The following is a 111,639-nucleotide window of genomic DNA, read 5'->3' on the forward strand; positions in this document are numbered from 1 at the left end:
TACTCAATATTTTAATAGAGGACAGGAAGTGGAAATAAAATAGAAGGGGCACTGGAGAAGTAATTTTGACTACTTATATCACCAACCCCACAATCATCCCCTTTACTGCCACAATACTATTTAATTTTTGGAGAAGGTATGTAGGCACTCTGGATCTCTTTTCTTTTTTGTAAATTAGAAAGCTATTCGAAGGTAGGAGACCATTTCTTACCCACCCCGGACCTAGTAGTAACTGGCTACAAGTTATATTTAGAAAATGTTTACTGACAGAAGGGGTAGACCTGAGTCTGTAGTTCTCATCCTGTTATTGAAATGGGACCTTGGTCAAATAGGCAGGTAGCTGTACAGTAGACACCAAAATTTGCTTTGGAGTTTAAAGGTTTGCCCAATGCTCCAGGTTTAACCTGTATTTTGAGAGGGTTGGTCCTGATGAAGTGGGCGTTGTTTATCTGGACCTGTGATTGATGTTTGTATGCAGGCCTCTTTTTATTTTCTGGAGATGCGATGCTACTGTTGCATAACAAACAGCACGGATAAACTGTAGTAATCGTCACAAGGATGGCCTGGGACCAAAGATTTACCGCAGCGTCCCTTTGGGAAAGTGGCTCTCCAAAGGAGGGGCAGACCGGTGGCTGGAACTGCTGGTTCCTGCGTGCACTTTGCGACTTGACCTTGCCACAGTCTCTGTCCTAGTCTGGCCTTCAGTTACCTCACCTGTAAAATGGTGGGGTTGTCACAGCCGAAGATCCTGGAGCTTCCCGCCAACCCCAGGCTTTTACTCCTCCCCTGGAAGGTGGGGGCGGGACGGGGTAGCAGGAGAAGCTCTAGCCAAAGGGCCACCCCCCGCCACCGCCAGCTCTTTCCTCCTTTCCACTTCCAGCCCGCTTGCTCCACCTCGATGAGGTCACGCGGGAGACGTCACGGGTTTGTGTCGTCACAGGAGGACGGCCGTCGAGAGAGGAAGGGGCGGGGCCTACAGGGCGGCGCGTGCGCAGTGGGCGCGGCGCGGGAGGAGGTTGGAGGCGGCGGAGAAGCGAGAGGCGGCGGCGGAGGCGGTGGCGCTGGGGGGGGTGGGAGGGGGGGGAGCGCGAGAGTGAGTGAGTGGCTGAGTGAGTTTACCCCTATGAGGCGGTGAGAGGCCCGGGGCCTACCTCGAGGAGCGGGGTCGCGGCGCCGGCTAGCAGCGGGGCCCCTCCCGGGCCCGGCGGCGCGGCGGCGGCTCGGTTGTGAGGAGGCGGGGAAGCGGGTGTCCGGTCCCGCCATGGAGGGCATGGACGTGGACCTAGACCCGGAGCTGATGCAGAAGTTCAGCTGTCTGGGCACCACCGACAAGGACGTGCTCATCTCCGAGTTCCAGCGGCTGCTCGGCTTCCAGCTCAACCCGGCCGGCTGCGCCTTCTTCCTGGACATGACCAACTGGTGAGCCTGTCCCGCCGCGCCAGCGCTGGCAGCGGCCTTCGGGCCCCGAGGGAAGGGAAGGGACATCCGAGCCCCGCGGCGGGGCGGGCTGGGGGGGCAGTGAGGTGACCCTCCTTCCCGGCACGGGGAGGACGAGCAAGGGAGCTCCAGGGGTGAGGGGTGAAATTTGGGGGCTGAGCGGGGCTGGAGGAGAGTTAAGAGGTTGGAGGGGAGGAAGGGAGACTGGGCGGCGGGGAGTTCGCGAGGTCCTGCAGAGAATTATAGGGCCCGAGGAGCGTGGGAAGTGGGGAGAAGACTTGGGATCGAGGCATAGTGGGTAGACTGGGAGGAAAAGCATATGGTGTTAACTGAGTAAAAAGCACAGGAAATTTGGGAGTGGGAAAAAGGTGGGGTTTGGAGTCGGGCTGAGGATGACGGGATTGGAGGTAAACTCTGGGGAAGATTGTTAGGTGCTGTGAACAAACGCGGGGCAGGGGAGAGACTTGGGAGTTAGGAGCTGAAAAGAACAGATAAATTGTGTGTGTGTCTGTTTCTATCCAAGGAGAGATAAGGAAAAAGGAGTATTTGGGGGAAGACAAATGATAATTATGGTGAGAAAGATGACCTTTTTTCCCTCTTTTTTAAACCATATTCCTTATATATATCAAAAGTCAATGAGATTTGGGTTGCAAAAGAGGATTTATTTTTTGCACCTGTCTGTCTTTGTCCACAAGTGAGAAAGATGGCTTATTTGAAGAATTGTGTCAGGGATAAGTGGTATCTGCTAATGGAGGACCGGGAGTTTAAACTGGGAACAGGGACTGGGAAAAACCTTAGGAAAAGTGGGGGAAAGTAGATAATCTTGGGGAGGGAACTTTTTGAAGGGACAGAGAACTTGGAGAAAGGCCTCTAGAATATGGGGAATGTAGAGAGGGGCTTATTTGAAAGAAAATGGAGTTGTTAGACCTTTGGGAAACTAGACAACTTAAGCTGGGAACCAAGAATTTTTGGCTTTCAGATAGGTTGTAGAAGACTGAATTGGGGCAGACTATCACACGTAAAGGAGTGTTTCTTGGCTTTGGAAGCAGCACTTGGTATTTTTGATAAGCAAGACTTCCCTCTGTTCTCCGAGTAGGGGTTGTCGAGTTCACTCAGGGTGAGGGAGGGAATGGAGAAATGTTTTCAGGTGAAGCAGCTGATCTTTCTTTGGGTGAAAAGCAATGGGGTGAATGCCCTTTGCTCTGTGTTGGGCCTTCAGTCCCCTGACATGTGGAATCTTGTTTGTCTGGGCATCCCTTGCACAGTTAAACTCCCCTTTATTTCCACATTCAGTAAATGTCTCAAGCAAAGCCAGAAAAGAAACTACAGGCCTAGTTTTTATTCCATTTCTCACCTAGTCCTATCCAGGATGATGCTCATGGGTTAATGGGAGCCTTGTAGCTGTCGTGAACCAAAGGTGGTATGTGAATTTTTTTTTTTCTGTGCAGCATCTATGACAGGTCCTATTTTATTTTTAAAGCCAATCTTTATAGCAAGAGTGAGACTGAATTTTTAGGTGTTGTGCTGTTGAATGAAGAATATCTTTTTTGGGGGAGTTTGAACTCAGGGCTTCATGTTTGACAGGCAGCATGAGTGCCAGGAGAGCCACTCCACAGCCCTCATCTGTGAGCTCTGCTTGTATCTTTTTTTTTTTTTTTTTTTTTGCAGTGCTGGGGTTGGAAACCCAGGGCTTCCGGCATGCTAGGCAAACACTCTACTGCTGAACTGTACCTCCAGCCCTTTGTTTGTACCTTTCTTGTACCTTTCATGTTGTGATGATCTAAGACAAGACAGCTTACTATAGTTTTCTTACCACCAACCTGTAGTGGTTAAACAGAGAGCGACAGGGGTTATTGAGTACACTGAGAACAGTTACTACTCTGGTGTAATTTAGAAGTAGTCATATATTGAGGTGAGTTGATCTTTTGCCTGTCTACTTCCCACCCTCAGCTCTTTTTCCCCTTTATACTAGTTCAGCATAGGAAGGTTAGGTGTTGTAAAAAGTAAGGAATAGGGCTGAAGGTGTAGCTCAAGTGATTGTCTGCCTAGCAAGTACAAAGTCCTGAGTTCAAACTCCAGTACCACACACACAAAAAAAATAATAATAAAAAAATTAGGAACTGTGGATAAGAAAAAATAACTTAAAAATACTTTTTTTTTTTTGGCAGTATTGGGATTTAAACTCAGGGCTTTATGCTTGCTAGGCCAGCGCTCCCTTGAGCCACTCCACAAGCTCTGTTTGCCCAGGGCTGGCCTTGAACCTCAATTCTCATGACCTCTGCCTCCCAAGTAGCTAGCATTATAGGCATTAGCCACCAGCGCCCGGCTTAACTTAAAAATACAGGTAGGTTCTAAAAATTCTATTTTCGTTTTTAAATAAAATGCTATTAAGTTCAAAGACAAGGAGTAACATGTATAATGATCTCATGTTACCTTAATCTAAAACAAGATACTTTTCTCAGCAAAGGAGTGAGCCATTTAAAAATTCCACGCCCCCCAACCAGGTGTTGGGGAGCAAATTCAGGACCTGTAGCATGGTAATAAACTGAAAAACCTCCAAGCTCCTGTTTTTTTTTTTCCTGTGCTGATGATCCAATCCATGGCTGTGCACATGCTAGGCAAGCACTTGTGATCTGGTTTAAAGCAGTAGGAAGTCAGTATACTTTTAGGATGTAGGCATGAAAGCTAGTTAGCTCCAATTCTGTACTTTCATTCCTATGTTGACTTGTCTAAATTCATCTTGACATTTTTTTAAAACATGCCAATCATAATTAATGACATCTAATTAAATTTATACAGATAGGCATATATACATACTTGATCAAAGTATGTGTGTGTTGTTAAATTTGTCATTTAATGTCTAACTTTGGCAACTGTTGAGATAGTGCTAATACGAATTTCCGAACTTGCTGTGGTTGTTAACCTTTTGAATTGAAGATGATTAACTTTACTGTGACTTCATAAATGTCTGCTCTGAGTTATAATAACCACCATTCAGCTGTCTAATGACTTAAAAATAATGTGTTAAGTTAAAAATAATTATTTTAAAATGAAGATCCAGTCTTCTAAAATGAAACATGAGTTGGAAAGATTGTGCCTTTGTTTAAAAAAAGAGTAAAGATTTGTTTTTTTGTTGTCATTATTGAAAAACTGACTAAATTGAATGTTTTGTCCTATTAATTATTTATCCTTTTATAAGGATATACTTTTGTTTATTTACTTATTTTGAGATAGGATCTCACTATCTCCCTGTGTAGCCCAGGCATATCCTCCTTATTCAACTGTCCAAGTGATGGGATTACAGCCTTGTACTAACCACTGAGTGTGTCCAAAAATTTATTTTTGACTAAGATAGACAAAATTATGTAGATATTTCTATTTACTTAATTTACAGCCAACTTTTTTTTTTCATTTGAATAATTTTGTAGTGCTTATATCTGAGCTGCCAGCCATGGTGCTGGAGATGGATGGAATTGCATTTTAACAAAGATAGTAAGTTTTCAGTTCTTAAGTGAGTAAATGGCATGATACAAAGGAGTGAGAAAAGCCAAACTGAGGGCTGGGGATGTAGCTCAGTGATTAGAACACTTGCATAACAAGCACAAGTTCCAGGGTTCAATCCCTAGCGTGGCAAAAGCCTAACTGAAATGATTTGTAGATTAGTATAATTTCCTATGGGTGAAATGCCTTGCAGAGGCACTGTTAGGCTGGGAATAAAGAATTTGTAATTCTAGCCAGGCATGGTGCATATCTGTAATCCAGCTACTGGGGAGGCTGAGGCAGGAGGACCTGAATGTGGAACTCTGAAATTAAAATTGGCTTTCAAACTGGCTTTGAAGATTCTTGCAGTTTCATCTGACCCTTCCAAAATAGATGTGTCTTAACTCTTTTTATCCTTAAGGGCATAGATTGGAGTTGTACCTTATTGTAGTGTTTACTTTTCTAGTTAGAATTATGTCAAAACTAAATCTCCCTTGCTGCAATTTAAAAGCTTTTTTTCATTTCCTCATATCCTCCTTGGGGATGGAGAGCATCTAATAAACACTTTCCTTAAGAGATCAGAAAGCATCTATTAATTCAAATTAGTAAAAGGTTTTCAATGACTGAGAAACTAAACATGTTCAATTTAATGAGTTCACGTCTTTTAACGTAATCTCATATATATATAGATATATATCTATATATATATATCTACATACCTATATATAGATACAGAGATATCTATGTATATATTTCCAGTGGAAACCAGGATTCGGAGTAGAGTTTATATATGATTTTTTTTTTTTTTTTTTTGTGGTATTGAGGTTTGGATTTAGGGCCTATACCTTGAGCCATTCCACCAGCCCTTTTTTGTGATGGGTTTTTTTCCAGATAGGATCTCATGAACTTTTTTCCCAGGCTGGCTAACCTTGATCCCCCTGATCTCTGCCTCCTGAGTAGCTAGGATTATGGGAGTGAGCAATCATCACTGGGCTTACATGATTCTTTTTTAAAAAATTGTGGTAAATTATCTATAACATAAAATTTACCATTTTAGCCAATTTTAAGTATATAGTTACATAAGATTTTAAGCTTACTTCTGGTCTTCAAAGGTGTTTCCTCTTGTTTGTGTGTTCAAATTAAGTTCTTTAGCGTTTGTAATAAGGCAAATGACACTTCTAGATTTTTAAGAGGACATTAATTTAGGAGTTAGTATTGGACCTATTTCTCAATATAGCTGTAGATAAAACATCCTTTACTAACATACACACAACATTGACTATTGTTTTTGTTAGACTAGAGTTGTGCAACCTCCAGGTATCTTCAGAGTGCAGTGTGTATGTTTTGTGTGTTCCCCACCCCCACCCCCGGTGGTACTGGGATTTGAAAGCACTTGGTAGGCAAGCTAACGCTACCATTTGAGCAATGCCTCCAGCATGCTCCATTGCATTTTTTTTTTCCAGTACTGGTACTTGAACTCAGGGCCTAATCCACCAGCCCTTTTTTGTGATGAGATGTTTTGAGATAGGGTGTCATCTATTTGCCTGGGTTGACTTTGAACCGTGATCCTCCTGATCTCTGCCTCCTGAGTAGCTAGGATTACACACTTGAGCCACCCAGCACCTGGCTCTGTTGCTTTTTTAAGGGGATTGGGAGTTCTTGCCTTGACTCTTCTTCTCCCCTCCTCCCACACTCCCCTTCCCCGCCCCATGTTATTTATTTTTTTTTGAGACAGTCTCCATATATAGCCCAGGGTGGCCTTGAACTCTTGATTCTCCTGTTTCTGCTTTCCTGCTGGGATTACAAGCCTGTATCATAGTGCCTGGCTTCTTTTCTGCTACTCTTGGTTTTTTAAGTGGCACCTACAGTTTGGGATTCTTGGTATAATATGAAATAACCAGAGTAGCCAAATTCATTTTAGCTTTTTGTTCTTTTTTTGAGACAGTCTTACTGTGTAGTCCAGACTGACTTTAAATTCACAATTTTTCTTTCTTGGCCTCCTGTGTCATTTTAATTTTGAAGAAACACAGTAAAAAGTATATTGTTGTCCTGCAGAAAGTGTTTTTATTGTGCCGTTGCTGAAGGACTTTAATTTCCAATCATAGATCAAGTCAGAACTGATCACTATTACAGACAAGGGCAGACAGAGGTGGTTTCTTTACCATCTTCCATCTACCCTCACATAAAATTTATCTAGCACATAACAGCAGAAACTAACAACTAGGCACCATTTAAACAAAAATATTTTTGGTAGATCCTTAGCAGATAGTGTAAAATAAAACTTGAGGGCAGCTACTATCATTATTTGCTGTCTAACAGGAAATTCACTTGTGTGAAACAATCAAAAAAGTTGTGGGATAATGTGGAAATATTTGTATGTTGATTCTGAATTAACTGAATAAAATGTCAGAACAGATAGAAATGAACTGAATCAAATAGAACCCGGGATTCACAAAGATTATGTGCCTCCTGTGAACAGGTTGCTTTTTTAAATTTAAGTTTGAAAATGCTTTGGAGATTAGAGCTGGTGGAAAAACACCATATTGTTGTGAGAAGGTGTTTTCTTCTTTTGGCGGTGGTGGTGGGGGGGCTGTACTGGGTTTTGAAATACTGCTTGTTAGGGAGGAGCTCTACCATTTGAGCCACTCCACCAGCCCTAAAAGGATTTTCTGAGTGAAGCCAGGAAGGAGCAAGATGATCAGGTACCATTTAGAAGGTTGCCTTGGCTAGGATGTGAATAATGAAATCAGGAGTTTATTTTTATTTTTGGTTTGTTTGGAATATTACTGAGATTTTTTTGGGCAGTGAGATGAAATTGATATCCCATAAAATTAACTGCTTTAAAGTTAACAGTTCCATGGCATTTAGTGTATTCACAATGTTATGCAACCATTACCCATTTAAGCAGTTGTTCCCATTTCCTTCTGTTCCTGAGTCACTGGCAACCAGCAGTCTTGAGTTCTGTCACTATGGATGTACCTATTCTGGCTATTTCTTACAAATAGAATCGTGTAGTGTTTACTTTTTTTTTTTTTTAAACTCAGGGTTTCCTGCTCAAAAAAACAGGAGTTGTATCACTTGAGCCACACTTGCAATACTCTGGTTATTTTGGAGATGGGAACGTGTGTACTATTTAACAGGCTTACCTCGAACAGTTATTCTCCTGATCTTAGCATCCCAAGTAGCTAGGATTACAGGCGTGAGCCACTGGTGCCCGGTGTATTTTACCTTTTGTATCTGACTTCTTTTCATTTAGCATACTCTTTGTATGTGTGTTGTATGTATCAGCCATATTGTATGTATTAGCACTTCATTTCTTTTTATTGCTGAGTAACATTGCATTTTATGTACATATCACAATTTGTCTATTTGCACATTTTGGGTGTTTCTGTATTCTTGGACATGTGGATAGTGTTGTTTTGTTTTTTGAGGTACTGTGTTTGAACTCAGTACCTCAAGCTTGCTAGGCAGATGCTCTGCTACTTGAGCCACTCCGCCAGTCCTGTAGTGCTGCTGGAGTGTGTTTATACATGTATACGTTTATACATGTATATGTTTAAGTACTTGTTTTCAGTTCTTTGAGTATATAACTTGGAGTAGAATTGCTGGGTCATAACAGTTATTCTGTATTGGACTTACCAAACTGTTTTTCACAGTGGCTAAATGATTTTATATTCCTACCTGCCATGTATGAGAGTCTGTCCCATTTGTTCACATTTTTACAAACACTTAACCTTTTTTGTTTTTGTGGTACTGGAGATTGAACCCAGGGCTTCATGCATGCTAGATAAGCACTCTACCACTGGAGCCATGCCTGCAGCCCATCCATAGTGATGGCAAGGAAGAGCCAGTAGATTCACAGCCAAGCCTAGGCTACATAGGAAAATAAAACTCATGTCAGACTGAGGCAGAGGGAGGGGCACCTGTAGATGAGTGTTTTTAAGTCCTGGGTAGGGAGCTTAGCAGTCAGGAATACTGGCTTTGCAGATAATCCCTCCCACCACCTTCTGTTTTGCAATTATAGTCATGTTAGAGAACATGAAGTGATGCCTCATTATGATTTTGATTCTCATTTCCATAATTAGTAACGATGCTGAAAAACCACATCTTTTTATTTTTATTATGTTGGCAGTATTAGGGTTTTGAATTCAGGGCCTCACACTTGCTAAGCAAGTGCTTGAGCCACTCTGCCAGCCCTTTTTTGGTGAAGTATTTTTCGAGATAGGGTCTTTCAAACTTCCCCAGGCTGGCTTCAAACCATAATCCTCCTGATCTCTGCCTCCTGAGTAGCTAGGATTACAGGCATGAGCCACCAGCACCCAACTGAAAAACACTTATGTGTTGGCCATTTGTATGTATTTTTTGTGGACATATCTGTTCAAATCCTTTCCCCATTTTTAATATTGGGTTGTTTATCTTTTTGTTCAGTTGTAAGAGTTTTTTTTTTTTTCCCCCTACTTTTTGATGTGATGGGGTTTGAACTCAGTTTCATATTTACAAAGTAGGTGCTCTATTGCTTGAGCCACGCCTTCAGTCTATTTTGCTCTGGTTACTTTGGAAGGCATCTTTGCTTACTACTAAGCCACCACCAATCTCCCCCCCCACCTCCGTTACTTTGGAGGTGGGGTCTTGCAAACTATTTTCCTGACCTGGTCTTGAACCATGATCCTCCTCCTGATCTCAACCTGTCAAGAAGCTAGGATTAACAAACTTGAGCCATGGGTGCCTGGTTCTATAAGAATCTTTATATATTCTGGATAGTAGACTCTTACCAGATACATGATTTTCAATGTTTTTTTCCCATTCTCTGCATTGTGTTTTCACTTGCTTGATAATGTCATTTTTTTGAGGGGGGTGCAGTTTGGTGTTTGAATTCAGGGCCTTGCAGTTTGCAGTTGCTAGGTGGGTGCTCTATCAGTTGAACCATACCTAGCCCCCTACTCCTTTTTTTTTTTTTTGCTTTAGTTTAGTTTTTAGATAGGGTCTTGCTCTGGACCTGCCTCAGACAGCCATCCTGTGTAGCTAGGATAACAGGCATGCAACATCGTATCCAGGTTATTAATTGAAATGGAGTATCAGTAATTTCATAACTTTTTGCCCAGGCTGTTCTCTAACTGAGTTAGAGAGGTAGAGTTGAGATCTCTACCTCTTCTAGTAGCTGGGATTATAGCCATGGGCCACCTCCCTGGAGATAATGATCTTTTATATGCAAATGTCTTTAATGTTGAGAGGTCAGTATCAGTTTTTTCATAGCTGGTGTTTTTGATGTCATATCTAAGAATTTATTACTAAATCCAAGATAATGAAGGTTTACCTTTATGTTTTCTTTTAAGTTGTATGTTTTTAGTTTTTAGGTATTTTTTTCCATTTGGAGTTTTATTTTTTTTCAGTATTGGGGTTTGAGCTCAGGACCTTCATCTTGAACCTTTTGTGATGTTTTTTTCCGAGGTAGGGCCTCCTGAACTATTTGCCTGGGGTGGCTTGGAACTACTCCTTCTGATCTCTGCCTCCTGAGTAGCTAGGATTACAGGTGTGAGCCAGCAGTGCCTGGCTTGGAGTTAATTTTTTTTTTTTTTTAAATATGGAACACTTCATGAATTTGCATGTCATCCTTGTGTAGGGGCCATGCTAATTTTCTCTGTATCGTTCCAGTATGTGTGCTGCCCAAGTGAGCACTAGAGTTAATTTTTGTGTGTGGTGTGAGGTGAGCACTAACTTCATTCTGTAGAGCTTAATTTTCATCATGTTTTATGCTCTGGAACTAGCTTTTCACTGACTCTGCATTAAGCATATCCTTACTTGTATACTCTGTTGTCTCTGATCACTAAAAGTTAGGCTAGGTAAGTGTTGCAGGGTTTTCTAGTGGGGGAAAATCTTAGGGATGTTCTGTTGGTACCCAAAAGTAGGTGTGTCTAAAAACCTGCCTTATTCCTTTACCCAAGCCAGCTTTTCTTTCTGAATTTCCCTCTTCTGTTAATAGCTTCACTGTTCTCCTAGAAATTAGTCTTGTAATGAGTTATCACCAAGGCTGTCCCTTTCCTTGGTACTGGTGCTGGTGCAGTCTGTGATCAGAAGATCCTCATTTTTGTGCTTCAAATGGAAAAAATCCAAGCAGAACACATGGATGGGGTGAGGTAGGATAGCTTTATTGAGAGAAGGGGAGTCATCCGTTCTGCCAGGTGAGGAAAGGGAAGAAGAAGAAGAAGGGGACATGGTGGGCACAGGTGGAGTCCACTGGCAGAGAGAGAATGCTTTTCTTTTTCAGGTGGCTTTAAGACCTATACTACCCCATGGGAGGGCTGGCCCACGAAGTTCCCACCCAATAATGAACGAGTGGGGAGGGACATGGCAGTTCCCAGCCACAAACCTACATGAGCCCCAAACTTTTTCTACTTTTAGCCTGCCTCAAACTTCCCCTGAGAGAAAGTATTCCAAAAATTTCTTTTTTGGGGGGGTTGCTGAAGGGTGATGATCCATCTTCAGTATCTGCTTCAAGCTGACAAGGGGCAGCAGATTCTACCTATAAAGGGAAATTGTGTCTCCTATTTCTTTCTCTTGGGGCTCATTTGGACACAAGGTGTCTGAATTACTGCCCAGCATAGTTAAGGTTTCTCATGGAGATCTGGGTTGCTCATGGAGATCTCATTTGTTTGTAGAACTTTGTTTGATAGCCTTGTTGCCTCATGGTTTGGGTCCCTAAAGGCTTTCATTTTGAAAGAGATAAATCTCATTTAGAAGGCATGACCTGAACATTTAACACTGATAGGAGCATCAGAAGGGGCCCTGCCAGGTGTGGCAGGAAGGACAAAGTAGTTTTGAAAAGCGACAGTCTTACGGTTACTTTACCTATAGGTAAATACCTGTAGCTATTTTTAACTCTTAGCCGGCCCTGTTTTTTGGACTGTAGTTAAAGGCTGAGTACATTAGGGGCAAGGTGTACCAGGGACCAGGTGTTAGTTCAATTAGTGAGTAAACATCAATGAGTCAGTTCTGTACAGAAAGAAGGCTCACAGCATTCCTAAGCAGAAGTTAGATACCATTGAAAGTTGTATTGGCTTTGTTTAAATAGAAGGCCTTGGCCAAAGACATGAGTTTGCTTTTTGCCAAAAGCCTAGAAGGCTTAAATATTAAAGCATATGCATAAGAGTACCCTTTTAAAAAATCACTCACCTTTGGTTACTTTTAGAGGTCTGGCACAATTCACTCCATCTGGATCTGGAGAATTCCCCTCATTTGTGCAGTCCTTTTGAACTGTCTTAGGTGGCTGAACACCACTTGTTCCTCTGAGAATTTGGGGGACACTGACCACTCGGGGGTCACATCCTCTTAAACTGTTTCTCTGAATATTTTGCCAGTTGGGCAGTTCTGTCCCTTGGTGCAGCAGGAGTGCTCCCCTGGAAAGTCTAGAAAGTCAGATTCTGTCCCAAGAAGGAGGGAGACTCAAAACAGATCAGAAGTCAGTGCTAATGTGACCTTTTTGGCCAAATTAAGCAACAAAGTGATTTATAAAAAATATGGTTCTTAGCCTGGGCTTAATCTTACTGCTTGTCCCATAGGAGATGTACTGATACTTTTATATTGCTGTAAAGTGTTAGCAGTAACAGTTACAGTATTTTTATAAGAAGAATACAAAATGACCCTAACACTTAAAGTTTGTCCTGAGTGATAGATAAGCACTTGTCTGTGAATTTTCTTGAAGTTCAGGACTGTAATGACAAAACTCAAAGTAACCATGGTTAATTACAATTTAAACCTTGAATTTTGGTTAGTAAAGTAACAAGTACTGACAGCTAAAAACCCTAAATTTTTCAATGGTTAAGGGAAGGCAGTGTTAGTAATTTAAAATAGCCCCTATTCTGATGTTCAATTATATGTATATTATATATATAAAATGATGTTTATCTAGTGAATGTCAGATAAACCAATGTTTACCTGACACATGTCAGGCCTAAATGATAGAACTTTTAGCATTTGTCATAAAGAGTAGAAATAAATGTCAAAGATCTTATTAGAAGGTATCTTAGATAAAAGAACTATAGCTGCTTACATGTGTATACTTTTAACTCTGTAAGTGATTTTATACTATTTAGATACACGTATAAGGCACTAGGAGAACTAATTAAGGAATTTTTACTTAGTTTAAACTTAGTTCCTTTAATGTTATTGGAAAAATACCTTAGGTTTTTGTGTCTGGCATGAGACTAATTTAAGCAGGTTGTAAAGAATAGGAAATGATCTTAAATGGGTTATGAAGAGAACTTGTCATCTTATTTTGGTTAGTAGGATCAAAGCATCTTCAATACTTAAGGATACAGCCAAATGAATATGTTGGCTTTCTTTATGCTGGTTGGTGGAAAGAGGGAGAGAGAAAGGGGAGGGGGAGAATCCATTCATCCCTCCACCCCTGCACGAGGGCTCCTGAATGGAATTCCCTATGCTGGTTGGTGGACAGTGAGAGAAAAGGAGAGGTGGATAGTTGCCCTTTTGGAGAGAGAAAAATGAGAACTTTCTAGATTCTCAAAGCATCCCTCTTGAACCTTCTGAAAGCCTCAACACAGGTACTTTTGACCTGTTTCCCTGACACATCTGTGGAGCAAGCGAGTGGCAGGGTACCCTGGCTTCGGAGTTGGCCATTCCCCCAAGGGCCAGCCTCATCCACTCCAGCACAGGGGTTGTTTGATGGGATGTTGATTCTGAATGTTGACTCAACTATTAAGACATCAGTGCTATTAGGATCAGTACAGAATCCAAGTTCTGTACTAACCTATCACTTGTGTTAGTTTTTATATCAGGCCATGGGGTTGTAGTCAGCTTGTAAACTGAGAAAATGGGAGAACATGTATAATTTTTAATAATAAACCAATTAAGAATAATGTCTCAAATAATTAGATATGGAAACAGAGATAAGGGGTTAAGTATATTGCTACATCTGGAGGGATAAGCTTCTGTTTGGTTTTGGTAAAATTTTATATTAGCCTACAGTACCAAAAGATCTTAATAGTTATTTTGATAAAACAGAAACCCATTTTTAAATACATATTAACCTTAGAAAACTTGTAGGCAGATTTTAAATTATAAACCTACAAGTTTTAAGACCTTAATTTGTATATTGAAATAACCTTTGTAAAAACCCAAATTTAAAAAAAGGTTTTAAATAAAGCTCTTAGTTAAAAAAGACATGGGAAGGAAATTAAATTAAACCACCTTTTAATAATAGCATTCTATGAGAATGCATAGGTCAATAAACAATTATAAGAGTTAAATGTAAATTATACTCATGGTAGAATAAAACAGATTGAGATTATTGTTAATAAAATTTTCTGTAGTCCTAAGGCTGAGAATAACTAGGCCTGAGAGATTATTGTTAATAAAATTTTCTGTAGTCCTAAGGCAGAGAATAACTAGGCCTGATTGGGGTTAGAACTTTAGATAACCTTTGAGATATTTGTGCACGTTAACTTTATAAAAGTAGCTTAAGAACCATCCTAAAGACATCTAAACACATACACAGACACGTAGATGTTATGACCTAGGCATGCCAATGAATATAAGCATGTATAAGGAGCTCGAAAAGTAAAAATTAAGTGGCCACAATTGGTAGGAGATAAAGACATAGAGAAAACACGCACAGTGACACAGAATACATTAATTCAGTGTACTCTTAAATCATTTCTTTGTCATTATTTTTAGAACATTAGTCAGCTAGATTCCTAAGTAATTTATAATAGATTTTTAATATAAATACACTTTTTTGGGCCAATCCTTAACAGATTAATGTAGTAAAAATAACATGTATAGAAATTATATTAATCTAGAGAATTTTAATCACAAGTTATAGTTTTCCTAGAGTAAGGCAAAATGGTGCTCGACACATGGTGGCATTTCCTGTGACCACATGGACTCTCCAAAGCGTCTCTCAGTTGGACACAAAGACATTTCATGAAACATACAGGCTCAAAATAGCAGTCTGTTATAGGGATAAAAGACATCTCCCCCTGAGAGACAGATGTTCATGAGTTAGGCATGCTAATGAAAGACCAGATAAATTAAAGCAAGCCAAGGTGGGATTTAAAAGGTTTTGTTAGTGTCCAGTTTACACCAGGTGTTTATAATTAGATCTTGGATTTTTCTTATAAATGGGCTTTGTTATCACCTACAAAGCCAAGAATCTAAACCCTATGGAACCCAGCCATTTACAGATCTACAGTTTGGAAAGGAACTTAAATTTAGAATTTGACATACTACTTTGAGCTATGGAGAACAAAATTTTATTAATTTTAAAACAAAAATAATTACTTTTTAGGAATAAAACCTCTAATTAAATTGCCTGTTTAAAATGGTTGCATATAAGAACCCATTTTCTTTAACCTCTTGGGTATAAGCCTAATTTTTTCAGCAGAGAACAGTTAAAGTTAGAATGTTTTTAAAGGTTTATTGCATTTTAGAATAGTAATTATGATGGACAGCATTAATTAGCACTATATTTTGGTGTAAAAAGATGACATTGTATTAATTTTTTCTTTTAATTTTGCTTTTAGAATAACTGAATTTTAAATAGGTTACAGTGCTTTTTTATTATAGATATAGTTTATGGGTGACCAATGTTAAATCATGCTTTAGAGAATTTAAATGTATTTAACATTTAAGGACAGTAACAAGTAATGCCACAGCTATACAGATGTGACCTATATGTTAATTTAGATTTTACCTTTGGAATTTAGAATCTTTGGCTAAGATAGGCAGGTAGGTGGGTAAGAGAGTGGGTCAGAGAAAGAAGACAGAGAAGGGTGTGCAGATAGGAGGAAGGTGGTTTGGTTAGGCATGGGACTTTGGTCACCAGAAGTGGTGCCTCATCTGCCTTGTACCAGGTGCCCCAAGCTCCCCTGGTTTCCCCACTGGTGGTGGAGCTGTCCTGCCTTTGCATTCCCCATCTCAGCTCCCTGGAAGCCTTATAGCTGGAGGCTGTTGAACAGAGTCTTTTGGCCGGTGCAGTGCCCGAGCATGCACAAGGCGGTATCTATTGCAGCACATACGCTGCTGCCGCTGTTGCCCCCAAGGTCATGGTCACTGTGCTTTGCCCCTGTGCTCTGTGGTTTGCTAGGCGGGGCTTCCAGCCAATGCTGAGAAGCAGCAGGGTGGGGCCTGTGCTACTGTAGACCTGAGGGGAGGGATTGTAGGATCGCACCCTATGGCCACGGGCCTGGAGGCTCTGCTGAATGGTGCTTAGACGTCCAGGAGGGGTGGGTTCTGTGCCAGTGGTGGTAGGTGTATTGGGGGTTCTGAGGGGCCTACTCCAGCCCTCTGGAGGTGGGACTTCTGGATCTCCAGAGGCATGGCTTCCAGGGACGGATAGAGAAAAATGTGTGCATAGCTATCTGGGAAATTGTGCACAGATGTCGTGAACCGCAGGTGTGGTTACCTTGAGTTGCCAACTGAGTAACCTTGCGTGGGCATTGTAGTGAACCATGGACATGGTTTCCTTGAGTGGCCAGCTGGGAATCCACATGGCCTGTGCCATGCTGCTACTTGCCCCAAGGGGTGTCCCAGGAAGCCGTGTGTGCACTCCTGTCCCCAGACACCAGGGGTGGCTGGGATGCTGCACTCAGGATGGGGCACAAGGCTCCATTCCCTTTACCGCTATTGTGCCCTGACAGGTGTAAAACCTGTAGTTTTATGTCCCTTCCCCAACGGGGGATGGGGCGGGCATCTGCAAGGGGCATGCAAGCCTCCCACCCCACAGGTATTAGTTTATGTGCTCCCTGTCCGTGTGGCTCCCTCCCCCATTTTTTGAGCAACTGTGCTTTCCCAGGGCAGGCCTTGGAGTAGGGTCTTCCAAAGTACAGGGAAGGAAAGGATGGGGGAGGGGAGTTTAAGGGTTAGGGAAGGTAGGGTTGGAGAAAGGGCAGCTAACTTTTAATGTGGTCCACTCCCTGGGGCAGGATCAGGGAACTTGGACATGAACCCTGTGTCTTGGGATGCTTGTGTGGGCTTGTGAGTCCTGCCAGCAAATGGCGTCCTACCATTCAGGGTGCTCCAAACCAGTCCCAAGGATCAGGTGAATGCCCCAGCGTGAGGGTCCTCTACCACCCAAGCCATAAGTGGTGTTTGGTTCTGAAGCATCAGGTTGTGAGGCATAGTACCAGAGGCAGAGAAATATGAATTAAAATAAAGATTAGCAGAGATAGCATATTGGGATCTCACTGGTCAGTTTCTCCAGGCTGGCTTCCCACAAATGTTGAAGGAACACAACACAGGGTGCTGGTGCAGTCTGTGATCATAAGATCCTGGATTTTGTGCTTCAAATGGAAAAATCCAAGCAGAGCACGTGGATGGGGTGAGGTAGGATAGGAAAGGGGATTCACCTGTTTTGCCAGGTGAGGAAAGGGAAGAAGAAGAATGGGGCATGGTGGGCATAGGTGGAGTCCACTGGTAGAGAGAGAGAGTGCTTTTCTTTTTCAGGTGGCTTTAAAACCTACACTACCCCATAGGAAGGCTGGCCCAGGAGGTTCCCACCCAATAATGAACAAGTGGGGAGGGGCATAGAAAACCAGCCAGGCAACCTACATGAGCCCCAGACTTTTCCTACTTCCAGCCTGCCTCAGTTCCTTTCTACTTGGATTTGGCTGTCTCTTTTCTATGTTCCCTGGCACCACCTTAGTTTGCTAGGGCCAAGTTTAACAAGGTAAGACAGGCATAGTCTCCAAATTAGTTTTCTACACCTGGTCTTCTCTTCCTTCCCATCCATTTTGTGGACATAACCACCACCAACTCAATCTTTCTAAATCATAGCTGTTTTAGGCCATTCTTAGAAACCTTTACCAGTGCCTTATTGATTACCAGATAAACAGCTTTATTTATTTATTTAGGCAGTACTGGAGGTTGAACTCAGTATGTACAGCTTTAGCTTGACAATCAGTCAATACCCTGCAAAAATTATCTCCCCCCATTGCTGGGAATTGAACCCAGGCCCTGAATATGCAGGGCAAGCACTCAAGTGCTCTACCCTAAGCTATATACCTTCAGCCCAATTGTTCCCAATTTATTTATACTTATTAGAAGTACAGGCTTTTCTGGCATATCCTTTTTATTGGATATCCTACTTCTACCACCCCCTTCAAACTAGACTACTGCTTGTTTGCCACTCATACCTTCATTTTCCCAATATTGAACATTTTCTTCTATATAGAATGTTCTTTCCTTTTTCCTTGGTTTATGAATCCCTATTGTTTTTCTGGAATTTGCATATTAATCACTGTTCTTAGTACTCTGTTCTCTGAACTCTACTCTTGCCTGTTTGTAACACTTGTCATGTCTGCAAGCACACACTTCAGAGGAAAATGCCCCCAACAGCTTTTGTTTGTTTCTAAGCATCTTATTCGATGATTTATACTTAGAGGGGTGTTCAGTAAACATTTGTTGAAATAGTGTATGAAGGTAGGTGGGAGTTAGTTTATTTGTTCATTTATCCATCCATCCATCCAATCATTCGTCTCTCCATCCATTCATTTAAGGTCTTGGTATAGCCCAGGCTGGCCTTGAACTTACATTCTTCTGTCTCAGCCGCCCAAGTGCTGGGATTATAGGTGTGTGCTGTATGCCACCGCACCCTGGTGAAAAAAGACCTTTTTTTTTTTTGAACTCTTGAAGTCTATTGCTTTTAAAAGAAACAAGTCCTATAAAACTAAACTACTTTTTCTGGCTGTTTATAGATTTAAATTTATTAACAGCTGCATTCATGACTTGTAAATTTAAAATTTAGGTAACTCAAAGAATATTGATTCTGGAAGTAATTTGGAATCTGTTAAGATTGGCCCCACTTTATCTATCTACTTTTCTAGGAAATACTTTTCTATTTCCTTGTACTGAATTATCTTTTTATCTTTGATGGTACTGGGGTTTGAACTCTGAGCCTTGCACTTGCTGGGCAGGTGTTTTGTCACTTAAACCATGCCCCCAGCCCTTTGAATATCTTCTGTGATTCAGTTTATGAGGGAATTTCTACTTTAGAAAAAGTATCAGTTATTGAGATGTGAATGGGCAAAAAGTAATCTTTGTAAGCTCTCTAAAGTTTTCTTGGGTCTTTGTCAGTGAATTTTAATTGAGGAAAAATGTTTCAAAAGTAAGTTCAAGTAGTTTGGAAAAGTCTAAACAAGGGTTGCAAATGAAAATAGCTATAGCTATCAGATGGTTAACAATTGAATTGTGTGTTAAGCTAGAAAGTACTTGCCTTTTATATGGAGGGTATCTGATACTTTAAGTCAAATGTTGCCCTGCTGGGCTAGGGGTCATGTTAAATGATTTCTCTCTCTTTTTCCAATAGAAGTCAGAAATACTGATTTTTATGAGAAATGTCCTGGGTTTTTGTTTTGTTTTGTTTTGTTTTTGGTGGTGGTGGTCTTGGGGTTTGAACTCAACACCTTATACTTGGTAAGCAGGTGTTCTATCACTTGAGCCATGTCTCCTGTCCTGATTTTTAATGTTAGCAACTAATTCATATATATATATATATATATATATATATATACACATATATATACATACATATATATATGTATATATGTATATATATATACGTATATATATGTATATACATATATGTATTCGTGTATATATATATATACACACACATGCATGTATATGTATGAATACATAATTGCACACACATATATGAATATTTATGTATATATTATTTGATAGTATTGGGGTGTAAACTCAAGGCCTCACATTTGCTAGGTGGGTGCTTTATCACTTTAGTCACACCCCCAGACCTGTTTTGCCTTATTTTTCAGGTAGTGGTTCAGCTAACTCAAATATTTTAAAAACACTATGAGCAGTACATTATATGTGTGTATGGAAATACCGCAATGAAATCCCTTTGTATAATTAATATATGCTAATAAAAATGTTCTAAAAAGTCAGGCACCCTTGGCTCATACCTGTAATCCTAGCTACTCAGGAGGCAGAGATCAGAAGGATTGTGGTTTGAAGCCAGCCTGGGCAAATAGTTCTTGACACCCTATCTCGAAAAGGGCTGGTGGAGTTGCTCAAGTAGTAAGAGCACCTGCCTAGTAAGCCCTGAGTTCAAACACCAGTGACACACACACACAGACACACACACACACACACACAATTCTGAAAAACTAAAACACACTATGGGCCAAAGAAAGCACGTCTGTGGACAGGATGGAGTCCTTGAGCTACTTACTTGTAACCTGTACACTAAAGGTGAAAAACAAATATCCCCTGCCTTTTCCAGGTAAAAGCTACAATAATGATTTCCTCTTTACCTTTCAGAAAATGTTTATGTGCACATGTATACACAGACTTTTCTATGCTTGTGTGTATGTAAGCAAAATTTTGAACTTTTTTTTGCAGTACTGGGGTTTAAATTCAGGGCCTACTCCTTGAGCCACTCCACCAGTCTTTTTTTTTTTGGTGCATGTATGATGGGTGTTTTTGAGATAGGGTCTCACACACTATTTGCCTGGGCTGGCTTTGAACTGTGATCCTCCTAATCTCTGCCTCCTGAATAGCTAGGATTACAGGCATGAGACACCAGCACCTGAGGTACTGAGGCCTTTATACATCCGTTGCTTTAGCAGAAACTGAATTTAGTTGTCAAGGTACTTGATACACCTGCAGTTCCTGGAGCTAGGCATAGTGGCATGTGTCTGTCCCCCCCAGCTGTGCAGGAAGCATAAGTAGGTGAGTTGAGGTTCAGGCCCACCTGGGCAAAAACTGGAGACCCTATGTAACTAAAGCAAAGAGGGCTGTGAGTGTGAGGCAGAGAGCTTGCCTAGCAAACATGAGGCCCTGAGTTCAATCCCCCCAGTATCACCAAAAATCAATAACAGTGTAATGATGGACTTAGGTCATTTGAGAGCTTGTTCGGAGCGCAGCTACTCGTATACCCTTGACCGAAGAAAGGTCCTCCTCTATCGGGGATGGTCATTGCACATGGAGCGGTGGGGGAGGAAGGGGACACCCGCCTAGCCAGCCAGATCAACTGAATCAACCCTGGCAATCAATGGGGGTGACAGATGTCGCAGCCAGATCGCCCTCACATCCTACTTAGGTCATTTGAAACAGTAAAATTCCTTCTCTGTATTAAGCAACAGACTCATCTAATAATTATAATTTTATTAAAACTTGATTTTGCTGTGTTAAGAGGTAAAGTAGTAGTGAGCTCATCTAAATTTGTTTACATGGTTTTGTCAGAGAATTCAATTTGTAAGTTGAATTTTTTAGGGACTCAGAACTCAATAGGATTAAAACTCACTGAAGAAGTTTATTAAATCATCTTGTGCAAATGAAACATTTCAAGAGTAATTGATTTAGTAAATGATATCCTAATGATTTCCCAAAGTTAATGTATGTCTTGGGAGGGGGAACAACTTATTCCTAGATATGGAGACTTAATCTCACTGTACACTTTTTTGGTTTTGTTTCACGTTTTTGTTTTTTGCGGGGCAATACTGGGATTTGAACTCCAGGCTCATGCATGCTATGCAGTAATTCTATGACTTGAGTCATTCCACCAGCCCTGCGTACTGGGTTTTAAGACTCACTTTTTAGGTCAGATGTGGTCATGTGTGTAATCCTAGCTACTTGGGTGGCAGGGTTTGGGAGGTTCTCAGTTCAAGGCCACCCTGGGCGAAAGTGAGACCTCATCTCAACCAGTTAAGTTGGGTATGGTGGTGCGCACATAGCTGATATGACAGACTTGCCACCACACCCAACTTTCTTGCTTTCTTCTTCTTTTCCTTTTTCTTTCTTGAACTCAAGGACTTGTGTATACTACCTCCCAAGCCCTTGGTTTTTTGAGACAGTGTCTTGCTATGTAGCTCAGGCTTTGAACTTTCTATCCTCCTGCTTATGCTTCTCCCATCCAAATACTAACCAGGCCCGACCCTGCTTAGGTTCCGAGATGGGGTGTGTTCAGGGTGTTAACAGCTATAGACCTGCCTATGCTTTCTGAGTATTGGTATTACAAATGTGTGCCACAATGCCTGGCTTGCTACAGTGTTTTAGGCCTTGGGTCTGTAAGGTGTTTCTGAGGGTTCACACTTGAATTACTGTGCTTGAGGTTAGTGATTCATAGCCTGTTCCACCTCCTAATGATTGCTTGAATAATATAGAATGTGTTCTGAAGTGCTTTCTCGTCAGCATTTTTTGTGTGTGGGGCGGGGTGGGGGAGGGGGTCGGGGGAAGGCTGAACTGCTGTTTGAACTCAGGGGCTTGCACTTTCCGGGCAGACATTCTACCATTTGAACCACACCTCCACCCCTTTATGCTTTAACTGTTTGTTTGTTTGTTTTTGCATAAGGTGTCATGTTTATGCCTGGGTTGGCCTGGACCTGTATATTCCTCTTTACATTTCTCCATGTAGCTGGAGTGACAGACTCTTGCCACCATGTCCACCTTTTATTGGTTGAGATGGGGTCTTCTTGTAGACTTTTTCCCAGGATTGGCCTTGAACTTCTATCATCCTGATCACTGCATCCTGAGTAGCTAGGATTACAAATAAAAGCCACTTTCATCAGTCTCTCATCTTCCTTATAAGGACACTAGTCATTTGGATTTGGAGGCCACCCTAGTCTACAATGACCTCATCTTAATAATTACATCTGCAAAGACACAGGGTTCAGGGTGAACATGAATTTTGAGGGCAGGGCACACTGTTCAATCCAGTACATTCTTCTTTTCTTTTTATAAAATATAATTACTTTTTATTTATTTATTTTTTTGCCCATATGGTATTTGCACTCAGGCTCACATTTGCTAGGCAGGCACTCTACCATTTGAGCCACCCTGCAAGCCTTGTTTTGTGTTGTGTTTTTGGAATGGGGTTTCACAAACTTTTATATGCCTAGGCTGACTTTGAACTATGATCCTACTGATCATAACTCCCAAGTAGCTAGGATTGTAGGCATGAACCACTAGTGCCTGGCTTTTTATATTTTTAAAAATTACTTAATTTTTGAATAACCATGCATTAATAAATAATATGAAGGGATTTGATTGTGATAGTTACATACATGTATACAATGTACTTTGAACAATTTCACTCCCTCCATTATAGTTCCATTCTCCCCTATCTTCCCTTTTTCTTCCAGCAGTGTTTGGTGGCTTTCATTATGTTACCTTCATATATGTATGTACATGTATATATAGCCTACTTAGATCTCTTTCACCCCTCAGTTTTCTCTCCTTTCCTCCTCCTTCCTCCCACTGTTCCCCAGAAAGTCTCCCCTATACATTCATGTCCTGTTATTACCACAATCATAATTATTTTAGGTCTTGGTTCCACAAGTGAATAAGAACATGGGATATTTGGCCTTTTGAGCTTGGCTTATCTCACTTAGCGCGGTGGTCTCCAGTTCCCTCTATTTTCCTGCAAATGATGTAATTTTTCTTTATGGCCGAGTAGTATTCCATGCCATTCCTTTCTTAAACAAGGTTCTACACTTTTACCTTTAAAAGCTTCACAGTATTCCGTTATATGGACCTAGAATCATTTAATTTTCTTTTTGAGGAGGGGAGACACAACTGGGGTTTGAACTGAGGGCTTCATGCTTGCAAAGCAGGTGCTCTACCACTTGAGGCACACCTCCAGTCTATTTTGCTCTGGTCATTTGTAAGTGGAATCTTGTGAACTATTTGTCTGGGCTAACCTCAAACTGCTGTCTTCCTCTTTATGTTTCCTATGTACCTGGGATGACAAGTGCACACCACCACATCTAGTTATTGGTTGAACCAGGGTTTCACTAACTTTTTGCCTGGGTTGGCCTGCAACTAAGATCCTACCGATTTCTGCCTCCCAAGTAACGAGGCTTACAGGCATTTGCCACCACTACCTTGGTTTACATAGAGGTCTCATCCTATCTCCTATACTTAAAGAAAACTATTTTGAACTATATGAACAGGGTCATACTATATACACTGTTCTCAGCTTGCTTTTTTGGACTTCACAGTGCGCTATGGACAGCATCGGTGTGTGTTTGTTTATGTTTGATGGATGCATAGTATTCCATTGGGGCTGACCTTGTTGATGGACAGTTTATCCTACTCTTAGTCAGCTAAAGAATTATCTCTGTCTTTGTGCTTAAAAATATATTAATTTTAATTTGTTTTGCTTTAATTATGAATGAAGTTGTCTGTTTTCTGTGTCTTTCTTGGCCATTTGTATATTTCTGGGACTTGTGTGGTTTTTTTACCCTACTCTGTTGGATAGTTATTCTTTTCTTCATTAATTTGTATGATCATTTGTATGATCTTTTTTTTTTCTTGGTAACACTAGGATTTGAACTCAGGACCTCATACTTGCCAGGCATGTGCTTTACCATTTGAGCCACTCCACCCGCCCAGGCTGTTTGCATGTTAAGGAAAATAACTTTTTAAATTAAATGCTTGCCTTTCCTTCAGGTTGTCCTCTTTTCCTCCTTTTTAAAAAATACTGGGACTGGAGGTGTTGCTCAGTGGGTAGAACGTGTACTTAGCATGTGTAAGTCAAACCCCAGCACCCCCTCTCCCCCCAAGAAAAATAAAAAGAAATGATTTATTTTTGGTGTTGGGAATCTAACCCAGGGTCTCACTTATGCTAGGCAAAACTGTTAGTTCCAGTGAGCTATATCCCCAGCCCTTATTTATCTATTTTAATGGATATATTAATAATTGTATATACTTAAAGGGTATAGTGAGATATTTTAACACATATACAATGTGTAATGATCAGGTTGGCATATCTGTTACCTCAGGGGTTTATCATTTCTTTGCATTGGAACATTCCAGATCCTACACTAGATATTTTGAAATACTCTGTTGGAAACTGAGGTGTAGCTTAATGGTAGTGTGTTTACCATGTACGAAGCCCAGGGTTTGATTCTGAGTACCTCACAAAATAATTATTGTCACCTGAGCACCAGTGGCTCATGCCTGTAATCCTACCTACTCAGGAGGTAGAGATCAGGAAGATCAAGGTTCGAAGCCAGCCCTGGGCAAATAGTTCGAGAGACCTTATCTTGAAAAAAAAACCCAGTACAAAAAAAAGAGCCGATGGAGTGGCTCAAGGTGTAGGCCCGAGTTCAAACCCTAGAACCACACACAAAAAAGAAAATAGTTGTCAACATTAGAAGTTATTCTTCTTATCCAACTCTAGTTTGTCTTTTTTACTTGGTTTGCCATGTTTTTGCTTATAACTATCTGGCCCTTTTATGTATGAATTTTTATGATGTTGAACCCAGCCCTCTGTGTGTATATGAGAGAGAGAGAGAGAGAGAGAGAGAGAGAGAGAGAGAGAGAGATGCTAGGGCATCAATTCAATGTTTCCTTTTGATTTCTGCTTTTGGTTTCATGCTTAGAAATCCTTACCCCCACCTAATTGGTATATAAATACTCAGCTGTTTTCTTTATGAATGCAAAATTTGCATGTAAGTCTTTTTGCAATAGCCCACATTTATTTGGAAATGTGGAAGGTCAGTGTATATAATATGCTTTCTAGATAATTAGTCAGTTTTCTCATTTACTGAAAACTTTTCATTTTCTCCAGTGATTTGAAATCTGTTTTTATTATATGTTAAATGCTTATATATACGTTTGGGCTTGTTTTTACACTTTTTCTTCTGTGCCTTGGTGTATATGTCTGGCTTTTCAGGGCCAAAGTCAGAGTTCTAATGTTAAGAGGTTTTTTGTTTGTTTTCCTTTTGCAGTGCTAGGTATAGAACTCAGGGTCTCACACATGCTATGCTAGGCAAGCACTCTATCACTGTGCTACATCCCCAGCACTAACGCTCATTTAAAAGTTGTGGTAGGTGGGGTGCCAGTGGCTCACAACTGTAATTCTAGCTACTCAGGAGGCAGAGATCAGGAGGATCATGGTTCTAAGCCAGTTCTGGGCAAATAGTTTGAGAGACCCTATTTCAAAAAAAGACATCACGAAAAAAAACCAAATAAAACAAAAAAAAAAAAACCCAAAAAAAGATATCATGAAAAAGGGCTGGTAAAGTGGCTGAAGGTATAGACCCTGAGTTCAAACTTCAGTACTGAGAAAAAAAAAAAAAGTTGTGGTAGTGGAGTTTGAACTCAAGTCCTGGGACTTTCTAGACTGGTGGTCTATCACTGAATTTTTTTTTTTTTTCTTCAGTATTGGTGATTGAACTCAGGGCCTCAAGCTTGCTAGGCAGGTGTTCTACACTGATCCATTCCGCCAGTGCTTACCTATAGTCTCATCTACTTTGAGGCTGAGGTCAGAGGATCACTTTAGCCCAGGAGTTCAGTACTATCCTGAACAACATAGCAAGACCCTGTATAATTTAAAAAAAAACAACAAAAAAACAAAAAACTTTTTTTATCTGAGGATTGAATGAATATGTGTAAAGATTTGAAAGTGCCTAACACATAGAAATTAATAGTTTTACTCTCCATCTCCAGTTCTCCCAGTTTATTTATTTGATTAAGTCCGTTTTCAGTACTTGTTATCTTACTGTTTAAATGCTTATTAACATTTGAGCCGTTAGTGATTTGGATTACTTTTCCTTTCCTGCACAATTTGGGTTTTGGTTTATGCACTTGCTGAGATTTTTTTTACTGTTATTCTCAAACCCCTTCCAGCATGAAATTTCTTCTTAGTACTTTTTTTTTTCTTCTTTTTAAGTCTTTTAGAGTGTTTGACCTAATCTGATCTGTACTGGCTGAGCTCTAGATCTATTGCACAGCTTTCACCCTGGGGATTTTCTTCAACTCACCCTCTCTTAGTTTGAGCTGGTTTCTAGACCTCTATTAAAAAAAAACCCATAATTCCTAAAAGTGCAGGGGAGATGAAATGTGAAAATTTTGCATTTGAATTTATCTTTATCATACTGTGATACTTAGTTGACGTCATAAGTTTGGGGAGGTGTCATTTATAAGCTTGAAAATGCTTTTCTCAGAATTTTGAAGGCACTGGTCCTTTGTCATTTGTTTTTCAGTAGTATTGTTGAAATATGATAAGTGCTCTGATTCTTTATTCTTTGAATGACTCCTGTTTTTTTTCCCTCTCTGGAAGCTTTTGGTAAGTTTGCTGTGTTTCCAGCAAAGAAATTTGACCACAGTGCATCTCAGCATGTACTTTCACATATGCTCAATGTTGGTGAGCCCCTCCAATATTGAAGCTCTCCTTTTGGTCTTGGAAATTTCTTCAGTTAATTCTTTTGATTTCCTCTCTTTCATTTTCGCTGTTCCCTTGGAGCTCCTGTTTTTCAGACATTGGGCCTTCTGACCCATTCTCTTAATTTTCCTTTCTTTTTTTTTTTTTTTTTGCAATACTGGGGCTTGAACTCAGGGCCTTCACTTTGAGCCACTCCACCAGCCCTATTTTTGTGAAGGGTTTGAACTGCGATCCTCCAGATCTCTGCCTCCTGAGTAGCTAGGATGACAGGCTCTTTTCCCTCCCTTCTCCTCTTGTTTTCTGGGAGATTTTGGTATTTTCTTCATGTAGGTTTTTTCTGTTTGTTTCCTTTAGTTTTTTTCTTTTAGGTACTTGACTTCAAATATATATGATGGTTCTTTACATATTCCTAGAGTAGGACACAAAAAGGATTGGAAGCTATGGCATGACTATGACTGTGAAGTTTGTTAACTGTGGACCCATTTCCTTCAGGGTGGGATAGTCACCATGTTATATAGTCTTAAGACTATATTAGGGGATCCCAGGCCTATTGTAAACAAATGTGTAGCCTGTGCTGTTTTGGTTCGTTTCTTCACCTTCACTTGCAGGACACCTGGTGCTATTAATATCTGGGCTTTGTAGCAGACCCTCATTATAAATTGGGTTGCTGAGGATTCAGATTTCTCAGGGCAGCTCAAGTCTGTCGTTACCCACCTTTTCCCGTTTTTCTTTTTTCTATGGTCTCAGCTACCTAGCCCAGGCTGGCCTTGAATTCACAGTGATACTTCTGTCTCAGTCTCCTGAGTACTTGAATTAACAGGTATGCTTCTCCTTGCCTGGCCCAAATTGATTTGAAGGATAAAGTAGATATTATAAATACTTATCTCTAGTGATGGGATTATAGTTGATTTTTAAATTTTTCTTAATGCTTTCACTTTCTTAAATTTTCTTTTTTATTAGAGATGTTAATTATACAAAGGTGTTTTATTATGATATTTACAACATGCATATAATGTACTTTGATCAAATTCACCCCATTTATATTACTGTTTCTTAACCCCCTTCCCTTCTCCCCCTTTTTAACAGTTTTTGTGGGTTTCATGTTATTTTCATACATACATAATTTAAAAATTTTTAACAATGAATATGTATTACTTGTGTATTTAGGAAAAAATAGTATCTAAGTAAAGAAAAAATTGCTGGTTTATTAAATTCTTGGATAAAATTTGGCCCTGAAGATGGTGTTTCTCTGTTATGCAGTTCTAAATCGGTCAGAGTTGTACTTTGTCCTTTTGCTCCTTTTAGATATTCTGCAAATAGCAGCACTAATTTTGGGGTATGTGTGCTGCCCTCCAAAGTTCATTCTGATTTATTCCCCAGTTTTTTATTTTGAATATTTTCAGACCAATAGCAAAGATGAAAGATTAGCACAGCAAAGACTTTTGTGCAGTCTTCACATAAATTCATCAGTTATCACCATTTTTCTAACATTTTGTTTTAAGTGTCTTTATTGAAGTATACTTTACATACCATAAATTAACTGCAGATTACCCTTTTTTTCATAACTTTGTTTTTTTTGTTGGGACTGTTGTTTGAACGCAGGACATCACACACTTGCTAGGCAGGTGCAGGTGCTTACCACATACCTTTTTTTTTAAGCCTGAGATCTTCTCCAAGGAACCCATGTTGTATTTGGCTGTCATGTCTTTCTTAATCTTGGACAGTTACCTCATTTTTTTTTTTTTTTTCACTTCTGTGTTTACAAAGCTGCCTTTTCTTTTTCTTTCGGCAGTATTGGGGTTTGAACTCAGGGCTTCACACTTTCTAGGCAGGCACTCTACCAATTGATTGTTTTTTTTTTTTTTTTTTTTTTTTTAAGGACTCCAAGCCTGTCGTCTTCTAGAGTGTCTGATATGTTGATTGGTCAGATTGTTTCCTCATAATTAGATTCAGGTTATACATTTTTTATTAGAAATAATATGTAGGTAATGTTGTGTCTGTCATTGCATCACATGAGGAGACATATTGTCTGTGTTAAAGTTGACTGTCTGGTTAAAATAGTGTTCATCTGTTTTTCTCCTTTTTTTTTTTTTTTGTGGCACTGGGATTTTAACTCAGTGTCTAATGCTTGCCAGGCAGGAACTCTTAGCACTTGAGCCACACTCCACCAGCCCTTTTATTGTGATGGATTTTTTTTTTATCAAGATAGGGTCTTGGGAACTGTTTGCCAGGGCTAGCTTCAAACTGGTATTCTCCTGATCTCTGCCTCCTGAGTAGCTAGGATTACAGGTGTGAGCACCAGTACCTGACTGTTTTTCTCCTTTGTAATTAATAAGTAATTTGTGAGGATGACACTCTGATAGTGTGGAAGTATTCTATTTCACAACAATCGTCCTTCCAACTGTTTTTACCATCCACTGATGGTCCTTATCCAAATTCATTATTCCATAGGTGGTTGCAAAAAGGTTATTTTCTAATTGTGTTGTTCCTTTTTCATTTAATAGTCAATATTTTCTATAAAGATACTGTTAGTTTTAGCTGATGGAGTGGCTCAAGTGGTAGAGCACCTATCTAGCAAGTGGGAAGCCCTCAGTTCAAACCCTAGTACCACCAAAAAAAAAAAAAAAAAGCAACAAAAAAATTTTAAAAAGATTTTAAGTGGAACTTATTCAAGTGAGAATCACAAAAGAACTTCAGGCTGAATAAGCAAAATGTTGGTTTTGTTTTTGTGCAGATAGAGTATCCTTAATCTAAAAATCTGAAATCCGAAATGCTCCAAAATGTGAAATTTAAAACTTAGAGTAATTTGGATTTCAGATTTTTGGATTATAATACTTAACCAGTAAAGCCTGAGTAGCTATGTCAAGATCTGAAGTCTGAAACACTTATGACGCAAGGATTATGGATAAGGGATACCTATCTGTGTATCTTAGCAGTGTGAACCTGAGTATTTGCCTTACAGAGGATGATCCAGGAAAAGGGTCCTGAACAGAGAGATCTTTTGACCTTTGTGAACCTAGAAACGTGTAAACTCCTTCACTTTTTCAATATTATTTGGGGATGTGTGCTGCTTTTTCTTTGAGGTCAGTCTTTTTTAGGGAGAATAAGAAAACTACAGAAAAATTATTTTCCCCTGAGTTTTTTTTTTTTTAATTTTAAATTGCCTTTCATTCGAGTGATCTTACGTAACAAATCAGTAATTTAGAAGCTCTAAGTCTCCAAAGATGTTTGACTGTATATATATAAATGGCTACAGACTGTGAGATTTTTAGGAAATAGCCTCCATGTCCACATCCTGTTGTAACTGCTATACCAGTTTTTCTTCCAGCTGCTTTCCTTTGCCTGCAAGAGGGGCCTGGATAAGATGTTTTGCTTGACTTTAATGTCCTAGACTTTCTATACTATTTATTTTTCTTTAATCTGTTCATCATAAATTTAGCTTGATGTTTTTGTTTGATCTCTTCATTGAATCAATAGTTTTATTACATAGTTCTCACTGGTGTTTGGCAGGTTCATTTTTACATTTTCATATTCAAATGAATTGTCTACTGTCAGCTGTTTATCAGCTGTCTGCCGGTCCACCAGACCTTCCGAGGGTTGTGCTTCTTTTCAAAGTTTTTCTGACACTTGGATTTACAGAATCTGAACACCTTGTAATCATTGTGGATGAACATCATGCCATGGTCGGGGTAGATGGGCCCTGAACAGAAATAACACTTCTTGATTTGGATGTTGAACCTGAGCGGGACCCCTGGGACTCCCACTACAAAACATACAGCTTGAGAGATCCCTTCAGTTTTTAATATTATTTTTTAGTAAACCAAGTTGGACAGTTTTCTTCATGTTATTTTGGATGATTTTGTGATTTTTTTTTTTTGTAGTAATTCTGGGTGTTATGTAAAGTAGCTATTTTTAAAAGTCCTTTAGCTGGAGTGATAGCTCAAGTAGCTCTGGGTTTAATCCCTGTTACCACATAAAACAAAAATGCAAAGCAAACAAAAAACTGTTCCTTTAGCTAGTAGCCAGGCAGGGAGGGACATGCCTGTAATCCCTGCAGTGGGGAAGTGGAGGCAGGAGGAATGTATGAGGCCAGTCTAGGTAAAAAGGTAGTATGATCATGTCTCAAAAACAAGAGGCTAGTGGCATCGCCCAAGTGGTAGAGTGTTTGCCTACCATGCATGAGGCCCTGGGTTCAATCTCCAGTACCAACAAAAAAACACAAATTCTTTTATTTTGTAACACATAAGAAATGCGAGTTGGATGAGATGTTTACAACCTTGACTGCTTGTTGGTTGTCAAGGACATGAAAACATAATTGTTTGCAAGGATAACAGATTTATTCCAAGAAATATTATTTAAATGCTGTATTCCTTGTTTGCACTCAGAGATTAGTTCATTTAAAAAGGTAGCAGATTTACTATTAAAAAGATACTAGCACTGCCATTTCAATAGTTTGTAAAAGAAGAAAAGGCCTGTTTCACTAAAATTTGTGAGTTATATCAAGTCTGTCTTTATTACATTCTTTTTTCAAGTTCCATTTAATTAATTACCTACCTCTAAATATGAAGCTTTCTGTGGTTAGTTCTCTCTCTCTCTCTCTCTCTCCCTCCCTTCCCCCCTCCCCCTCTTTCCCCCTCCCCTTTTCCTTATTTGAGCCACTGGCCAGCTCTTTTTTTTTTGTGATTCATTTTTTAGAGATTGGGTCTCCTGAACTATTCTCCCAGGGCTAGCTTCGAACCAGGATCCTCTTCATTGCTGCCTCCCTAGAAGCTAGGATAACAGACTGGAGCCACCAGCACCTGGCTATTTATTTTTTTAATTTTATTTTTAGTATGAAACTTTTTAAAGGTACCGATCTCACTTATACCAAGGAGCAGCCAAATAAATACTCGGAGTACTTAGAGTTGGATTTACTGCAGAATGAGAAAAGTTGTAGGTCAGAGTTTAAATGCCATGTGTCATTATTTGTTGGTGTTGGTAACATTGCATTGGTTTTGTTCATTATATTACATAGAATTTGGTAAGCTTTACTTTTTGTTCTTAGAGGAGAGAATAAGATTGATAAGCTGGGCTATAGATTTTCTCTTAGCTGTGTACACTAGTATACGCTTTTGGAGGTGAATTATGTGTAGGCTTACAGGAGATGAAACTGAAGAGACTTTGAAGCTGGTGTCTGTACCCTTCTGTTAGGAAGTCTCAAAAGCAAGAAATACTAGACAGGTGTGAGACATTTAAATCCAAATTATGTGTAAAAGGTGCACGGTATTTCTTATGAAAGCCCATAAAACTTATCTTTATTATATTCTTTTTCAGAAAAAAAGAGCTAGATGGGAGGATGGAATATTGGTTCACAATTTTGAGGGCTTTTTGGCACCTTTTTTTCCCTTTTTTAAAATTTAAAAATAAAAGTTCTTTGTATTTTTTGAGAAAATTGTTCTTTGACCAGGCTGTTGGAGAATATAAATTTGATCTGTGCTGGCTTTTTATAAGGTCCTTGTTAGGTAAACAGACTTCTGAAAATCATGCTTAATTACACATTTACCTGATCATTTTGGAACTGCTATTTTAAACCATGTCCAAAAGAAAGTGTTTTGAATAACAATAAACCACAAATGTTTTGTTTATAAAGATACAGTTTTGCCTGAATTACTTTTCTGTTTGTCATCCTAGGACATTTTGGTTATCATACATTTTCATGTCTTCTCTGGGTCAGCATTCTAACATTTTCAAAAATTTTATTGATCACAAAGCATGGTGATTGTTTATCATCTCAGGAAATATCTATGATAGTTAAATTTAGGGGCAAACATAAAAAGGAGTTATTTCTAAATATTCATCTTTGTTTGAAAATTTGAGTTCTTTGGAGCAGAAATATGACGAAGGAAATGACTCAGCATAAAACAGAACCATGTAATTATAATCTTTAGTCTGCCTTCATAGTTTTTTCTTTGTAAAAGATGAATGTTTTCAAACATACACTAAAGTACAAAGAAGAATATACTTTATAGTTACTGTATTTTTTTTTTGCACTATGATAAATTACCACAGACTATGTGGCTTAAAAATGCACAAATTCATTATGTTAACAGTTCTAAGTCAGAAGTGTGAAATGGGTTTTACCAAACTAGAATGGAGGTGTCCCCAAGTGTCTGTTCCTTCTGGAGAATCCTGCTTCCAGGGGCCACACACATTCCTTGGCTCCTGGCCCTATTCTCTTCCTTAGAAATTGAATCCTGATACCACCAATGGTCTGATTCGCTCTTCAAATTCTGTCTTCTACTGTTAAGGAAGTCACAGTGTTCATACTGATAATCCAGGATAATGTCTCTATTTTAAGGTCAACTGATTAACAACCTTAACTCCCCTTTGCTATGTAATTTGTCATTTCTGAGGATGAATACATTAGTAGGATGATAAAAGTGTTCAGCGTGGTGATGGTTCTACAATTCTGTAACTGAACTAAAGTCTTTGAATTATATATACACTTGAAATGGGTGATTTTATGTGGTGTTGAGGATTGAATCCAGGACTCATGCATACTTAGCACACATTGTACCACTGAGATACACCTCAGCCTGGATAAAATTGTTTTGAAAAAGATTCTTTAGAAGTTTTCTTTTGCTTTTAGGTGCAAATTTCTTAAGGAAGCATAGAAGTCCTGTCTGAGGGTTTTCGTTTTTTTGTTTAAATAATAATGTGAACACATATAACATTTCCCATATTTTTTTTTCCATCTTTTGACTCTTTGGATAATGTATGAACATGAGTGTTCTCTTTTAGAACTGCTTTCAGTTCTTTTAGATACATCCAAAAGTGGAATTGCTGAATCTGAGTTTCTTTTTTGTGGCATAGTGTTTATTTTTTACTTTCAACTTGGCAAAAGGTATAGCTGCTGGTAGTTACAAGGACTAGTTCTAAAAAGTAAGAAAATTAATGGATCAATAAGTAGCCAGGAAAAGTAGAGAGAAGAAACAGTTTTGGGCTTGCTAGGGCTCTAAGAAGTAGATAAATGTTGGTCTGAACTTTATCTCTCTTCTAAGAGAAATCTTGTTTTTTTTTTCCCTTCCTTGCTGTTTTCACTTATTTAATAGTATCCATGAATTAAGTTTTAGAATTAAAAACATTGACAGTAGTCATTAGAAAGCTCCCATTTCCTACCTGCAGTCACCTTTCTCTTTTAATGAAATTCTCAGTTTCTTCCCAGGCCATAAAATTCATGGTATTATAAGCATGTTTTGTTTGACACTTCCCTTTTTTGGTCTTCTTTGTTAGCTTCCTATCTAGCTGGTGTTGGGAATTCCGTACAGTTTGCTGAGTCATTTTCCAGTCAGATTACCTTTTTGGTCATTCAGAGATGGAAAGGCCTTCCTGATTCCTGATGGGCTTTGACACTCCATAAGCGAGAAAGATGTGACTCATGTAACTATGGCTTGACCCCTAAGATGATGTTGTGCAGACTTGAATGGCTCTATCCATTGTCCTGATTTCCCATTTTAATTTGTGTTCAAATAAGGGTTCTTTTTTTTTTTCTTGTATAGCTTGAGTTATATTCAGGAATTCAGTTTAACTAGTTTACTTCCATGTAGTTCATTTATAGAATTGACGATAGCTAATATATTCTTAAAATCAAATGTTCACATTGTTAGAACAGAGAATTATGGGCAAGTCAAAAGTCTGGAATATATGTGGTTGTAAATTCTAATAATTGCCTAGCCTAGGGCAAGTTATTTTATCCATTAGTGCCTCAGTGGCCCATCTATATAATGAAGGCTGAACAAAAGTGTGTTATTATTTATTTATTTGGTGACACTGGGGTTTGAACTCAGGGCCTCATGTTTGCTGGGTATGTGCACTACCACTTGAGCCACTCAGCCAGCTCTCAAAAGTGTATTTTAGCTAGGCACCGATGGCTCATGTAATCCTAGCTACTCAGGAGGCAGAGATCAGGAGGATCACTGTTTGAAGCCAGCCTGGGCAAATAGTTTGTGAGACCCTATCTCGTAAAAAACCCTTCACCAAAAAGAGGTGGTGGAGTGGCTTGAGGTATAGGCCCTGAGTTCAAGCGTCTTTTGCCTTCCCCCTCCCCAAAAAAAAAAAGCGTATTTTATCAGAGGACACATGTCATGTGTCACCAGTTCTTCTGCAAGTAAGGTTAACTTGATTAGTGCAGTTGAAACTGTTCTACACCAAGCCCATTTCTCACCTAAAGAGGAAAAGCTGCTTTGCTGATAGTTCATGTGAGAGGTAGTAGGAGTTAATCTTTGTAAAGGCAGGAGTCATGCCTGTTTTCTATCTTAGCTTCAGACCAAGTGTCTAACATGTGGGTAAGTGCTCATTCATTAAAATTTGTTGAATGAACAGTTTATGAACAAGAACATTGTCACACATTGCCTCAGCAATCTTCACAGCTAACCTTAGGATGGAATGATTGTATTCACTCAGTTTTGCAGATAAGTAACAACATTCACAGACTTAGCCCCCTGCTGAAAGCCACATACCAAGGGCAGGAGCTGACTCTAAATACTCTTTTTTTTTTTTCTTTTTGGTGGGACTGGGGTTTGAACTCAGGGCTTCGCACTTGCAAGAGAGGTGCTCTACCATTTGAGCCACACTTTCAGTCCATTTTGCTCTGGTTATTTTGGAAATGGGGTCTTTTGAACTATTTGCCCAGACTTGCTTGTAACCACAATCCTCACTTGTCTCAGCCTCCCAAGTAGCTAGGATTACAGGCCTAAGCCGCAAGTGCCGGACTCCAAAGACTGATACTCTTAAAACATTTTTTATTGTGGTTATATCTACATGATATAACATTTATTGCTTTAACCATTCAAGTATACAGTTTCCAAGTATTAAAGATTTCACAGTGGCTGAGTGCTGGTGGTTCATACCTGTAATCCTAGCTACTCGGGAGGCAGAGATCAGGAGGATCACGATTGGAAACCTTCCTGGGGCAAATAGCCTAGGGCAAATAGTTAGGGAGACCCTGTCTCAAAAAAAAAAAAAAAATCACAGAAAAGGACTGATGGAGTGGCTCAAGATGTAGGCCCTGTGCAAAACCCAGTACTGCAAAAAAATAAATAAAAATTAAAATTAAAAAATTTACAGTGTTGCAACTATCAGGACAATCTTTCTTAGCCTGTGCTGTTTTACACTGTTAGGTTGCCTCTCTTTTAACTGCTTGGAATTGGATTAAAAACTTCTTGAGCAAAAGTACTGAAGGAACCTAGGTGTTTAAACTCTTGCCCTGGGGCTGGTGGAGTGGCTGAAGTGGTAAGAGCACCTGCCTGTCAAGTGTGAGGCCCTGAGCTCAAAAGCCCAGTGCCACCAAACAAACAAACAAACAAACAAACCTCTTCGGCCTGAACTAATTACAGGGTCAGTGTTTTCCCCTTTCCATGTCCTCAGCCAGCTCTATTTTACATAGAATTTCTTGTTGGCTGATAATAACTCTGTTGTTTTGAGTTGGAGTACATGTTATAGCTACTTTTCTGGCAGTCTGTTCCTGAACAGTCCAGTGGGGCAGGAATCTAAATGATTCCAACTCTGAGTAGCTGGTACCTGCCTGATGGCAGAAGTCTGCTTTCTGCCTTGTACTTGGGAAGTGAATTTGCTTTGTCATCCTCCACTGCAGCTTCCTGCCAGGTTTCTAGTTCACTACTTTCAGTTTCAGTTTGGGCTTTAAAAATGTTTCTTAATCTTTTTCTGGCTGAATTTTCTGTATAATATAGGTACAAATAAGCAGTTTTGTATGCTTTGGTTTTGGAATGAGTTGGTATGTGTAAAAGGAGAAAAGAGGAGGGGAATGAATCTGCTTCAGTTTAGGGTAGCTTGACTTTTCTACTTCGTGTTCCTACTGTAGTGGTTTCAGAGTCCTGTCCTGATGGTAGAGCCAAAGGGTGAAATATGACACAGGCTGGGGATGAGAATTGACAATTGTCCTGAATGCACAAATGGTTTCTTCCCTCCCAAGCATATTTTACAGCTAAGTGAACAGAAAACAATTTAGCAAGCTACTTGCTGGAGACCTGAGGCAGAATAATTATTTTTACAAAAAAAAGGTGGACACAGCTATTACAAAATATTTCAAAAAGATCAAATTGTAAGCTAGTTTTATTTTTCTCTCATTTTTATTTTTCTCTCATTTTATCATTGGTCCTTAAGGGTAAGACTGATTCCATATGTACTTCTGAGTCCCTTTGAGGGTAATAAAGACGAGACTTCCTCAAGTTTGATCAGTCACATATCCTTGGCTTTGGATCACCATAAACTGGATAGGAACCTGCTGGGAAGACCGAAATCTAAGCCTTAGTATTGAACAGTAAGCAAACAGGTGTGGTTTGCCCTGGCTCAGCTCTGCTCCATGTAAACTTTATCAAGCACATAATCAGTGTTGTTGGTAGTGTAATTCCAATCCTTACTGACTAAATACGACAGGTCACCGTTGCATGAGGCTTGACCTGAGGTAGCTTCTCTAAATATAACCTGCTTTTTTTGGCAGCTGCAAACACCTGGAGGAGCAGGCAGGCCCCCTGCAGAAAATTATTTGCTGTTAATAGCATGTCTGTTGAACAGCTGTGTACTGTCATAGCTTGTTTCTCACCATGTTTGTGCATAATTAAAAACAGCTCACTGAGTCCATTGACTTCTGTTTAGAAACATACAGTTTGGGTTGTTGTCTGTTCTGGGAACTGTGGGTATGAGGTCACTGATTGGAGTAAGACCAGAAGAAAAGCAGTTAATGTAATTACCAAACATTTCTTTGATCTCTGTAATGAACATAGCTTAGTAAAGCAGTTGTTGTGGCTTTTGGATCCTGGCACTGATGAACCGGGGAGTTGTCAGTTATGTGATTCTGCTCATTTGGGTAGGACTCTGGTTTATGTGCTTGATAGTTTCTTCTGACAAAAGGGGATTTGTGAGCAATTAAAAAGAACACCAAAAAGCCGGGCGCCGGTGGCTCATACCTGTAATCCTAGCTACTCAGGAGGCAGCGATCAGGAGGATCGCAGTTTGAAGCCAGCCCAGGCAAATAGTTCGCAAGACCCTATCTCAGAAAACCCTATCACAAAAAAATTGGACTGGTGGAGTGGCTCAAGGTGAAGGCCCTGAGTTCAAGCCCTAGTACTGCAAAGAAAAAGAATATCAACATTTACAAAATAGCTTTTCCAAAAAAGAAATTACAAATAAATAGCTCTTAAACATATACAAAGAGGCCAGGTACAGTAACTCATGCCTGTACCTGGTGATTGGGACGATTGAGGTCCAAGATCCAAGGCCAGCTTTGGCAAAAAGCTAGCAAGACCTTTTCTCAACGAACAAGTCGGGTATATTGGTATACTTCTGTAATACCATAGGTAGTAAGATTGTGGTCCCATGCTGGTCCAAAAGTTTTCTCAGTGGAAAAAAGCTGGGTGTGGTGGTGCTCACCAGTCATCCTAGCTATGGCAGGAAGCTTAAAATAGGAGGATTGTGGTCCAGGCTGACCTGGGCAAAAAGCAAAACCCTATGTCCAAACTAACCAGAGCAAAAAAGGGCCAGAGGTATGGCTCAAGTGACAAGTACTTACTAGGCAAGCACAGGCCTTGAGTACAAACCCAAGTACTGAGGATTGAAGAGGAAAAAAAAAAAAGAAGTTAAAAGATATTCAACCTCTCTTATGATAGAAGTCTTTCTTTTTTTTTTTTCTTTGTTTTGGTTCTAGGGATTGAACCTAGAGCTTTATGCATGCTAAGCATGTGCCCTATTATTGAGTTATACCCCCAACCCTAAGAAAAGAATTTTAAGGTTTTACTGAGATAATGTATTTTATCTATCGGACTGACAGAAATCCAGAATGCTGAGGAAACACTTATGGATGAGCATATGGGGGAACGGGCACTGTCATACATTCCTGGTGGCAACTTTTTATGAAGGGAACTTTGAATGTATCTATGGAAATCACAAATCTATGCCCTTTGATTAAGCAATATCACTTGTAGGAATTTATCCCACAGATACGTGTGCATGCATACAAAATGACATGCTTAAAAGTTACTTATTGAAGTCAAAATTAGAAACACACAAGTTGGCTGGTTAAATAAATAGTGATATAGCTATATAGCTGTACAAAAACAATGAGAATTCTCACATATTGACATAGAAATATCTTCAAGACCTAATGTTAAGGGACTAAAGCCAAGGTCAATGTATAATATGGCGTCAGTTGTGTAAATGGAAAAATATATATTGTATTTGCTCTTATAAAGAAGTTCTAGAAGAATATTTAAGAATGTGTATGTATTGCAGGAAAAAGAGATAAGATTTTTTTTTTAAAAAATGATGTTCTGTGATGGTTATTCTTCTGTATGAAACTTTTTGAATCATGTATATGTGACTTTTTCAAAAAATTAAATAATTAGAATATCTTAAAAAATGGAACAACTTTGAATTCCATAGTCATGTTTATGAAGTTCTCTTGATTGACTTCCTTACCTTTTTTTCTTTTCCTTTTTCTTTCTTTTTTGTTTTATTTTTAAATGAGGCAGGGTTTTAAAGTTTTAAGAGTTCAGGCTGGCCTTGAACTCTTGATCCTCATGCCTGAGCCTCCTGAGTACTGGGATTATAGATGGGAGCCACCACTCCTGATTCCCATTCTTGCTGTTCTTGTGTTGCTTATGACAGTTTCTTACTTCCTAAGTGGGTACCTTCGGAAGGAAGTGATTCATAAGTTTTTTGGTCTTGGTGTTTTTCCATCTGTTACTTAGCCCGAATCAATGGCTTTAAAGACTTGTATGGTAGCAGCATCGGGTTTAGTGACAAACACTGTGAAACATGCTTTTTCTTTGGTTTGACAATTAGGATAATATTGTTTAGACAGGACTACAGTCTTTTGCCTTTTCTCTCTATTCATAGGAATTTGCAAGCTGCAATTGGCGCTTATTATGACTTTGAGAGCCCAAACATCAGTGTACCCTCTATGTCTTTTGTTGAAGATGTCACCATAGGAGAAGGGGAGTCAATACCCCCTGATACTCAGTTTATAAAAACATGGCGGATCCAGAATTCTGGTAAGTATATAATGGGCATATCTTCCTTGCCTAGAGGGTTTTTTTTTCCTCCCAGTTGATTAACATGAGATGTTTGTTTTCTTAATAGTTAAATAAGCAGGAAATGTTTTAACTTATGAATGTGACTGTGTAACTCTGAGATTTTCTTTTTTCTTATACATCATAATATGTAGCATTTTCTTATACTGGCCTGATGACTGAACATCAGTGAAATACCCTGCTTTAGAAGAGGAAGAATTTGGGTCTCATACTTCCAAGCCACTTAAGTTATGATGGCCTCTCCACACAATCCAGTATTCGTTTGGTACTAGGAACTAGGTTTGTTATGGGGTTGGAGTATTGCTTCCACCTGTACAGTTCTACTACATCATTTTATTTCTGCTCTAATTAATCTTCCAGTCATTTCCAGCAGTCTAGAGGAGGTAGATCCTTGAATAGAACAAAGTAGTTGGAAAGAGCTGTGAGCATCTGCTCTTTTGAAAACTTGTTTCTTTATAACCAACAGGATCATTCTCTCTGGAATTTCATTAGAATATCTATCTGAAACATTAGTACTGCTTTGGAAATTGGATAAGATGTGTGCGAATTGTCTCAGAAGGAAAAAGAGTGAAATTGTTAATTTTTTAAAAGAAGCATGTTGTTTTGGTGTGCTGCTTCCTCTTTTACGACAGATTGGAAATGAGTTAATCATAGTTCTTTGAAATGTCTGAGTGTGTGTTTGGTAACCTGTTAATTATTACTTGTTAAAGTCATTATTTACCTGAGTTTAGTATCTCTTGTTCCATCTAATGACAAGTTATGCTACCTGGTTGAAGGTACTTTAACTTCCTTATTTTTTATTTTTATTTTTATTTTTCATTAATTTTTTACACTTTATTTAGGATATTTTGTCACTTATTAGAGGGAACACCATGCAAGGTGTATTTTTGTTGCTGTTATTCATTTATTCACATGTACATACATTGTTTGGGTCATTTCTCCACCCTGTCCCTTCCACCACTTAATTCCTTATTAATGAGGCTTTCAGAGAAATTCTGAGTTGAAAAACTAGGCAAAAAGTAGTAGTTAGCTAGGAATGTGTAGGTGTGAGATAACCTATCTAGAAGGTAATTTGATAATATAAAATGCTGGGAACTGAACAAACCTATAAAAATGACTTTGAACCCAGGGTACAACTATAATAATGCTAATAAATAAAAAAAGGAAAAAAAATGACTGAGAGTGCCTGCTTAGAAAGTTCAAGGCTTTGAGTTCAAAACTTAGTTACCACCCCCCCCCCCCGCCATAAAAAAACAAAACAAAACAAAACTGATTAACTCAGTTTTCAGTTGTTTGTAATTCAGTTCTGTGATGGGGAAAGACTGGCTAAACTAGCCTTTTATATAAGAATTTAAATTTTTTTAAACAGTATTGGGATTTGAATTCAGGTCTCACACTTGCTAGACAGGCACTCTACCACTTGGGCCAAGCCAGTCCTTTTTGAGATAGGAAGCCACTGGCACTCTGCCTAGTTTTTTTTTTTTTTTGGCATAATTAGAAGTAAGTCTGACTAGGAGAAAAGTTCAGTGTGTCACTGATCAAGCATACATAATCTGGACGACTGGAACCAGTGTTGTAGATGGCTCAGGACACCTGTGGTTTTGTAAAAGTTTTATTAACTCCTTTCCCTTTTGGTTATGACAGTGGTGCACTGTTATTTTGGGAGGGACATGGTAACAGAAAAATAGCCACATTTTCTATTTTTTTTTTTTAAATTCTTGATTTTCTTTTGTTAAAATCTTTTCATACCTTTCTTAATTTTGTCTGTTTTTAAAAATATCAAATCTCTTCAGTTTATTTTCATGTTTCTTCTCAGAATTATAAAAACCTGCTGTCACTAAAAATGCTTTTGAAACACACATGCAAAATTATTTTATGAGTGAAATTTCCAAAGTATGATTTATTAAAAAGTTATTTAAAGTTAAACCAGTCTTGTTTACTTATAGTGAAACACTAAAAATGGTTTGGCTGTCTGAGTTCTTTATTGTTCTTTTGAAAGAGGCTCACTGTATAACCCAGGCTGGCCTCAAACTCTGGATCCTCCTGCCTCAGCCTCTGAGTGCTGGGATTATAGGCATTTATTACTACTTCCAGCTCTTCTTAGTGCTTTTAAATACTGAAAATTTTAAGAGTGCTGTTGAAATATTTTAAATACTATCTTGTTACAGAATAACCATTTTAATTTCAAAAAGCCTCTTGCTATATCACTTACTCACTAAATTGTTCCTTGGATTGATGGGAGGGGTTATAAACAATGGCTAGAATGTCAAATCAAAACCCCAGAGAGCCTGCCTTTCACCTTGACTTAGGAAAAGCTCTGTTGGTGTGTTTGACTGCTTTTTTTCTTCTGCTTTTGCCTAATAACTTCAGATTAAAACAACCTCCAAGTTTGCAGCCTGTTTCCTGGTGTGTGTGAAAGGGTGTTTTTGTGCCTTGAATTCCTTTTGAAAAGTTGGGAGCAGTGGCTAGAGATTTTCTCTTTCAAGGCATTTGCAGACATAAGTTTTTAAAATTTTTTTTTGGAAATTGCTCATGCAGTTGTACAGTAGTTTTGTATCTGTAAACTCAGTGTTTTCCTTTTGGTTAATTTGGTTAAATTGGCTTCCTATGATTCCCAAGTAGCAGGTGTATTATTAGAGGGAGGAGAGAGAGAACAGGCATGTGTGCTAGTTCTTCAACATCCTAATTTGGCTACGTCCTTCCCGAAAATAGAGTAGGAACACAGACATAGGACAGGCCTCAGTTATTTCTCCTCACTATCTTATTGGCATTCATAACCCGCTTTAAGAGACAGTTGCTCACTGACAAGAGTTACACAGATAATAATTTTCATGGCAGTTTTCTGCTACAAAGCTTTAGGTGTGCCAGGCATTCACATACACAGCAGTTCCAACAACTTCCCCAAAGAACATAACTGTAATACACTTTAATTTTTTTTTTTCTTCCAGTACTGGGGCTTGAACTCAGGGCCTTATGCTTGCTAGGCAGGCACTCTACCACTTTAAACTTTTAACATTTACTAACATAGATGCTTAATTCCAGGATCTAAACTTTTGTTACTATAGAAGTTTTGGAGGCTGGGGAGCCCTGAGCAAGAAACCTTATAGTTAGAGATTAATGTTAAATTTTGAAACTGTCCTTCTAAAGATGTAAGTAGACAGAATTCTCTTTATCACCACTTATAACTTCTTAGTTATTACAACACTATGCCTTGTTGTCCAACTGTACCAAATGTTAAGGCTCATGTTATGTAAACCCTAATATTTGTCTTATTTTGGCAAAATAGTTGTGATTGTCCTATGAGAGAATAGGTTCGGAGTATTGATCCAGAGTCTGGAGCTACATAGAAGTGAATATAAAGCAAAATTTTGGAAAAGAACTTGAAAAAGTTTTCTTTTAGCTCATTCAAATAGTTAATGAATATAGAGAAGATACTTTTGCACTCATTCAGCCTATGTAGTATGTTCCAGTTATTAAGTATAGGAGAGAACTGGTGACAAGATTCATAAAAGTCTCTTATTTTCATGGAGCTTAATTTGAAATGCAGTCTCCACACTTACAGGGGTTAACAAGGAGGTCTTTATTGAGAATTATGTTCTGCATTGCTATTTGGATGTTCCTTACTATTTCCAAAACTTTTCTGTAATCACTGGTATTTAGTAATTTCCAGGCTTTCTGGAACTATTGAGTGACTTTTTTTTTTTTTTTTTTGATACTTTATATCATCTTGAAGTTGCATATGACAGGTGTGTGTGGGGGGGTACTGGGGATTGAATTTAGGTTCTGCTGCTTGCTAAGCATGCACTCCATCACTTGAGTATTTTTACTCTTTTTTCTTTAAATAAAGTGATACTCAATGATAGCAAGAGCATCACAGCCTTAATCATATATTTGATTGTGAGACTTAACTTGGAAAGTCATAAAATATAGACATAGTCTTCTAAGTAACATAGTCCCATTAAAGTAGTTTGTAATGGAGACTAATTTCAAGTCCTTTTTTATTGTACTTCTCAAATCTAGATTTCATGCTTGCTTAGCCAGGTGGTCCAAACAACTCACCAGTATTTCCCTGGTCAACATACAGCAATCTGCTCCCCCCCCACCCCTCGCCAAATGCTCTCCAAGTACTGCATTGAGCAGTCACAGTTATCTGGAGAGCTGGGTGTTAGCCATATCATTGAATGTTACTCATTTGATGCTTTACCAAGTAATGTTTCCCTAGAACATAGCAGTTTCCCTTCTTGTACATGGCTCAATGTCTCAGCTGCTTATGGTTGTCTGCTTAGGACAGCTGAGTCTGACTCACACTTAGTCTTATTTTACCTGGGTTTTTACATAAACAAAATACGAAAATAAAATTGTCTTGTTACTCTATGTGTATGTGTGTGTGTGTGTGTGTGTGTGTGTGTGTGTGAGAGTTCAGCCTCATTCATTTAGTAATTTTTTCCCTTCAATCTTGGTCTTTAAAGAGAGTGGACATTTTCTAAGGTGCTTCATGAGAGCCACAGTTTTTCTTGACCTAAGACAAATAACCAGCCAGGCCAGGCACTAGAAATGAAACAAAGAATTTATATGTATTCAGTATATCATCTACAACTTCAGCTAGCATTGATTGCCCTTTATAGTGTTAACTTAAGGTTGCCCTTTGCTGGCAGGTTTTTTTTCTTTTGTCTTTGTGTGTGTGTGGAACTGGGGTTTGAACTAAGGTTTCTTGCTTGCAAAGCAGGCACTCTACTGCTTGCAAAGCAGCCACTCTGCCAGCCCTGTTTTTTGTTTTGAGTTAGGGTCTCTCTCTCTCTCTTTTTTTTTTTTTTGGCCTTACTGGCCTTGAACCAAGATCCTCCTGAGTAGCTAGGATTACAGGTGTGAGGCACCAGTACCCAGCAGCTGGCAGGTTTTTAAAAAGAAGGTATATCAAAGCATAATAGCCACTGCTTCATATGTTACCCCTTAAAACCCAAGTGCTAAAAGGGCACTATTTATAATGGAACTAAGATCTTAGCAATAGAGAGCTATGATGGCTTTTCCCTGTCTGGTTCCTTTCTAATAGTGAGCTATCAGGTGTGGTCAAGCCAGCCTGTCACTTTTTGAGCAAGGAATCAAGGCATCCTGGAGTACTGGTGAGAGATAAATTACAGTACCTTCTGTCCTAGAGTCCTAACCATGTAGCCATGTACCTATGTCCACCTTTTCATGGTTTTTTTTTTTTTTTGTAATGAATGTGTAAATTCCCCCTTAAAAGGCTATATAGACACTTCTGTCTATATATAAAAAGGAGTATATCACTCATGGCATATTAGAGATTTCATAGGAAAGATCACATCCCACCATAGCTAGTTCTCTGCACTATCACTCCCATCTTTCCCATAAGCACCTCTGACTGGTGCCATTGTGTCTAGGACTGCAGTTCCTTGCTGTTTTCACAGGGAGATCACCCCATTGTTAGGATTTTCCCTTCCATTGTTTGAACCTAAGATCTAAACTTCAGTTTCTTGAGTCTGGGTATTTTATATTTAAGGACCCCAGAAGAAAAGTCTTATGTCAGGCAAAAAGCATTTTTAAGATTATTTTGGTTTTGGCAGTGCTGGGAATTGAAACTCAAGAGTTTTGTGCCAAGATGGGGTCTAGGCAAGTACTGTACCACTGCATTTCACCCCCCAGTCCCACCCACACCAAAATCTTTTTAAATGAGATAATAGTTTTCACATTACTTCTTAGGTGTTTTGTCATCTTGCCTGTATATTTACTCTTTTTGTTTGTTTGTTTTTGAGATAGGGTCTTGCTATATAGCTCAGGTTGACCTAGAACTTGTCATGTAGCCAGGCTGGCCTTGAACTCATGATCCTCCTTTATCAACTTCTGAGATTTATTTATTTGTTTATTTTTGGTGGTACTGGGGTTTGAACTCAGGGTCTCACGCTTGCTAGATAGGTGCTGTACCACTTGAACCACTCCGCCAGCCCTCTATCAACTTCTGAATTGCTGGGATTACAGGTGTATGCTACCAGGCCTGGCTATATTTTTACTTTGAATGTCAGTTTATAATGTTCAAGTAAAAGTGGAATGAGGTATCTTTAGTAGAGAAAGCACTTTCCCAAGGTGAGGAGGGTCTCTGCTCACAATCTCCATGGTTCTTCCTGGACATTATTCTTAGGTTCTGTATATCCAGTGTGATGTGTGTCCTTCTCTGAGGTCATCTGAAAGTGCATCTTTTTGAAGAACTGCTTTGCCTTTGCCATATGCACGATCAGAAGCTCTTTATTCTGATAACTCCTTCTGTTCGGTTGCATGAAACATGATGTAGCTTGGCAAAATGTGGGTAGATTTCTATATGGATGTGAGGCTAAGAGGCCTCTTCTGCAGTTTCATAAAAAACACTCCACCAGTGTAGGAACACTGATTGCCTAACAGTTTTTTCTGTTGATTGAACTCAGGTGCAGAGGCCTGGCCTCCAGGGGTTTGTCTTAAATATGTCGGGGGAGACCAGTTTGGACATGTGAACATGGTGATGGTGAGATCTCTAGAGCCTCAAGAGATTGCAGATGTCAGCGTCCAGATGTGCAGCCCCAGCAGAGCAGGAATGTATCAAGGACAGTGGCGGATGTGCACTGCTACAGGACTCTACTATGGAGGTGAGTGTATCCTTTTGTGGCCTACAGCACAGGAATTAAGGCAACATCTTAAAACATCCCATGTTGCTCACATTATGCTGGATTGCATAATGAAGTGTGGCCTATTTTACACATGCAGGTAAATGACTTGAATTTAATGATCAGTTGGTTCAGTCTAGTGCTCCCTCTTTTATCCTAGAAATTTAGTTAAAATTCAGTAAAGTGTATGAGATGTTGTACTTTATATTATATTAAGCAACAATTTAGTGTTGTTGCTAATTTTATAATTTGGGTAGCTGCTATAAGAATACCAAAGATCTTGTGAAAGTCTCTAGAAATAAGTCATAAAACAGATAATGTACGAAATGTGTTTATTTCTTACTTGTAAAACTACTAACACCTCTTAGTCCTCCTATCTATCTAAATAAATCAATCATCAGGGTTTTTTGAGACAGGGTGTCATTGCACAGTCCAGGCTCACCTCAAATATGTAGTCTTCCTGCCTCAGCCTGCTGTGTGCTAGGATTATAGGAATTTGTCACCATACCTGGCACCAACTGTTTTTCTGGTTTTTTTTTTTTTTTTTTTTTTAGGTAGTACAGGGTTAGAACTGAGGACTTTTATCCTTGTGAGGCAGGCACTTTACTGCTTGAGCCACGCCTCTAGCCCTTTTTACTCTGCCTATTTTAAAGATAGAGTCTTGCTTTTTTTTGCCCAGGCCTGCTGGACCATATTCCTCCTATTTTATGCTTTTTGCTATAGCTGGAATGAAAGGCGTGCACCACCATGCCCAGCTTTTTTCTGTTGAGATGGGGTCTTGCAAACTCTTGTCCTCCATAGTCCTCCTGATCTTAGCCTCCCAAGTAACTAGGAGCCACTGGCACCTGTTTATTACCAAACTAAGTGAACAGTGATCTATATGGTTCCTTCCACATTTCACTGTTTAATGTCTTCCCTCCTTTACCCACTTCCCACTCCATTGAATGATTTTTAGTGACTGCCCTTGTCATATTCAGTGGCCTCTTTTCAGTTCATACTAACTTATCATTTGGTACTAAACTATACCTATCCTGTTTTTCTTTCTCCTCTCTGAGTGTTCTTTGTCTCATCTCATCTTTACCCTGGGATTACTACATTCACTGACCTCATCTACCCATGTGGCTTTAGCTGTCACCACTACACATATCGTATCTATGGCTGTGCCTCATTTTAGAATTTCAAACCTGTGTTTTAAGTGATTATTGGCAGAACACCTGGATATTATGTAGACTTCAGAATTTTGACATCTCCCAGACAAAACTTTTACATTCTTGTCATCAATAACCTACTGAGATAGGCCAAAAACATTGGATCCATCATTTATCCTCTTCAACTTCCTTAATCACAAATCAATTCCTGTTGGTTCTACTGTATTCCATTCCCTGGAGATCCAAAGAGAAATACATAATAAATACTTCTTGGCCTCAAGGAACTGACATTTAACTGGACTCATAGCTAGTATCTTCATTTTAGCCTAGGTACCAACAGTAACATGCTTTCCCTTCTAGCAGAGTGTCCTCTTCCAAAATTCTACAAGAGGGATTTATCCCTGCACCATAATGACTTTTCTAAATCAAGCTAAGGTTAAGTGATACTCTTGTGTTTATGGGGATTCCCTCCTTGAGATAGTTAAATACTGTACATAGGTCATTTCATATGTAGATTATTTATTTAATTTCTCAGAGGTTAAAAGTGAACCTTTTCTTTCTAACCTGCCAAGTCACAACGCATCACCCATGTTAGGAAACTTAACTGGGTGCTTTGGGTAAGCCATGGATTGTTTATTTCCTGAAACCTTTGTAAGTTTTAGTTTCTCCCATTTTAAAGCATGTCTTCCCTAGCCATGTCTTTGTTCTGAAATGTTTTATTCTAAGGATTCTGAATTTAAGAGTGATAGTTCTTTTAGAATGTTTTTAACTTAGTATACTTCTTTATTAAAATGTTACTAACTGCTAAAATGAAAATAAGTAATTCTAACACTATTGACTGTTTTAAGATTAAATGCTTAGGCATAATTTTTCTTTTAAAAATATAGTTCATAACTTGTGTGTGTGCATTTTTGGTAAGAACTATAGATTAAACTGGATTAGTTAAATATATCCCTGTCATAGTAAAACATAAGTCGAACTTAATGCGCTTTCTTGATTCTTATGACATTATTTTAATTTGCATCATTGGTTTGATGAATGCGTTTCTTATAGAGGCTGAGGGTAGAGCCACTACCATGTTAAATGATCACATCGATTATATAGTGCATCTTTACTTCAGAAATTCTTAAAACAAGGGGGAAAATTAAAATGTAAAATTGAAATAAATACGTGTATTTCTTTTGCTTTCTTTTTTTCTCTCGATACTAGGGATCAAACCTAGGAACTTGTGCATGCTAGGCAGGCATTCTACCACTGAGCTACATGTGTACTCCAGTCCTGTGTATTTCTTCTTTATAAAAAATGTTCAATATATGTCAAAACTGTCTTAGATGAGAATTTTTATTTATTTATTTTTTTGCGGTTCTTAGGCTTGATCTCGGGACCTACACCTTGAGCCACTCCATCAGCCCTTTCTGTGGAGGTTTTTTTTGAGATAGGGTCTCGTGGAACTATTTGTCCAGGATGGCTTCGAACCACGACCCTCCTGATCTCTGCCTACTGAGTAGCTAGTGTTAGTGGTGTGAGCCATGGGCATCTGACATTAGATGAGAAATTTTAAAGAAAGTTTTGAATTACTTTGTGATGGCAGTTTTTAGTAAATGCCCTTGTGTATTCTTGCCCCTAGATCAGACTAGGACATACCTCTTATAAACAAGGATGCAAGCATAATTACCCCTCATTCAAATAATCAGTATGTGCTACTACAAAAGTAACTTGTGGTTATTTTTTATCATAATGATGAGTGGTATGTGCAACAGTGCATGGGGCTTTTAAGATTTATCTAGCATCTTATTCTTTGATTCAATTTATTTTCCTTAATTACTGCTCAGAAGGTGACCATAACCTTATTTTTAGATACCTTCCATTAGCCTTGTAGTTAAAGGTGGAAATCTTTGAAGAGAATAATGTCTCACGGAAAAGCAAATTGCATTCTTTTCTTGTAATAATGGTTTGACACTAGCCACATAACGCTCTAATGGGTTTCTCTTGGATTTACAAAGATACTTTTCAGTTGGCAATTAGTTCATTTTGTAATCTCTATCTTGGGGAAAATAATACCTTTTCTCCTTTTATCTTTTAAGAGCTTATGCTTTCATTTCTTTAAAAAGGCAGTGTCAATATTGGACATTAGTTCCAGGAGGGAATGCTATGAGCTTGCTACTGCTTGCCTCAGTGACCTTCCAGTTTCCTCTTAGGATTGTTCTTAAGAATTTTGCTTGTATTCTGTTTTAATATGGCCTTGAGAGCAACTGAATTTTAGAGTGGATCCGGCTTGGCTCAATAGCTGCTTCAAAGTCAATTTTTCTTTTGATTTTTATAGTTTCTCTTTTATATTTGAAAGAAATGATTAAGAAAGTAGATCCCACTTCTGACCTAAGACTTAACTTGAGGAGCTTAAAAATATTTAATATTTAATATTTTAATATAGCCAACATATTATCATTTCAGCATGTGGCTAATGGCCTGCTTTATTTGACAGTGCAGCTCCTAACATGTTATACCAGGTTTTTTTGTTAGAAATTTTATAGAACTCCTGATAGTTAGTGAAACCACCTGCCCTGTAAGTTTTTAGGTTTTCAGTTACTAATTCAATTTATTTTTCATAACTAGACCTGTTCAGATAATCTGTTTCATCTTGGATGACTTTAGGAAATTTCAAGGAATTTGTCCTTTTCATTTAAGTCGTTGAATTTATGTGCATAGAACTGATTATAGTATACCCTTACCCTTTCACCATCTTTGGCGAGAATCCTCTCGTACATTTTAAATATTTTATGTCTCTTTTTTTTTTCTTTCTCTTGATACGTTTCTCAAATTTACTGGTATTTTCAAAGAACCAGCTGTTGATTTTTTTTTTCTATTCTATTTTCAGCTTTTTTGATTTCTGCTCTTAATCTTCAACATTTCCTTCTTTCTTGATTTGTAGTCGTTTTGTTCATTTTCTAGTTTCTGGAAGCCTAAGGTCATTGATAAAATTAAGCCTTTCTCCTTTTATAGTATAGATGTTTAGTACTATCAGTTTTCCTCTAAGAATTGCTTTTAGCTGCATCTGACAACTTTTGAAATAGTGTTTTTTCATTTTCATTCAGCTCAAAATTATTTTCTTATTTTCCTAGAGACTTTGTATTTGATTCATGGATTATATAAAAATGTGTTGCGTAATTTCCTAATGTTAGGAAATTTTCTGTTCTCTTGTTTAGTGGTTTCTACTTTAATTCCATACTTTGTAAATTTGAATTCTTTTAAATTTGCTGAGGCTTTCATAACCTTAGGGGATATTTCATGACTAATGTGGGGGGTGTATTTATAGATACTGGTGAATATTCCACATGCACTTCAAAACCATGTATATTTTGCTATTATTGGGTGGAGTATTCTGAAATACCAGTTAGATTCAGTTGGTTGATGCTGTTGTTCAGCTCTTTATGTCCATATTGATTTTTTCTATACTGGGTCTAACCATACCTGAGAAAGGAGTGCTGCAGTGTCCAACTGCAGCTGTGGATTTATCCTCTCCTCCCTTCAGTTGCCAGTTTGCTGTTCATGCATTTTTTTTGTGGTATATTGTTCTTTATTAGTTTTCTAATATACATTCTCTCTCCTTTTCTTATTGTTTTGCTGGGTGGAGGTACATTGTGACACGTACAGAAGTTCTTACAATAGATCAAATATATCATATTTGAATTCACCCCTCTGATCATGTATTATAAAGCTCACATATATTTAGCATTATTTTGTCTTTTAGGTAAATGACCTGTTTTCTTTGCTCTGAAGTCTGCTTTGTTTGATTCTAATTTCTAGCTCTTTTTTTTTTTTTTTGAGATAGACTCTTATGTATATGTAGTTCAGAGTGGCCTTGAACTCAGGATCTTTCTCCCTCAGTCTCTTGCTTAGCAGATACTCTACCACTTGAGCCACTCCCCAAGCCCCCTCAGTCTCTTAATTGTTGGGATTACAGGCTTGTACCACGCCTGGCGAATCTAGCTTTCTTTTTTTCATTTTTTGTGGTACTGGGGTTTGAATTTCGTCTCATACTTGCTAAGCAGGCACTGTACCACTGGAGCCACTCCCGTAGACCCTCTAGCTTTCTTTTGTTTAGATCACTTATTCTGATAATAAAAGAAATAAGTGTTACTATAGAAAGTATACACACAATGTGTATGTTTCCACACAAAATCTTCTTTCCTCCCTCCCTCCCACTCAAGGCCTTGAACTTGCTCTGCCACCTGAGCTACATCCCCAGCCCACCTATAATTTTTATGTTTTTATATTTAAAAACAAAAAACCTTTTTGTATCTCAAATTTGCTGTTGTGCTATGTGTAACTATGTAAACTACTCCCCCTCCTCCCAATATTTTAGAACCCTTCTTCCTTGTTATTAAATACTTTCAAAGATAGTTTGTAGGCTGGGAGTCTGACTCTAGGGTAGAGTGCTTGCCTAGCACTTGCAAGGCCCCAGATTTAATCTCCAGCACTGTAAAACAAAACACAATTTTTAGTAGTTGTATGGTAGATCTTTGGTAGCCAGAGTGTATGGTTCCAAGGAAACCATGCTAAGGAATAACCTCGAATGCCTAGAGTTCAGTGCTGTACTGCAGGTGCTTGATTCATTTTTCTTACAGTGTGTCCAACTTCTGCTAAAGACATGTGCTTTTTCAAGAACTCTAAAATGTTCACTTTGTCACTTAAATTCAGCACATTAACTTTTATCTTGCAAACACATTTGGTGATTATGGGGAACTGACTTGAGAGCTTCACTTGAATTGCTCTGTGTGTGTGTGTGTGTGTGTGTGTGTGTGTGTGAGAGAGAGAGAGAGAGAGATAGTGTGAATTGAAAATTTTTGGTTTTGAAATTTATTTTTATTTAAAAAATTTTTGACTCTGCTTGGTCAAAACTGCATGTAATAAGTCTGTGAATAAGGCAGACTTAATTGTATACTATTCCACTGGATTAGTATTAACCAAACTATTGTGATAATTCTTTTTTTTAATTGAAGTGAAATTCATGTAATAAACCATTTTTTAAAGCATACTGTTTAGTGCATTTAGTACATCACAATGTTGTGCAACCATCATCTCTGTTTGCTTCCAGTGTATTCTTACCACCCAGAAGAAGCCTCCACCTGTTAAGTAGTCACTCCTTCCTACTTTCCTGCAGCCCCTGCAATCACTAATGTGCTTTCTGTCTCTATGGGTGGATACTTCTTTTTGTTGGGGTGGGGCAGGGTATATAAACAGTGTGCAAGTAATAAAATGTACTAAACAGTCATCTCTGAAACAGAATCTGGGCTGCTGGCTAACCAGAATGTAACTCACTTGGTTCACTTAAATTCTTAGACATTTTTTATTAAGAAGCATACTAGAGAAACAGCATGAGCTCTGAAGTCACACCGTTTGGATTTGCCTTCTAGTTCAGCACTGTAATATTTGAGTGAGCCTTAATAAATTATGTTACATTCCAGTGACTCACTTTCTTCATCTATAGAGTAAGGAAAATAGTACCTCAGTATTTTGAGTGAATTAGAGATGTTGATGTATATAAAGCTTTAGCACTGAATAAAGGCAATGAATAAAAGTGTTAGGCCTATTATTTTTAAAAGATCTGGCTATATCATGTCACTTTGTGCAGAAATCTCTCCTCAGCTGTTAACTTGTCTTATATGGACCTTAAGTCTTCTTTAAGGTTTTTCAGTTATCCCAATAATGTATGTTTTTGGAGTCATGGTGAGATCTTGAGAGGGGAATCAAAGATTCCAGTCATAAGTTTGAATGCAGCTTCATAAGGAAGTGTTAGCGTCTCATTGTAAATAATAGGAGATGGAAAGGGTCTGAGTCCTGGAAACTACTTTTTCCCAGCTACATTTGTTTGAATTTCTGATCAGTCTGTAAAAAAATAAATAGCAGTTATATTCTCATGCTCACAGATAATAGCCTTTTAAAGGTCCAGGGAGGTGGTTGGTTTTGGAGTTACTCTTAGGCATTTGGATGGTGATAAAGTGCTTTCCAACCCTTTGAATATATTATGTCCCATATAATAGACAGGATGTCAGTATGTCCTGGAAGGAAGGGAGGTTGGGATTGCACAGTTAGGGTGGACCTGTAAAGAATGTGTGCTAGATTATCAGGCAGCAATAGATGATAATGCCTTTGCTTAAAAATGCTTCTCAACTGCTAGTTTCTTGTTCATCATGTAAGGTGGTTGGAAGCTGCCACTATCCTAACAAGTACAAAGCTAAAAAAAAAAAAAAAACCCATGAAAATCAACAACTCGTAGTTCAATCAGAGAAGTGAGGTCACAGGGCAGACTATAGCACCATAAATTGAACAGACATGTGGATACAGAGAATCACAACTTGAAGATGCCCACAAGCAGAAACCTCCATAGGAAACAGGACAAGGTAGAAGAATGTGAACTGAAATTGACAAATTGCTACAGACTCCATGGGCGAAGCCAAGGGGTGTAAAAACTCCACGATGACTTTAGTCACCAAGGCTACCACACTTTTATGAGTTTTGCCTCCAGGATCCCTTCCAGGTTTTCACAGTGAATATTGGAGAAAAATCTCCTAATGCTTCTGGCAAGGGGAAAGGAAAAGTAATGCTTTTCTTAATAAGGGCTGTTCTGAGGAAAAATTATTTTTCCAGAGCCTTACCTGTTGGGGTTTTAACTGAACCTTGCTGAAACCTGGGGAAGGGAAATACTCAGTTCCGATATGCTCTAGCCTTCTGCTTATGATAAGGGAAACACACAGCTATGAGGGAAAAATTGATATGCACTGGTGAAGTTCGCAGTCCAGATGTGAAACCTCACCAAATGACTATAGGATTATAAAATGCTTCTCTACCCATACCACTCTCGTTACTAAAGACTTCTTTACTGTAGTTCCATTTACCTGGTACGTCATTTTCAGCAAGATATACAAAAAGGCAAAAAGCACAATTTGAAGAGACTGAATATCATCAGAACCAGAGTCATTTTTGGCAGAAATGTTGAAGTTATCAGACCAGGAATTTTTTAAAACTCTGAATACTATGCTCAGGGCTTCAATAGAAAAAGGAGACAACATGGAAAAGGATATGTGGATAATATAAGCAGAGAGATGGAAATCCTAAGAATGAACCAAAAAGAAATGCTAGCATTTAAAATAAAAAATGAGTAACGAATAATGCCTTTGATGGACTCATTAGTAGACTGGACATAGCTGAGGAAAGAATCTCTGAGCATGAGGATATGTTAATTGAAATTCCAAAACTGATAGAGAAAAAGATTGGATAAAAATTGAACAGAGTTTCCAAGAACTGCAAAAGATATACATATATGCTTAATGGGACTATCAAAGGAGAATAGAGAAAGGACTAAAAGCAAACTTTGAAACAATAATGAATGAGACTTTCCCCAAGTTAATGCCAGGTATCAAACCAAAGATCCAGAAAGCGCAGAAAACACCAGACAGGATAAAGCCCCAAAAAGAAGAAGAGGAAAAATGTCATAGGTCTAGCACTCCCAACTAAAAGATGACTTTTAAGCTGGAGTTACTATGACAGTGTAGTACTGGCAAAAGAAATAGACATATATATCAGCAGAATAGGATAGAGAGCTTGGCAGTAGACCTGAAGAAATACAGGCTCAAAGGAAATACATTGGAGAAAATGTGTTTTCAGTAGGTGGTGCTGGAACAACTGGGCAGCTACATTCAAATAAGTGAATGTGGATATAGACCTTACATCCTTCATAAAAATTTTTGTTCTGTGAAAGACGCTTAAAAGAATGAGACGACCAATAATAGATGGGGAGGAAAAAATTTGCAAAGGACACATTTGATACAATATTGTTATCCAGAATTAAAACCTCTTGGCCAAGCACAGTGGGGAATGTCTGTAATCCCAGCTACTCCAGAGGGGGAGACAGGAGGATCATGATGTCGAGGCCACTTCAACCAATAAAAACTGGATGTGGTGGCTCCTCTGTCAGCTATATGGGAGGTATAAATAGGAGACTCTCCATCCAGGCTGGCCTGGGCATAAAGAACAAGACCCTAGCTCCAAAATAACCAAGCAGAAAGGGCTACTGGAAATATGGCTTATGTGGTAGGATGTGTAGAAAGCCTGAGTTCAAAACCCAATACTGCCAAAAAAGGAAAGCAGCCAGACATGGTGGTAGTTGTCTGTAACCCCAGTACTTGGGAGGCTGAGGCAGGAGGATTATGAGTTCAAGGCCAGCGTGGGATACATAGAAAGCTCAAGGCCAATCTGATCTATATCTCAAGATCCAGTCAAAAAAGGAAAGAAAAAAAAAAAAAACAACTTAGTTTAAAAGTGGGCCTAATATCTGAACAGACATTTCACAAGAAATGAACCAATTAAGTTATAAAGAGACATGGAAGAACCTTAAATGTATTTTTGCTAAATAAAAAGTCTGTGAAAAATGATACCAGTTGTATGACATTCTGGAAAAGACAAAACTGGAAACAGTAGAAAGCTGAGTAGTTGCTGGGGTTGGGAACAGGGAGGGATGAATAGTTCAGTACAGATTTTTGGAGCAGTTGAAAGTACTCTGGGCATAGCTCAAGTAGTAGAGTGCTTGCTTAGGAAGCCTGAAGCCCTGAGTTCAAGTCCCATCCCCCAGTACCACCACCACCAAAAAAAAAAAAAAAAAGGTTATTCTGAATGATACTACATGGTGAATGCATGCTGTTTCACATTTGTCAAAACCCATAGAATGTGCAACACCAACCTCAAGAACGAACCCTAATTAAACTATGGACTTTGGGTGATGATGTGGCAGTGATGCTTCATAAGATTTAACAAATGTACCACTGGTGTAATATGTAATAGTGGGGGAAGTTGTATGTATGTGAAGGTAACAGATGGGAAATCTCTGTACTTTTCTCTTTATTTTACTATGAATCTAAAACTGTCCCCCTCCCCCCTGGGGTAATTGTACTTAAAAATGCTTGTCTATAAGGAAAATAATGGTTGGGTGCAATGGCATGTGCCTGTAATTCTAGCTACTTGGGAGGCATAGATAGGGGAGGATTGTGATTAGAGGCCAGCCTGGGCAAAAAGTCTTAAGACATCATCTCAAGCAATAAAAAGCATGGTGTGATGGTGTGCTTCTGTCATCCCAACTACTCAGGAGAATAAGTAAATTAGAGGATATTGGTCCAGACTGGCCCGGGCATAAAATTAATACTCTGAAAAATAACTAAAGCAAAAAGGACTGGAGGCTGTACTCAAGTGGTAGAGCACCTGCCTATCAAGCGGAGAGCCCTAAGTTCAAGCCCCAGTACTGCCAGAAAAAAATAAAAATGATGAATATTAAAAAATAATAATAACCTTCTAGGTAGAATGGGCAGGAAGAGCTTACCCAGGCATACAGTATTAACAAAGTAGGTTCATGATATTGATAGGAAGAAGGCACTTCATTTTTAGTCTGAAATAGGGGAGTAAAAAGCATAACTGTTTGTTGAGGGTGACCAGTGCAGTTTGCTATGAACGGGTTTCAGTGTGGGAAGAATAGGAGCCAAATGAAGGCCATGCTCTTGAGGAACATTTGTGCCCGCTGGTCAGCTGGAGGTGAATAGATTAACTGACATCCCAGCTCAAGGTGTACAATGTCAGTGTGTCGGACCAAGGGAGCACCTGCTTGCTGTACTCAGATGTGAGTGGGCAGTGAAGTTAAGTGCCTTTTATAGAACTGAGACATCCAGGTGGCCATAAGGGAGGCCTAAGCACCACCATATGGGATGCTGCTGGACCTGTGTCATTCGAGTGCTGAATTAGGTCCTCCAATCTCTATACTTGCATTTGAACCAAGAACATATTTTGACTCAAGGGCCTATGGTGAAAATGAGAAGGTAGAGTTGCTTGACAAAATTGGATAAGACCAAATAAAGATAGTGAAGGAAAAAGAAGGAACATTTAGGAAGTTCTGCTGTATTGTTTTCTTCCACTCTGACTTTTGTCAATGAATTTGTTGCCTGAGGAGAGAATGTAGTTCTCTTTGAAGAGACTGTTGAGGGTTGGGGCAGGGTTACTATTTTATTTATTCTGCTAACATTCTGTATTCTCTGAGATCACTGGGAAACAAAACCTTTCACCATGGATAATTCATTACCATCAGCAATGCTGCTTTACACTTTTTTGTCAATAATTATATCTATGATAGGGTTTGAGTTTTTTGGGTTTTTTTTTTTTAAACAACCAAATGGGACTTGTCTTATTGTTTTGCTTTTAAGTATTTAAAGCACATACTTGGCACCATAGAAGTTAAACCTCACATTCTAAAGACATACCAGAGCCAGGCATTGGTGGCTCACTCTTGTAATCCTAGCTGCTCAGGAGGCAGAGATCAGGAGGATTGTGGTTCAAAGTCAGCTCACAGATTATTAGTCTGTGAGACCATATCTCAAAAAAGCCCATCACAAAAAAGGGTGGTGGAGTGGCTAAAGGTGTAGGCCCTGAGGTCTATCCCCAGTACCGCAAAAAAGTAAATAAAGACGTACAAGAGAAATGGTTTTGGTATTTTTTTAAACAAAGAATTAGATAAACTAGTTGGTAGTCCAGTATTTGACTTTCTGATTGAATTAAATATCTATTTGGATGTTCTTCTGTCCAAGATACACCACACGTGTCCCGATTCTGTGGTTGAGAAATTCAGAAGTGTGACAGAGTAAGGATAACATTTTTCTTCTATTTGCATATAAAATGAATGATAAATAAATGTTTTTTATAGTAAAAGTAATAGTTTATTAGGAAAGAAATTTAATAAAACAATAAAAGTAGGGAGAATGGGAAAAAAGAGAGAAACATTTCCTGCTCCCATTCAGGAAATAGGAGTAGAGAGACTCAAAATGGTGGCCCCCATCTCTTAGTCTTATACTGGAAAGCTGGGGAATACAAGTGGTCAAAGATACCTGGGTGGTTGAAATGGCTGCTAAAACAGGAGAGGCTTAGCCTACTCAAAACAGAGGGACAATAGGTATACTTTAGAACTTCCCTTTTGCTAGACATGATATTTTCCACTCATCTAAAGAGTCTTAGATGCTCTGAGGAGCTTGTTACCATCTCAGAAAGAGAAAGACAGGTACCCTAGAATGTAGATAGCCCTGCTTTTGTAATTGAATGTTGAAAAAGAGATGGGAGAGAGTGACCAGACCAGCAATTCTGACTTTTGGGTTTATTTAGTTTCTGTGTCTGAGTCTGACCCTTTTAATATTTATTAAAATAATACAAACTCCCTGTCTCCTTATTTATCCTGCCTCATCCATCCCTCATGGCTAATTGCTATCAAACATTTCCCCACTCAAGGACTAGAGACCCTAAAATCTTTTAGGAAATAGGAAGTTGTAGTCATTAGATACTTCCTGCTGGTTTGGGGTGTAGACCTAGGTCAGGAGTCTGCTGTCCTTGTTCCTTGTAAATAGAGACAGCTGGAATCCCAGGTTATGAATGATACAGGGGAATCCTATAGAAGGTAGTATGTCCTTTGGAGGTCGTAGCCAGTAGTAGTTGTGTTTGAGGAGGAGGGGTCATGTTCAGAATTTATTGGAGTTAACCCTCGAGTTGTATCATTTTTAGTTTTATAGTCTGGAGACAAGAAGAAACAAACCTGGTTAAAACATTAATATAAGGTTTAATAAGGAGCACCTGAGCTGGGTGCTGGTAGCTCATGCCTGTAATCCTAGCTACTTAGGAGGCAGCAGAGATCAGGAGGATCATGGTTTGAGGCCAACTAAGTCAAATAGTTCGAGAGACCCTGTCTCAAAAAAACCCGTCATAAGAAATGGCTGGTGAAGTGGCTCAAGGTGTGGGCCCTGAATTTAAACCTCAGTACTGGAAAAAAAAAAAATCTGGATTTCTTTTGAAACTATAGAAATAGTGGGTGATAGAAAGGCAAAGGGAGTTTTTGTCCAGTTGGAAGGTAGACAGACATGGGCATCAGATAATCAAGCCTGTGAATCATTCCTTATCAACCTCTCGTCTTTAATTGCTTTTGGGTGTGCAGGACACACAAGTGACTCCATTTGGAACTTGGCAGTTTTCATTTTCCCTCATCTGAATTGTTTAGTCTTTTTAAAACTGTTTTTGAAAGGTCCCTTATCACTGGAAAACTTTGTCCCAGTAAGTTTTTCCTTGTTGCCAGGATAAGCTGTCCCTATTGGTCTGATTTAGTCCCATGTTGGAGGGGAGTGACAGGCAGGTCATGTGGGAGTTAGTGCCCTTAATACCCTTTTTGGCCACATTTAAGCAACAAAGACATTTAGAAGTAGTGACCCCTAGGCTGGACTTACCTGAAGTCCATTAAGTTTAATTTTGTCTTCTTTGTAGGTTATATCCTGCCATCTTATAAAGTGCTCTTTAGTTTAGTTTGTTGGATAGAAGTTGTACTTCTGTAGAATGTCAATACGCAAAAGTTAGTTTTACAAGGAGAATATAAAACAAAATAATTACAGCAAATATTTAAATTTAGAACTGTCATTTTTAGAATTTTTAAATCTTCGGTAATTGGCAGTAGTTGTTTTCATTGTATATAGCATTTTAGGATAATGATTATAATTGACAGCATTACATCAGTACCATTAAGCTTTCCTCATTACAACTGAGAACATCTGTTCACAAACCTGTACATGTCTACCTTCATTAGCAGTTTTAATTTGGAGGACATCAGTGTGGTACAGCATTTTTTTTTTTTTAGAAGGTTTACTTGAACAGCACACAAACGCATTTAACATGTAAAGAAATGTGTAACAGTTAACATAGTTTTATACATACACATATATTGACTTAGTTGTTACCCTTGGAGTAAAGCATTGAATCTTTTGATAAGTAAGATACCAGTTGTACAGCACTAGTAAAACTAAAACCCCAGAGATTTACTACCAGTTAGGGGGAGCAGTGTTGGTGACCCAAGATAACTCCCAGTTTTTTTTTTTTTTTAAAGCAGGGTGTTAATGTGTTTAAGTCACTGAAAAGACAGATACTTAAATGAACTGATTTAGTTAGAACTTAGTTTCCTAAATCATCAAAAACCCAATAAAGTTAGCAGAACACAAGTAATTACTTGTCTCGAAAAAAACAAAGCCTTTCCTATAAGCCAGATTTTAGTAATTACTAAGTGCAGAATTTTTTTAAGATATAGAATTAGGTGGTTAGCTTCATAACAACTTACTATATTTTGACTTTAAAAAAAATTTTAGCTAACTCTTTGATAAAATTGTTTTTCCTAATAAAATACTCTTACTAGTCTTATATTTTCATGAAAAAAACCCTGAAAAATTGCTGTAGTAATTAGTTTTCTGTAATTCCAGAGTCAAAATAAATTTTTGCCCAATGCTTGATAATGTGCCCATCTATACAATTATATTAATTTTTAGAGTACTCTTAGACCATTTAGCTATAGATAACAGTCCTCCCTAGAGGGTAACAAGATGGCACAGGCCATGTGTCTGCTATCCCAGCATCATAGCAAAGATGACTCCTGTGGAGGTGGGCCACTGGAGAACACGTGGTGGCCCTATCATGGCAGCAGCATTTTCCATGATCACATGGGTTTTTTTTTCCCCAGAGGGCATTTAGATGGAATTTACAGCCATGGTACATACAACATGCACTTAGGAAACAAACATCAAATATAGAACAAACAAATGGGCACAAAAAAGGAAACAAATGTCTAAAGAGGGTGAAAGACTTTCTTCAGAATGCAAAGTCTGGAAGACAAGGAGAGAGATTTAATTCCTCAGAGTCAGGAGAAGAGCCATTAGACCTTTGTGGACTTTTAAACCTGAAGATTTCCATAGAAAAAGATCATGAGCCACTTTCTGACTAGTAACAGTCTAGGTAGTCCTATATGATGGATAGGAGAAACTACATCACATGGACAGTGCTAGAAGAAGAGGGGAGAAAGACCAAGGAATTAACTATATAGGCAGTAGAGTGGACCAGAAAAGCTCTAGGGATCATCTAGAATGTCTTGGAGAGGGCAGATAAAACCAGCCTCCTTTCTACAGGTCCCTGTGCTGCAGTATGGACCTGAAGGTCTAGATGGACATAGGGAACCTTAAACCATTTAGAGTAATTACAGCAGAAAAGACCTAGTAAGAGTGCTGTCTTGAGGCCAGACTTCTTGATCTGGCAGTCTGTATGTCGGCTATGCCACATTACAAAGAATGCAACCTAGGAGTGATCCTGGTGAGTGTGTGGCCACTTTGCACCCAATGCCTCAGAAAGCCAGGTCTGCAGGAATATTCACACTAACCTGAGCTTGGCACATACTGCCCTAGTCCCTATCTGGAAGAAAGGAAGAGACCCAGTTGTCATCATCCAGGCAGGGTGTCCTTTCCCGGAGAGACAGCCTTATGCATAGGTTGAAGCCTTGAGTCTAGGTCATGGGAGGAATGTCCTCCTAGCCCATGAACTAGGTGAACCTGTGTGGTCATTTTTGAAGCATCCTTCTAGTGACCAGGACATTAGCATAGCATGATGTTCTAATTTCCTCCCATTGGTATCTCTTTTCCTTGCAGTGTTTGCATTTCTTAATAAGGGTGGAAGTTCATACTTGAAATAAGCTTTTTTCTGAGGCATCTAGTCCATTCAAAAAATTGGAACAATATGGGCATTGAGAGGATGGGGTCCATAATAGGAAAATAAAGCCTAAAGGCCAGAAAAGGTAGGCTAGAGATCTGAGTGAACACCCAGTACAAAAAGAAGGCAGCTGATATTTAGTAACCTGGTAGGTACCCTACGCTGCCAGAAGGTAAGGACGAGAAAGCACTCAAAATCCAAATAGAAAAGTGAATGTCCTCAACTGGAGAGAGAAGCAGGGAGGATGGTCTTACCTCTCACAGAAACAGACAATGGTCTTACCTCTCACAGAAACAGACATACTGAATACAGGTCAAGAAGTGGTACATTGTAAGTTAGCTAAATACTAAATTACACATAGACCAGGGACAGAAACAGTACCAAGTGGAATGATGGGAAGACGAAAAAGGGATGGAAACAATTCTTCCCCCCAAAATAAATTAGTACAGGATTCAGAGGTGGATACTCAGATCCAGACTCCAATAAAACAAAGATAAACTATACCATGGAACTCAACGAAGCCCACAAGAACACCCTGAAAGAAGAAATTCTACAAGTATTCAATGAGAATTTCATAGAGATGTTGCTAGACATGGTCAACCAAAAGGTACAGGAGGCACTCAAGAAATTCTAAGACAACAAAAATAAAGAATATGAGAAAACACAAATAAATTAAATCATAGGAGCCCTAAATAATCACCAAAGTGAATTGGAAAACACCATAAATAGGTAAATGAATTAAGGACGAAAATTGACAATATTAAAGAGGAAGTGACCCATGATATGGAAAACCTCAGAAAAAAGAATGAAACAGAAATACAAAACACAATGGACTCCAGCAGACTAGAACAAGCAGAGGACAGAATCTCAGAACTTGAAGATGAAATGGCAATTAAAGGAAAAACTGAAGAACTATTAGTCAGACAACTCAAGTCTTGTGAAAGGAATATGCAGTGGACTCCAGCAGACTAGAACAAGCAGAAGACAGAATCTCAGAACTTGAAGATGAAATGGCAGTTAAAGGAAAAACTGAAGAACTATTAGTCAGACAACTCAAGTCTTGTGAAAGGAATATGCAAGAACTCACCGACTCCATTAAAAGACCAAACCTGAGAATCATGGGCATGGAAGAAGGAGAAGAGGTGCAAGCAAAAGGGATTCGTAATATATTCAACAAAATAATAACAGAAAATTTCCCAAATCTAGAGAAAAGTGTACCCATTCAGGTACAGGAACCCTCCAGGTCATCAAACGGACTTGACTAAAATAGAACTATCCCATGACATGTTATCATTAAAACAAGAAGCACAGAGAGTAGAGAAAGAATATTGAAAGCTGTAAGAGATTAAAAAAAACAACATACAAAGGCAAACGCATCAAAATCACAGCAAAACTATCATTCAAAATAGATGGAGCAATAAAAGTCTTCCATGATAAGCAGAAACTAAAACAATATATGATCACAAAGCCACCACTACAAAAGATTCTTCAAGGAATTCTGCACACAGAAAGTGAAAGCAAACAAAACCATGAAAGGGTAGGCGGTACCAAACCACAGGAGAAGAAAAGGCAAGGAAGTAGAGAGTAACACTGATTCAGCTGCACACAATCAAACCCTTAAACAACAAAGACAACTAAATGACAGGAATCACCACATACCAATCAATACTGAACCTGAATATTAACGGATTTAACCCTCCCATCAAAAGACACCGTTTGGCAAACTGGATTAAAAAGGAATATTCAGCAATCTGTTGTACAGCGCAAAAAAAAAAAAAAGTTGTAGCTGGGCACTGGTGGTTCACACCTATAATCCTAGCTACTTAGGAGACAGAGATCAGGAGGATCACAGTTCAAAGCCAGCTTGAGGCAAATGGCTTGTGAGACCTTATCTTGAGAAAATCTAATACAAAAAAAACAAGGCTGGCAGAGTGGGTCAGCTGGTAGAGCACCTGCCTAGCAATCATGAAGCCCTGAGTTCAAACCCCAGTATTGCCAAAAAAAGATATGTTAGAACTGGTATCCGAGCAACATCAAATATGTTACCAGAAAAATAGCACTGATAAATATCTCAGTTCTTGGATCTGGCAAGAGATAAATTCAGGCAAGACCCAAATACATAGTAAAAGTTAATAGTGAAGTTTATTAGGAAAGAAATTTAGTATAACAGAAATAACAGGATAAAAATGGGGGGGGACATGAGAAGAAAAGAGAAAAACATTTCCTGTCCTCCCCACCCCCATGCAGGAAATGGGAGTAGAGAGACTCCACAATATAATGTTAAGTGTTAACATCTATACAGTGTTACATTTAAGTGCTTGTCAACATTAATGCCAGTGATTATTAGGAGGCCAGTTTCAATCTGGTTATTTTATGCCAGTTGCATACATTTGGCTCTTAATATACCATAAGCATGGTTTTGATTTCTTGAATTATCCTCAAACGTAATTTTACTTTGGAGTTTAAATTCTTAAGTGAAGATTCATGCTATTGTACTTTTCTGGAATTGTGTTGTCACCCACTCAGATTATGCTTTATTATTAAACAATATAATTTATTAGGCTGCAGAAGTTTTAATTATTCAAATTTACATATTTTCTGCCAGGAAATGTTGTGTCTGTAATTATGACTGTTTTCCTGATTGCTGAAACACTTGATACTGAACAGTGTCTGGGTGGGAGTGCTGGAGGTTATCAAAGGCAACATTAAACCAGGATTAAAAAGACATGATTTATCATTCTAATTGTTACATAGAAAATTCCTGATTAGCCTTTAGCAAGTAACAAAATCACTGGAACACAGGTGTTTTTGTTTTGATCGTGGTGAAACACACAACAGTTATCTTAATATTTAGTTCAGTGGTGTTAAGTACATTCACATTGTCATGCAACTATCACCATCAACCTCCAGAACTCTTTGATCTTCCTGAACTGAAACTCTGCGTCCATTAATAATTCATTTCCATTCCCCTTCCCCCATCTCTAAAAACTACCATTCTGCTTTCTCTTATTTTGACTACTCTATGTACCTCATGTACATGGAATCATACAGTATTTGTCTTTTTGTGACTGGCTTATTTCATTGAACATGATCATGGAATCATCAACATTTATTCTTGTAGCATGTATCAGAATTTCCTTTTTAAAGCTGAGTAGTTTTCTATTACATGCAAATACTACATTTTGTTTATTTGTTCATCCTTCAGTGGGCAGTTGGGTTGCTTCTATGTTGTGGTCATTGTGAGAATGCTGCTATGAACATGGGTGTACAAATACTTCTTTGAGACCCTGCTTTCATCTGAAGTAGAATTGCTGGATCATGTGTCAATTCTGTCTTTAATTTTTTGAAGAATCATACTGTTTTCCATAGCAGCTGTATCATTTCCCATTCCCCCAAAAATGCGTAATGGTTTCAGTTTTTCCACATCCCCTTCAACATTTGGTATTTTCTGGTTTTTGATAGTAGCCATCCCGATGGGTCAGAGGTGGTGTCTCATTATGGTTTTGATTTGTATTTCTCTAATGACTAAAGATGTTGAGTATCTTATTCATGTACTTATTACCCATTTGTGTGTCTTTATAGAAATGTCTGTTCAAGTCCTTTGATCATTTTTCTCTTTTTTTGCGGTACAGGGGTTTGAACTCAGAGCATTCACCTTAAGCCATTTCACCACCCCTTTTTTATGATAGGATTTTTTGAGATGGGGTCTCATGAACTGTTTGCCCAGGCTGGCTTTGATCCTCCTGCTCTCTGCCTCCCGATTACAGGATTACAGGCGTGAGCCACCAGCACCTGGCTGCCCATTTTTTAATCAGGTATTTTTTGGTAGAGTTGTAGAGGTTCCTTTTATACTTTGGATATTAATCCTATCAGATGATTTGCCATTGTTTTTCATTTTGCTTTGTTGATTGTGTCACTTCATGCACAGTTTTTAATTTTGACACTTGATTTATTTTTAAACTTTATTTCTTTCGGGTGTCCTCCAAAAAAGTCATTGGCAAATCCATTTTATAAAGCCTGTCCACATCTACATGTTTGTTTGATGGTTTTTTAGCTTTTATATTTAGGTCTTTGATCCATTTTGAGGGTCTTTTTGTTTGGTTTAATTTTGGTTTTGGTTTTTGAGACAGGGTCTCACTATGTAGCCTAGGCTGACCCTCAACTTGTGATCCTTTCACCTGTACTGGGATACTGGGATTAGAGATGTACACCATCATGGCTGGCTTGAGTTGACTTTTGTAAACAGTGTGACTTAAGGGTTTAACTTCATTATTTTGTGTATGGATATCTAGTTTTCCCAGCACCATTTTTTTAAATTTCTTTTATTCATATGTGCATACAATGTTTGGGTCATTTCTCTCCCTTTCCCCTCCCACCTCTCCCTTCTCCCCCCCCCACCCCCCACCCCAGTGCTTCCAGGCAGAAACTGTTTTGCCCTTATCTCTAATTTTGTTGAAGAGAGTATAAACATTAATAAGGAGGACCAAGGGTTTTTGGTAGTTGAGTTAAGGATAGCTATACAGGAAGATTCCTCACATTGCTTTCCTGTACGTATGTGTTACATTCTAACTTGATTCTTCTTGAACTAAACTTTTCTCTAGTTCCTGGTCCCCTTCTCCTATTGGCATCTGTCGCTTTCAAGTTTTTGCATTAGTTCCTTTGCATTGAGGACATCAAATGCTATCTTGTTTTTTTGGTTTTCTTACCTATCCTCATACCTCCCTTGTGTACTCTCGCCTTATCATGTGACCAAAGACCAATCGCCTTGCTGTGTTTGCCCTTGATCTAAAGTCCGCATAGGAGGGAGAACATATGATTTTTGGTCTTCTGAGCCTGGCTAAACTCGCTCAGGATGATGTTCTCCAGTTCCATCCATTTACTTGTGAATGATAAGATTTCATTCTTCTTCATGGCTGAGTAGAATTTCATTGCCCAGCACCATTTTTTAAAAAAGACTGTTCTTTGACCATTGAATGGTCTTGGTAGTGTTATCAGAATCATTTGACCATATACATAAGAAAGAGTTTGTTTTTATACTCTCTATTGTGTTCCATTGGTCTTTGTGTCTGTTTTTCTGCCAGTAGGACCCTGCTTTGATTATTTTAGCTTTGCAGTAAGTTTTTTTTTCTTGTCTTCATTTGTAATAAGTTTTGATATCAGGAATGGCTTTATCTTTTTCAGAATTATTTCAGCTATTACAAATTATTTAGCTCTTACTAATGATTAATAGTAAGATCAAAGAAAGATCATTGTTCAGGTAGAGATGGCCTCCCTGTTAACCAGCCTCTTTGCCTAATAGTTTCATCCATTTGATGAAGTTGCCAGACCTTTCATTAGCGGTTACAAAGTGGTGGTATGAGGGGGATTTTTTTTTCTCCTTTTTTTTTTTTTTATTATTGTGCTGGGGTACATTGTGACATTTAAAAAGTTCTTACAGTATATCAAACATATACTTGAATTCATCCCCTTCACCATTCTCCTTTATCACCCCTCCCCCCATTCTTGGACTAGTTTCAGTAGATACTGCTTCTCCATTTACATACATGTACCGAGTCTTACACAGTATTTGCATCATATTCAGCCTCCTTCACTCTTTCCCCACCTCCTCCCCCCTCTCACTGGTACCAGCCCCAACCCCGCCCCTCACCCCCCACAGGACTTGTTCCACTGTCCTGTTCTCTGATTTTGTATAAGGAAAATAAAATGACATTTGCTTGTTTGAGATAGCTACACAGGAAGTTTCCTTGTGGAAGAATTCTTAATCAGTGATAACTTATCTTGAATTTCAGTTTCTACCCCCCAAAAAAGCTGCCTAAATACTTAATATTCACTTTTAATTTTCAAATTTTACAATAAGGAGTTAGTGCTCAGGTTGCTTTCAGTGAAGCTAATGAATGACAGAGAAGTTGAAGATTTATTTGCTTTGTTTCCTTCCTTTTTATAGGTTTTATTATATAAACTTAGATTTGATATGTGAAGCTTGTTTTAGTTCTTTGCATATAGAGGGCAAAGAAGCTGTCTTTTTAAGCATACAACTTACATGATCTTGATTCAATGGTCCATCTGTAGATCAGGCTGCTCTAAAGTAATTTTATTGATTTAAAGCTAGTAGCTATTTTGTTGTGTTTTATCTTCCATACCAAATGTGTTTTCAGTAAAAATAAATAAATAAATAAATAACAGCATTAATCAAATGCTAAAGTTTTTATCATTCTAACTTATTTTCAAAATAGCAGCATTAACTGTTAACATACCTTAGTATGAGGTCTTCTGTGCCTTCAATTAACTGTTATTGTTATTGTCCTTCAGCTAAACTTAGACGAACCTGATGATTAGATATCATCTTGAACACTGACTCTTCACTTCCAATACAGCAACACAATAAGAAATTTTTTGTGCTCTTCATGGTACTAAATACTTTTGCATTAATAATTTGCTATTTATTGAGCACTTACCCTATGCCAATCATTATCCTAGGAAATTTACTGCCTATCTCTAGTCTTTACACTATCCCTCATTGATCTTTTTGAGTATTTAAAACATTATATTCCTAAGTTAAAACTTTTATACATGGTATATTTAGAGAAGTCTCCCTTCCATCCTTGCCTTTATATTATAGCTACTTATTTTTATTCATTTGTTTATGATTTTATCTATTCAGTATTTTAGGGGTTTTTTTGTTTTGCAGAATACTAGCAAGTATGTTTCTGGTTTTGGATTTTTCTTTAATATTAGCATATGTATTTAAATTTTCCCCTTATACAAAAGTGACATAATTGCAGATTTTGATCTTCTTTTCATTTAATAATTATAATGGTTAATCTTTTTGTTGTTTTGGTGGTACTAGAGTTTGAACTAAGGGCTTTCTGCTTATTACTAGGCAGGCTACTCTACCCCTTAGCCACACCTCCACCCCTCCCCCTCTCCCCCTTTTTTGAATGGTACTGGGATTTGAACCTGGGGCTTTGCCTTGCTAAGCTCCACCACTCCAGCCATGTCCCTAGCCCTTGTGATGGTTAATCTTGATTGCTGACTTAATTGGATTGAGGGAGATTAGTCAAACACAGCTCCAGGTATGTTTCCAGAGCAGATTACTAAGGGGCAAAGACCCACCCGGAATGTGGGCAGTACCATCCAATAGGCTGGGAGCCTAGGTGGAATAAAAGAGGAAAAAAGAGGAAACCTACTAGTGCAGACATTTCTTTCTGTGTGTTTGTGTCAGCCTCTCTCTCTCTCTCCCCTCCTCTGCCCCCTCCCTCCCTCATGGCTACTATGATGTGAACTACACTGTTCCACCATGCCCTCCCCACCTCTAATACTATGAGCCTAAATCCTGCTTTCCATGTTTATATCAGGTATTTTGTCATAGCAATGAAAAGTGACTAACACAGTAATACACCCTAGAGATCACTATTTAAGGTTAATCACTCTTTATTACTTACTGAGGAGTGTTTCCTCAGGTAAATATGTCATTGGTTTTCTAGCCAGTTGCTCTTGATGGAAGTTGAGTTGCTTAAAATTCCTTGCCTTTACAAATAATGTAATGTTAATTTTCTTCCAGCTTCTTTCTCCTTTCTCTGTCCTTCTTCATGGCAAAACGCCTTAGAAAATTTTCTAGCTCTACCTCCTGATCTCCTATCCTTACAAATTATTTCTATTCAGACTTCTGTCCCTATACTCCACTGAAACTGCTCATTTCAAGATCTCCCGTTGGTCTGCCGTTGACTTACTAGCAGCTTGAACCAATTTGACAATACTGTACTTCTTGAAACACTGTCAGCTAGGCTTCTGGAACACTGTACACTCCTGGTTTTTCTTGTTTGTTGGACTGCTCCTTTGCTCTTCTGATATACTTATATTGAGTGTGTGCATCCTCATCTTCCTTTATGGTATCAGTTGATGTTGTAGAAGAGGAGAAAGCTGGTAGGAAGGAGTGCAATCTCTGTTCCAGGAAGAGAAGGCATCTAGACCACCAGGAACAAGCCTGTAGTTGGGCAAAAACAGATTTATTCTTGACTGGACAAAACTAGATTTATTGATGAGATGCAGTGAGGGCAGGCCCTTCAGGGAACTGTGGAATGCCCTGGATCAGGAAGGAAAAGGGAAACTTCTGTTATAAAGCTTTAGTTCTGGGTGAGGCCCTAGGGAAGCGGGGGTCAGTTCTGAATTGGCTGCTGTTTCTGGGCAGATTTAGGAGATGGTGGAAGTTAGGGTTTGGTTGCTGTCATGAGGCAAGGGCAGTTTAGCAGTCAGTTATCTGCAGTAGTAATAGATGGCTAAAGCAAATTGGGTTTGGGTCATTATTTCTATGAAAGCAATAGCACACACAAAGAGAGGGTTGTTAGAGTATTGTACCATTGCTGCATGATCTTGGAAGAAATGGTGCTGGTTATTGACTTTGTGCTTTTCTTTATCTGTATCTGTATCTGCCCAATTAATGGGAGGTTTGCTTTTTTTCTTTTTGATTCTGAGCTGATTTGCATCTTTCAGTGTTAGAAAGGTTTTTTTTTACTCTTTCAATTTCATGTCTCTGATGTACTGTATTTGGAAAGAAGGAGTCCTTGTTTACTAAAACTTGAAGCAGATTTTTAAATAAGTGATTAAATGATTCCACTTTAAGGAAAAAGCTCCTATCTGTAGATACAGTAGGAAAAACCAACTCAAACTCCATGTCTCCTATCTTATGCTCACAACAGAGGTACTTCCCTTCCTTTCTTTCTCCTTCCCTCCCTCCCTCCTTCCTCCCTCCCCCCTCCTTCCTCCCTCCCCCTTCCCTCTCTCTCCCTTTCTCTCTCCTTTTTTCTTTATACCTCTCTCTCCTTTACTTCCCTCCCTCCTCCTTTTTTATCTTTTTTCTTTTCTTTTTTTTGCCATCCTAGGGATTGAACCTAGGCCCTTGACATAGATTATTTCTAATATCAGATGTGTGTGTGTGTGTGTGTGTGTTTTCACCACACACCAGCAAGTAAGCAATCAGGTTTGCAGTGGACTCCACCTGGAATCCTCTTAATTCAGTTCCATTCTGACAGTCCTGTTACTCTACTTCAGATGCCAGTCACAAGCAAGTTGTTTCACTGTGCTTCTGGTCAATGACTATAAATTGGGGTTTCCAAGACCCCCTCCTTGGATTTGATTAATTTTCTTGAGCAGCTCACAGAACTTAGGGAAACACATTCACAGATTTATTACAAAGGATTCATATAAGTTGCATAGAGTGAGGTATGGGGGAGGAAGTACAGCGCTTCCTCTCCAGGAACCTCCATGTGTTCAGCTATCTGGATCTCTAAACCGTGTCCTTTTGGGTTTTTATGGAGACTTCATTACATAGGCATGATTGAAGCATGGGCAACCATGTCAAAATGTCTGTTTATCTCTCCAGACCTCTGTTGTTTCTTAGTCCATGGGAAATAAGAAGTTCCTGTTCTGCTTTGAAGATGGGCTGAGCATCAGAAAGGATTTAAAACCCAAATCTCCAGATCTGCAGATGGCTCCCACAGGAAGTCCTCCATGTGCATGCTTACTGAAGGAGGCTTGGGCCTCCTGGAGCTGTGGTGTCTCACAGCTCCCAGGGATAAGGAATAGAAGTTGCTGTAAAGATCAGAAGCCTACAAGATTTCATTTGTAGCCACACTTTGAACTACTGTGAAGTGTCTGTGTAAACTAGATTTTTTATAAAGTAGTGCTTTCCCAAGTCCCCTGACCTTTCTCTTTGAAACTCAGAACTAAGTGAGACCTGTTGATACAGCAGTTTATTATTTGATTTAAGTGGCTCTGTTTGCATCTTGTGCTCCCCAGAGACAGACACTGAGCTTAGGCCAGGTAGCCTCCACCCAACATCCACATCAAGATGATGGTCCATTTGCTCCTCCCAGGTTGATGATTGTTAACTGGCCCTTCCTTCTGTCTTAGAAAAGAGAGAGAGTCCCCTGCAGATAGGACTTGCACATATGTCCAGTTGATAAAGTGGTCTTTTTGAAGCCTGTAAAGGACTTGAGCACACTCCTACCACCTTGTTCTGTCTCTTACTAGTTCAAAATACTTCTTTGCTAGTTGGTTTACTTCATAGTTTCTCTGTCTCAGTTTCTCTTCATAGTTTTTCTAATAATATTAGAAAAATATTATTTTCTAATACTGTACTAACTTCTTTTAGTAGACTTTATATTTTGGAATAATTTTCATTATAGAAAAGTTGCAAAGGTAATACATAGTTCTCATATACATGGTATCTCCCATTGTTAGTATCTTTCCATGGTACATTGACTCAAGACATTTGATACTGGTTTATAACTACTAACTGAACTCCAGACTTTTTTTTGGATTTTCCAGCTTTTCTTCTAATGACCTCTTTTATTCCAGAATCCAATCTAGGCTACTACATTGCAGTTACTGTCATTTTTTCTAGTCTCCTCTGGTCAGTGACACTTTCTCAGTCTTATTTTTCATGACCCTAGAGGGGTCATGAATACTGGAGAATATCCTACAATGTATCCCCTCCTCTCAGTTTGTCTGATGTTTTCCTCATGTTATGTTTCAGGAAGAATACCACAGAGATTACCTCATGTTCACCTAACATCACTGGCGATGTTAACCCTCATCACTTGGTTAAGTAGTGTGTTTCACCAGGTTTTTCTGCTGTAAAGTTAGTCTTTTTCCTTTCCCTGTTCAACTCTCGAAACATGTTGCTAAGCCTAATCCACCCTCAAGAAGGGTGATGGGAGATTTACAGAATTAAACTCTATCTCCTGGAAGGGGAAGTATCTACATATATTACTTGGAATTCTCTTCTTCCCCTTTTATGTATATCACAATGGACTTATGTATATTGATTTTACGTTTTGGGCTGTCTAATACTATGATATTTATTTATTGTTCATACTATTTCAGTTTTAGCTATAGGGATCTCTTTCAGGTTGACTTCTATGTCCCTGTGACACACCCTTATCTTTTTGTTCTTTGACTTCTTCCTTTTTTGTGATACAAGATGCTCAACATGCTCCAGATTCATCTTGTATTTTCCATGTCCTAGCCCTAGATCCAGCCATTTCTTTTAGAAGCCAATATCTGGCACTGGGTATGTTTATTATGTACTGGGGTGTCAGTGCTTATAGGTCCTCTCAGCAAACAGAGCTAGGTAAGAGTGAATATGGTAGAAATACTTTCCATACATATATGAAAATAGAATATAATGAAACCCTTTAAAAATTATTCTCAGAGGGGGAATAAGAAAGTAATAGAGGGGGTGAATTTGATCAAAACATATTACATGCATGTATGGAAATGCCACAATGAAATCCCTTTGCACAATTAATACATACTAATTAAAAAATGAGCCAAACAGCAAAAGAACAAATAATTTACTTAATAAGTGGGCAGGTATTCTCAGAAGAAGGAAATACAAATGGCTAGTAAATGTATGAAATGTTTGACCTCCTTAGTCATAAAGGAAATACAAATTAAAAAAAAGTATACAAAGATTCCCTCTCATACCAGTCAGATTGGCAGTCATCAAGAAAGCAACAAATGCTGGTGAGGATGCAGGGGAGAAAAGGAACCTTTAATTACTACTGGTGGGAATGTAAACTAGTGCAACCACTAGTAAATCAGTAAGAACTTTCCTCAAAAACTAAAAATAGACCTACCTTATGACCCTGCCATACCACTCTGGGGCATGTATTTACAGAAGTGTAAATCAATATAGAAGAGAGATACTTGGGCTGGAGGCATGGCTCAAGTAATACAGTGCTTGGCTAGAAAGCACTGAGTTCAAGCCCCAGTACCACAAAAAATAAAAAGAACAAAAGAAAAATAAGAGAGATACCTGCATACCTATGTTTATTGCAGTGTTTTTCTCAATAGTCAAACTGGGAACAGCCTAGGTGCCCAACAACTGATGAATGGATAGAGAAATTATGGGGTGTGTGTGTGTGTGTGTGTGTGTGTGTGTGTGTATGTATGTGTATACACCATGGAATACTACTCAGCCATAAGGAAAGATGAAATTATGTCATTTACAGGAAAATAGGTGGAACTGGAGATCATCATCATGCTGAGTGAGATAAGCCAAGCTCACATGTCCTTGCTCATTTGTGGAAGCTACACCTAAAATGATGATGATGGTGATGACAATAGTATATAAATATATATGGCAGACTTCGCAGGGGAGGCAGGTCATCAGCAGGAGAAGGAAGGGGGAAAAGAAAGGATTCTGAAGGGTTAAGAGGATCAAAGTGTGCTACATACATACATGTGAAGACGTCATAATGGAATCCACCAAAAACTGTTTGTAAAGTGGGGGAGGAAATGGAAATACAATAGAGGGGATGAACTTATTGGTACACTGTATGCATGTGTGGAATTATCACAGTGAAATCCCTTTGTATAAAAAAATACGTTAGGTAACATATACGTGCTAATCTTTGTATATGGACATATTTATAATTGTTTCTGTATTTCTTTGTTTGTACATATGTTAAGCTAACCTTGATTTCACATTGCTGTCTCTGATTTTAATGCAGTAGTATCCCAGGGTTCGTTTTAGAAAGCCTTCCTTTCTTGCTTATCTGCAATGTCCTTCAACAATGACCTTGCATACACCATCTACAACCCATGTACTTTTTTTGTTCAATCCTAGTGTACTTGTACAGCAGTTTGCAGGATTGTGTTTACCCACAGCTTCATGAGAAATTTACAGTTGGGAATATTGTACTAATTTTTTTTCTTGTGGTAGTGGGGGTTGACCCCAAGGCATCACACATGCTAGACAAGCATTCTACCTATTGAGCCATGCCCCACCCCTGTGCTGATTTTTAACAGTTCTATTTTACTGGACAAATTGTACATGCTTATTTAAATATTCTTACCATAATCTGAGGTATCTTTGTATGTCGGTGTGATTTATTAATATTCTAGACATGGGCTGCAAATAAGATATTTTCCTTTATACGTCTGATAGTCTAAGCTTAAGAAATAAAAAGGTCATGCTTTTTTTTTCTTTTTTTTTATTGTTTTACTATTCATATGTGCATACAAGGCTTGGGTCATTTCTTCCCCCTGCCCCCACCCCTCCCTTACCCCCAATTCTGCCCCCTCCCTCTACCCCCCACCCCCTCAATACCCAGCAGAAACTATTTTGCCCTTATTTCTAATTTTGTTGTGGAGAGAGTATAAGCAATAATAGGAAGGAACAAGGGTTTTTGCTGGTTGAGATAAGGATAGCTATACAGGGAGTTGACTCACATTAATTTCCTATGCGTGTGTGTTACCTTCTAGGTTAATTCTTTTTGATCTAACCTTTTCTCTAGTTCCTGGTCCCCTTTTCCTGTTGGCCTCAGTTGCTTTTAAGGTATCTGCTTTAGCTTCTCTGCGTTAATGGCAACAAATGCTAGCTAGTTTTTTAGGCGTCTTACCTATCCTCACCCCTCCCTTGTGTGCTTTCGCTTTTATCATGTGCTCAGAGTCCAATCCCTTTGTTGTGTTTGCCCATGATCTAATGTCCACATATGAGGGAGAACATACGGTTTTTGGTCTTTTGGGCCAGGCTAACCTCACTCAGAATGATGTTCTCCAGTTCCATCCATTTACCAGCAAATGATAACATTTCGTTCTTCTTCATGGCTGCATAAAATTCCATTGTGTGTAGATACCACATTTTCTTAATCCATTCGTCAGTAGTGGGGCATCTTGGCTGTTTCCATAACTTGGCTACTGTGAATAGTGCCGCAATAAACATGGGTGTGCAGGTACCTCTGGAGTAACCTGTGTAACAGTCTTTTGGGTATATCCCCAAGAGTGGTATTGCTGGATCAAATGGTAGATCAATGTTTAGCTTTTTAAGTAGCCTCCAAATTTTTTTCCAGAATGGTTGTACTAGTTTACATTCCCACCAACAGTGTAAGAGGGTTCCAAAAAGGTCATATTTTATCTTTACTAATTTATCTATTTCTACAAAAGAAGTTTATACTTTATTTTTGTTGTTTTTTGGCAGTATTGAGTTTGAACTCAGAGCCTCACGCTTGCTAGGCAGGTGCCCTACCACTTGAGCCACTCTACCAGTCCAGGAAGTTTATATTTTACTTTAATAAGAAGATTTTTATCATTTGTAAAAGAGATGGATTGAATGAGCCACAGAAAGAGTTGAATATCCACAGAACCTTCTAGCTCCAAAGTTCTGGCTCAAGTGCTTATAAGAAAATCACCTTAGAGGGGGTGGGGGCAGGGGGGAGAAATAAACCAAGCCTTGTATGCACATATGAATAATAAAAGAAAAATGAAAAAAAAAAAAAAAGAATGACATCCTCAAAAAAAGAAAAAAAAAAAAAGAAAATCACCTTAAAGGCCAGACATTTTAAAAGTAAGTTTTTCCATTGGCATACTAATTCCTGAATGGGTTGCTTGGCACTTGATTCTACCTTCTTGGCCAGTTTTCTAGGACATCTTGTTAGTTTATTCTTGTTACTGGTGCCAAGGTCATATGTCAGTTGGTGAAGATAAGCAGTCCTATGAAATAGGGACTGATTTAACCATAGCTTTAGTTCCCTTAATACTTGGGTTCCAAATTCCTGTTGGGGACAAACAGGTATGACTTCAAAGAGCTATGCTAAGACTATAGTCTGCTTCTAGTTTGGATCTGACCTTGAGCCATCATTTTTACCTCTAGAGCTCAGACTGTTTTTTAAGAAAGTGAAGTAGTTTTGTTGGGTGTTTCCTTTCAACTGTGGTTTGATAAAATATTTGGCTAGCAGCTCTTTATCTCAGTGATCAAGGAGTCAGGCAAAGACTGGGGATAGTCAGCTTCTGTGAAACATGTTTATTGAGCTGTCTTTACCTTTTCATTTGTTTGATTAAAAAGAATTCACATATGCAATATGTGAACTCATTCTGGCATGTGAGGCCCAGAAGTGATATTATGCTGTTTGTGACAATCCATCGGGATGATAACTTTGGAGGACCAGAACTAGCACTTATAAATCAGTGGCCTGTCTAGAATCAGAGCAATAGCTAGGGCAGAGAGGTAGCTCAGGTAATAAGACTCAGTGAGTTATATTAAAGAAGCTTTAGGTCTCAAAGCCAAGGGAAGGAATGTCATTAGTTTAATTTACTGATAATGGCTTTCAGAAACTATTCTCACAAGCATTAGTTTGCTGGACTGCAAGAATAAAGCATATGACCTGTAGCTGAGTATGTTGAGCTTGTCATGTACTTAGAAAAGGATTTGTTTTAAAACAGTTGGGTAGATGACAAAAAGTAGGATTACATACACTACAAGATGGGACATATTCATTTAGGAAAAATAGAGTGATGGAATGCTACCTTTGGCTAGAAAGCTAGCATAGGAGATAGGGAATGACTCTCATGCCTGTTCTTTAAGGCCCATGTTACACTGGTTTATAAGATTAACTCTGACTCTGAAACTCAAGTACTTTGACCTGTTCCACATTTCGAAGTAAAGTGGCATGCGGCGTGTATAGTGTTAAATCTAGAAGTTTAACCTTTATGGTACTAGTTTGCACAGGAATTTACTGTTTCTTTAAAAATAAGTGTTTCTACAATGGTTACCCCTTGCTGTGAGTCAAGCTAGTGCCAATTCCAGAAGTGAACAGCAGATGTCACTACATCTCCACTTACTAGGCTCTGGCCCTGAGCTGATGGGATACAATCAGTTCTCAAATAAAGCTCCCAAACCACTATTAAGTATTTATGGCTATATGATGTTCTAAGATCTCCCTTTTCTCATATAAACCCCAATTAAAATTTGAATATAAACATAGCCTAAGAGGGTATTCCTCCATTTCCTTCATTGTCCTATACTTACATATTACTGTTCTGCTTCTAGGTAGCTAACTGGTGAAATGTATTTGCCTTTTCCTATCAACTTTTCAACAGCTATTTAGGAGGCTATATAGGTTTTCATATTTGTTTTCAGCAGGGTTACTCACTTAAAATCATCTTTGCTTTTCTGTAGCTTCCTTTTTGAAAAACATCCAGCAGGAATGTAGATGCCAGTGTCCTCTAAAATAAGGTGCTGAATATCAAAAGAAACTGCTTATATTCTATTTGAACCCTTAGCTTTAATTTGGCAGTAAAGGAAATTGAGAACTAAGTTATGTGACCAGATGTCCTATGGCACCTTTTTTTTTCTTTTTTTTTTTTTTGGTGGTGGTGGTGGTGGTACTGAGGTCTGAACTCAGGGCCTCACACTTGCTAGGCAGGCACTTTTCCAGCCCAGTTCTTATAATTCATAATCTCTTATGGTTTCAGCATAGACAGGTAGTAGGGTTTCTCTATATTACAGAAAAGTAAAGTTGGTGATGAATTGGGTTACTTTAGAAAGTCTGAGGCATACTGAATTTTCAGTGTATTTTGATCACATAGATTGAGAAAATAGGGTGATGTGTCCCAGTTTGTCTAAGTTAATGCTAGTGTGATTTTTTTTTCTAAGACTTGAACTCAGGATCTCACATTTGCTAGGCAGGATCTCTACCACTTGAGCTGTACCCCCTAGCCCTTTTTGCTTTACTTATTTTTCTGGTAGAGTCTCATGTTTTTGCCTGATTTTGTTTTGACCATAATCCTCCTATTTATGCCCACCAAGTAGTTCAAATTATAGTTTGGTGTGATTATTAATATGCATCAAAGAGTTTCCTCTTTTACTCTCACTTGTTCCAGTTTGGACAATAAGCCCCAAAAGGGGGGAGATTTTGATTTTAGTCATAATAAACATTTGACATTCTAAATAATAAATATAACATAATAAACATATGACATTCTAGTCATAATAAGCATTTTTTACTTAAGAATTATGCCTTCTCTGAATTTTATAAGTTAAACACACGCAAAATAGAACAAAAATCGCAAAGAGCTGTTGATTCTGGAGATGATAGCTTTTATATTTCTATCAATCATTGTTTTCAAGAGTAATATTTCCAAATGGGGCTGTGTATCAGAAGCAACTGGTAAAACCTTTTACAAATAGTTTCTGGATGTCTGTACCAGATCTGTGCCAGAGTTTGTACTTGATATTACCAAAAATGTAGAAATGCATATGATCTAGGCAACCTTGTCAACAAGCTTTTAAAAACTACCATATGGAAGATGATTTCTTTTTATAGTTTGGATGATGTTTGAGGTTTTGGGGCCTGGCATTGATATGACTTGCCTTTTTGTTTCAGATGTCATCTGGGTGATTCTCAGTGTGGAGGTGGGTGGACTTTTAGGAGTAACACAGCAGCTGTCATCTTTTGAAACCGAGTTCAACACACAGCCACATCGCAAGGTAGAAGGAAACTTCAACCCGTTTGCCTCTCCCCAAAAGAACCGACAATCAGATGAAAACAACCTTAAAGACCCTGGGGGTTCCGGGTTCGACTCGATCAGCAAAAACACATGGGCTCCTGTTCCTGACCAAACCGAGCAAGATCAGAATAGACTTTCACAGAACTCTGTAAATCTGTCCCCCAGCAGTCACGCAAACAACTTATCAGTAGTGACTTACAGTAAGGTAGGTGCCCTTGGAGAAGAGGAGAAGGGGCAGGTGGTGGGCCTTGGGATTTGTGATACCCCTTCATGGCAAACCTAGAATCCTAGACTGCCACTCCCCAGAGGCTGTTCTTTAAGACTTAGCTCTTCTGCTAACAGCAGTGACACAGAAGCCTACCCCTTCTCCCTTCCCCACTACATGTCCTATGGATACTGCTTTATCCACACTTATAATTTACTCCTGTCTCTCTGCTTTGGTTGGGTGCAAAAAGACCAAAGTTCTTTGTAAAAAAAAAAAAAATGTTAAAAGTATTACCAGCCATGCTTTCAGTGTACATGTATACTGAAACACACAACAACACACATTTGGAGTGTGTTCCTATTTTGTTTTTGTTTGTTTGTTTGATTTGGGGTGGCTCCCCCCATCCCCCTAAGTAAAAAGACAAACTCAATTATGTTATCCTAAGTATTATTGTTGGGCTCTTGCTTTATTTACCCTATTTGCAAATCTTAACCATTGATGCCTTTTTAGTCTGTAATTGACTGTAATTGACTCCTTCCTTCCCCTATAATCCAGAGTGGCTCAAGTGATAGTTTGACTTTTCAAATATGGGGAATAAGTTAGAGAATTATTTATTGAGTTAACTGTGATTTTTAAATATTCTGATTGTTGCAGACACTTTTCTAGGTGTTTCGAGTTCTTGATCTGTGTCTCTCTGTGCTAGCTGACTAAATGCATCTCCCACACACTGCCAAGGTGAATGATGGTTCCTGGTTGCTGGTTTTGGATGCTGAGAGGTTTTGGCTATAGGTGGTTGATGTGGCTGAGTCCTTTGAGCATACCTGAGCATTCTCCCCTGATGAATGATGTTCATCTAAGCCTGGCACCCCACCTGTTAACCTCATCAGCTGTTAAGTCTGTTTGCTTCATGCTGGCATTCACCCTCAATTTTTTTTTTAATCATTTTTTGTTTGTTTATTTTGGTAAAACTGAGGTTTAAACTCAGGGCCTCACACTTGTTGGCAGGCAGTTCACCAGAACTCTTTCCCAGTTTTTAAAATAAAGTTGTTTATTTGAGGGGTAAGTTGTTTTTATAAGGATGGTATTTTTCTAACCGGTAGTTTATAGATATGGTATAGGTCAAGAGGCAACTTACGAAAAGAAACCTGGTGGTAATAAGAATTTTTCTCCATATGGTCTAATAGGAGGAACTTAGGATCTTTATTTGTTGGTTGATGGTCATCATAGAGCATTCTTTGTAGTCACATTGGTTGTATAGGATATAAAAGAAGTAAACTGACTTCACATCTTACTACTCTAGTAAATTGTTTTCTGACCTCTTATTTTTTATTTTATTTTGTCTTATTTTTTATTTATTTTATTTTATTTTTTTGATTGAGGAGTAGGATTTGACACAGGGTCTCGGTATGTAGGCCAGGCTAGCCTCAAACTTGCAGTCCTCCTGCCTCAGTCTCTCTGAGTACTATGATTATGGGTGTGTACTGCCACACCAGTTTTAAGTTCCTATTTTTTTCCCTCTTCTTCCTCCCCCCTCCCTTTTTTTTTTTTTTTTCCTTAAACTTACCTTATAGCTCTTAGAATGCTATAAGTGGGCCTTATTAGTGGGCCTTGTTAGAACAAAAACTTGAGGCAGCTGAGGGAAGACGAAAGTTGACAGAGACAAAATCAGGCACTCCACTGCTTTCTGGATTGGGGAAGCTGCTTCACCCAACTGAGGCATCTGGCTGAGCTATGATTGTAGTCTTAGGAAAAGCTAGTGTTCCTGGCCAGGGAACTGTACTTCCTGGTAGCTGTCCTCTCATTTAGGGATTGATGCTTTTTAACCAGCTCTGTGATGGTCATCCATAGGGCTGGTGATGTGGCTTATTTCCTGCCAGCCTTAATTAAGGACCTGCCAATTGCTGCTTTTTGAAGGGCTTAGACTATGGTGAGGCCTTTCAGGTATTTCTTGAAGTTGATGGACTTAGGGTATGTTGCTGAATTTTTTTTTTTCCATGGACTCTGGGATCATTTAGAAGTAGCTTACTATTAAAAGATCATGTCCAGGAAAACTACTGACTTAGAATGCATTGAAAATGGGAAACTCAGATTCCAAAGAAAAATTGGTGGGGGGGGGTCCTCCTTTTTTTCTCAGTCAAAACAGGGTCTTACTCAGAAAGCATTTGTATGAAGTATCCAGTGAAGTTCTCTGAAAATATTTCTGGCTAAAGTTGTCAGCTCCACCTGCTGGAGCTCCTTAGGAGAAAAATGGGAGTGAGTGGGCAGTCATCAATAAGTATTAACACATCTGTGCACTGCAGTACACATTGTGCAGTAGGAGACACAAGAAGAATAAAATATGAGCTTCCTCTTCACAAGGAGCTTTACAGTACAAGGAGTACAGTAGTGGAGATGAACCTTGACAAAGCAATTTGAGAGCAATTCAGTCAGGGTGAGGTATGAATTTGGTCAAAGAGAACAACACAGTCATATAATTTGTAATGGTGGCAAAGGGGGTGTGTTAGGTAAGAGAAACAAAAATGACATGGAGATGGAGTTGAAGGAAAGGGCTTTTCAGAGGCTAGATGTGATTTAGAAAAATGGACAGACAACAAGGACAGTGGTATAGAGAACATTTTAAATGCAGAGAGTAGAATGAGTAAGGTGTGGTTAAGAGGTGTGAGTGAGGGACAGTGGGAGATAGGTTCAGTTGGTTGCAAGTGTGTCCCTTTGAAGAATAGTAGGTGAAATAATTACAAATGACTTTGAAGAAAATTGGTACTATACCTAAATGGATACAAGCAGATATCTATCATGAATCTTTGCTAAAGGTGAAACTTAAAAGCAGAGAGAATCCTAAATATTTATATTTGGCTTGAGAGTATATGATTTCATTTATTAATTTATTGTGGTACTGGGGTTTGAACTCAGGGCCTACACCTTGAGCCTTCAGCCACTCCTCCAGCTCTTTTTTGTGATGGGATTTTTCAAGATAGGGTCTCAAAAGCTATTTGCATGGGCTGGCTTTGAACCGTGATCCTCCTGATCTCTGCCTCCTAAGTAGCTAGGATTACAGGCGTGAGCCACTAATGCCCAGCTTGAGTTACTTAGTTTTGAAGGCAGGCATGCTTGGGGTTCTGAAGTGTGCATATTTGACAGTGATGAGATCAGGAATATACCAGAGTTATTTTTTAACTGTTCTTAAGTGCTGAGCTCTCACCTTATTTTTAGATAAGGAAACAAAAGCTCAGAGGGGCTAAGTAACTTCCCAGTATCTCACAGCCAGCCAGAGGCAGAGCTGAATTCTAATGTAGGTGTCATATTGCTGAAAGGTGTATCCTGGTTGGTGTACTTGGCTTCCCCTAGGTCCTCCTGGGTCTTCTTGTTGGGTGGCTGTGTTGAGAGCCACCATGAACTGAATTGACCAGTTCCATCAAGGGAAGAAAGTGGCAGAGTCAAAAGAGATAAACAGCTCTAATGTAAACTGAGTTGCCTGTGGCATCTTGATTTCATAGTGCTCCCGTTTGCTGGATTTTTAAAATAGTGACTTATTTTCCTGATTGATTGAAATAAAGCTTTTTTATTTTATTTATTTATTTTTTCGGTGCTGGGGTTTGAACTTTAGGCCTATACCTTGAGCCACTCCACCAGTCATTTTTTGTGATGAGCTTTTTTGATGTAGGGTCTTGCAAACTGCCCAGGCTGGCTTTGAACTGTTATTCTCCTGGTCTCTGCCTCCAGAGTAGCTAGGATTACACGTGCGAGCGCCCAGCCAAAACAAAGCTATTTTTAACTCTCAGGGTATGCAAACTTTGTGGTGTTTATAATAAATAAATAACAACTTTATATTTGTAAATGAGTAGAAATAAGAGAGAGACCTGGGGCTCTAGACTTGGGGTGTTTTCAGTTCACCCCCAGAGCATCTTTACTGGATGGATAGAGCAGAGGAGGAGTACCTGATGCACTGGTGTCAGGGATCACTGAGTTGATAATAGATATAATTTACTCTAAAGAAATTCCCTATCTGCAGTCAAGGCTGGGAGAGAACATACTGCTCTGTCCACAGCTTCCTGCTGCCTCCATAGTTACAGTTCAGTGTGCTAAGGTTGGTAGGATGAAATCAAAAGATTGCTTGAGGTGCTTTCTCCATGAGGACTGAGGGTGGATATGTCAACAGAATGACACCTGTTAGTATCAGGAATTGGGCACCCTGGAGCACTTCCTTAGCTGCTTTTGAATGATTGTAAGCTCTGAGTACTCAGTGCTTTAACCCTCAGGGGAAGCGCTGGGTGGGAATTCCTGCCCCAGCTGCATCCTACAACCGAGAGGGTTTGGCCCCTCCCTGTGAGAGCTGGCAGAGGGAGTCAGCAAAGTATATGCTGACCTGCTCCAAAGACTCCTAAATCTGACTTCCTGCTTTTATTAGAAATTGACTAGCTCCATTGTCAGTTGAGGCCAACTTGTCCCAGGTGAACAGTAAGATCAGCTCTGGTGAAGTGTTGTTTATTTAACCCTTTTACTGTGGTAGCTTCAGCACCTCTGATAAAAGCAGACACAGCAGGATAGGGGTGCATTCTGTTGACTCAAGGCTCATTTACAATGAATCCTAGCACTCTGACTCACCTCTGGGGGCTGGGTAGCTTCTGTTTGGACAGTGTGACAGTAATGTAAAACAATTTATAGAGGTGTTTGTTGGGGAATCCTATTAAAATTAACTATGTCTTTTTTCTTATAAAAATACTTAATCTCTTTAGTATTTTCTAAAGAAGGCCTTCCAGAGCAGTAAGACACCAAATGGTCTGAATCAGTACATCTGGGATAAAGGCGTGGCTGGCAAAAAAAAAAAAAAAAAAATCGAGGGCTGTTCTTCACACAGATTCTTTGCTTCCATTTTAAATGAGTAAGATTTTTATATTAGGGGAGCTGAAAAAGATACTAAATTCACTTATTTTTTTACTTGGACTATGGCTGTTATTTTGTGTTGGTTCTTTTAAAAAAATGTTTGGGGCTGGTGTTTGTCATATTCTTCTACTTTAAACTGGATTACAGTCTGAGCCACTGTTATTACTTCCGCCAATCTGCTGGTTCAGAAGAAGAAACATGTTATTATCTTTGTGGGAAGTTCAGCCCGCCAGCTCCTAGCAGCGTCAGCTACTGCCGAGTGCCATCTGCCCTGCCTGCCCACATTTCCCCCCACCCACCCCCGGGCTGAAGTAGGAGTCAGTCTGCTTTTATCACATAAGAAATCAACTCTGTCTAACCTGTGGCTGTCTTATAGATAGCTTAGAGGAGTTCTTTCCTGTCCGTCCAGATGGGACTTGACAAATAGTACTGGGTGGGGGGTACTGCAGAAGATTTGGAAAGAGCAGATCTTTGTAGTTTTTGTTTTTTTCAGAACTAGGGATTGAACTCAGGGCCTTGTTCTTGCTGGGCAGGTGCTCTATTGCTTGAGCCACTCCACCAGCCCAAATCTTTGTTTTTTGAGGTAGAGTCTCAGAATGTAGCCCAGGGTAGTCTTGAATTCATGATCCTCCTGCCTTAGACTCCTGAGTGCTGAGATTACAAGCATGAACCACCATACCTAGCTTTCTTTCTTTTTATTTTATTTTTTTCAATACTGGGAATTGAATCCAGAGCTTCATGCATGCTGGGCAAGTGTTCTACCACTGAGCTACTACTATATCCACGACCCTGGAAAGGAAAATCTGTTACTGTATGGGCCTGAGACGTAATGACTTGTGGATCTTACGATCTACTTTGAAGTGGCCAATAAATATAACAATAAGGCTTGGGTGTAACTTGGTTAAGTTAGGTCTAACATTCAGTTCTCATGGCACTGAGTTTGATCAGAAGGCAGGTGGTTGATGTCCTTAGCTGTACTGCTGGTTATGTGAGATGTGAGAGGGTACCACTATAACCTTTTACTGCCATGGACTTCAGTCTTCATTCTCACATGCAGATCACCCTTTCCATGAAATGCCTAAAGATCTGCCAGAGAGAAGCTGGAAGGAAAATTGTGTCATTTGCTGTTTTAGCCAGCAAATGACCTCCCACGCAGGTCAGTGTAGTATACAGAGCTGTAAAACTGCCATTTATTAAGCACACACTATGTGCCAGGCACTCTGATGTGGACTTTTAAATTTTAATTAGTAAAATTATCAATGTACTGAGTTTTAGGTACCCCAAGAACTCTTTACAAAACTTATGGCAAAAAGTGCCACTTGCCACCCTGCTTCCCATCCACCAGTTTTTATTCTCTAGAGGCAGCAGGCTTGTCCTTGATATGCATTACTTCCTTTTGTCCACATAGCACAACAGTACAGTGATCTAGGTACTGTTACTTCTTCTTTACATTACTGAGCCTTGAGGCATGCAGGTTCAGTGACTTGCTCATAGTCATGCAGCTAGAAATTGTAAGACCAGGATGTGAGCAGAGCAGTTGTTTTTGAGTCTGAGCTTGCTGTGCTCTCTTAATATTGTGGTATGTTGCTTCTAGATTCCAGTGCTCAAGTACACATTTTATTTAGCTGAACTAACAGCATGAGCTTTCGGTAGTGTGTGGCTATATTTCAAATGAGGATCCACATAGTTATTAACTAAATGTATGTGACTTCTCCACTTCTAAATTCCTTCTCCCCATAAGCTATTCCTTTCTATTCTCTGGAAAGAGAAAGGACTCCCTAGCTACCTCCAAAGTCACTTGAGTTTAGATTGTGTTGGCATTGAAATTTTCCTTAACTTGCTCTTGTATCAGCAAGTGTGTCTATAGTTTTTTGTTTGTTTGTTTTTCTTTGTGGTACTTGGATTTAAACTCAGGGCTTTGTACTTGCAAAGCAGGCGCTGTACTGCTTGAGCCACAAATCCAGTCCATTTTGCTCTGGTTATTTTTGGAGATGGGTTCTTGTGGGCTATTTGCCCAGGCTGGCTTTGAACCACGATCCTCATAAGCCACTTGATGCCTGGCAGCTATAGCTCTTGAAGTCGCAAAAACCTGTATTCCTTGACTATGGCCAAAAGATATAGTCTCTGTGGATTTATTTTTCTGTAATTAATTTTAAAGTCTTTCCTTTGGGTACTCAGTATTTCAGAGTTATAGCATACTTAGAGGCTGACCTACTGTTCCTTTCATGTCAGATTCTGTTTCTGCAGAGACGGTCTAAAGAAAGAATATTTAGGCAGAAGGACAGCCAGTATAAGCCCCAAGGGTAGAAGTTTGCCTGGTAGGTTCAAAGAATAGCATGGTGGCTTGTACCTCTGGAAGAGTAAAGACAGAGAAGTTGAAGACAAGTCAAAGGACAGAAACCAGATCACACTGGGTTTGTGGACCTTTGTAAAGCTTTGGCCTTTTGTTTTGAGGGAAAAAGGGAACCATTAAAGGGCTTTGAGCAGAGGGGTAATGTGGTCTATTTATGCTGCAAAAGGATCACTCTGGCTCCTGTTTGGCCAATACAGTGCAAGAGTAGCATCAGGGGACCCTGTGAATGATTTAGGCCAAGATGGTAGCAGCAGGTGCATGTTTGGATCTATTTTGCTAGTAGAACCAGGAAGATTTACTAATAGATTGGTAGGCATGTAAGAGGGAGTAAAGGATGATGAGGGGTTTGGGAATGTTGGAGATTTCTGTAAATATCCAGATGGAGGTATTGAGTGAGCTGTTGCATATCCAAATTGGATGTAGAGTTTAGGAGAGAAGTGTAGATAGAGGGTAAGATATGAATCTGGTGTTGTACCACATGGATTATGTCTACTGCTGTGAGACTACTTGCAATCTCCTAAATGAGAAGTGTAAATGAGGATTTCTCAGCTGACTACTGACATTCTGAGCCAGGTATATATTGGGGAGGGAGGGTGTATAAGCATCTTATGTATTGTATGAGGCTAAAAAGCATTTCTGGTCTTTACCCACTAGATGCCAGTAGTACTACTCCCTCTGTTCCCAAAACAACCCAGAATGTCTTCAGGTATCTCCAGGGGAGGAAAATCCCCCTAGTAGTATAGAGAAAAGGTCCAGCAACTAAGCTTAATACTGTCTGACATGTAAACTACTTCATACAATCCACAGCATTCTTACTGCATTTCTTTTTCTTCTTAATGGGGCTGGATATTAAATCCAGGGTCTTGTGTGTGCTAAGCACACATTCTACTTCTGAACTACACCTAGCCTGATGAATTCATTCTTTTTGTTTGTTTCTGAGACCAGATCTTGCTATGTTGCCCATGCTGACCCCTGAACTCTTGGGCTCAAGCAATCCTCCTAAGTAACTGAGACTCCAGGTGTGTTCCACCACACCTGACTATATTATTAATTCATAACACTTGTGACTTTTGTAGCTATTCAACATAATAGGGATGTTATAAATGACTGCTCATCTTCCCACAGCAAATTGTGGGTAGGCCATGAGCTGGAACCCAATTTAAGTCAAATGTTCTAGATCACACTGTGATAAAGTTTGCTGGCAAGCAAAGTTGGTTGGCTGTTCTCTGCTGTTAGTTGATACACTTGTGTCAGGTTTTAGAGACATCCTTGTTCATCTGCAGGAGCTGCAGAAGAATTTGTAGCCAAGGAGGAAGCAACACAGAGCAAACAAGGGACCTGCCTCAGTGCTCTGGCAGTTCAGCACATTCTGTACTGAAGGGGCTCACCAGGACGCTCAGGGTTTGATGATACTATGGTGGCTCTATCTTTTGAAAACCCAGAAGAGCCAGTAAAGCTCTTCCAGCTTTGCTGCTGTTTGCATTGGCATGGGTCATGTGTGCATTTTAAAAGTAAATTAAGCAAACACTGTGGGCCTTAGAAAATGCCTTTTGTTGTTTGAAGCATTGCTATCTGAATGAGAGTAAAAAGTATGTCCAGGAACTGTCCTTTTTGTACCTCAACAGCTTCAAAGCTGTCCAGCTCCATTTTATTTGCTTTGGGGCTCTGAGCATTGTTTTAGACTGTTCTGATGCTGGGCAGTCTTATAGCAGAAACAAGAGCTAGTATTCCCAGGATTGCTGGTACATTTTCTTTTGGTTATAAGAATTCACTCTCCTGTACTCTGAATTTAGCATTTTCATTTCTGATGAAAGTTGTCAGAGTAGTAGTAAAATTATGGGTTCAAGCAGAAAAGTTTAACTCAAAAGTGAGAATTTGTCTTTGGGTATAGATGTTCAAGTTTCAAATTACTTGTTTTTATACTGGGTGTGGTGATATACATCTATAATCCCAGCATTGGGAAGGCTGAGGCAAAAAGATTGAGAGTTCAAAGCCACCTGAGCTTTTAGAGGCTCTGTCTCAAAAAAACAAAACCAAAAAAACGGTATCAAATTACTTGGTCTTAGCTAAGTCTGGTACAAAATGTGAGAAAGATCTGTTGTATTTCAGGGAAAAGATGTGGGCTTCCTTAGAGTTGTTAAGGTGGAACCCTTTCTAGAATTGTGGACATTGCCTACAAAGGCTTGAGGGTTTGGGGTTTTTGCTCTGGTACCCTTGCCTAAGGGCCAGTTAAAACTGACTGCCTTACACAGAGTTAGCATTGATATTATTCAGCCAACAAGTAAAGCCTCCTGTGTGCTCAGCCTGTGCTGATCCCTGTCTCCAAAGAATTTGACTAATTTATATAGATGTGAGTAGATCCTTGGAGGGAAGGAGAACCAGTAACAAGTATTTTGAGCTCCAGTAGACTCATTAGTGCTCATAGATGTTTGGAGGAAGGAGAAAAAGGAAGGTTTGGAGTAGTAGGAAGGTGCTATCTTGATGGGTGATACAGGAAGGCCCAGAGACAACCACACAGGGTGTGTTTATTGGACACTGGCCAGACCAACTTGGCTCTTCTGAGTGAGGTATACTTAAAACAGGTGGAACCAATTTCCGAGGAAGACCTTTGAGAGCCAAACAAAGGAGGGTTCCTGTTTAATGTGAAAGGAAACAGTGCCAACAATGCTTTTGTGCAAGATGAGGCCAAATATGAATGACTGGGATCATATGGAAGAGAAACAACTTACTCTCTTTCCTCAGTCATCCAACCATTATGGGAGTGTGGGGTTGGGTGGGTGGATAAAGGATGGCTTACAGAAGGTTGTAGGAACTGTAATGAAAATTCTGAGAGGAAGTAGGACCATCATCCTCACTGGTGGTGTCTTAACAGAACTCATAGTCCAGCACCAGTGTCTGCATGGCTACGAACTTAATAAGCTTCTCTCCTTTGGGTGTCATTCCCCCCAACCTCCGCAGGAACTCTCAGGTCTTCACTGAAAGGGAGGATCCTTCATCTTGTAAAACTTTAAAGTTTTAGTTCACAGTTATGTTTGAGTTTGATCTTAATTTAATTCTTGATTGGAACAGGGGTAGGTGAGTGCTGTGGAAGTTGCCTTTGGCTATGGGGAGCTTGGAGGCGAGGAGAAGGGAGGATGGAAGATGCACGGAGGGAGGGAGGGTAGGTAGGTAGAAGTGTGTGAATGAAAGGGAGAGGAAAGATGAAGGAGGTAGGGTGATGAAGGGTTGGAGGGGTAGGTAGAGGAGAGGATGATTGGATAGGATAGAATTCCCCAGCAGAACCTATAGAAGTTAGCAACAGAAAAACTATTATTGAGTAAATATAAAAAATGGGCTTACAGGGCTTTTTTAAAGATACTCAGTATACTTATAACTGAGTTGAGCTGCCCAGTGATCAGTGCTCATGCCTAAAAAGAGGTTTTATTCTGTACTTTGACTGGTTCTCATACTCATCCTCAGCCAGTACATCAAATACATCTTTGGATTTTGGGAGACTTTTACATGAAAGTGCCCTGAACAGTAGTGTTACATCATCTGTATAAGTCCCCTTCTGCAGAAACCACCCTGCTGTACTACCAGCAAACCTCTGACTGAGCAAGCAGCAGTCATCGGGAGGGCCCTAGTTGAGTATCCTGAGAATGCTTGTCATCATGCCCATTACTCCACTAGTCTTAATTTCGGTTTTAGTTAAGAGACAGACTAACGGGTTCCATCAGGGCCTAGTCATTTTTTGACCCTTGCCAGTCAGGGCAGGCCTGTCAGCAGGGCCTCACCACACCATGTTTGCAGTCCAGGATCGAGACAGAACTTAGTACTAAACCCTGTATTCTTCTGTGTTTGCATTCAGTGTACATAAGTGATACAAAAGGAGCACTAGGCGGGTGAAGCACCGACCAGGACGGGCCCAGGAAATGAGAAGGAGGAGGGCCTCATAGTGTTATCTGATGCTGCCATCAGTGTACACCGGGCGAGCATCTTATTTCGCAGCCATGCAGCAAACGCTCCTGTCTGTTTATTAACCTGTGAACCTTTTTATTTATTTAAATGAAATCACAAAAGCAAAATAAAGACAGGTATGTGAAAGTTTCTGTGTTATGGTAGTTTATCTAAACAAGTTTTCATATAAGAAAGAATAAGCCTAAAATCTGTCATTGATAAATCTTTTTATTCAAGGAATTTTGGCCTTCTTCTCCCCTCCCCCACCACTTTCTCCCAGGTTAAAAAACAGAGTTGGCTCATCAGTGCAGTGTATTTCATAATTCATTCATTTTATGGTTTTCAGTCCACTGTGTGTGCAAGGCACAAATAATTGGCAGGAAGCAGGTTCTACCCTCACACAGGGGCAGCCTGCTTTCTTGATAGCACTGTTCTGTCTCCTGTGAAGATTGGTGAGTAAATTGAAAAAAAAAAATCTAGCTAAAACAAAACCGGTTTGTGTTTTTGTTTTTTTTCACTATGTTGGCATACACTGAATGTTTTCTGTCAGTGACAGCTTTTAAATACAGATTCAAGCATCCCTAATCAAGAAATCCAAAATGTTCCAAAATCTGAAACTTTCTGAACAGCAGTGTGATGTCACAAGTAGAAAATTCCTGGACTGGAGGTATGGCTCAAATGGTAGAGTGCCTCCCCAGCAAACTTGAGGTCCTGAGCTTACAATCCAGTACTGCTCAAACAAATAAATAAGTTAAATAAATAAGCAAATAATTTTCCACACCATGAAACTTTGTTTTACATACAAAATTGTTAAAATATAATAGAATAAATTTGATCGAACTACCTTATATGCTTGTATGGAAATATCACAATGAAACCTCTTTGTACAGTTAATATTGCTATAAAAAAGAGAAGAATGTTAAAATATTGTACAATATACCTTCATGCTCTGTGTATAAGGAATATATGGAACATAAGTGAATTTCATGTTTAGACCTTGGTCCCATCCTCAAGACAGCTCATTATGTATACGCAAGTGTTCCCAAATCAGAAAAATTTCAAAACACCTCTGGTCCCAAGCTTTTCACATAAGGGACACTCAATGTGTGCTCCTTTTTGGAAAGGTTATTTTGACTTCTGTATATTTTAGGAAGAACTCTCAGTATTGCAGGTGACCCTCACATAAAGTCAGCAATAATCAAATCATCGACTAGAGTAACTTTTCTCTTCCACAGAGACATCTATAAACTGTTATGAATAACAAGTCAGAAGATGGGTGCTAGTTGCTCACACTTGTAATCCTAGCTACTTGGGGAGGCTGAGATTGGGAGGATCATGGTTCAAGGCCAACCTGGGCAAAAAGTGAGATCCCCATCTCAACCAACAGCTGAGTGTGGTGGTGTGCACTTGTCATCCCATGCTACACAGGAGACAGATCAGGAAGAACCAGGACAGTCCAGGCCAAAAAAAAAAAAGTTCATGAGACCCCCATCTCAACAGGGAAAAGTTGGGTGTGGTAGCATGCATCTGTCATTCCAGCTACTGTGGGTATCATAAATAGGAGGATCATGGTCCAGGTCAACCTGAGCAAAAAGCTAGATGCTATCTCCAAAATACCCAGAGCAAAAAGGGCTAGAGTGTGACTCAAGTAATAGAGCACCTGTCTAGCAAGCAGGAGGAATCCTTGAGTTCAGACCCCAGTACCATGGGGCAGGGGGGCACGTGGGGTGTGTGTGTGTGTGTGTGTGTGTATGTGTGTGGGTATGTGTGTGTGTGTGTGTGTTTAGGTTTGCTTTAAGGACAAGATCACAAGTACTAGATCTTAAATTATTCTTTCAGAAGATTGTGATGGGTGGGTCTGAGTTTATGTCTATAGATGTTCTCTTGTATAATTGTATTGCATTGTGAAAATGCAGTTGAGGACCTGATGCAACTGTTGTAATCATTCAACTGGCTTGAGGCACACTGGTGAGTGGGGAGGCATTTTTGGTCTTGGCTGGCAAGTACAGGGACTTCCGGGCTTAGGGTTGCTGTCTAGTCAATCTGAACGTAGACTCCAGTGCTCACAGTTAAGATAGATGTTCATTGCAAAGCTTAGGGAAGGCTGAGGCAAAGGAGGCAACACCTGCTTTGGACCTAAATAGTTTCTCATGTCCTAGCAGATGTGAGGCTGCCCAAGCAGTGTGGCCTTTGAAAACTTTATTTTTGTGTAGGTTTAGTAGGCCATGAGATTAGCTATTAGACCTAGAGTCAGATAAGAAAGTCCTTTTCTGGATTCAAGTATTCATACCCTCTGTTAGCATGGATAACTAGGTCTTAGTGAAGATCTCTATGTGTTGAGACATGATTCCTCATAGAGGAGAGTGGCCTTCAGCATCACACAATGGTTTTGTAATCAGGCTAATGACCCTAATTTTTGCTTTGATCAAAGTTGAATTCAGTGCTCTCTGATACCATCTGATGATGCATATCTATGCCTTGATCTGTTTTCTTTATTAGTAGCAGCACAGTTGTTACACAAGATGAGTCATTGATGCCAGGTTAGTTAATATTTGGCATCTGCTTTTCCCAACAATAAAAGTGGAGTTGCTAGGCCCCAGGAGAGAGTGAATGAATCTGTATTGCTAAACCCTACTTTTAGGCTGGAGATTGCTGCCAGAACCTGGTATAGCAGGTCTTAGAACTCCAGCAGAATCTGAAATGTGGATGGGCTTTCCATTTTGAATGTACTTCGCATTCCACTGTTAAGAAACATACTTTCACTGGGCCTTCTGCCATGGGAGGCCCTGGACAAGCTATTTTAGAATCTTATCCAATCTTTTCCCTATAACTGGTATTGTATTGCATGTTTTCTGTGGTCTACTTGGGACATCACAATCCTGCTTGCAGGCAGTCTAGATCATAAAGTGGTTTTGAAGTAGAATCTGCTCCCTCTCCTTTTCTTAAAGTGATGGTAGTAAATTTGGGGAAAGAAAAATAGATCTTGTTCTTCAAGCCACCATTCTTCACCGATTAAACATCAACCACTCCAGTAGGCCATTCTTTGGGTAAAAGGCAATCCAGCAGCATTTTTCTTCCCAGAAATCACAGAACCTCAGTCACTAACAGAGTCAACAATAACCTCAACCTAAGGTAGTTCAATACCCCACAGAATGATCTTAAGGTCCACTCAAATAGAAATCTGAAAATGTACATGTCTATTATATTTCTCTACCTGCCAGTTGCATAGAACCCATTTCATTTATCTGTGAAATGGAAGGCACAACAGCACTTTGGCAAAATCATGTACTCCCTTCTGCAAGTATTCCCGGACTTTTTACAGGCTGACCGTGCCTTATGAGGCCCGTGGGAAATGTGGTGCTTTAGACTGGAAGGAGTTACATTTAGAGTGGAAGGGGAAGTGTTTCTAGAAAACAGATGTTTGCTTTTTGAGTTTTCCTTGTGCATTTTTTCCTACCTAGAGACCCTTCAGCATTGTATTGGTTCTAAATCTTTAGGGAACCTAATCTTCTGGTCTTCCCCTGGCCATTCTGAATGAGCATATGTTGGCAAGTGCAGCTTGCTTTAAGCTGCTTTAGTTCCTACTTCTGGGGTATAGAACCCTCCCACTAAGCCCTGCAAAATTGATCCCAAAGGGGCTTGGCACCAGGCTCAAGTGGTAGAGCTCCTGCCTAGCAAGCAGAAGGCCCTGAGTTCAAACCCTAGTACTGCCCTCCCCCGCCAAAAAAGAAAAGAGATGAGTCCCAGAGCCCTTTGATACACCAGCCCACACTTAGCTGAGCTAGTGGGGGCTGTGACTGCCTAGATGTTTGCAACCTCCCTGTTGGAGACATGACTGGCTCAATGCCACTGTAGGCATGTGGCATTCTGACATTTTAAATACCAGCTACCCCACTTACCATTTCTGTGCCCTTGGTTAGGTTACCTCAACCTCTTGGAGCTGATAGATCATGTCTCGGCAGAGTTTTGTGAGAACTAAGGAGAACAAGCTAAGTGCTACTGCAGCACCTGGTGCATAATTGGAGTTTCTTCCCTGTCAGCCTACATTTTGTTACAATCTCCCTCTTTAGGATTTTTTGTTCAGTGATACCACCGAGCAGCTGGAGACAGACATACAGTTCTGGTCTTTGAAGGCTTTATATGGAAAAACAGAAAGTAAAGCAATGTCAGTACTTTTCACTGAAAACAACTATGGGCACTTCCATCTTATGCTCCCTATTCTTAGCAGCTTTGATCTCTGACATCTGACAGCTCATGACTAAAGGACATTTTTCTTGAAATACTGTTTTTTAGCCTCCTCATCCAGGCACTTTGTGTCAACTCCTAGAACTGTAAATCTGGGAAGATTTATGGAGTAATCTAAGGTGATGTGAGGAAAGAGCTCTCCCTCCCAGGGTCACTTGAGCAGTGCAGAGCAGGGAGCAGACCCAACTCTCCTCCCCAGTCTGCATGTCTGACTAACCACCTCTGCACAACCCAGCTACTCGGAACCTGGAAGCCTGTGACCAGAGATGGTATGGCCCAGATACTTTTGTGTCCCTCACTGAAGTAACTATTTAAAAACCTGGCTTTGGAAAGGCAAGTACTCTTGTGTCGGGGGTCTGACACATCTGACACATGAGGTAATAGTCTGAGAAGTATCTGTTCATCTTCAGTTATTAATTTAACAAACATTCATTGCATGCCTATTAGGGGTCAAGTACCATGCTGAGGGGATGGCAATAAGCAAAGCAAAGTAATAATGGGAAAACAGTCTAATCACTGGTGACCCTGCAACCAAGCATTGTTATTTCTATTCAAAGAAATATGTCACTTTTTAAGCAATCAAAATTCTGACTCTGTCCACATTCTGTTAAACTAATGGAAAATGTAATCTCTCTCTTTCCTGTGCCTTCCTACTGTGAGTAGTTCCTAGGTTCAGGATTCTTTTTTTTTTTTTCCTCCTTCCCTGGAGCTGGGTATTAAACCCAAGCCTTCTGCATGCTAGGCAGTGGCCCCTAGATTCAGGATATTTAACGTAGTTGTCAAGCATTGGGAAGTCCCCTTGTCATGGGTATGGCTGAGGTGCTTGTCTTCACACCTACCTGATCCAGGGGCCCTGCTGATTCTGGGCCAGCATGGAGGGTGGGACCCTGGTTGGACTGGTCACTAGTTACCTTTGTCCTTTCAGGTCTTGGCATTGACTGGGTCTTTGCAAAGAAGTGGGGGGGTGAGAGCAGAGGGAGTCACATGTCATCCCTCATGCATCATGCAACTGCTTTTGCTGATGGCACGTCTTGGTGTTTCTTGTTTTTTGTTTTTGAGGGGGAGTGTACAGGCAAGTTTATTAAGAAAGGACAAAACTCCACATGAGACAGAAAGGGATCCTTAATGGGTTGCCCGGTGTCTCATTTTTAGTATAAGGGAAAAGCAAGACTGTGAAGCCTTTTCCACCCAGCTAGGGAGTATAAAGAATGCCTTTGCAGCCAAGCGGTAGAGTGCATGCCTTGCAAGCATGAGACCCGGAGAACAGAGAACAGTGCAGACCATCAGACTTGGTTTTGAGTCCTGGCTGTGCCTCTTACTAGCCAGGGGACCTTGAACAAGTCTCTTATTTCTGCAGTAAAATGGGCATTCCTCAAATGGGTATAGTAATATTCACCTGACTTTCAGAGCATAATGAGGTTTAAAGACAGTGTAGGACAGCTTCCTAATAGTTTGCCTGGTCCCTACATGCTGGGTAGACAGTCACTGTTTGTGCCACATTGTTTTTGTTACTAAAAGTTACCCAAGTTACAGTAGTACCCTGCATCTGACATTCAGGTATAGAATGTGGTATAAGAAGATCCTCAGCAGAAAGGTTGAAACACTGTTGTCAAGAAGGACATAGGAAAGCTTTGTAACCTAAGTGGAAGAAGGTTGGCATCAACTGACCTAACTACCTGTTGTAAGGTGGACATTGTCTCTCCTGCCTTCCCTTTCTCTGGCTGGTGTGATTCAGTAAGAAACTTCACATTTCCAAATATCCTGATCTTTGGCAAGGGCAACCCTCACACCTTGTCTGTGACTGGGGCTTCCTTCTGGCTCAGTGGGAACTATAGATTCTTGAACTTGGTTTGGATGTCAAGTTGCACTGTTACCTACCCTCACTGATTGTCTTCACTCTTTTCCAGGGGCTCCACGGGCCTTACCCCTTTGGCCAGTCTTAAACGGGTGTCAGCAAGAAGAAAAAGTAACAAAAGACAGAAGGCCCGACTTTGGGGGTGGGGTGGGCAAGGGGTTCCTCTGGATTGCAGACCACATCGCATGGACCCCTGGCTCTCACCTCATCCCGGAAGAAGAGGAAGAAGCAGAACAGACTAGTTTTGAGTAAACTCAGTATGCATGTGTGAATGCTGGATCACAGGAGTGGTGTTGAGGCTACCAAGAAGAAATCCATGCAGCCAACTTGGGTTCCGTTTATTAGGTGTCAGTCTAATGAGTCATTAGGTCTCTTGGGAAGGGGAAAAAGTTTAAAATGGGGAGTAAATAAGCCATCTTTTTAAACAAAAATTATTTTGCCTACAGAGAGGTTGTAGTTTTGAGCACATGTTAATTTTTCCCCTTTCCCCATTTTTATTTTTTTAAGTAAGGGATAACATACTCTATAGACTAGTGCTTGCTCTGGAAGTGATTTCATACTGAAGCTGGCGTGGTGTGTGTGGGGACTCTATGGGTCATTGCTGTAGGAGCACACTGCCATGCCACATGACTCCAGAGTCTGACCCCATTGTTTTTAATGGCATCAACCAATTTATCACCCTTCCTCCTCTCTCCTCTTTAATCTTGTGTTGATTTACACTTTTGACAGTTGTATTTGTCAACCCTGTAGCTTGCTAGCATCAGAACCTCTCTGAAGACCAGACTTCCCTGTGTGGCCAGCAGAGGAAGCCTTGAGGACAGAGCTCAGGTGATGTGCGAGGTTTTGAGATGGAGAGGCACCCTCTGCACACACCGTAACAGTTCAGGTTGCTTTGTTCCTGTGTCTCAGTAGAGGGCGACGCCACCACATTTACACGTGCTTCGTGCTGTGGCTCCCCATCTGCTGTGCCATGCGCACACAGGGAGGTGTGTGCAGCTCACCAGCAAGTGTGCAGACGGCGGGTATGAATGTGGCCCATGTTTCTCTGTTGTCACACAGCTCCCTTCCCTGTTTCCCTTCATTTGTCCTTTGTGATGTTCCCATAGCCTGTTCATGGTGGCTGAGCTATTAGAATATGGAAATACAGCCCTGAACAGGGAATTTGTCTTGTGGAAGGGCCACAGTCACTGACTACTTGATCTTGGAGACCACATTTAGATGGAAATGAAAAGACCTCCCCAACAGATGCTTGGTTTTGGGAGGTGGGAAAGGGGAAGCTCAGCTGGAGTAAAGACTCACTTCTCAGTAGGGAGGTGGCCCACTGGTATCCCATGGATTCCAAGCAGGTTGAGATGTGGGAATCTCTATGGAAAGCTTGAACCAGGCTAGAACAGCTGTCTGCCAAAGATACAAGAATATGCAAAGTCCCTCTTCTCTTCTCAACCCCTCCTTCCCTGGAGTCATAGTTGGTTTGAGAGCCGGGGATGTGGGTCTAGGGCATAATTGCACGGTCTCTTGCCTATTACCACACCCTCATCTGCTTGGGGGTGTGTGAGAAATGCAAGGAGACCAGGGGATGAGTGGCTGCAAGGGGTCCCGTAGCCTGGGTGTGGGTGAGGGTCTGCTTGCCTGTCAATGTCTGGGAGTCTGAGTTCCAAAAAATGTGTGGTGTTTGTTCCTCCTCATCCTCTTCTGAGATTGTTTGTTTAAATACTTGGTTGTGGGAGAAAGCCTTGTATGAAATTCCTCTTTCACCTCTCCACTTCCCAAAAAACAGGGGAATAAGCTTTGGTTCACTAAAGACTCCCTAGGGTAGGTAGAGCTCACTGACTGTGGAAAAGGGCGGTGCTGCTGGGTCTGGGGTAGATGGGGCTTTTCTGCCACACGCACTTCCTATGCACACACAAGTGGCCCATTCCTGAGCAGAGCTGAGGGGAGTCCCTGCTGCATGCCCTCACAATAGGACTCAGAATGGCTTTTTGTCTGAGGGCCCTTGTAGGTCCAGACTGCTACTGCTGTTCATGCCAGTCTTCTAGGACACTGCCACCCTGGAGCACAGATATGCCCAGCTGTTCTTCCTGTCGCTAGCCTTGAAGCAGCACATCTCCAGCTGCCCTGACTTCCCCATTGCCCCCTTCCCTCTTCCCAGTGCAGGCTGCCTGCCCCAATTCGGCAGGGCCTTCATCAGCCACATCAGTGTGGTCCTGCCTGTCATCATCATCCTCCTCCTGCTTTTGGGCAACCTTGCCTGCTAGTTAACTGACCCAGACACTTTGGCTTCCTTCCCAAGAACAAGCAGTTTCTATGCACATCCTTTGGAGAGATGAGCTCCTTGCAGAGGGCCAGAGCAAGTGCAAGCCTTGGCCTAGGACTTCCCCTGTGCAGAGGAGGGTATCGGTGCCACTCATTCTCCCTTCCCACACTGGTGTGGGTTCTCAGAACTGCCTAGAACCCCTCTCTCCTCTTTGTCTAGTTGGGGTGGCAGCTGCAATAGCCCCTGCCCCTCTTAGAATCTTCTCACACTGCGGGCTGCCTCTGGGCAGGACCACCAGCATCTGGCACCTGAGAGGTGAGGCAGACACCAGCTTTAGATGATCAGGTCTGAGCCCAGTTAGGAAGATTGGAGGGGTGCAGGCTTGGGAAGAACCTGTCTGTATGCATGGACTGAGGGGTGTGTGTGCATGTGTGTGTGCGTGTGTGTGTGTGTGTGTGTGTGTGTGTGTAGATGTATGTGCACGTGTGCATGCCTTTTCTCTTTTTGCCATGGGGACAGTTGAATTTGGGGCATTTTTCTACAAAAAACAGCTTTCTCTCTACCCCCAGTAATGACTGGCTATAATCCTAAGTCCATCAGAGGCACTTCCATCCTGGAGAGGACCTCAGTACAGTGGCCAGGGTGGGAAGTGCACACAAAAGTAAATACTCCCCAAATCAACCTAAGCCCCGGCAGGAGAGGATGATAGGGTCTCCAGGGCTCAGAAGTGCAAGCTGGCCCCGCCGCCCCTGCCTTGTTGTCCCTGGTTTCCTTGGGTGAATGCGGGAGCCGCACTGGCTGCCTCTCCCACCTAGACAGGGTAGATGTCTGGTGGGGCCTCATGGTGCCTAGGAGGAGATGAAGATGAGGAGGTTTTCCTTACTGTATAAATGAATATTTGTATGATTAAATTAACACAAAAAAATCTTTTCACATGTGTCTGTCAAGTTTGTGTGTGTGTGTGTGTGTGTGTGTGTGTGTGTGTGTGTACATCATCCTGCGACCTTCATGGCCCTACAATGGCTCTATGATGTATACTTTTTGCTCTCTGGGTTTTTCCCTTTTGTGGATGGATAGACTGAGACTCTGAAGTTCATTTTAGTTTTGGGAAAACAATCCTTGGGTTACAGTTGGGTTTGTTGTCCTTCCTATGGCAATGACCAGAAAGGTAAGGAAACTGCCTCCAGATGGCCTGTAATCACCAAGATTCTGTGCCTCTGTTGATCACCCAGTCTGTCACAGCATGTAAGATAAACCAGACAAGTTAGTGTTGATCAGCCAGCAGCCATTATTTGGGCCCTTACTGTGTGTCCAGAACATAGCATTCTGTGAGGAGCCGCACAGGAAGCAGGCAGCAAGCTGGAGTTGGGGAGAGCTTCTCACTCCCACCTGGTCCCTGGCTTCCTAGATTTTGAAAAGGAGTACATCTTATGTAGTTCCTACAGTGGTTGGATGCAGTTCTTGGTGCTTAAGGTGCTCCTGACTTCTTATGTACTGGGTAGTTTTTGTGGCTGGCCTGGAAACCAGAGAGATGGGTAAGGGCCACACTCCAGGCAACAGGCAACTGGCACACACTTACATGAGACAGCTTATTACTTTAGCAGAGGGGTGATGGGGGACAGGGACAGTGTTACATTGTAGTCAACACTGAGCAGAAATTAACCTGAATGAAACATAAATGGCCAATACAACAGCAACTGGCGGGTTTATTGCTTCCTTTAGTGCTACCCTTCATAGCGGTAGCACTCCTCAGAGCTCAGAACTCATTTGTCCACACATCACCCCCTGTGCTGTCAAGAGGGAGATCAGAGGTCTCTGCTGAGTCTCAGCTCTGGGCCCCATGGCTGCCCTGGTGGTAGCCTTGTTTTCACTAACTGAAAAGTCAGCCTTTCATCTGCAGACCCTGAATTGGGCCTTCCCCCTGCCTGGTAAAGCTGTGTGTTCTAAATGATGCAGGAGGAATTAGGATGCAGAAGAGGAATAGGATGGGGAGAAGGGGGTTCTCTGGCTACAGACTGCATAAAAGAAATAGAGGTCCCACAAAGAGCTGGTCCCCTGTGCCAAGGCTGAATGCAAGACTCCTGTTGGCAGAGAGCAACCTGATACAGAGCCCAGGATTAAGGAAACTAGGAGACACTCAGTGACCCTGGACAAGTGTCCTTACCCCACAACAGTGCTTCTTCATCCTGCTTCCTTCCAGGTGCCCACAGCTGTTTGTTTTCTGCAGAGGAGGGGCTCATACCCCATCACTTGGGTCTTGTGGCAGTTTTGACCCACTCCTGGGCCTTCCCCAACACCCCTTCTGCTGAAAAGTTATTTGCTTGGCAGAATCTGTTTGTCTTTGGGGCTGTAACCAGTTAAGAAGTCACCAGGTTCTGGGAGAAAGAAGCAAGTTTAATGGTAGCTCCTGGGTTGAGCCATTCCCACGGAGGCTGGGTGACAGGGAGGGGGTTCTCAGCTGAGTCTGGGGGATGGGGGGGGAAGCAGTTGCAGTGGTCCAGGCCCAACCCTCCTAGCAGAGCAAACAAGCTCTCCAACTGCCTCCCTGCCCAGCTCACGTTGTATCTAGGCTTCCCACCCTGTTCTTGAGAAGGCCCCTCCCTCACCTGGCCACTGTGACCCAGCCATTTCCCAGACACCACATACTGTTCAGCCTTAAGTGGCTGCCAAGAGTAGGCATCCAGGATGCTCATGGCAGCCCCAGATTTCAAAAATGGGAAGGGAGCAGGCAATACTGCTTAGAGATGGGAGAGTATGTATGAACTTGAGAGCTCGGGGTACCCAGAGAATGGGTTCTGACTGAACAGATGAGTTTCTAAAACAGGCTTAGAAGCCAGAACCACAGGTTTTGTTTGTTTTTCCTCTCTTTTTTTTTAGCCCTCAGTTCAGATGCTGTAATCTGGGGAAATTGTTACTGAACTTGAATGTGTTAAAATGCTGATTGTGATTTGATGTGCTGCTGGGAGGGCAAGATTCCAAATTTCTGACCAGCTCAAATAATGCTGCTGGGCCTCCAAAGACAGCACTGGGTAGGATGGTCTACCCAGGGCTGTGTTGGCCAGGTCCACTAGCACTTGAAGGAACTGATAACATGTTCCAGATGTGGCAGTGGTTCATCCAAGCTGTGATTACTGGCTCAACCACTCCTACTATGTTGCTCTTTGATCACAAGTGTCTTGAGTGTTTGCCATAATTATGGTAATATTGCCTATTGTTGACCAACTCCTAGTAAACAATGTATAATGTGAATTACCTCATTTTAAACAGTCATCCAGATGAAGTAGTTGAGAGCAGGCAGGCCTGGTACTCAGCTGTGAACAACTAAGTATCACAAAACCATTGAAAGCAGAAGTTAAGGTGCCTGAGGGGTGTGCAATAAGGCATCCTCACATAGTCCAGGAGGGTCTGGCTTCTCTAGGAAATGAGACTGAAAGAATGGGGAGGTGGGGACAGAGGAGACACCCTGCAGGAAGATGGGGGAGAGGGTCATGTGCTGGAGACACTTGAAGCAGATGGTACCTCTGTGAGGACTGTTCCTTCCCACTGGGCCTGTTTCTGTCTTCATTGAGGGGGGGGGGGTCGGTTCTAAGCACAAGGACTTGTCTTTGGGGCCATAACCTGTCAAGAAAGCACCAACTAGCTCCCAGTGGTTCATGCTTACAGTTCTAGCTACTTGGCTAGAGATGGGGAGGATTGCAATTGAAGGCCAGCCTGGGCAAATACTTTACATGACCCCCCCATCTCCAAAATAACCAGAGCAAAATAGACTGGAGGTGTGGCTCAAGCTGTAGAGCACCTGTTTCACAAGCACGAACCCCTGAGTTCAAACCCAATCTCACAAAAAAAAAAAACCAGGAAGCTCTGCTGCTTTCACCCCTTTGCAGTTCACTTGTTATTTATTTGTTGAACATCATTTATGTGCCAGGCATTGTTGGTGTCAGGAATACACCAATGACCAGAAACAGCAGCTCCTGCCCTTGTGGAGCTACATTCTAGTTGGACAAGATAGGCACAGATGTGATGTGTCAAGGTGACAAGGACTATCCATAGCGAGGAAAAGAGTGAAGTGACAAAGCATAGGCATGTTAAGGAGCAAGCAAGGATTGTTGTTTCATACAGGGCTGGGGAAGCCTTGTATCAGTTAGGGACACTACATGCAGAGGACAGTAAGTGCTAAGTAAGGTTGTGGGTAGTAGAGATGGGGTCAGAGGTGAGGCATTGGTGGGACTGAAATGGCTTTAGCCTTCACCCAGGGTGAGAGAAGAGCCACTGAAGGATTGTGAGCAGAGGAAGCAGCACCCCTGCATGCCTTACAGGATCCCTCTTGCTGATAGCTTGAGGATGAACTGTATGGACAAGGATGCTGCAGAGCCAGGACAGTGGAAAGTGGTTACTGTATTAGTGGCAGTGGAGGAGATGAGAAATGGGGTCCAGTACGAGGTGGGAGAGATGACTCCTGAAGTTTGGACCTGAGCAACTAGAATCTGTTAGATAGATGAGTTATGTTACCTAAGAAAGGTAGACCTACATGAGTGGGGTTAAAGAGAGAAATCAGGAATGGGTTTTGAACCTTCAGTGTGAGGTGCCTGCTAGGTGCTTGCAAGGGAGATGCTGGCCTGCAGGTGGATCAGGGGGTTGGGGAGTTTCAAACCTCAGAGCTGGATCAAATCATCATAGAAGTGAAACAGTGGTCCTCATCTGTCATAAGCTCCCTGTGAGGATCTCTAGAAGACCCCTCTGCAGACTGAGTGCCACCTATCACTGTAGGTGACCTCTCCTCTCCCGGCCTCCTAGCCCCTGCACTGCTGTCAGCAGGCTGTTGTGGAGTGGATGAGGTCCATGCTGTCTAGGCCCTGTGTGGCCCCATCCAGGAACCAGAAGCATGGATTGAGGGAGTAGAGTCCCCAACGAAGAGGTTCCTGTGGCCTGCTCCACAAGGACAGACAGGAACAGTGACAGAAGAGGGGCTGTGTCTGAGTTCATGTTTGAAGAGAGAGGTCCTACAGGGTCATGCTCTCCTGCACCAAGTCCTAGTCAACAACCTTGAAGCAGCCAAGGACCCCCATCCACCTGTGCTGCAGAGAGCAATGGGGTAGGTCCCTGAGTGGTGTAGGGTGGGATGGAGAGCAGCAGTGAGTGCTTTCTGGAGTTCTGTGGTGCTGGGAATGTGGCTTTCTCTGGTGGTGCAGTGTGGATCCAAAGCCAGCAGAGGGCACCACATGGCCCAGACCTCTGGAAAGGTGGACACTACCCTGGCCTAGCCTCTCTTGCAAGTAGGTTTCACACCTCCAGGGCAGGCATTGTCTCTGCTCTTTGTCCCAGGCAGCTTGGGTGGCAATCTAGGCTCTGCTGCTCATCAGCTAAGGGACTGTGACCAGTTGTCCTGATCTGTAAAATGAGGACAGTTCCTATCCCAGAGACATGAAAACCATCATAAAAATGCTTAGCACTGTTTACCTGGCACTTGGTAAATAAACAACGTGGTGACAGTTGTATCATTATTACTTGCAAGATGTAACAAGGTCTGGGACCCCAAGAGAGGAGTTGGGGACACTAGGCATTTGGGAGGCAGAGTCCAAGAAACCTGCAGCCTGCTCAGGGCTCTCTCCCTAGGCCATAGCTCTTATTTCCAGTAAACCCTTGTCTTATAACTATTGCTTGTTTGGGGGCGGGAGTCGGGATGTGGGAGGAAGCCTCCTCAGAAGAGGCCAAGGAGATCCTCATTTCCTCTTGAGGCTATGAGGAAAGGAGGCTATCTGCATGCTGTGTGTGCTCAGTTTGTGTTTGTTGGCTGAAGAAATGAAGTGTGTGGGAGGAACTGGGGCCTGCCCTGTGCAGGATTGGCCTGATTTGTGGAAGCAGACACTGTCCGGCCCAGTTCAGACACCAGACCATATCAGGGGCTCCTGGAGAGGGGCGGGGGCCCCAGATGTGCCTGCAGTTGGGAATGACAACCCAGAACCTCTGCCTGGGAACTGGTTTGGCTACTGTGGTATACTACTTCCAAGGTTGGAGAATAGGGACCCACGTGTCTGTATCCAGATGCCACAGGAACTGTATGAGAGCCAGGGCCAGGGATGGAGGCCAGGGTCACAAGTGGGGGCACCAAGATGGCATTTGCTGGTGTCAGGCAGCCTCCAGTCCCCTGAGCATTTCTAGCTCTTGCTTTCATGCTTTCTCCACTTTGCCTGCCAATTTTCTTCCTCCACTCTCCTCACACACGTTTCATCTCCTGAGAGCTGAGTGTGCACCCTCAGATGCCGAGCCAAGGGATGTAGGCTTAGGGCTGGGGTGCCTGCAGTTGCGGTAACAGGGCTGGTTGGTGGGACAGTCTGTTGGACTCCCTGGTGTGGGTCCACTAGAGCTAAAGGCGCATGTCCCTAGTGGGGAGTCAGGACCTTGGTGACAGGGTAGATGAGTACCCATGGGAATTCTGGTAAGCTATGGGTGCTGTGAGTGGGACCCACAGTCATTACTGTGTCTAGCATCTTGGAAGGAGATAATGACCAGAATATTCCTAAACAGACAAGGGCACACTGCCTTCCCCAGAGCTCCACAGTCAGTGTGGACCCCTCTTCCCTCAGGCTTTCTCCCTGACACCTGAGCTGGCAAGGCCCTCCAGGGAAGGAAGGATCATTGGGTGGTTGGGAAGCAGGAATCAACTCCAGCTGACTCAGATCCCAAGCCACATGTGGGCCTAAGGGAGTCTTCTGAGGTCTAATCACAGTGGCAGTGGTTGGGCCTGAGGGGAGGCAGCCTTGGCTCTGAGGACTGGTTTGCATGGAACAAAGGGGATTTGCATCTTTGAGGAGTTGCAGCTATGGGAAGGAGAGGGGAGCTGGGAGCCTTTAGCCAGGCCTGCAGTCCCTGGGGGAGAGGGAGATGTGGGGGGATAGCAGTGGGCCTTATAGCCAGCCAGCCCCTGCTTAACTCTTAAGGAGCACAGGTAAGGCCCAGAGCCTTTGGCTCCAGGTTTAGAGAACAGAGCTTTCTGTGTACCTGTATGTGCCAGTAGCCATTCACCAACATGGAATCCATCATGCCTGTGTAGTTCTGTGGTCTGCACCCACGGGAACACAGGACACACCATACACATGCTGACACACCAGTACACACTCATCTCTTTAGTTTGCACACAGACATACCACAGGGCTACATAGTCTCCACTGGCACTTGCCCACACTAAAGCTCACCTGTACACACATTCACACTTCATAGTGGATCATTTATCATTCAGTTTGCCTATAAGCCAGGTATTTTTTGTTTGTGTTTTTATTCTTTTCTTGGCAGCACTGGGGTGTGAACTCAAGACATCACTCTTACTAGGTAGGTGCTCTTGAGTCACTCTGCCAGCACTTTTATGTGGTGGGCATTTTTGAGATGGGGTTTTGTGAACTATTAGCCTGGACTGGCTTTGAACCTTGATCCTCCTGAGTAGCTAGGGTTGCAGGCGTGAGCCACCGGTGCCTGGCCAGTTAGGTGTATTTGAATTCTTTCTATCCCATCCTCACAACCACCTTGGAAGTTGGTGCTTATTTTCTTTGCTACTAATGTGTAACTTCCATGTGGTAAAGAACTGACAGCTACTGGTCTCAGCTTGATGCCCTCTTTCCTGTCTACACCCTGCAAGACCATCATCCAGGTCAAGATTTGGCACCCAGCAGCTCGAGAGTATGCTTTTCCGCAAAAGCCCACACAAGAGAAGCCATTGCTCTGAAAAGGTAAGTGCTATTCTTCCATTTGATAGGTCAGAAAACTGAGGCTCAGCCCACAGTCACCCACTAGGATATGGAAGCTCTCTTGACTCCAGACCACCACATCACCCAAATCACCAGGAACGTATGCATACATACCTCATACTGAAAGAGGGCTGTGATTACAAAGAGCCACAAGGCCTCCTGGTCCTTTCCTGGAAGAAAGCAGCAGAGAGTTAAGTTTTAAGCTTTGTTGTCTACCATCAGAGCATCGTTAAATTGATTTAAATAAACCAAGCCCCCTTTAGAAGAAACTGAGGATCTTCACCCAACAATTTCACATGCATCCTACTGGTGTTACTGTTTCCTTCTGTCGGTAAGGAACACCCAAGAAAATCTGGGTCCCCTTGTAAGAAATAAGGAAAAAATGGATACCTAGCACTTTCTTCCCTGTACACACTGCACTCTTACCTTTAAAAAACGAATGCTGTTTCCTCTCCCTGGGAAGAACTGTGCCCTCACTCCAGCTAGGTACAAACCAGAGACTGCGGCCCACCCCTGAGCCTGCCAGCTAACCCCCAGGGTTACTCAGCTAAGGGCATGAGGAGCATAGGACATCACTCTGTGGTGTCTGCCATTGGGGAGCAGCAGGCCTTGCCCCCAGGCTCTACCCCAGCCCAGCCTGGAGAAGAAAGAAGTCATGGGGTGTGGGGTCCTATTACAGTCCTCAGTGGCTCAGAACTGCTGCCAGGTCCAAGGCTGTGGTCCCCTGAGTGATCTTTCTGGGGTGCATGGACTTTCAGGAGTGGGATTGGAAGTGGGAGTTGGCTGAGGCAGGCTCTCCTGGCAGCCCACTGGCTAACATGGAGGAATAACATTCACTGCAGGATACAGCAGCAAAGCAGTGGTGCCCTTTGGAAAGAATGTGGCTTGCTCTGAGATGCTGGGTGTTTCACATTGTCCCTTTCTGCAAGTCCCAATTCCCTGCCCCCCTGCCTCTCCCAGTGTCTGAGGCCCTGGGAAATACCAGTTTTCCCTATCACGCTGCAGATCAGTGCTGATCAGTGCTGATCTGTTATGAAGTAATGATACCTATCCGCTTATCCATGTGACACCTTCTCTCTGCAGGAGCTCCCTGGGACGTGCTGTAGAGAATGTCAACACCCGTGTGACACAGGGTAAGGTGGAGGCCCCAAGGGGAGGAAACTGGTCAGACACCTTGAGGGGGAAGGGCTGGATCCTGCAGTCAGGGTCACAGATGCCAGGTGAAGACTTTGTCCTGTGATGGCATGAGCACCGTGGGGTCTTCATAAATCCCTGTTATAAACCCACCAACCCTCAACTGCCACAACCATGCCCCAACTACTGCCCTTTTATCTTGCAACTTTTCTCTCATCACACAGATGTCTATTGTCCCCATTGTACAGTACAGAAAACTGAGTCTCAGGGAAGTTGAGGCCTTGCCCACGGTTTTGGGATCTCTGGGCCACATCATTTGTTCCAGGCCTGCTTGATCTCCAGCTCCAAAGTATGGTCGTGCAGAGGGACATTAGCTCCAATGTCACTTGTTCCTGGGGCTGGAACTCAGTTCTACTGCTGGACAGGTGTGGCCTGGGGCAAGTCACTGACCTCTGGGCTGCTTCCTGCTTCACATGGGTCTTTGTCAGGCAGTGCTGGACTCACATTCGCCGGGGGCTCCACCCTCTGGGGGCCAAGCAACAGCTGGGGGGTAGCTCCTCATTATGTCCTAGGGCCCCTTCCCTGCCCTGGCCATGTGCCAGCCAGGCTGCCCATGCCACATCTTCCAGATGGCACCATAAAGCCATCCCTGAACCTGGGCCACTGAGAACAAACAGCCCCTCCCAGAAGGCCGCACCCACGAGACCACAGCTGAAGTTCCCTTGACCAGACGCTAGTACCAGACTGGTGGGAGGGCAGTGGTGCAGGCAGGGCTGTAGTCTTTCCTTGCTGTGAGAACTGAAAGGGGGCTCCTAAGACCTCCAGCACCCTCCACTCCTCTCTCTTCCCCTTCCCTTTCATTCCCACCCCTCTCTTCCTCTCATCTCCCTTCTCCGTCCCTCTTCTGAAGCAAGCCCATTTCCATCACCCAAGACCATGGGCAAGTTCAGCTCTGAACTCTGTTTCTCACTCTGTGTGTGAAATGGGCTAAGAGCCCCACAGCCCCTCTCTGGATTGCTGAGGGTTGAGAGCATGCTTGGGAAGTCCCAGCTATAAGGTGGCTCTGGCCTATCACCTGTGTCTCCTCTTGGGGAAAAACAGTGAGCCGAGGGCCCAGGCCAGGAAGCAGAGGAGCTCCCTGGTTCCCTCAGCTGGATGCCCCCTCCAAGGGACATCCAGCTGGGTCCAGGACCCAGTAAATGTGTGAGGGTTAGGAAGGTGGAAGGTGGGCTGTGCAAAGTGCCAGCTCCTGACTGGATGGACAGTTAGTGTCATAAGGGAACCAGAGACTGAGACTCAACCCTGCCCACCTCCACCCCAGACTGGGGCATTCCTCTCTGAGACATTGATCAGCAGTAGGCCTGGGAGAGCCCACCAGAGACCAAGTGACACATTTGAATCCAAATTCTCAGCTTTGGGCTGGTGGAGTGGCTCAAGGGTAGAGTGCGTACCTAGCAAGTGTGAGGTCCTGAGTTTAAATCCCAGTACCATCAAAAAATTCCAAAAAACTAAAAACAAAACAAACTTCTCAGCTTTTAAGCCTGCTTAGTTTGTTTTCTTTTTTTTGAAACAGTCTTGCCATATGAACTTGTGAACTTAAGTGATCCTGCTTCAACCTCCTGAGGACTGGGACTTGGAGAGAGAGAGAGAGAGAGAGAGTGTGTGTGTGTGTGTATGTGTGTGTGTGTAGGGGTGTGTGTGTGTGTAGGGGGTGTGTGTGTGTGTGTGTGTCCCCACACCTGGCTTCTCTCAGCTTTCAGAAGATCAGGCTAAGGCCCAAAGAGGTGAAGGAATGTATGTGGGTTGCACAGCAAGGCAGAGGACCTTCCTCTAATCAGCTCTGCCGCTGCCCAGCTGTGGCAAGTCACCTCTCCCCTGCTGTAAAGCTGGTGGATGATCCAAGCCCCCAGCACACACCACATGGTCTCCACCACCTCGCATTAGTGCAGAGGTTGACTTTCCCTCCACCAAGAGGTCAAGCTGTTACCTTCATGCCTGAGAACACCAGGTGGGAGGTGAAGCGACCCTCCTGAGGGCAGATAAGTTTGCCTGCCCACCCCACTCACATATGCTCACTGGTGAGAGGCACTACATGGAAACTTGCTTATTTTTCTCCTTTTCCTCACATCTTGCCAAGTCCCAGCCCAGCCTTCCAGGACCCCATGGCTGCCCCTCCTGCTCCTGGAGTCCTTCCTGTCTGTGCTTCTGGTTCCCAGCTCCCAGTTCCCGGGCACTGGTCTCCAATCCATGAAAGGTCCAGGTCAGTTAGTGAGGGAGCAATGGAGAGGGAGGCAGGCGGGTGTGGGTGCCCTTGCCCTCTGGGTAGTGACACCTGAAAGGTACGTGAGTGACACTGGAGATGCTGGGCAGGTCCTGCTTCCTGCAGCTGCTGCCAAGTGTGTCCCAGACTAGGCAGGGGATCCTGGCTTCTCTGAGGTGATACAGGAGACTCAGCAGGGGACAGAAAAGTTCAAGGGTCACCGTCAGGGGGAGGGGCAGCTTCTGGGGACCTCCTGGAATTGCTGGAGCCAGTGAAGGGCACAGGGAGCAAGAGGGACCGGACAGAATGACTTACCTGGGACTGGCTGACCCTGTGACCCCTCATAGGGGTACAGCTGGCTTGGCTGGCTTCACATACTGCCAGTTTCTTACCAGCTGTGTGTCCCAGGTTATTATGAGAATTATGGTGAGAGTTCATAGGCCCATACCCTAGAAAGTGTTTAATAAATTTAAATAGTAATATCACTATTGTTTATTATTATAAATACACAGAGACCACAGGAGACTGAATTGATGCATAGCAGACAATTCAAGGTGAAGCTAAGACCCCTACTTGATAGTTATAGCTCGACTCAACAGAGTGACGTTAGGTATGACACTCCTGGCTCCAAAGCCAGGCTAGTTTCCAGATACCTCTGACACTCACAAGCTGCATGACCTCGGGCAGCTTCCTTAACCCCTCTGTGCATCTATCTTCATCTGTAAAACAGGGATGAAAATAGAGCACCTGCCTCACAGGATTATGGATTAAGAAGTCCATGTGTGTAAAGCATGTGGAAGAGTGCCCAGTACAGGAAAAACTCTATAAGCTTAGCAGTTATAGTGCTATGCATCTTTGAGCAAGTCTCCTCCCTCTCTGGGCCTCCACCACATTCCTGTAAAGTAAATCATTAGGTTAGTTCAGCTAGTGGTTCTTTCCAGCTCTGAGGTCCATA

At 40.8% G+C, this 111,639-nt stretch overlaps 1 protein-coding gene and 2 pseudogenes across 3 annotated transcripts; 1 reads left to right on the top strand and 2 right to left on the bottom strand.

Annotated features, from left to right (window-relative positions):
* Positions 1 to 1,075: 1,075 nt before the first annotated feature.
* Ilrun (inflammation and lipid regulator with UBA-like and NBR1-like domains) lies at positions 1,076 to 100,481 on the top strand. Of its 3 annotated transcripts, none has more exons than XM_020164132.2 (5): positions 1,076 to 1,419; positions 39,953 to 40,107; positions 46,581 to 46,778; positions 79,699 to 80,027; positions 97,350 to 100,481. In XM_020164132.2, exons 1-5 carry the CDS (start codon positions 1,262 to 1,264, stop codon positions 97,383 to 97,385), a joined length of 876 nt encoding a protein of 291 aa, XP_020019721.1. In that variant the 5' UTR covers positions 1,076 to 1,261; the 3' UTR covers positions 97,386 to 100,481. The 3 variants fall into 3 exon arrangements, with proteins under 3 accessions (XP_020019721.1, XP_020019722.1, XP_073938501.1); XM_020164133.2 differs by having other exon boundaries at positions 79,699 to 79,802; XM_074082400.1 differs by lacking the exon at positions 97,350 to 100,481 and adding an exon at positions 91,109 to 97,343.
* On the bottom strand, positions 10,493 to 10,593 carry LOC141426050 (U6 spliceosomal RNA; annotated as a pseudogene).
* LOC109686677 (probable ribosome biogenesis protein RLP24 pseudogene) lies at positions 30,330 to 34,458 on the bottom strand (annotated as a pseudogene).
* Positions 100,482 to 111,639: the final 11,158 nt, after the last annotated feature.

The sequence above is a fragment of the Castor canadensis genome, chromosome 8, assembly GCF_047511655.1.
Source record: "Castor canadensis chromosome 8, mCasCan1.hap1v2, whole genome shotgun sequence".
Classification (NCBI taxonomy): Eukaryota; Metazoa; Chordata; class Mammalia; order Rodentia; family Castoridae; genus Castor; species Castor canadensis.

What these genes read in the sequence shown, in the direction of transcription:
- Ilrun (XM_020164132.2), top strand. Translation starts at nt 1,262, where the DNA reads ATGGAGGGCATGGACGTGGACCTAGACCCGGAGCTGATGCAGAAGTTC. An exon ending in TACAGGACTCTACTATGGAG is followed by an intron (nt 46,779 to 79,698) that starts GTGAGTGTATCC and finishes TTTTTGTTTCAG; the next exon opens with ATGTCATCTGGGTGATTCTC. An exon ending in CAGTAGTGACTTACAGTAAG is followed by an intron (nt 80,028 to 97,349) that starts GTAGGTGCCCTT and finishes ACTCTTTTCCAG; the next exon opens with GGGCTCCACGGGCCTTACCC.